Source organism: Sorex araneus, chromosome 1, assembly GCF_027595985.1.
Source record: "Sorex araneus isolate mSorAra2 chromosome 1, mSorAra2.pri, whole genome shotgun sequence".
NCBI classification, from domain to species: domain Eukaryota; kingdom Metazoa; phylum Chordata; class Mammalia; order Eulipotyphla; family Soricidae; genus Sorex; species Sorex araneus.
This window is the reverse complement of record NC_073302.1, coordinates 28,303,043-28,447,221: the sequence shown is the minus strand read 5'-3', so window position 1 is coordinate 28,447,221 and position 144,179 is coordinate 28,303,043. Positions and strand designations below refer to the sequence as shown.

The 144,179-nt window shown below is 38.1% G+C and overlaps 1 non-coding gene across 1 annotated transcript; it reads left to right on the top strand.

The window, feature by feature from the left end:
• The first annotated feature begins 135,393 nt into the window (after nt 1–135,393).
• LOC129401436 (U6 spliceosomal RNA) lies at nt 135,394–135,501 on the top strand. The gene has a single exon (XR_008628345.1). It is a non-coding gene; the product is annotated as a U6 spliceosomal RNA (small nuclear RNA).
• The last annotated feature ends 8,678 nt before the right edge of the window (nt 135,502–144,179 follow it).

Here is a 144,179-nt window from a genome sequence, read left to right as displayed (position 1 = left end):
CCTATTTCATCTCCAGGATGGCGGTTATTTTGTAGCAGATGCTTTAAGGTTGATACATATAAAATCCACACACTGCTTAGAATTAAGTAGAGGGGAAAGGGGAACAACAACACACACACAAAAAAAAAAAAAGAAAGAAAAAGGAGGAAGGAAGAGAGATGTGAACTGCTTGTGTTTTTGACACCAAAATGGAATCGTAAAGTGTGTTTCAAAGCACTGACAACTAATTCTCCTGTTTGCTGGGTGAGCATCATTTAGTGGCGTTATTTCCCCATGGATATTAAGAGTCTTCCTGAGATGAGCAGAGGAAGCTAATCTCCAACAAACAAAGAGAAGATGGTAATGCTTATTCCCAACCACCTTGTTCCTTCCACTGGAGGGGGCTCTCTCAACCCCTTCTCTTAGAATGTGAAAACAAACCAGATGGGTGTGCTATCTCCATCTTTTGGCCTTTAGCAGAGTCTCTGGAACAAAGAAGGGCAGCAGGGCTTCTTGAAGACTTGTTTGGAGAGAGAGTGAGAGAGGCTGGATGGAATCTTGAATAAAAATGATAGGTTATGCTTTAAGCTGAATAAAAATAAGCTATCTGAAGAATATAGAGAAGTGGCATGCATGCTGCCTCTGGAAAGATTCATTTTTATTTGTCTATCTATGTATAAAGGAAGAAGATAGATAAATTGAAAGGAAAGTGCCATTTCTGTAATGTTCACTCTGGCAAAGGGTTTACAAACAATATAAAAATAGCGGTTCATCCAAAACGAAGGCTTTACTTGAATTTATTCACCTCTCTCCCCATTTTTGCAAGCCACCCCTCGATATTCAAAGCTAGCATGGTCACTATAGGGAAAAGATACCGATCTTTTGTATGTTGTTATAATTAACCAGGCCCGTTTCATCATCAGATTATAGAATGGGATGCAGTGTTAAAAAAAGAACTAAAGGAAGAAACCAGGAGAAATGACTATTTTAATTGCATGTTTATTCTCTCTTCGCTTTCCCAAATTGGTTTCGTTTCCTCTGAGTGGGGTAAGTGCCAGGGTATTCATATGAACAGGGGGCCAGGGTGCATTCCAACATTTACCAGCATTTGAATTACCTCTGGACGGTTTGGCGGCCTCTAAATTTATACCCTTGAAGGCACAGCAACAAGCCTTCATCTCCTATGGAAGAGACTTGAAAGCATGCCAGAACTGGACCTCGGTCCTCCCTTCTTAGAGTCCTGGCACGTAGAATCACACAAGAAAACAAAAGGCATTTGTGAGGAGCCGTCCAGGAAGAAAGATTAACAATATAAACCGAGGGTGGAAAGAGAAAGAAAAGAAAAAGCCCTTTAAAATGGTTTTGTGCTTATTTTAATAGAACTTGCACAGTCTCTGAATATCCTCTAATCAAAACCAAATGCTTGTTGCTGTACAGCTCTCTTTCTTTGTTCCCTGGTAATGCCCACTCCGCTTGGTTAGGGGGTGGGGTGGGGCCTGGTCTGGCGGGCTTATCTTTCCACCAGGAATAAACAATGTCTTCAAGGTTAGGGTCTGGGACTGACTTGGAAAACCAGAGGAAAAAACACCCATTGGCAGCTGGACCTTGTTCTTCAGTCATCTCAAATTCCTGATGCAAAAATGTAAAGATTTCTATTCCTTTTGATCCTGAAATATGTCAAGGAACAGGAATAGAAAAAGGAACGACTTCCCCCCCACCCCCACCCCCATCTCTGTCTCTCATTCACTGTCAGTCCATCTGTTCCCCTCTTTCTGGGTGCTTTGCTCCTCCTCGGCTCTTCCCCCCTCATTCTTTTTCCATCTACCTTTATCCCCCCTTCCCTCCAGACTCACTGCAGAAAATCATGCCGCTTTCAACTTGATTGGCTAATGTGGTCTGACCTTGACTTTATGTGGGCTGGAAGGATTTCAGTCTTGGTTTTATCGGGATTAGCTTTTTATCTGCCCAGTAGAACCTGAGCAAGTAACTCATCTCCTTGTCTTTCACCTTAGCCTTGCTGCTTTCCCCTCTAATTTCTCAAACATCGTGGAGAAAATAAACAGGAAGATTGTGATGGTTCTAGCGATATGACTTTCACTACAGGGCAGAAGGGACAAAGCCATCATCTAGTCCCAGGCTCAGGATCAATGTCTTGGGTGATGTTATTAAGGGAGTCAGCAGCGTGTTTCGTTTTTAAGGCCAGGCACTTCTTTTCAAATGCTTATAGGGTGTCCCAGGCATCCTGCTCAGAGGGATGCTGCACATCCTCCTGCACAGAAGAGGACCATGGAAACCCAAATACATAGGCTCTGCACCTTTTCATGTCGCCCCGGCTTCTTGCAGCACAAATTGACTTTGTAAGATTGGCTCTGAAAATGAATACCCAGGACATCACTCTGTGTTACTTTCCTGTGAAATTACTTTTCTGAATGAAAATATTGAATTCCTTTGAAAGCAAGTAGTATAATATCTCTGGAAATGAAAATCCTGTGGAAATCACAAAGGAAAGAAGACTGAAGGATATGAAAGCTTTATATCTCTAAATGTTAGTCAGGCCCTGGATTTTTTTTTTCCTTGACAACAATCATAACTGCTCTTTCTGATGTTGATACACTGAGCACTGGAATCTCCTAGATGCTTCTATTGCAGATTTATGTTTTATCTTCAATAAACAGCCAATATCATTATCTTAATTTACTCCAGCATTTGTATGCACTTGGCACTTTTTGGAGTCTACTTGCCTTGCAAGTCTGACCTGCGGAATTTTCCTTGTCTCAAGGGGAACATATTGACTTACCGCCAGGCTTCCGGCCGTCACAGACAGGGCTTCTGCTGAACTGACAGATGAAGAGGGCAGAGCCTTCCAAAGAGGTAGCTGGGCAAAAGGACTTCTCACTTAGCCTCAGCTTCTTGAATGTTGACCGTTTTTCCTTAGGCCTTCACGGGAGGGACCCTTCTTGTGACACTGGCACACAAACTCCTAAATAAAATTTCCTGCAAATGAAAGACCCTTTTATAAGAATCTGTCCCCCTTTCCATCTTTTCAGCCATCTAAGTTACTACACATTCAGTTCAGTGAAGCACCTTTGTTTTCAGAGCTGAGTTATGTTTGGTGTCATGCGTGCCTTTGTTGTTGTTGTTTTCTTAAGGAGCCAGGTGTCAGTTGTCAACTGAATAAATTATAAAATGCCTTTCTCAGTGTCTCCTCAGATCAGATTTTTTTTTTTCTTTTTTAGAAAGGCAGGGAAGAGAGGAACAAACATTAAAGGGAGGATCTGGTCGTCCAATCAAGAGAAAGTGATTCCAAAAGCATATTACCTTCTGTGAAGGAGATGGAGCCCTCTGCCCGAATGGAATTGCAGGTCTGCCTGGTGCGGGGTTGAGCGAGGCTGCAGATTAGATTGCAGAGGTGCCCTCAGCCATGTTTGAGGGGTGTGGGGAGGAAAGTGGCACTAGGCGATTGAGCCAATAGCTTTATTGCAAAAAGATATTGAACACTTGAAGATGATACCCCTTTTAAAAATAGGTGGGGAAAAAAATGAGCAATAGAAAAAGGCAAAGGGATCTCTGGAAGTAGACGCTACTCGCTGAGACTAAATCATGCCCTATCACCTTTATTTTATTTTCTGGATAAAAATGTAGTCATTTATAAAATCCTATAATGCATTTATAAAATATTTCAGATGCAATAGTAATGAATTTGTGCTAGGTGCTTTATACAGCATTGAAAGTAAAAGCAGAGCTTGATGATTTTGATTCTGATAATTAAGAGTGTCTGGAGAGCATTGCAATGCTCTCAGAAAAGAGATCCCTGGAGAAATGGTGAAACTTCAGGTCCTTCATTTTGTCAAGTCCAGCATTTTTAGTTATGAGATAAGCGAAGATGTCTTTCTCTTTTGTGTGGGGAAACAGGGTTTGGATCACACCTCATAGGCATTCACAAGCTACTCCTAGCTCTGTGCTCAGAAGTGACTACTGGCATTGCTCATGGGACCATAAGTGGTGAAGGGATAGAACTGGGGTTGGCTGTATGCAGGCAAGGGCTTGTACTATCTCGCCATTCCATAAGGGAAGAGTCTTCATTAAAGTTGATGAAGACATGAAGCTGGAAAGAATTGCAGTCTGTTTTATATCAAGCTACTATCAAGTCTCAACAAAAATAGAGTTAACTTTAAAATGTTTATGGCAAATCACTGTATCACTGTCATCCCGTTGCTCATCGATTTGCTCGAGCGGACACCGGTAACATCTCCATTGTTAGACTTGTTACTGTGTTTGGAGCTTGCCGGACTCTCCGAGAGGGATGGAGGAATCAACCTGGGTCGGCTGCATGCAAGGCGAAAGCCCTACCCGCTGTGCTATCGCTTTATGGCAAATATGTTATTTAAACATAAATATGGTTTAATGTAAAATTATTGAATATGAAAAAGACATGATTTGGAAAAAAGTGGTCGATAAGCAAAGCTCCTGATTTTTCTCTCTCCCCATTCCAAAAGTTTCCAGGCAGATGTTCTACTTCAAAGAGAAATTTCTTCAAAGAAAAGTCCAGGCATACCTTTGGCTCTCTCACCCTCAAAGATAAAAAAGTCAAATACATTTTAACATTTACACATATCAAGAGATCACATTATAGATATGCAAATGTTCTCACATATAATTGGTGCCCTCAAATTACTCAGATTAAATCACTGAAGCATTTGCATTCTCATGCTCAATGTGTACTTCATGCTGCACTTTTTCCTGGGCCACTCCTTTTTTATGCCTATGTTTGTAGAAACCTTTCAAATGTCCTGGTAATGTATGAATGAGAATGAATATCCTAAGTCAAACTTCTGATATGTCTTATTATATCAAGTTTTTCTAAAGCCATTTGATAAAGTGTGTCTCCTTATTGATTTTCCTTAGCATATAGATATAATTCCACTGTCACATCCATTATAGATCAAAAACTCATGACCAGAGGTTGAATTCTTTAAGAATTCTTTGACATGACTAGTGGTGGGATTCTTTGGCTAGACAGGCCAACTTTTCCAATAGAGTAATGAAATTAAATATAATTAGAATAGTTCAGTCTCTCTGTGGATCATCACTGTCTCTACTTAATCTATATTTACTTCAAGCTTGACTCACTTAGTAACTATATAGGGTGAGAGGTTGAGTGAACAGAGAAAGAGTTGGAAATGATAAATCAGTTTCCTTGAAACTGCCACAAGGTTGATGGGTATGGGTCATACTGATCTTGAATTTTTTTCTCTCCACTTAGATAAATTAAAAATTAACAGTGAAGTTTATCTGTGAGCTGAGAGTTCACAAACAGTTTAGAGAAATAAAATTGCAATGTAGAACAACATGAACACAATACAAATTTCTGTCACTCAACAGACAATGAGGAAACTATGACATAAAATATACTGGAATACCATCATTCACTAGTAATTAGATCCACCAAATACTGCAGTGACCACCGGCTATGGTATTTCTCACACATTGTAGTATATCACAGTGTTGTTTCACAAAAGGTATAAGTAATGTAATGTTTCAAATATGCAAAACACATATGCTTCTGGAATTATAAAATTATCATAAATCATAAGGCATTTACTTTTGTCTTGGTTTGAAGTAAAATGTGTGCAAACCAAATGAGCATTTTAGATTTTAAGTTTCAGTTTAGAGCATTCTTTTCTGGTATCCTCATGAGCCAGCAATGTGCATGCATGGAATGCAAATATTGACACCCCAGTTATTTCTTTTCAAATTAGCCAGTTATCATCAAATAAATTATTTTCTAGTTCACATGTCTTCAGTCAGTCTGGAAAATAGTGCATCAAATATTTCCTCTCTTGCTCCTATTTGATACTTTGTATATTCCACCCCCCCCATTGTAATGGGTAACAATAGGTTGGAAAGGGAGATTTATAGAGCAATTATCAGAACTGAGTATGGCTAATGCTATATTAAAATATAGTTAGTGCTATATTCCTCCCCTGCTATGCCAGAGGAGGAATGAAAAGAGGTCTCTTTTTGGAAGTAGGATGACTGGAATTTTGGTGGTAAAAGTGGTGACAGTTATTCACATATGAATCTAACCCTTTTAAATTCCATGGTATTGTAAATCAATGATAAGTCAATGAAAAAAAGAAAAGTATGTATGAAATTTCAAGAAGCACATATATGGGAGGTGGGTGTTGACAGAAGGTTTCTTGAATGAGATAGCAACTAGGTTGAGTCTTGAAGCTAGTTTATTTTCAGAATTCAGATGAAATGTCAAGCTATATAAGGCTCTTTCTGAACTTTTCACTCTTTCCTTAAAGGTAGAAGCAAAGATCTAAAATTTGCTTTTGTAGCTAAATTAGATCATTCCTTTTTCTTATCTATCAACTTTGTTTTTCATTAGAAATATTGTTTTTAAAAAAGTAAGTTGAACTGGTTGCTAGCTTGATTAAAAAGAAATGTCTTCAATATTCCTCTCCTATGGAATATTGAAAAAATAAGTGAAGGGAAAGAAAAGGGAAGAAAGACATTTTAATGGTATAGTGGGATAAATGTCTTTTGTTTGGAGGGAGTTCCAACCCATGTGGGAGTAGAAGATAACCTAAAAGGGTATTTGGGAGCCAGAGAGACAGGGCAGTGGGTACAATGCTTGCCTTGCATACAGCTGTCTCAGGTTCAAACTCCCATATTATTTATGGTCCATAAGCCCACCAGGAGTGTTCTCTGAGCATAGCGCTATAATTAAGCCCGAAGCACCATCTGGTGTGGTCCCCAAACCAAAAAAGTTAATAGATAAATTAGAAAAATAAGTATTTGTGGGCTTGAGACATAGTGCAGTGAATAGGGCACTTATCTTGCATAGGGCTGGCCTGAGTTTGATCCCAGGCATCTCATATGGTCCCCCAAGTACCGCCAAGAGTAATTCCTGAGTGCAGAGGCAGGAGTAACCTCTGAGCAAAGACAAAATAAAAACAAAGAAAAAAACCCAAAAAATCAAAAACGGTATTTGGAAGAGCCTCTCTCCAGCCATTTAGCTAAATTACTATTGACAGAATTCTGGGAACAAAGAGTGCACATAGACAGGGGAAGGGGACTGCATTCATAAGTATAAAACTCAGGAAGACAGCCAAAGATCTGGATTTGAAACACTGTGTGCCACACCACTCTTTCTTTGATTCTGTATTGGAAGGTCCTGATTGAGGTGGGTAGGAAAAGTGGTAAGAAGGAAATAGACATTAGACCAATTCTTCATTCATTACTTATTCATAGTATGACCCTTGATTGCCTCTTAAACAGTTAGGACTCATTTTCCTCATCAGATCAATGTGGGGCACAAGGGATAGGTTTAGAGTAGATTATCTCTAAGTCTATCCAATTTTAAAATTCAATCAAATGACCCAAAGATGGCTCAGTTTAATTCATTCCTGCACACTCATTGCATATAGCTTTCATAAAAAAAATCCCTTCATATATGTGTATAAACAAACATTTCCAGAAACTCTGTGACTTACGAGATAATATAGATTTACTAATTCTTCTTCTAAGTAACATGCACCACAGATATCTAATTTCAATGTTCAAGATGTCAAAGTCTGTGTCCTATTAGTCACCTTCAAATATTTCCCAGTTCACTCAGTTTTCACAGTTCTCACCACTACCTGAAAATGGCAAGCATGCGCTTGCCTCTCTCTCGGCTTGTTTTTGCTAAGAAATTCTGCAGTGAGGAATCCCTTGTATTAAAATTCAACTGCTGGGTGTTTTTTGTTTTTTGTTTTGTTTTGGTTTTAGTTTTTGGGCCACCCCAAACTCCCCCAGTGGTGCATAGGGCTTAATCCTGGCTCTACACTTAGGTATCACTCTGGATGATATGGCGTGTGAGGGATCAAATCCAGCTCTGTATAAGGAAAATACCCTATCCACGATACTATTTCTCTGGCCCTCAACCTGTTCCTTACAGTCCACCACAAAGACCTAATCTCACAAACAATACCTGATTGCCTCCTACCAGAAGCTTAGAGAAAGCTTGGTGCTCTTGAAGATCCCTCTCTGGTAATTTTCTACCTTGAATTATATTTGCCTAAACTTTTGTCTCCTTATTGAAGAGGAACTGGATCTTATTACTGTTTTAGTTCCTCAGGGTGTATTAGAGTGTCTGGGACACTAAGGGGAAGGCATGAGGGTGAGCTTATGCTATTTACTAAATTAGGGGAAAATAATTTTTTATTTTTTTTCCTTTTGAGATTCCAATGTTCTTTCTTATAGTAACATTGCACAGTAATGTTATATATTTCAGATGTGCAATTTTATGAATCAGCATTTGTATATCCTGCATTTTAGGTGGACACAGTTAAATTTCTTTCATCAGCATATAGTGTGAGATTCGACATGATCTTCTCTATCTTCTGTGTCAATCACACTGGATGTTTACTGCTGCGGGAACTGTTCCCAGACTCTTATTCTTGCCTTGGGCATTTGCACCTGAATGATATTCCCCAGATAACAGCATACCCAGTTCTCTCACTTCTCTGCTCATGAGGCCTTCTTTCATCTTCCTTTATGAAATGCTATTTTTTGAGAACTCTTGATCTCTTATCTTTCTTATTTTTCTCCACAACCCTCTTGGGCATCTGCATAGAAACCCCAGGAGAGCAAATGCTTTATATGCTTAATTCATCTTTTTTTTTCTTCCAGTGCTCAGAACCATGCTTGGTGCATAGAAAAGTTAATGTGTCATTCTTCCAATGACTGCTTAATCACATCATGCATCAGGCATGTTCAAAGGCTTATTTCAATTTATGGCTTATTTTAGGTTGGTCACAAGATTCAAGATTCAAGTATACATGGAAGCTTTAGTAGTTAACATGCATATGTGAAACATGCTAAAAACTAAAAAGCGGATTTATGGGTTCTACTCTTCAGGTGGTCTATGTACACCAAGAATTTATAAACACTGTTTATTGTAAGCATATAATTATTACAAATATGTATTGTTGTGATGTGATGCAAACTTGTTCTTTGAATGATCCATCAAATTTTTAACTTGGCTTAGCAGAGGAATTTATTTTGTATAGGTTAAAATTGTACCTAGATTTGAATACTTTTTTGGTGTGTGAAGCAGATAGTTTTAGAGAACAAAACTTACTTAGAAAGATGCAGGAGAAGAGAAAGAGAGGAAGTATGTGTTCGAGAGAACATGGGCTTCTCCAGAAAGGAAAAAAAAAACAAAACAAGTAAAAGAAGATATATAGAGACAAGCAGGGGAGATACGTAATCAAGGGAGAAGGTCCTGGGCTTGAAGATCCTAAATATGAAGACAGTTACAACTGTTTTACTTATTTAAAATAAAACTAGTCTGCATCTAGGCATATATATACTTACTGATGTACTGTGGCCTTTTCACTTCTTATTTTGGCTGAATTTTTTTCATGAAAATCTTAAACAGGCTGCCGTCCAATTAGATGGATCATGTATGGTCCTTGAGAACTCCTGTTGTAAAACATAAATGTTCAGGACTTTGATGAGATAGATACACATTGAAGATGAGGGACTTGGAGAAAATGAAATGCATGTTTTGTCATTGAGCAAATATTCAGTGAGCATCTTCTATGAACCAGTTTCAATACTAAGTATATAATAATATTTATGGCATGCTTCCTGCCCTCCAGGGAATCAGTGTCTAGGATTTAAGATGATATGATTCATGCTTTTGGCAAAAATTGAAGAAAGTAACCAAGGGCATGGAGTGGAGAAAAATTAGAGGTTACTATTTGGACTGGTTTAATTTGAAGTGCAAGAAATACAACCAAATGATTCTGAGATGAATCAAAAAGTCCCAAGTGCTTTGTGGAAAGAAAAAACAATGAATAAAATGGTAAGCCAGCATGGTAATAGATATAAAATCTGTTCTCTATTGGGAATTGTGTATTTTATACTTCATGGATGAAAGAATAATTTTTATTGTGTTTTTTTTTTATTATTGTTGTTTGTTTTGTTCTGTTTTAGCTTAAGTTGGGTCTTCTTGCCAAGTCTCTGCTTAGGAATTCCGAATTGAACTTCAAATGTTTGGGAGCTTCTGTTTTAAACACATTTGGAGTTGTGGCTTCTTGTTCAAGGAAGAAAACCCCTTCAAGTACATCAAAGAGCTGTGAAAAGAAAAAGAGATGCGGTATGTTGATAATTTTCAGAAGGGCATCAAAACCAGAAAAATTTCTGGTCTGTATATACATATTTCAAAGTTAGGGCAAAAGGTTTTTTGCAAGAGGCTTCTGTTGCTGTATGAAACCCTAAATACTTGGGAAATAATTTAACACATTCAGTGTACCTAAATTATGAACAGACCTACCCTGAGGTTTCAAGCCAAGGACTAGAAGATATTTCCTTTGGTGGGTGAATCAAATAAATGGTGAGTTTCCTCACTGCTCTGCCCAGGTGAGAAGAGTTAGAAAATAAAACCAGAGGGAGAAATATGCCCCTAGAGCCCCAGAAACCATTAGATCCAGTAACTAGGGGGAAATAAAGGTATAGAAACTGTTTTAAATTTTCATTTAAATCATAGTGGCCTGAATCTTGGAATGGGATTATAGAAGGTTATCAGTATTTTACTCAAGACCAACTTCATTCCTCAATCCAAATGAGAATCCTAGATAAGTGGGTACAGCGCAAAATACCTCCGAGGAATGACCCACCATTAGATCATTTTCAGAAGAACACAGGAGCATAGGGGTCACATGTTCATAAAAGAGGGCCCCATCTCTATTACCTCTTAGCATGGTAGATGGAGCAGGTTTCCCTAACTGTTTTAAATCTTTTCTCATTTATAAAATGGAAGCAATAACACCAACCCCCAAGATTGTGTTTTAAATAATGAATGAACGTTGGATAGAGAGTGCCCATAAGATTACTTGATGCTCCAAAAGAGCTCAATAAGCCCCTCCCTGCCATCCTTGCCTCCCTATTTCCCCCTTTCCCCTGGGAAGATGAAACAGTCTTAGGCCTTGTTTAGGTTATAGGGAAGACTTCAAATTATGAAATTGAAGAGTTAATGATTTACATGCCTGTTACCGCTAGTTTTGTGATATGAGGGGAGTCACCTGAGCTTTCTTACCTCGTTTTTCACCTACAAATTGAGGGTGAGATTAAAGTCTGCAAATAGTTGTTAACTGAAAGAAAGAGGCAACAGCTAGGCAAGATGAAGCAGATCATCAAAATAATGAAGAATGGCAGCTCCGGGGTTGGTTTCTTAAACCCAGCCTAGGCACTAAAATCTACTTGCTGTATGACTTTCATCCAGTTACCAAAGATCATTGTGTCTCCTGTCTCTCATATACTAAGTACAATCAATAATAATGGTTTTTGTCTTGTAGATTTGAAAAGTAAAAGAATGAATATAAAAACATAGCATTGCCTGACATAGATTATAGTGTTTAATAGACACCATTATTATTTCAGAGAACTATTGGAAATTCCATGAGCAGAAAAGAAATATCAAATTAGCAGAAAAAAATCAAAGTATTATTTTTAATTATGCTGAATATATCTTGTAGTTTACTGTTCTGAAATGGAGTATACATATTGCTGAGTTGTTGAAATGATCGGGGACCATTCTGGAAAAGCAAGACCTTCTTGTTCTTGCTAACTGTTCACTCTTCTAGGTCTTTCTGTATGGAGTTGACCTTCTCCCTAATAAGGATTCCTTCTTTAAAAAATTGAATTGTGGGGCTAGAGTGATAGTTCTCGGGTAGGGCGTTTGCCTTGCACCCAGCTGACCCAGGTTTGATTCCCAGCATCCCATATGGTCCCCTGAGCACCGCCAGGAGTAATTCCTGAGTGCATGAGCCAGGAGTAACCTCTGACCATCGCCAGGTGTGACAGATACAAGGGCTAGGGGGATTGCCCCATAGTTGGAAGACTGCTTCATGAGTAGAGGGAAGAAGGCAGATGGAATAGAGAAAGGATCACTAAGAAAATGATGGCTGGAGGAACCATTTGGGATGGGAGATGCATGCCAAAAGTAGATAATAGACCAAACATGATGACCTCTCAGTGTCTGTGTTGCAAGCTATAATGCCCAAAAGTAGAGAAAGAGTATGGATAATATTGTCTGCCATAGAGGCAGGGGGAGGGTGGGAAAGGGGGGGTATACCCGGGATATTGGTGGTGGGGAATGTGCACTGGTGGAGGGATGGGTGTTTGATCATTGTGAGATTGTAACCCAAACATGAAAGCTTGTAACTATCTCATGATGATTCAATAAAATTAAAAAAAAATTTTTTTAAAAGTTGAATTGTAACTAGTTTGGGTTAGTCTATCTAAAGTTTAAAGACTAGTCTGACAATAGGGCTTCTTAAAATATTTATTTGCAACCCCTTTGTTGCTTGAAAAATGCAGCATAGAAGAGTATTTCCAGAAACAACTCAGATTCATTTCAAATTTTATTTTAAATTAATTTTGGTCTCATGTATTCAGAAGCACTTTAATATTGTCAAATATTCCACATGACCCTTCATACTTAGTTACATGATTCCATCCTACAATTTAAGAAATCTGGCCCTACAATATCATATTTCACTGCATAATCCTAGTCACTGCATAATTGTCACACTGGTATTTTTCAGTCCACAAATTGGTTTGCACTCTTTAAAGCTTTACCTAATGGTTACACTTACATCTTTTTTGCAAAACAATTTTGCATTTTATCTATAATTATGCAGTGATATATTTTAATCACTAAGACCTTCAAATAATTTAATACTAATCGCGGGTAACTAAAGTAATATGCTGTTGTGTCATTTCTATCACTGGAATAAACTTACTGGGGTTTAAACCTGAATTAGGCCCTAAAGAGTTGCTGTTCATACCCTCTGATGTAACTTATTATGAATAAAGGTGATGCTCTCAACATTGCTGTGAATTATGAATCCATTTCGTTGTACTTCTCCTGCTTGTTGCTGTCCAGAAACTCTACAGTACCAAGGAAGGAAATGACCATTAGACTAAACAGTGCAACTGGAGTAAAAGAGGGTATGATCAGGATTAGATCAAGATCTTTAAAAGACTTAACCACTAAAAAGATCTAAGTGTTCAAACTTCACCTCTTTAACATTTCCCCACATTATATGCAATTGAAAACAAAATCAAAGTATAAGATTAGTATAGCTAATTTCAATGATGTTCAGATTTGACAGGATTCTTTTTAAAAATATGCTTACACATAATATAAAAGAAAATGCCTCTGTGTGTTTATGTGTGTGTATGTGTGTGTGTGTTAGTTTGCAATGATTCCTACCTGATTTTACTTTACTATATTTTTATGATTTTTATACATTTTATTTTCATAAAGTAGTTCATAATAGTTCATTACACATTACAGATAATATTCAAACACCTACCTGACCAGTGATCATGTTTCCACCACAATAAGAGGGAAGTGTGTGGAGGTTGTTGTATTTTATTCTGGGGCCACTTAAGCCCATATATACAAGAATGTGACATTCAAGATGTCCTCAGAGGGGCTGGCAGCACAGCGAGTAGGGCATTCACCTTGCATGCAGCCAACCCGGGTTCAATTCCTCCATCCCTCTCAGAGAGCCTGGCAAGCTAACGAGAGTATCTCACCTGCACGGCAGAGCTTGGCAAGCTACCCATGGCATATTGGATATGCCAAAAACAGTAACAACAAGTCTCACAATAGAGACGTTACTCGTGTCTGCTCAAGCAAATTGATGAGCAAATAGATGACAGTGACAGTGACAGTGATATACAAGAATAGAAGCATGACAAAACCAAACACATGTGAGAGACTTTAGGTACATCAGTGGACTAGTGTATAAGAGGTCATGCGGCCTCCAATGCATCTGTATCTTGCCATTGATGAGATTACATGGTTCTGGGGTGGGGAGGCAGTTTGTGGGTTTGACGGCCAAGCTAGTGGAAAACTGGGGACATGGGTGGAGGAGGCCCAGTCCCGATCTGAGCAGGCTTGGAGATCTCAGCCCCGGGTCCCGCATATCTGGGTTCCTCTGCCGGTTCCTTCATGGTGAGGCTCATGTGAGCGGGTGGAGAGTGGCCTTGAGCATGGCTGTGGCTGGGTTCTGGAGTTTTTCAGCTGCCAGGGCTTTTCTTGGGGTTAGGGGGGAAACTCAACCAGCCCCTCTCCAAGGTGAAGACAGCCTGGCATGGGTTTGGGAGATTATATCTGGGAGTTCATAGGTTATTCAGGGAACATACACTGAAGTCTTGGCCAGGGAGTCATAGGGAGAGAGAGAGAGAATGAGATGAAGAAAGGAGAGGGAAAATGACTAGGAGGGACAGGGAGAAAGAGGAAGAGACAATGATAGAGACAAAGAGACAAAGACAGAAACAAAAAGGCAAAGGCAGAGCGATTTCACTTTTCATCTTGAATTTGGCAATCACTATCTGGAGAGCATTTGAAAAACCCGGAAAACGATTGTCACTTTGATAAAAGAATGCAACTAAATTGGTAGATTATTTATTAAGTGTTCTCCTTTTCCAAAGGAAAGGCAGGGGTGTAAGAAATCAGATGATATTTACTTCTTGGTCCAAATCTTCAGCAGTAGAGGCACGCACAGGACTTTGTAGTCAGCCCACATTAATTCAGAACTCTAAACCTTAGAATTAAGCTCTTAGCAGGTTTTTTTTTTACTCACATTTTTATAATTATTTTTATAAAATAATTATTTTGTTGCCAAAATGATCACTTCTACATTAAAAAAATATGATAATGATAGTCCTCTTACTTGAAACTCTTCGGATGAAGCCTCACATTGCCAGGGAATATGTACATAAAGTTCTTTGTACCTCAATAGTTCTTTGCAACTACAATTTTGCTATTTAATTACCTCTGTCTCATTTTCCCCAGCTAATATTGTGCTCTCTCCCAGTGCTCAAAACTCTCTTCTGAGTCCTTTATTTCCACTGCTGCTCCTTATGTTATACTTTCATCCACCTGGTAACTTTCTGTCAACTCTCAGAATCCAGCTTAAATGTCTCTTTCTGTGGAAGGGTTCCCTAATTCCTCATTTAAGATTCAGTGTCTCTCCCTTTTGTGTCCCCCAAACTAGTTTAATCACTATAGTCTCACATATTCTAAAACCTTTCAGAAGTGGTAGGCTAGATGTTTATATCCTCTTTACAAAGAGAACCTCTTGATGGGAGGTTGAACTTTCTCCATGGATTTGTACAGTGCCCTGAACACAGCAGACACCAAATAATGTTTGTCAAATAAATACAATAACTAAATAATACATCATCAATAACCCAATAATACTGCCATGAAGGAGCGCCCATGTTGCTAGTCATATGAATAAATGGGTGAATGAATAAAAACTTCAAAGACCTTTTGAGAAAATTAACATGAAAACTCTGGAAGCTTTGTCAACTATGTTTAGATGGACCAGGATGAAGTAGTGTTAGTGGGATTGCACTGAACTCAGTTCCCTGACTTTCGGAGTTTTGTCTCCATCTGAAGAGGACCCAGTTTTCAGCTCCCTAAGGAAAAGGCAGAGTTCCATTGACTGGACATGTAATGGGGTGAAAGCGAACCTGCTGCTATTTCTTTCACAGCTTGTGAAGTCTGTAATGAAAAGATTAGAGAGACTCTCTCTCTGGTCTTGGAAGAGAGTATTATAAATGTCCAATTTGCCACAGATTGCCACATTGGCACAGAGACCCAGCAGCCACAGGTCATTGAAATAGAACTAACCAGAGGTACACATGCTGAAAAAGTACCATGGACTCATCACCCTACTTGAGTAACATGTTAGGATAATAACAACCATCAGAAATTAGACAACTTCTTTCTATCTTGCAGAGAGACAGAATCTCATTGAATATTCACCAAATCTTCCCGGTTGGGTGTATTGTTGCTATTTGGAGGAGGATAAGGCAAAAATTAAATGAGCGCTTTTACAAGAATCACCCTATGTAGCAGTTATCATTCACTGTATTATTCTGCAGTAACAAATACCCACCCCAACACTTATAAAGTTGTAGTGTCTTGGAATGTCATAACTTTATTCTTACTCATATTACATATGTATAACGATATCTGAGGTCTGCTGTGGCCCTTCTCCATATATCATCTTTATTCTAGAATCCATGCTAAAAATGACCTTGAATTGGGGTATATTATTTTTTTATGGAAACATAAGAAAACTTTATTTTGATGGCTTCTGTACCTCTGTTGTTTGTAAACTGGCTAAATTGCTCATTAAGATTGGCTGAGTCTTGTAAGATTAAGCCTTATACCCTCTGAACTCTTATTTCACTTTAGTTTTAGGCGCTACTTCCGTAGCTCTTCCTAGATAGTACAGATTCTGAAGTTCAGAAGAAGTACAACTGTTAATAGCCATTAATGTTCTTACAATGAGAAATCTAGACTGAGAATTTTGCTTTCCCTCTAGGCTCAACATTCTGATAAGAAATCTTTGTTTAAACCTGGTCTAACAAGTTCCAAAAACACCTCAACCCTTTAAATTGCTGGACTACATATCACTTTGATCTCTTGTGGTGATCCTGCTTTCCCAGGTCTAATTTTTACTACTGATTTTCACTCTGTCTCCAACACTCGAGTATTCCACATAGAGACAGACAGACAGACAATGAACTGACTAACAAAAACACCACTCTACTACATGTGCACATGTCTGCATTTGATCAATCGATCTGACCCTTCAAAAAATGCCAGGGAGAAAACTGATAGACTGAGAAAGGAAGGAGCAGTCCCCAGGGAAAAGTTAAGCCCTGTTGGTCGATTGGGAACATTGCTTCCCATTTCCCTGTTTGGCCAGCCAGTTTCCTGCTTGTTAAAAATGGGTCAAGAAAGCGCTTTTGTTGATATAAGTTGGCAAAACAAACTGTGACAAAGTTGTTGAAACCTAAGGTTGTCAGATGTTACCATTTTAAGGTCAAGACTACTTCTGAGGCAGGGAGCTAGTATCTTCTTATCAAACATGGGGATACACTGCCTTAGTGACACACTTCTTCGTTCCTGATACTAAACAGTTAATCAGGATCTTGCATTTTCTTGCCTCCTCTAGTTTGGTAATCCCATTCCGGGTCTGTTGAGGGAACTGCAGTTAAACCCACAGGATAATCAAAGTCGGTAGCCCAGAGCTCATCTGCAAAGGCCCGTGCAGCTGTTATAATCTGTCCCTTTTCATCCGGGGTGCAACAGTTGGATAGAATTACTTGTATGTCATCCCAGGTGAGCTCAAAAGAATAGATTAAAGCCTGAAATTCCCTGAAGGGTTTTCCCAAAATCTCCCTAGCTGTTTGCATCGGTGGAGGTCACTCATAGAGGAGGGCACATGAACCCTCACTATGCCTGCCTCTCCATTCGGCACTTTCTTTAAAGGAAATATTTGGGTCAATTTATGAGATTTGGGATGATAGCTGGCACCACTCCAGATGCACCCTGCAGGACTGGCTTCTGATAGAGGGGGGCATATTTTGGTTGCCTGAGCTGTTTTATAATCAGGGTGAGCTTCTTCATTTTCACCCTTTTCTAAACATTTCTCCTCTTCTGAGGGGTTTTTCTGCTCTTCAACTGCTGGTCCCAGGTGCCTTGAGCTAGCAGGCTCCTGCTTTGGTGTCCTTGGTGGGGGACGGGGCCTGTCAGCTGCTGTCCAGACCTCCAGGGTCTCTGCCTGCTTGGCGGGTAGGGCCAAAATCGTAGGCGGAGGCAAGGTAGAAAATGGAGGTGGAGGCAGGTCTTTCAACAGGGCCAAAGCCTTCGAGGGTCCAACTCGTGCAGTTCGTTGGGGATTCAGCATCAGGATCTTATCCATAGGGTCTGGCTCTAGTTCCTCAACTTCAGGTGCACGTGCATAGCAGATGCGACAACTTTTTCTTTTCTTCAGATGTAAGTACAGTGCCATGAAGGCCCGGATGTAAGTAATTTCATCCTGCTTCTTTTCCTCTTTGCAAAATCGATCTAACTCCAAAATGGTCTGGTAATGTAAGCTGCCATTCACTGGCCATCTTTCCCCATGCTCTAGATTATATTCAGGCCATGTGATGTTACAAAGGTTGACAAGACGATCCTTATTTAAGCCACCTAACTGTAAACTCTTCCTATGTCTTAACAAGCAACCCAGGGGGGAATTTTTAGGTATTGAAGTTGAGTTGCCCAGTTTTTGAGTACCATCAGCAACCTCCACAGCAGATTTTCCACAGATTACCTCCTTGTTTGTGGATTTCTTCACTGCTGTTCCTTTGTGGTCACCAAAATTATGTCAGTGGGCCCCACGAGTGACTTGCATAAAGAAGGGAGGAGAAAGACGGTCACTTTCTCCCCAACCGCCTCTAACACCCAAGACCCAGAGTTACTGGGTTCTTGTCTCACACTCGGAAAAGAATTTCAGGAGTAGACAAGCAGTGAAGTCAATAGATTTTATTCAGAGGTTTCTGAGGGAAGGAGGAAGGGACAAGCGGGAGAGAGAATAGTAAGAATAACGCGCTCAAGAGAGAACACAGGCTTCTCCAAGGGTGGAGGAAGCCCCTACACATAACCGAGCTTTAGACACAAAGGTATGAAAGTACACATCTCAAGAAGGGAGATGCAGGTGACACATATGCTCAGGCGACACATGTGCTCGGCCACGTGGGCACAAATAGCACATGGGCTCAGGCAGCATATGCGCCTGGGGTATATTATTTTTGTCATAAAGAGAAAGGTGCAATTACCGATGTCCCCAAAACTCTTTAAGATCTACTGGGTTACATTCCTTCAACTCACATTGGCCAAAGCAAGTCATATGGCCACACTTTAGATCCTGTGAGTAGGTTTGTGAGACATTCCAACTCCCATGGCCATGGATAGTAATGAATCATTGGGAAGAAATAATGAAGGGCAACATAATTACCTAATAAGTGATTAACTAAAAATAAAAATTGCTTTCCAATCCAAATACCAAGCTCTTTCTACAGTACCAAGCAGCGTCCTACAGAGTTTAACTTGAGCTTTTTATTAAGTTGGTGGTGGGGAACTGAGTAAAACTCCAAGAGTTTGATTTCCTCCTGGAAAGGCAGGAAAAGGAAGAACTAAGGGCCCCTTCTTGTCACTTATCAGAACAGGATTGCAAGTGTGTGTCAGTAGAGTCTTGCACTGATGCCTGTCAGTGTAATTGGCGTGAAAAACCTACTCTCTTTCTGCAGCCCTTATTGCTCCAGTAAATCTCCCACTGTACCTCCCATTACCCCTTGCTTTAAGCACCGATTATTCCTTTATTAGAGCTGAGCCACAAGTAGGCCATGAATTTTTATGGCTTTTCCGGATCTCATAAGGCAATGAGAAGCATCCACTTAAACACAGTCACTAAACTATACCACAGGTTTATGACCTGGTAGCATTTTGAACAGTTTAAAAGAAGCCACTCCCACTTACATCTTCTTTGAACATTTCAATTCCTCTATCAGAGGAAGAACATTTCAAGTTCCCACTCTCAGTGCCCATCGTGATTTACCTTGGGGTGTGGCCACGTTGAAAAGCCATCGCTGAGGAAGATCTGAGTTCACCATCTCCCACAGTTCCCATTGCAATGTTTAGTCTGTTGTAAATCACCTCCCCCAGTTCTGTTGCAATCTTTATTGATATTGCATGTGTCTACGTTCATTCACCAAGCATCAGTTGCATTACTGTGCATGCCTGACAATGAGCCACGGGCCACTCAACTTGTTATTAAATTTTTGTGGGCTGCCCTCTACCTATAAAGAACAGAAGGGAGGAGAAATGATATTTCAAAGCAATTTCATGTACAGTGTCTTGTTTGACTATGCTGATACACTTCATCATAGAGTTATTTCACCTTGGGTGTGGCATAACTGAAATATCCTGAATTTTTGTTTAGAGCCTCAAGGGTTTGATTTAGCACTTTTGGGTGAATAGATTGGAATACAGAACTTGGATACTGAGGAGGAAAAAGTCACATTTTTCAAAGCAGTGCGATTTCTGAAAATATCTACTGTAATTGCTATTAACAAGCTTTTAAGAACATCCTGACATCATGAAACTGTTCTGAGATTTCACACAATGAAAGAATTTTCCCCTGAGTTTTTTTTTCCCAATGAATGAGGGACATATATAACCATAGTTACTGGATTTCTCATTCCAGATTTTCACAGATAATTTTAAAATTCACATGTCTCCAACTAAACTTGTGATCACTCATACCTAACTGACTCCTAAACATACTCATTTTCTTTTTCTGTCTCGGTCAATGAATGAATCATTGGTGTAAATGGTATATTTTGAAGGATAAGAAATTAATCATTTACCCATTCATCTGTCTTTGTAACCTGGAAGATAGAACCTTTATTCCTTATTCTTCTTTACTGCCATTAAGCTCCTTAGCATCTTTCAAATAAATGGTGACCACCCTATCCCCCTACCTCTGACTTTCCTTCCTGGAATTCCTACAATACTGTCTCTAATTGTGTGCTTTCTGCATCCCTTTTCACTCTGCTCAAGCCCATCATTATCGTCTTCCCAGAGGATATTTCTATATCAAATTTGATAGTGTCAAGTTCCTTCATAAAGACCCACATTGGTCCTTCTGCGTGGTCAGTGGAAAGTCCTTTCCTTTCAGCCCAGAGTGACATAATCCTTCATCAGCAGGTGCCTCACCTGTCACTTCTATAGTTAGAATTTCTGTCCCTCAGAGTATTCCTTTCAAACCAAGTGTTTCATTTTGCATTCCTTTATCTTAAATGAACATCCTTTAAAATGCTATTCTCATAGCTATACTCTCTCCTTTTGTTATCCTAGAGAGCTTCTGTACCAGCTTAAAAAAATTAATTCAAATTTTTTCCCAAAGAAAAGTGCCATATGGCATCTTGGGGCAGAACCAATTCTTTCTGCCTTTGGGTTTCTACAGTGACTTGAACTTAATGTCCTAATTTTTCATCTTCTCTACTAAACTACCACTCAAGGGAACTCAGTAGTGTATCAAATAATATACACCTTGCTTTTACTCCTTACTTTTACATCCATTTTCTTTTTGTTCCTTCAATTCTGTCAACTGCAAAAGTTCACTGTTGTCACCCTTTAAATTGGCTCTTTGGGGCCACAAGTGACAATGCTCAGGCTCAGGGTTTAGTCCTGGTTCTGCTCTCAGGGATCACTCCTGAAGGACTCAAGGAACCATATGGAATGTTAGGGATCAGTTGCAGGCTAGCCGTGTGAAAGGCCCTACTCACTGAATTATCACTCTGACCCCAACTTTTGTCCCATTTTACAGGCAATTATGGGGGTGTCCTAGTAGTTGAAAGGTTTTGCAGTTAGTAAATGGAAGACCCAGAGGTTTAAGCCAGATAATCCCACCAAAACATGTTATTTTGCTAAATCACACTGTTACTGTTTTCAGAAGTTTCTCCCCTCCATCTAGATGGGGTTTATCAGAGGGTGTCAGGTTGGAAAACTGGCCCAGGAAATTCATTTTCAAGCTCAATGCAAATGCAAAAACAGAGATGGTGTTTGGATTGTATTATACATCATTAAAAATGACACTTTTTTTCCCTGAAGCTATTTTTGTTTTATACATTTGTTTTATACATTTATACTCTGGGGCCCCTGGGGGAGGTTGAGTTTCCCTCCCTGCCCCAAGCAGAGCCCTCACAGCTGAAGACCTCCGGAACCCAGCCACAGCCATGCTCAAGGCTCCTCACCACACGTTCGGACAAGCCTCACACATGAAGGAACCAGCAGAGGAACCCAGGTGTGTGGGACCCGGGGCTGAGATCTCCAAACCTACTCGGATTGGGACTGGGCCTCTTTTGCCCAGATCCCCCATTTTCCAGTAGCTAGGTGGTCACACCCAGGGACTTCCCCCAGCCCGTGTAATCCCATCAATGTCCAACATCCAGAGACTATAAAATTAAGCTCCTGGAACCACTCGGTCTCAAAGCAGCCTTGCGACATCTTATAGCCTAGTTCTCCCTCTCGAAGAACCTGGCAAACTACTGAGTTTCCTGCCTGCATGAGGGAGAGCCTGGCAAGCTCCCTGTGGTGAATTCATATGCCAAAACCAGTAACAATGATGGGCCTCATTCCCCTGACCCTGAAAGAGCCTCCAAGGCGGCACCATTGGAAAGCGCGAGTAAAGAGAGGCTGCTAAAATCTCAGGGCTAGGACGAATGGAGACGTTACTGAGACCTCTCGAGAAAATCAACAATCAACGCGATGATGATGATGATGATGATGATGACATTGCATAGGATTAAGAACATATGAATGTTATAGATTTTTTAAAAATCAAACAGTGACATTTGGAGCTTTGTCTTCCCTTTAATGTTGCTGCTATCATCTTCAGTACCTACATAGGCATAGATTCAAGCCTCAGCCTCCACTTCATAAATGCAACTCTAGAAAATATACTTTCCCTATGTAATGCTTAGGATTCTGACCTTAAATTGATCACAGGTGGGTATAGGATGTGATCACATGAATACTTCCACCTCTAAGGAATAAATGGTTTTATATATTCTGTTTCTCAATGACATATATGTGGTAAGGACATGAATTTAGAAGCAGGGCATTATTTTTTCCTAGAGATGTGCTAAACTTCCTTTTATCACAGCAAGAGTTATGGAAACTAATATTCCCCAAACCTTGACCATGAATTGGAATTACCTGGAAACATAATAAATATGCTGATACCTTGACCTTTCCCAGGAAATTCTGTTTGAGAGAGCAAAAGAGATTGCAGAATCTGTTCATTGCAGATTAGTGTGATTCTTGTGTCTTCTGTGGTGCTCTAATTAAAGCTGCTGTACTGAGCATTAGCTTCTCACAGTTTAACTTCAGTCGGCTTTGCTCCCATGGCTGTCAATGTTGGGTTGCCTTCTGAACTATGGCTGTAAAAGACCAGGGGTTGAACCAAAGGCAGTAGATCCCTCTAAATCTTGGCATCTTCCTCCATGCCCCCATCCCACCCAGGTCTGGTGACTATTGATCCTGGTGAAAGATGAACCCAGATACTTAGGGAGCTCAGGGCCTCCAATAATCCACTTGTACATTATGTTTTTGAGCATGGAGATGGAACTCTAAGGTCCATGAAGAGCATCATATGCTTTCAGGCAGGAATTTGTGGGTTAGTAGGTAACTGATTAGGAACTTAATAGAAATTCTCAGAAGCAGACATGCGAAGTCACCAAGAGTTAGCAGCAGAGCCTAAGATGAACCCAGGACACTTGACTCTTAGTCCAGTGCTCACCCTGTGAAAGCCTGCAGCTGCCTTGTAGTGTGGTAAGGTATCTCTTTTTCAGTTCCTAAGCCAGGAAGGAGCACAAAACATGGGATTAGAGTGGCTGCTGCTTATTAAAGCAGAGCTCTTTGTCTCTGGACACATCCACTGCCCATGCTCCCATTAGGACAGAATCTTCCCAGGAGATGGAGGGGGGTGGGGGACAGCAATGAGAAGAATTCAAGAAAGCTCTAATCTGGGACCAACTTTGTGTCTTTCTTTTAAAATTCCAAGTTAATATGAACTCACTTCTTCATCCTCTGCATTCTCAGTGACTACCAAATGCAATTGATTTATGCCACTTTCTCTAACTGGCATTCTAATGGGCACACAGGAGGAAAATAAAATATTTAATAAAATAAAATGTGACAAATGAACTCAGCAAATCAAGCCATATTAGCGAGTTGCCGATGCAGCAGAAGGAGGAAGGAGGTTCTGAGAGCTGGAAAGAGGCCCAGGTGAAAATTGGGATGGGTTTGGATTTTTTTTTAATTTTAAATTGGAGAGATCTGACCATATTATCCATAATCTGATGTATACATGTATACATTTCATCTTCATTCTCGATCCTTTTGTCGCCTCTCATTTGCTGCAGTCGGAGCAGGGTTCCCTATTATGTAAATAAGGGGATGAGACAGATGGTGCCACAAAGCAATGAATTCATTTGGGGGAGGGCTTTAATTATGGAGGGGTGGGCCCGCCTGTGTTTTGAGTTCAGCAAACGTCCCAAACGTTTCAGGATTGGCAAAATCCCAGATGCGGTTTTCCAGGCACATTTTAAAATCCTGTCATATTTGCAGGGGAATTGAAGTTGGGATTTGTTTCTTGTTCATTATTAAATTCCTCAAGTTGCTGGCCCTGGCTTTTAGCCTCTGCAACTATGGAGGAATTTGAGCTGTGTTTTAAGTAGCCCTCTTAACTAAGGTACTTCATTAGATAACACAGAACTTTTGAGTAACCTTTTTGCTGGATTATAAAAATCTTGGTCATCGAGGATACTATAAAAGAGAGGTTAGAACCTTTCAGAATCCTGGGGATGATTGCTATTAATTTATTGGTTTATTGAATTTTAGTATTTGATGGCACTTTATTTTACACCATTAAATGACACTATACTTGTAATTTTATATCTTGTTCTGTCTATTAGTTATATATCATATCCTTACATGGGCCCTAATATCTACATAATTTTATTAATAGTGCTTTTTTGTGAATATAAAATATTCCCATAATGACTCCATTACTTGAAAAATTAAAAACATATATGTATTTCATCCAAGGTATTAGAAACTGAATCCTAAAACAAACTAAATTTTGTTTATGGCCTTGGCTAGGCAAAAAAAAAAATTGGTCGTAGAATCAGATAAGTAGAACAATCAGAAATGGTCAGTTAGATTTTGAGTATTCCATTAAAGTCACTATAAATGAAAAATTGGTCAAAATCATGTGGTAAGCTCCATGTCAGAGGCAGAGGCTCAAAGAGAAGACCCATAGCAGGCTGAATTGAGAACACAGTACTCCCAAATGACTTAGAGCTTTGGATATTATTACACACACACACACACACAAACACACACACACAGAGAGAGAGAGAGAGAGAGAGAGAGAGAGAGAGAGAGAGAGAGAGAGAGAGAGAGAGAGAATACAAGTTAAGTGAAAACTGAGGGGGACAGAGTAGGCCATTAGCATTTGTGAATTTAGTGTCCATGAGTCCAGCTATTCACCAGAGACCTTGCGAGGCTAACACTTGTGTGATTTATAATTTTGTAGCAATAGTTCTTTAATCACATGGCTTCACGTAGCTTGCATTTTGACCAAGTCACTCAATCTATAAACCTAGTCAATTGCCTGTTTTTGTGTTTTAATCAGTTTTGTGGCTTCACACTGTTCGACGAGAACTTAGCAATTCTCAAAACGTGATAAATTCTATTTCTTTGTGAAATAAAGGTAAAAATGAACAAGACAAGAAAAGAACATTAACTGCAAGAGCTGGTTCTAAAAATAAGAAGTTTAAGAAATGGATAGTCTTGCCAGAGAGATGAACCTTGGATTTGTTAAGAAGTGGAATGCCACACTCGGCAGTGCACAAACTGTAGGACCTAAGTGAGCCCACCATGTGCCCAGCGCAACATTAAGAAAAAGATATTTGTGATTCCATTTCAGGCAGCACTATTCTCTATGAAAAGACGGCTCATTAAGTAAATTAAGAACAGCTTAAATGTTTAGGGAATTTTATTCTTTTTAATTCTGGAGGAATTATATTAGAGTTCTATTTATGAATGTGCTCATTCACTAAGATCTTGAATGTATCAAGTATTTGTTTCAACTAGATTTCTATTAACAAGAAGTTGTGAGTCATTTCAATAGAGACAAGTACTGAATTCCTTGTAAATTCCTCAGAAGTGAGGTAAGATGAGTAACCTGTTGAGGATCCGGAATGAAGTTACCATGAAAATGTGATTGGTATGAATGAATGATTCACTTATCAGAGGGGCAAAAGGAGATATGACTACATTTGAGTGCCAAATATTCCTGTAATTGATGAGTGAGTGACCTGAGGATTAGTTAAAGTTGACCATGCAAGTCTGCTTTGATACCAATTGGAAATCCATAAAGGGGTGGCTCAAAAGAAAACTGTGCTGAGGCCAATTCTATTTATTTATTGAATCACCATGGGGTACAGTTACAAACTTACAAACTTTTGTGCTTACATTCTAGTCATACAATGATTGAGTAGCCATCCCTTCACCAGTGCCCATTCTTCACTACCAATTATCCCACTATCCGTCCCACCACCCCCATCCCATGCCTCCCACCCCACCCCACCTCTGTGGCAGGGCATTCCCTTTTTCTCTCTCTCTTCTTATGGGTGTTGTGGTTTGCAATAAAGGTATTTAATGGCCATAATTCTGTCTGTAATCTACTTTCAGCATGCATCTCCCATCCCAAGTGGGCCCTCCAAGCACCCCATGTGGTGGTCTCTTCTCTAGCTGGGCTACCTTTTCCCCCAGAATGTGAGGCAGGCTTCCAAGACATAGAGCAATCCTCCTGGTATTCATCTCCACTATTCTTGGGTGTAAGTCTTCCATTCTGTTACTTTATATTCCACAAATGAGTGAAACCTTTCTATGTCTGTTCGCTTACTGACTCATTTCACTTAACATACTTTCCATGTTGATCCACTTATACGCTTTTGTTCAACATAGTACTGTAAGTACTTGCAATAGCAGTTAGGCAAGAAAAACATATTAAGGGCATCCATATAGGAAAGGAAGAAATCAAGCTCTCACTATTCACAGATGATATGATACTATATTTAGAGAACCTTAAAACCTCTACCAAGAAACTCCTAGAACCAATAGACTTGCATAGTAAAGTCACAGGCTATAAATCAATGGCCAAAAGTCCATGAATTTCCTATATGCAAATAATGAGAGACAGGAAAGTGACATGAAAAAAGCAATTCTGTTCACAATCATGCCTCAGAAAAACAAGCACCTCAGAATCAGCTTAACTAAGAAGGTAAAGGACCCGTATAAAGAAAACTACAAAACGCTACTTTATAATATAAAGAGTACATGAAGAAATGGAAATATATCCCCTGCTCATGGATTGGGAGAATTAACATTGTCAAAATGGCAATACTCCCCAAAGCATTGTACACATTCAATGCAAATCCTATAAGAATACCCATGAAATTCTTCAAAGAAATGGATCATACACTCTTGAAATTCATATGGAACAACAAACACCCATTAATAGCTAGAGCAATTCTTAGAAAAAAGAAGATGAGAGACATCACATTTCCCAACTTCAAACTCTACTACAAAGCTGTATAATTAAAACAGCATGGTAATGGAACACAGGCAGAGCCACATACCAATGGAACAGGGTTGAATATCCTTGCACACCCCCTCAAATATATGATCATCTAATCTTTGATAAGGGAGCAAGAAATATGAAGTGCAGCAAGGAAAACCTCTTTAACAAATGGTGCTGGCAAAACTGGACAGCTACATGCAAAAAATGTAGCTGTCTACACTAACACCACACTTAAAAGTCAGATCAAAATGGATTAAAGACCTCAACATTAGACCAGAATCTAGAAGGTACATTGAAGACAAGGTCGGCAAAACCCTCCACGACATTGAAGCTAAAGGTATCTTCAAAACTGAAACCCACTGACCAAGAAAATGGAAATAAAGATAAACAAATGGGTCTATATCACCTCAAAAGATACAGTGACCAGAATAAAAAGGCAATCTATGGAATGGGAAAGGATATTCACCCATCTGACAACGAGTTGATATCTAGGATATACAAGGTACTGGTTGAACTCTACAAGAAGAAAACACCCAACCTCATAAGAAAATGAGGTAATTAAATGAACAGAAACTTTCTCAAAGATGAAATCTGAATGGCCAAAAGTCACATTAGAAAATGCTCTTCATCTCTAATCATCAGGGAAATGCAGATCAAAACAATAAGGAGATATCGTCTCACACCCCAAATACTGGCACACATCCAAAAGAACAAAGGCAACTAGTGTTGGTAAGGATGTGGGGAGAAAGAGACTCTCCTTCACTGCTGGTGGGAATACCGACTGGTTCAGCCCTTTTGAAAAACAGTATGGACACCTCTCAAAAATTAGAAATTGAGCTTCTATTTAAACCAGCAATACCACTTCTAGGAATATATCCTGGAGATGCAAAAAAGTATAGTCGAAATGACATCTACACATGTATGTTCATTGTAGCACTGTTTACAATAGCCAGAATCTGGAAAAAACCCGAGTGCCTGAGAACAGATGACTGGTTAAAGAAACTTTGGTACATCTACACAATGGAATACTATGCAGTTTTTAGAAAGGATGAAGTCATGAAATTCATATAAGAGGACAATTTTTAAAGCAGTAAAGAACTCACTTAACTCACCAAAAATAGCAGCAATAACAACAATGACCATTCCTGTTTAAAAAACGGGCAGTGGCTAAAGAAATGTATAGATGGTCTATAGGAAGATGACAATATATTCATCATATCGTATTATAGGGAGATGGAAATCAGAACAACATTGAACTATCACCTTATACCTCTGAGAGTGGCCATTATCAAAAAGGCAGGAAATGGTGAGGATATGGATAAAAGGGAAATGGGGAGATACTAACACTTGGCTTGCATGCCACACATGACTCAGATCTGATCCTTGAACCACATGTGTTCTCTGAGCATCGCCAAGAATGATACCTGAGTAAAGTCAGGAATAATCCCTAAACACAACCAAGTATGGGCCCAAAACAAAAGATATAGATGTATATATACATATAGAGTGATATAACCTCTCTCTTTACATATATATATAGAGAGAGAGAGAAGTAGGAAGGGAGGGAGGGAAGCTAGAAAGGGAGGAGGAAGGGAGGAAGGAAGAGAATGAGAGAGGAAGGGAGGTAAGGTAGGTAGGAAGGGAGGGAGACAGGGAGGGAGGGAGGGAAAGAGGAAGCCTCATCATTGTGGGAATGTAAAATAGTGAGGACATTGTGAAAAACAGCATGGAAATTCCTCAAAAAATTAAGAATAGAAATACCATATGGTCTATTTCTCCTGCTTGGGTATCTATCCAAATAATATAAAAATAATTTGAAGAAATATATGTATCCCCATGCTCATCTCTGCTTTATTCACTGTAGCTGGTCAAACACAACCTCTGGATTCATTGGCAAATGAGTGGATACAGAAAAATGTGTTATTTACACATAGTGAAATACTATTCATATGTTTAAAAAATAATAAAATCCTGCTGTTTGCAACAACATGAATATACAATATACTAGAGAAGGGTTTATCAAAATAGGTGATTTAACCCAGCTTGGTGGGGGTCAGTGTGATGACCTTAGGGGGCAGTAGTAGCCTCAGGTGTTGTTTGTTATATAAAAAAGATAGAAAAGATAGAATTCTAAGTGGGTATTGAGTAATTTTTTTCTCTGAATTGAGATGAGGTAATCCAAATAAGTTTGGCAACCTTTGGACTAGGGGTGTTATGCTAAGTGAAATAAGTCAAATGAATAAATACAAGCACTGTATGATGTTTTTACTCATATATGGAGTGGCTAAAAAATTGCAAGACAAAACAAAATAGCTATGTTATAAGAACAAAATAGTAGTTGCCTAAAGGCAAAAGGAAAATAAGGTATATTATTCAGATAAAGGTGTCAATCAGATGATGAATAATAGACTTTTGATTGGTGAAATAATGAACTGTACACAGACATGCTATATATCTGAAACCTATAAAGCAATATTACTTTATTTAAGGAATATTTTTCAAGAACACTAAAAATGGAAACTATTGCACACAGAATCAATATCTCTGACCAGTCCTGACTGGTCACCTGCAAATTGCGGGGAAGACAAAGTTAGCTTTTGAAATCTTAGACATGTCTTCTTAAACTCTGGTCATGGTACCATGTGGGATAAAGGAACGAATGAAGGGGTCATTAAAAACTTCTTAAATATGATTTAAGATAGCACTGTTCCACTGTCGTCCTGTTGTTCATCAATTTGCTCGAGCGGGCACCAGTAATGCCTCCATTGTGAGACTTGTTACTGTTTTTGTCATATCAAATATGCCAGGCTCTGCCGTGCAGGCGGGATACTCTCAGTAGCTTGCCGGGCTCTCTGAGAGGTACAGAGGAATTAAACTCAGGTCGCTCACGTATAAGTCAAACGCTCTACCCACTATACTATTGCTCCAGTCCAATTTAAGATTTAAAATAAATACTTTTAAAATTGATTAGCAGTATATGCAATATGTAATCCTATTTTCTATAGCTCCCTATTGAGGTTTTTGTAAATTCTTTTGAGTAAAAAATTACTCAATACCCACTTAGAGCATAGAACTGGGAATAGTCCCTGAGCCGTGCCCAATATGATCTCCCCAAATAAACAAAAATGCGTCAAGTGAAAAGGGGTTGCAAGAGGAAAACATTTAAGTAGCCTTGCTGTATAGACTGTGTGATATCCTGTCTATTCATTACACCTTATCGTAGCTTGTTCACCTTTCAGAGCCTCAGTTTTCTCATCTTTAAATGAGCTGCAGTACAGCTGTACTGGCAAGAAACAGGGTAAGTTGATTCATCACTTTTATTTGTCCTTGTTCCCTCCGATATCAGAGGAGAGTGCCAGTTTCTCCTGACTGGAAGGAACAGGAAGTTAACCACAGAGAAGTCTGAAGCAAGCACTAATTTTATGGTTTTCGATGCTGAGTGTATTTGTGAGACTGTGCTGCCTGGCCCCAGTGATCTCTCCAGTTTTATCCTTACCTTCAGCCTCACAAGCTTCACTTCCACTTTTTTCAAGGTCGTGGTTCATCGGGTCTCATCATCACCCATCTCTTTGCTGTTGCCACCCCTTCCCATCTCCCAATTTGCTCTGCTCTGCTTATTCTGCGAGTGATGCTTTATTTGCCTTTGTTCTTTTTGAGAACTGTGATGCTGTCCTTCATAGCACTTAGCCCAGTTTTTGTGACTAACTCATCTGCCTCCTACACTGGGCTATAAATTTCCTGTGATCAAGTGCTTTTTGGGTTTTGTTTTCTTTTACATTTCTCCTTGGGACACCAACACTTAGCTCAATGCTCAGTAACTATTGGTTGAAATAAGAGATCAACAAATCTTAAAGATTCATTCTTTTTTTTAAAAAAAAATGATCTTCCCTGGGCAAGAGAGACAGTACAGGAGCTAAGGTGCTTGACTTTCCTATGGTCAAGCCTAGTTTGAAGAATCCCTGGTACTTTATATGGTCCCTGTTGTACTGCCAGAAATGACCCCCTGAGCGCAGAACCAGGAGTAAGCTCTGAGCACTGTCAGATATGGCCCAAAAGCAAGAATAAGATAAAAGTAAAATTCCTTTCCTTAGCAATTTTTTATTGTTTGAATAAAGTACACTGTCCTACCTAAATAATCAGGGAGTCGATAAATCACATCTGGATGTTGTAACCTGTTTGGTCTTCTCTGGAATTAATATACATCAACATAGTGCTTATCTGTCTTCTAATTGGGGAATAGGGGAAGATGGGAGCCATCATGGATAAAACTATCTTTACTATCCTCTTGATTTTTTTCCCACCCCCGGGATCAGCTAATTATTTATTAGCAAACTACAATGAATATCGATAAAGGGCATCCCAGAAGCATTTTCTTAGTATCCTCCTGGAGTCACCACCATGTTTCAATAATAGACTTTCCTGAATCTGTTTCACTGAGAGAAACTAGGTCTTAGAATAAATTCAGTTCATTAATAAACATACAAGGATACCCAGGGAGAGTTTATTATTCAGATAGGACTCACAAAGTTGCAAATTCTCGTAGATTCACTTTTTAAAAATGTGTATTTTATTTTAGTTTTGTAGCCCCACCGGCAGTGCTCAGGGATTACTCTCAGATCTGTGCTTAGGGATAATTTCTAGTAGGGTTCAGGGGACCATACGGGGTGTCAGGGATCAAACCCAAACCAAGTACATTCAAGGCAAGTACCTTACCTACTGTACTATCTTTCCAGCCCCAGATTCAATTTCTTTAACTTAGGGTTTGGATGGCTTGTGAGTCATATTTGTTATGGAATGAGCTCAGCTAATGGAAGGGCTTTATTTCTTAAAAATATCAAAAAGCTTAAGTCCCTGGAATATTATGTAGATCATTTCTCCAGGATTAACCATATTCTATTTTATATCCCCATCTCTCTGCTCTAGAAAGCAAATTTTTTTACTAAGGAAAGGCAATTTTAGTCTCTTACCAAAGTTGTTCTTTTATATTTTTACTGCATACTCTCCTAAATAGCTAAATGTGTATATATACATTGCACTATCTGTCATTTTATCCTGCAGTGCTACTACACCATTTCCACCACTAGAGTTCCAAAATCTCTCCATTGTCATCCCAAGGTCCCCCTCCCAATTTAACATTCTCAGATCATAGTTCTATTGACATTGACGATATCTCAAGGTTATTTCCACTAGGGACTATCTAATTGCTCTCTTTGTTTCTTTATATCTGACAAAGCATGAATCATGGTCTTTTCCTTTTTCTTTCTGACTCATGGCTCCCTCCAATTTCATACAAGCAGCAGCAAAGTGGATGATTTGGTGTATTTTTTTCTTTCTCTTAGTTAAATAGTATTCCATTGTGTATAGATACTACAACTTCTTTAGCCACTCATCTATTCTTGGGTGCTTGAGTTGTTTCCTGATCTTGGCTCTTCCCACCAAATTTTCTTTTTCTTTTTCTTTTCTGTTCTGTTTTGTGTCATAGTTGGCGGTTATTGGAGCTTACTCCTGTTTCTCTGCTCAGGTTTTACTCCTGAAGTGCTTGATATGAGCTGATGGGGATCAAACTGGGATTGGCCACAGGCAAAGTAAGTGCTTTAATCCCTGCCCTATCACTCCAATCCTAAATTTCATAAAATGGAAAATTCTCCAAATAGAGTTCAGGGGCTCAGATGGGAAATGAAGTAACAGATGCCCATTTATGCCTTGACGCAATTAATTTTTAAATCCATTTAAGAAAGTCATGTTTTCAAACATAGTATCTTTCAATTTATTAAAATATATGTTTGATTTATTCTAATATAAAGAAGTGAGTCTCTTGCTCATGTGCCTGGCTGTCTCCATCAAGACCCCTCGGAGGGGATGGGCTCCAGCTTCCTTCCCCGCCCCGAGCACAGCTCCCCTGGCTAAAGACCTCCGGAGCCTAGCCACAGCCATGCTCAAGGCCCCTCTCCACATGTTCGGATGAGCCTCATGCATGAAGTTACTGGCAGAGGAACCTAGGTGTGTGGGACCCAGAGCTGTGATCTCTAAGCCTGCTCCAATTGGGACTGGGCTTCTTCCGCCCAGATTTCCCATTTTCCAGTAGCTAGAGGGTTACACCCAGGGAGTGCCCCTGGTGCTGTGAAATCCCACCAACAGCCAACATGCAGAGACTTAAAACCAAGCTCCCGGAAGTACTTGGTGACATCTTATAACCTACTTCTCCCTCTGGGAGAACCTGTCAAGCTACCGAGAGTTTCCTGCCCACATGGGAGAGCCTTGCAAACTCCCATGGTACATTCATATGCCAAAACCAGTAACAATGCTGGGTCTCATTCCCCTGACCCTGAAAGAACCTCCAATGCCGTATCTTTGGGAAGAACGAGTAAAGAGAGGCCACTAAAATCTCAGGGCTAGGAAAAATGGAGATGTTACTGAGACCACTCCAGAAATTCGACCATCAATGGGAGGATGATGATGATAATGATGAATATAAAGAAGATGATATGGTTTCTACTAAAATTTTCTAGGTTCAAATCTGACACAGTAGCTCATTTAATTTTGTTTTCGATGCCTCTGTTAAATTATCTATTCAATAAGGTTCTAGCAGGAACATTCTTACAAGACTATGTAAAATTATAATTTGTACTAAATGAAGGTACTCTGCTTGAAATAATTTATTTTTTTGAATCTTTAAGTTAATAATCAAGATCTGTCTCTAGTCTGACCATACAAGAACTACTAATAATGAAATTTTGTGGTGAGACAGTTGAAAACTCTAGGACAAAGCAGTGAAGTCCTTTTCTTAATTATCTAACTTAATTCAATAATTTATCTTTCTCTCAGTCTTTTTCTAAGAACTAATTCTAAGGCAGGCAGACAATAATTTAGCTTTTTATGTAATGCTCTAGAAATCACCAGTGTGTTTGATGTTTTCTTTCTCTAAATTAATATTTGTTATGGGGCTGGAGAGATAATATAACATTATATTATATGTTATATTATATATTATAGGTAAGGTGCTTGCCTTTCATGCAGTTGACCTGTTCAATCAATGAGACCACATATAGCCTCCCAAACACTGCCAGGAGTGATTAGTGAGCACAGAGATAGGAATAAACCCTGACAATCACCAGGTGAGGCCCTCATTTTTTTAAATTAATGTTTGTTCCTAATTTATTAAAAGAAGATGCTATCTTGAGGGCCTAAGCAATAGTACAGTGGATATGACATTTGCCTTGCATGTAGCTGCCCCACGTTCAATACCCAGCATCCCATATGGTCCCCTAAGCACCACCAGGAGTAATTCTTGAGTGCAGAGCCAGGAGTACCTCCTGAGCATTGCTGGGTGTGGCCCAAAAAGCAAAAAAAAATATGCTATCTTGTTTTAATTTTTTTGATACCTTCTGGACTGAATAATAAGCAGTTGTTAAACTTTATGACAATACAGAAAATAGAATAGACTTGCATGCGCACATGCATTTCTCAAGCAGTGCTCAGGGCTGTCTGGGTCACCTCCCTGTTACTTGGCCAACCTGGAGAGCAGTTCAAGACTGAGGCCCAAAGACATGTTGCTCCAACACAGAAGTGCCAGAAACCACTAGTAAACCCTGACCGTACTTCAGGGAAAATGTCTAGTTTAATGATTCATTTAAAAAAAAATATTTGCTAAGTTTCCCTCTACTTGAGGCCCTGTACTAGGTTCTGTAGATACAGACATGAAGTGGTTTCCCTAACTAAAGAACTTTAGATTAAATGCAGGAGACAGTCAAATCAACAGACACTTTCCTGAGGAGAGTGAGGTGGAGAGCTTTATATGAAAGAAGTGTGGTTTACCCATGGGTAGAGGAAACAGTTTGTAAAATGACATGAAGTGTGAGAGAGCAAGATGAGTTAGGGAACATTTAAGTGCTTGGGCAATAGCACAAAAGATGAGGATGGAGCGGAGACTCCAAAATGTATTTTGTCTACTATGCCTCCTTTAGGAAAAAAAATATTAACTCAACAATCTCTTGGAAATGTGCCTTCTTTAAGAAAAAAACAACAGGAAATACTGCCTACTTGCACTACCACTTCTCAGATTTGTTCAGTCTCCCCACCCCCACCAACCCTTGGAACACTATTGCTGCTTTGGGAAACACTAGTTGTTAAGCAGATGAAATCGGGGAGGTGACGATGCCACTTTAAAGAGTTAGGTTTTACAGTGAGGATCATTAGAGGCCACTGAAGGGTTTTAATTGAGAAAGAATTTGGACTCGTTTGCAGTTTTGAATATGTAACAAAAGCCTGAAGAAAGAAGAGGAAAAGAAAGGTTATAAGAATGATGAAAACCAAAAGGTTTTCTTATAGTCCTGGTGAGGATGAGGAAAGTTCTCAGGTGTCACCCATAATAGAGTATTTCCTTCTCTCCTATAAAAATGTTGCCCTCCCTTTTTCTGACAGCTTCATTCTTTAATATGCTAGTGTGCTTTTGCCCATCTGCAAGAGAAAGAGGAGACAGTATTTCTTAGAAATTAAGCAATGTGCTCTTCTCTGTCACATAATAACATTGTGGGCTAGACATAATTTCTAACCATTTCCAATGTGGAAATCCTTCAACCACAATTTTTGTGACTCTGTGTGTGTAAAGATACTCTGAAAGTGGAAACTGCATTGACTTCAGAACTTTGGAATGCTATTAGAACGGCAGTGTTTCATTCCAATATTATTCCTTGTCCCTATCCTTCACATTGTTCATTTGTGCTATTTATCATATATACCATTTCACTTTTGTTGTTCAGGTACATGGTAGAATTGCAGTTCCTGATTCTTTTTGGCCTAGGTAGGACCACGTGACTAAATCTGGCCAATGCGTTTGAGTGGAGGTGGTGCATGATACTTTTGAGGCAGGTCATTTGATGGCTACAAATGCTATACTCTAAAGATATCCCAAAGCTCTGTCATTTTGTTAGCCTGAATCCCAGACAGATTCAGGGTAAAGTCTTAAGCTTATCCAGGGTGTACTTGTTTCCTAAGTGAATAATAATCCTTTGTTATCCTAATGAAGACTGGAGCAATAGCACAGAGGGTAGGGTGTTTGCCTTGCATGCACCGACACCGGGTTCGATTCCTCGTCCCTCTCGGAGAGCCCAGCAAGCTACTGAGAGTATCCCGCCTGTACAGCAGAGCCTGGCAAGCTTCCCATGGCGTATTCAATATGCCAAAAACAGTAACAAGTCTCACAATGGAGGCATTACTGGTGCCCGCTCGAGCAAATCGATGAACAATGGGGCAACAGTACTACAGCGCTACAGTGCTATCCTAATGTAAAGTTTCCATATCTCATTGCTAATGACATTTAGGACTAAATAATTCTTTCTTAGCATAAGACGGGGACAGGAATGTGATCTCAACTCACTCGATATTAGTAGCACTCCTCCCCCATCATAATGAGCACAAACCATCTCCAGGTGATACAGCACGAGCTACGGTGTGGAGTGCCAGGTCACTTTAAATCTCCACCCACAGAACAGGTAGCCAATCAGCATAGATAATGGGATGGCTGAGAGTGGAATTTGTCAACATATAAAAGGAAACCCCCAGCCCTATCCCACTCTATTTTTCTGAGCACATGGTCTCTGGACTCATTCCTCTCTCCCAGACCTCCTAGATCAGTAGTGCTGAGCGCCCAGACACATGGCTCGGTACAGGCGTGCCACTCATGGCCAGACAGGGGCAGGTACAGACAGGGTTCAGATGCCCAGAAAATGTTCAGGTTCAGGCAGGGTTCGAATGCTCAAGTAGTGACAAGCTACTGAGCACAGGAGTCTCACCCACGCCCATGTGGCTGTGGCCGGAGACCACAAGGAAAGCATACACGTGATAGAGCAGAGTAGGGACTAGACAGGGAGGTCATTCACAGAACAGGGGAGCGTGTGACAGGACCAGTGATCTCGTTCACGGGAGGTGAGTAGACTGCGTGGGACAGGACAGGGAAGTCATTTACGGGAACCAGCAGCGTCAGGGACAGGACTGGTGGTGTCGCTCATGGGTAAAAGAGGTACGGACATTTGTGAGAGACCCAAATCCTTCTACTTTTATCTGTATAATAAAGTAACTTTTTATCTACCAAGATCTGTCTGCAAATCTTTCATACAGTTCTTAAGAACCCATCAGCACAGGAAAATCCACTTTTGCGATAAAAAAGGCGTTGTCAAAAGTTCCCTTTGGGAAAAAATTGCTCTCCTGGTTGAGAAGACTGTTTTAAATGTAAGTTGGCTTTTGTTTGTTGTTTTTTGTTTTTATTACTACTGCAGTTTAAGCTAGCTAAGTCTGGCATATACCCCAATTCCTTGTTTTTATCTTTGACTCCTTCCCTTAAAAGGTTAATACATACTTGGGATCTCTGAAACATTATGTTTTACATTCTATCAAGGTCTGACCTTTTTATGCCTTTAAAACTGTCATTAAATTCAAATGCTATTAAAATTTGTTTTTCATAGTCTCCATTCAACTTAGTCAAATGATTTCTAATAATTTATGTGTCCCTTGGTAGCAGTTGTCATTAAAACAAGTAGGGATTTAAAAAATATTTCCTCATCTAATTTATTTACAATTCCCAGTTTGCTATCCAGAACTGGGAAGTTTTGGTTTAACTGAGGATATAGGTAAGAAAAGCCAAGAAAGTAACATGGAGAGGGAAGACTCTTATTCTCAGAGCTGGGCAGATAATATGCATTCATAAGAACATATAAGTTATGATGCATTTTATGCATTTTTCCATAGATATGTAAAGTAATGCTAGTTACATAGCATCTGACACCTAGTAAGTGCTCAATAAATGTTAGCCAATGTTATTAAAAATAATCATTTTACACAATTTAAATGTTTTCCCCATGCTCTAATGTTACAGAGTACACTCACCAAGAGAAAGGATCTTACTTTACTCATCCTTTGAATTCTTATGTCTGACACTTTGGTACAAGGAATACAGTAAAAATATGACTGAATAAACATAAATGAAAGTCAGAGTTGAAGTAAACCATGCACTTACCTTGGATTTAGAAGAGAAGGAGCTTCCAGATAAAGTATTTCAGGAATATTTTATATTATTTAATATAAAATAAGAGGTAAACAAGAAATAAAAAGAATTAAACTCTTTTTGTATTTAGAAAGCCATTTTCATGGTTGTTTATTTTTTCTGTTTCTTTTAAGAAATGAGTAGAACAAGTCATTTAAGGATGGGTAAAGTAAGACTTTAGGCCTGAGTACTCCATTGGAATCTTAGCTCTACCATGTTCAATCTGAGCTGGGCAATGTAGTCTTTCAGACCTTGGAATATTATATATATATGTATATATACATATATGCCCTCTTCCTCCTGCGCAGTTCAGGTACTGTGTTGAGTTCTTGACCTAGGTACACATAACTGCTGCATTCAGAGATGATTGTTCCATTGAGGGCAAATGGAACATCAGAAATTAGTCCGTTTCTCATGAACATTGTCTTCCTGAGATTCAGCTGCAGTCCGACCTTTCCACACTCGCAGTTGAAGTCAGCCAGCATGCGTGCCACTTGGCTGATATTTGGTGTTATTAGAATGATGTAATCAGTGAAGCAGAGGTTGTGTAGTTGCAGACTGTCTATCTTCACTCCCATTCCTTCCCATTCCAATTGCCCCATGATGTTCTCTGAGGGTAACATTAAGAGTTTCGATGAAATGGTGTTGCCCTGTTGAAACCCTCTCTTTATGTCGATGATCACTTCTTTGTAGAATGGTGAGATCCTCGTGATGAATCTGTAATTCAGCTCACAGAGGATCCTGATGTACTGAGTTTGAACGCCCTGTTTGGCTAGGACTTTGATGATGACTTCAGTTTCAACAGAATCAAAGGCCTTCTTTAAATCAATGAATGTTAGACAGAGTGGCATCTTTGTTTTTTAATTTTTTAATTTCTTAAAAAATTTTAATTTTTGGAATATATCCCAGAGAGGCAAAAAAGTATAATCGAAACAACGTCTGCACATGTATGTTCATCGCAGCACTGTTTACAATAGCCAGAATCTGGAAAAAACCCGAATGCCCTAGAACGGATGACTGGTTGAGGAAACTTTGGTACATCTATACAATGGAATACTATGCAGCTGTCAGAAAAAAGGAGGTCATGAATTTTGTATTTAAGTGGATCGGCATGAAAAGTTTCATGCTGAGTGAAATGAGTCAGAAAGAGAGAGACAGACATAGAAAGATTGTACTCATCTATGGTATATAGAATAACAGAGTGGGAGACTAACACCCAAGAATTGTAGAAATAAGTACCAGGAGGTTGACTCCATGGCTTGGAGGATGGCCTCACATTCTGGGGAAAGGGCAACTCAGAGAAGGGATCACCAACTATAATGTAGTCGAAGGCCATGTGGGGGAAGGAAGTTGCAGGCTGAATGAGGGCTAGAGACTGAGCACAGTGGCCACTCAACACCTTTATTGCAAACCACAACAGCTAATTAGAGAGAGAGAACAGAAGGGAATGCCCTGCCACAGTGGCAGGGTGGGGTGGGGGGAGATGGGATTGGGGAGGGTGGGAGGGATGCTGGGTTTACTGGTGGTGTAGAATGGGCACTGGTGAAGGGATGGGTTCCCGCACTTTGTATGAGGGAAGCATAAGCACAAAAGTGTATAAATCTGTAAATGTGCCCTCATGGTGATTCACTAATTAAAAATAAATAAATAAATAAATTTATAAAAAAAATACCAAACCCAGGAAAGCAGTAACTATTGCCAACTCTCATGAAGGTGACAGGAAGGACTGAAACAAGCTCTTAGTTCTGCCAGTAGGAGGTAAAATGTATGACATTTTCATACTAAGTTTAGAAGTACACTTTTCTTTTAAGTTGTTATAAGAAACAAGTGAATTGAATATAAGAAATATGTTTTATGATTCAAATTAAAATCACCAATGGAATAGAATTGTGATAGTGCTTAGGTTGCTATGAAACTAATAAAAAATATGGAAATGGATATAAAAAAATTTTAATTTTTTAAAAAATTTGAATCACCGTGAGATAGTTACAAGCTTCCATGTTTGAGTTACAGTCATACAATGATCAAACACCCATCCCTCCACTAGTGCACTTTCCCCACCACCAATCTCCCCAGTGTACACAGACACTGAGAGTTCATCATGTTTGGTCCATTATCTACTTTCGGCACACATCTACCATCCCGACTGATTCCTTCAGCCATCATTTTCTTAGTGATCTCTTCTCTATTCCATCTGTCTTCTCCCCTCCGCAGAGCGGCATCTTGAACTCTTGCAAAACCTCAATGAGCTTGATCACTGTCTGGATATGGTCGATTGTGCTGAATTCTTTTCAGAACCTGGCTTGCTTGCATGGTTGTCCTTCATCTAGTGTTCTACCAATCCTATTCAGGATGACTCTAGTGAATAACTTGTAGACAATGGACAACAGGCAGATCGGGTGATAGTTGCTGATGTCATGGATGTCTCCTTTCTTGTACAACAGAATGGTCCTGCTGGTTTTACACTGGGATGGAAACTTGCATCCAGACAGGGAGCATGTGAAGAGCCGAGCCGGTGTATTGATGAGTACTGGCAGCAGATTCTTCAGGTGTTCAGGTCTGACCTTGTCTGGACCGGGTGCTATACGCTTCTTTACTGACAAAATCACAGGTGGGATTTCAGAAGAGAGAACACTGAGAATGACCTATCCATCCTGTGGAATTTGGTATGTGGGCAGGTGGACCTGGCTATTAAAGAGATTCGAGCAGAAGTCGTGGATAATCTTTTCTATTTCCCTCCTGGAAGATGTGATAGATCTATCAGGATGTTGGAGGGAAGTGATCCTGGTCTTATAGTTGGAAAAGAACAGGAGTGTGTTGAGAATACTTTTCCCGGCTTCTGCCACATTGATCAACACCATTGCTCTTCTCTTTTTTTTTCCAAATTTATTTTTTATTGAATCTCCTTGTGGAAAGTTACAAAGCTTTCAGGCTTAAGTCTCAGTTACATAATGCTCGAACACCCATCCCTTCACCAGTGCATATATTCCACCACCAAGAACCACGGTGAACCACCCCCCAACCCCCCGCCCCCCAGCCCCTCACCCCGCCTGTGTAGCTGATAAATTTCACTTTATCTTTACTTTGAAAGCCCTCTGGACTTAATCGCTAAAATACTAAAATACAGAAATCTAGAACCTCGCGGCCACTACTGTGGCCAGACGACCTCATATCTCTTCATTCTCAGCAATGGAAAACAAATTATTGCTCTTCTGTTTTTGAGGTCTTCCTTTATCGCTTCTCTGCACAGCTTTGCGAGTCTGCCCATTAGCTTGTGATTGCCTGAGGCTAGTGCCAGACCACATTGGCGAATGAGCTTGAGAGTTTCTGAAGACAGGTGACTTTTTGTGGCTTTCTCTCTCTATGCATTCCTTGTACAATCGTGGAGGTGCTGAACCAGTCCATCATATTCCTTGTCGATGTTGTCAATGAGGGCATCTTCCCATATTGTTGCAATAGTGCCAAAGAACTCCTAGTTGGTGGTCATTCTGGGAGTTCTCTTCTTAAACTTTGCAGCCCTTTCTCCCCACTCCATGAATTTCTCACAAAGGAGACGGTGGTCTGATCCCGTTTGGAATTTTGGGACAACAGTGACAACGTTCAGGCAAAACCTTCAATTGAATATGATGTGATCAATTTCACTGTGAAACTGTCCACCGAGAGACTCCATGCCCAACATTTAGATTCTACCTTCTGGAACTGTGAGTTACCATGGATGGTCTTGGTCAACATGATGAATTTAGACAATCTCTTACCCTGTTGTTCCATCCTAGGCCATGGGTTCCAATGTGGAGTTCTTCGGATGACCTTCTAGTTCCTATCTTGGCATTAAAATCACCAACAATGACCTTGTAGAAGGTGTGGTCTTCTTTATAGAACTTCTCCAGCTCCGTGTAGAACTTCTCAATTTCTTCTTCATTGTAGTTGGATGTTGGTGCATAGACGACAAAGATAGAAGCTGCCGGCAACAAGCCGCATCTATTCAAGCGTACTCATCCAATTCAGGTTGTTAGGCACTTGAATGAATCAATGCTCATGGCCAAGTTCATGTTGACAAGGACACCTACACCACCAACGCCTTGCCTCTACTGTCACATGTTCCAAGGAACAGTTCTTCTCCAGTGTCGAAAACAGCATGATGTGTTCAATGCCTTCTCGTCTCAGTCAATCCAATGAAGTCATACTTGATCTCATCAGGTCCTTGACGATGCTTCTGATGCCAGCATACGTGCGTTAAAAGTGCAAACAGTCATTTTAGTCTTTTTTTGTTTTGGCAGACTAGTTTGGCCCTGAGATTTTATCAGCCTCCCCTTTTTCATCCTTCTTAGTGCTGCCATATTGTGGGCTCTTCCATGGTCAGGGGAATGAGGCCCATTTTTGTTACTGTTTTTGGAATATTGGATATGCCATACAATGGGTAGTTTGCCAGGCTCTGCTATTCGGGTGAGATACTCTCTGTAGCTTGCTCTCTCTTAGAGAAGGATGGAGTCTTTTAGGGCAGCCTCTAATAACCCTTACAGGTGTTCCTATGGTTCACACCATATTTAAACCTCATCAAATATGGTGCAATAATGATGAAAATGGATAAGAAGTGTTTATGGTGTGTCCGTAAAGCAGCCTGGAATGTGGCGGTGGTAGGTTATTGGAGGTTGGCTGATGAGGAATTTATCTGGCACCAGCAGGGTGGGTCTTCTGGGTGTGACACCTGGGTCACCGGAGATTAGGGGAAGTAGGCAGAGGATCTCTGTTTTCAGGTCCCGTTGAGCCTAGACTCCAAGGTCACAAAGTCCCGCATTACCTGGTTCTGTGGGACTTCTCTCATGTGTGAGGCTCGGCCTGAGCGTCCAGAAAGTGGCCTGGAGCATGGAGGTGATCATATATATACACACACAAAAATCTCAGTAATACGTAAAATATTTTTAAAAACATTTTGGGCCACATCCAGAAGTGCTCAGGATTTATTTCTGGCTTTGTGATTAGGGATCACTCCTATTATATTCAGGAGACCATATGGGATGCTAGGGATCAAACCCATGTCAGCTGTGCATAAGACAAACACCCTGCTATACTATCTCTCCAGACTTATAAAATGTTTAATAAAAAATCCATTCACATAAAATGTGTTATTGTTGCCAGTTTTCAAGTACTAAGTAGATACCTAGAGAATAGGTAAAAACCTCACTGTACCTGTGGAAGGAGGTGACCAATGACAGCAACCAGTAGCAATCAGTAATTACTGGTTATTTCATACCTTCATACTCATTGTGAAATGGAGAGAGTAGGGGGCAGTGAGGGAGAGAGAAAGTAGATGCACTGGCTTAAAAGAGAACAATGATTAACTTTACAGTAGTAGTTAGCTAGAGCACTCAACAAGAAAGTGACTCACTGCCATACCGAACATCAACTTTCTTTATCATAAGGAGACAGTTTGAGGGGTTCCTCTCTCCTGAGCTAATATTCTTCCCGCCTGAAACCAGTCTCACTATGTGTGTGTTCCATGCCATTTTCTCACCCTATTAGAGGAAAAGATTAAATGCTTTGGAAATCTCTCAAAATGTTTTTTTTCCCTTAGATAGGAAGGAAGAAATTATGTGGGGGAAAAAATGAGTGGTGAGAAGGGATTGAAGATGAATACCAAAAGATTGACAAAGAGACCCTTGAGCTTAAGAGCAGGGAAAAAATGAGATGAAATCATAATCTCTGTAGCTATTCAATATGTAGAAGGCTTGTTTTCCCTCCCCACAAAAAGCAAGCCTTTACCAAAGTGTTACTTAATACTCTGTAGAAAATGAAAGGGATTCGTGAGTAAGTTAAGAGAATTTCAAGAGAGGGGGCAGATTTAGGTGGGTTAGTGACATGATGTGGCTTCTTCAGACCTAATGTGGCCAATCAAGAGACAGGCTGTGGTTAGACAGTGTTTGCCAAACTTGGCTCTTCCAACCCACTGACCACCTTTTCCTCAACCTCCTTTATTTGATGGCAAGTAACATGCTTCGGTGATGAAAGCCTTGATCCCTATCTCTAAATATTTGACAGCTTCACATGGAAGCTAGAGGTGCCCTGTTTGGATGACTCCAGAGGAAAGAATGAAAAGGAGCCAAGGAGAGGTAGATTTTAGCACAATAAAAGGATCATATAAAAAAATGAGGTACCCTGAAAATCACATAGAGCTGCCTCATGTGGCGATGTTCCTCCTGTTACTCAAAATGCTTGAGCAGAAAGCAGATACATATCTACGTGCTGTGGTAAGGCATTGGAATATAAATCTTTCCAATTCAACATTCCTATTGCGTTAGTCCTATCTTCCACCCAAACAGGCATTTCCTCTAGAGCATCCTTGGAAAATGGAGCCCTCCTGCCAATTTTTTTTTAGTACTTTATTTTGTAAAGTGTGCATGCTACTAGCTAGAGTTCCATCTCATGGAGGTGGAAATTCACTGATTTACAGAACAGATTTTCTGGGAAAGGTAGTGAAAATGATTTCCAGAGTGCAATTGAGGAAACTGCACTGAACCAAACTCAGAATATGCTTAGTTTGAGAACGGACTGAGAAAACTTTAAAGTCGAACATTGCCTTTTTTTTTGTTTTCTGTTAAAAATGCATATCTTATTCTCCACTGAAGATCTTAATGAACACTTATTTAGCACTTTATAATTTGAAAGTCTTTTAACTTTAAAAATTTCATTTGGACTTTAGGAATGTTGCATTATCCTTTTCCACAGGGGAGAACACGGGAAATAGTAGATACCACTACTTGAATTTGTGTCTCTGTTGGGACTCTGCTGAAACTCTAGATGCTTGACGATGTCTCCTAAGACCCATACAAAGCAGTTCTCATTCCCACACTATTCCCAAGAAGCAGGGGTTGAGACTAGAATCACAGTTAATGAGGTAAAACAGGAAATCTTAATAAATGGGGCCACGAGCTGCAGAAACTGGTCAGATATACCAATCAAAAAGAGTATAAGAAACAAGAGTGCGTGGTTCATTTAACATGTCAACAAACTAGAGTGTGACAGTAATCCTGGTCTCTGGTTGCTCATGTTCTTAGAGGCTGTGCGCCTGCCTTCTGGTCTGGAGGACTCAGCAGCCAGAGTGGAATTTCCTCTAATGTATCAAATGTAATAACACAATAACCTCGCCAGACAGGTATGGATGGATTAAAGGCCTGTCAGAGACTACATATAGAGCAAAACTTGAGTTTTTAAGTCATCCTATGAAATGGAAAGCTCTACATTTTCCCAAAGTTTCTAAACTTAGCCAGAACTTTAGCTTAATCCCTGTTATTATTCTCATCTTTAATTGATTCTCTTTGCCTGCATAGAATTTTTCCATTTTTTTCCCATGCCACTCATTCTCCAAGTTTCAGCAAATCGAACCTCACACAAAGCAATTAAAAAGAACACTTCTGGTCCTTGTCCATAGTCCACATCAGAGTTTCTTTATTTAACCATCTTGGATTCCTGTCTTCTCTTTTAGTTGCAGAAGAAGAAACCATATGTGTCTTCATTCCAAGGTGCATGTTCCTACCGAGTTCATGGGAAATGAGTGTAATGGAAAGATTACTGGCCGCAGGACAATGGACCTGCTGTCCAGACTGCACTATTGACTCCTGCCTGGTAGTGGGTCACTTTCCCGTACTAACCATTTTTAATTATATTTTTATTTATCTATTAAGGGAACTCATTTCATCTATTTAATCATGGTAACAACTCCTGAGATAAATATTATTATTCTATTTATCAAATGATGAAACCTTGTGAGAAATTATTAAATATAACCAGTGGCACACAAAATTTAAGTGATGGAGTAAGATTTAGCCCCAAAACTGGTTGAACCTAGAGAACACTCTCTAAAGTGTGTTATTTATTGTTGCCCTTACTGTACTTTTTTCTCATAAATAGGTTAAGTCCACTATCATTGTTTCATTTCTAGCAGTTTCTTTCCAAAACTATGTATAAAAAACCCAAATACGTGAAGAGAAAAAAGGTTTTATTTCCATACATATGCATATGTATTTAATTCATACAAATTATTATTATGAAACAGATGAAATATTTCAGAATTATGGATCAATAAGCATAATTTTGAATTCAGAGGTTATGGATCATAGTTGGTGTCAAAATTCAGTTATCCCGGTGATTTGTTTTGGTTTCGTGGCACAAAGAGGCTGATTCACATAGGGGAAATTTTGACAAAGGATAACAACTTTTCAATTTACAAGCTTAGTCTACCATTAACAGTGAGAAGCACAAAGATATTTTTATTTTAAGATCAAATCACTAGCATGTTCTAGTAGTTACTCACTTTCAATACTTGGTGTCTCATTTGGAGAGTGTTAATAAACTGGCTCTCTTTCTAGCCAGTTGAAGTATCTTTGGCAGAAACCTTCTTAAATATATCTGATAACAATGGAAGATTTCTCAGTGAATTCACAAAAACGCCTCAGATGTCTTAGCACACCTTTGTCTGTCATTTTTACAGGCTTTAAAAAAATCTGCTTTTGTTTTTAATTCAGTGGAAATTGAAGTTTCAGTTTCTTTGCTGACACCTTATTTGCAATTATAAGCAAGAAAATACCGAATTCTAACAAAGCTGTTGTATTTTTGTTAGCTACTTAATAAATGGGATCCTATCACTGACAAACACACATTTCTTTTCTTCCTTAAAAATCTTTGAAATCTTTGTATTAGCTTCTTGCCTTCAGCTCATCATATAACTTTCTGAGAAAAAAGAAGGCAATTCTAGAACATACTGCCAAGATAATTACCAACAACTCTGAAATTTTGCAGTTTAAAGGCTGTGCTTTATATAATTGATTATTTATATGACCTAATCCAACACTATTTAGGAAGATGTTTGCACATTTGTAAGAAGTTAGCACCTAGTGTTTGACTATACAATATTATTAAAAAGTCATTATTCTGCTTGAACACATTGTGCTGATGGCGTTAAAGTGAGCCATTACTTTTATGTTTTTCTCAGATATTACTTTCATATCACCTATACAGCTATTACTATACATTGGCCAGCTTAAAGTAAAAAAAAACTTTTATTCTACATGAACCTAGTAAGAGAAAAACAGAAAATATTTTAAAATCTCAAGTATTAGTTAGTTGTAAAGTTCATTACAATATTTATAAAACTTGCTAGTTTCCATCCTGATTAATCCATTGCACATTTTGAATGATAAAATTTCACTTTTCTAGATACAAAATCAGATAATAAAACCAGGTGTTCACATATTTTTATAACAATCTTGTCCTGTTACATTTGAGTTTTATTGTTAAATGTCTTGAGTTTTTAAATTTACTTTACAAAGAATTTGATTTTGGAACAATTGGAACAATGTCCACAGACATATTATCATTAACATGGAATTTGCCTCAAATTGTATAACTAAAACCATTTAGTCAGTATTGGAAAAAGCAAGTAGGGAGATTCATTTTATTGCTTGTTGTCTTTTACTTTACATCACTAATATTTCAGGGACCATAATGCAACTTTGAAATAGTTGGTTGCATAACACACGCTGTAGACTTACACATTTTTATGATTATAAACATGGGTTTCTTCTACTCTTTAATCATCATTGATGTTTCTTGACATTGAGTGAGTTTATGTGGCAGTTGTCAACACTTGCATCTATTACTTACATTATTCTCAATGGATTGAAACTAGATTAGGTTGCTTCAGGGCTTTGAAACTAGGTTAGCTTCAGTTTACCCATTTAATTCTAAAACTCCTTCCCACGGTATATATTATATATGTATATTTACATATTCACACATATACGCCATTATAGGCTTCCACTACCCAGCCACCACAATGCTCCAGACCGCTTTCCGAACACTTGGGCCAAGCCTCACACATGAGTGAAGCCCCACAGAACCAGGCAAAGCAGAACTTTGTGACCTTGGACTCCAGGATCAACGAGACCCTGAAACAAGATCTTCTACCTGCCTCCTCCCCCAACATGGGAACATGCCATTGTTGACAACATTGATGAAGAATACAATCGACTGGTTCAGCACCTCCATAACTGTGCGAGGAATGCCTAGAGTGGGAAAGCCACAAACAGACGTCTGTCTTCAGAAACTCTCCAGCTCATTCGCCAATGTGGATTGGCACGAGCCTCAGGAAATCACAAGCTAATGTCCAAGCTCGCAAAGCTGTGCAGAGAATCAATAAAGGAAGACCTCAAAGAGAGAAGAGCAGCAGTGTTGGTTGATGTGGCATAAGCCGGGAAAAGTATTTGCAACGCTCTCCTGTCCTTCACCAACTACAAGACCAAGATGACTGCCCTCCAACATTCTGATGGATCTATCAATCTTCCAGAAGGGCAATGGAGAGGATTATTCACGACTTCTACTCGGATCTCTTCGATAGCCATGTCCACCTACCCACATACCAAATTCCACAGGATGAATATATCATTCCCAGTGTCCTCCCTTCCTAAGTCAACACGCCATTTCATTGGTAAAAACACATACAGCACCCGGTTCAGACAAGGTCAGACCCAAACACCTGAAGAATCTGCCACCAGTACTCGTCAATACACTGGCTCAGTTCTCCAAACACTACCTGTCTGAATGCAAGGTTCCATCCCAGTGAAAAACCAGCAGGACCATTCTGTCGGACAAGAAGGGAAACAACAGCAACTATTGCCAAATCTGCCTATTGTCTGTCATCTACAATTTGTTCACTCTAGTCATCCTGAATAGAATAGGTGGAACACTAGATGAAGGACAACCATGCAAGTAAGCCGGGTTCTGGAAAGGATTCAGTACCATCAACCATAATCTTACGGTGACCAAACTCATTGAAGTTTTGTGAGAGTTCAAGATGCTGCTCTGTCCAACGTTCATCAATTTAAAGAAGGCCTTTGATTCTGTTGAGACTGAAGCAGTCATCGAAGCCCTAGCCAAACAGGGCATTCAAACTTAGTACATCAGGATCCTCCACGAGCTGTATTACGGATTCACAACCAGGATCTCACCATTCTACAAGGAAGTAATCATCGATGTAAAGAGAAGGGTTCAGCAGGGTGATACCATTTCACCAAAACTCTTCGGTGTCACCCTCGAGAAAGTCATGTGACGACTGGAATGGGAAGAAATGGGAGTGAAGATAGACGGTCGGCAACTACAACCACTTTTGCTTTGCTGATAACATCGTTCTCATAACACAAAACATTAGTCAAGCAGCACAAATGCTGGCTGACTTCGACCATGAGTCTGGAAAGATCGAACTGCAGCTGAATCTCACCAAGAAATGTTCATGAAAAAATTTGCTCTATGTCTCAAAAACTCAACATGAGGAATGACTTGGGACCAGAACTGTGCAGGAGGAAGAGAGCAGCATGGACCACCTTCAAGAGAGTTGAAGAAGTTGTTAAGAGGATGAAGAACCTCCAGCTCCGGGCACATCTTTTCGACTCTACCATTCTTTCTGCATTAACATACGTCTCAGAGACCTGGGCCTTATGAAAACAGGACGATAACGCTATTAGGGTATCTCAAAGAGGAATCAAAAGAGCTATGCTCAGAGTATCACATTTCACTCGAGTGAGAGAAGGAATCCGGAGTTCTGACCCCTGTCAATAATCAAGAATCAGGGACGCTGTCTCATTTGCCAAGATGTCAAAAATCAGATGAGCCGGACCCATAATTAGATTTAGAGATGACTGCTGGACTAGAGTTGTTACCAACTGGATTCCATGGGACATCAAAAGACTATGTGGCCGCCCATCTATGAGATGGTCAGACTTCTTAGTCAAACCCCTGAATGAATGGTTTGAGGCTCTTCGTGTTCCTAGAGTGAGCAGATACCATTGGGCTACACTAGCATGCGACAGGGACAAATGGAGACGTGACTCGTGCCTGCTCGAGCAAATCAAAGATCAATGGGATGACAAGTGACGGGTGACAATATATATTTTGGGAGAGAATTTTAAAATCTAGAATATATGTGAGGAGATATTTAGAACATATATTAATATCTTCTGGGAAAAGAGCAGTTTTTAAAATGGGATAAGAATAAATCAATATTTGTAAAAACATAATCAATACCAAAAGTAAACCATAAATATCCAAGACCTGAAATTAGCACAGAAGCTAGCTTTATATCCCTTGCATTTCTTTCTTATTGCTCTCTTGTTTATTAGTTAAGGATAGAAGTTTATTCCAAGCATATTGATAGAGTCTGGCTTACATATGCATTGTGTGTGTGAGCTGGAGTATACTTGCTTTGGTTCAAACTAGTGAAGTTAACAGTCTTCATTTTGGTTTTTTTTTTTTTTTAATCACCATGAGATACAGTTACATAGCGTTCATGTTTGTGCTTTGGTCATACAATGATCAAACATACATCTCTCCACCAGCACATTTTCCACCACCAAAATCCCCAGTATCCCCCCTGCCCCCCATCCCAACCCTTCCCCTGCCAGTATGGCAGACAATTTCCACAATACTCTTTCTCTACTTTGATTACATTCAATATTTCAACACCAGTTCCACTATTATTACTTGGAATTGTCCTGTCACCACTTAAACCTGCCCCAAATGCAATGCTAGACATTTTATTTTGTATTGCTTGTTAGGAATAGCATAAGATGTGGCTACGAGAGTAGCCATGTGTTCCTGGAATTCTAAAATGTTAGGTAATTAGAGATCTCTGCAGCGATCTGCTCAGTTCCGAGATTCTTGTATGTGTGTCTGGGTCATGGCCATTAAGGAGCTCAAATAGTAACCAGAGGCAGTTCGTGGGCATCATCTCTGGGTCCTACTGGGGCAGAGGGATGAGAGTGATCGGAGCATCCCCTATCCCGTGAGGCCTGGCATTTGCTGTTACTGCTCCTGCATACCTGGGCTTCTCATTGGGTTCTGGAAGTTGGCGGTAGGTGGAGGGACAACACCTGCAGTAGCCTAGTGAAATCAGCCTGGTGCAAAGTCCAATGGCATCACTGCAATGAGCTGCTAGGTTCTGAGATTCTTTTGTGACTCTGATTGTTTTTCTTTCTTTTCCCTTTCTCTAAAATTTCTACTGGTCAACTTAATTGCTATTATCCAACAAGACTCATACCAGCTACAAACTTGAGATCAAGGTGAATTGCTCATTTCTCGCCTTTTAATGGTAAAAATATTGAAAGTAGTTTACCACCAAGCCCTCCTTCTACTGCCAAAATTCTGCCTTTCTTTTTATCAAGTATTCTGTTTGATCCTTCTCCAGTCACAAATTGTTTCTTAAGGTATTTGCTTTTAAGTTGTTTTAAAGTCATTTTGTCACGGGCAATAGCCCAGACATCACCACCTTTCTCACCTTCTCTGCCGAAACAAGGGTAACCCAATCCAGCAGTTCCTCGCCTGGTGAGGACTCTCAGGTTATCAATGAAGTTTCCATATTTTCTGAAAAACACACCACTGCAGTGTACGATGACAGCGACGACTACCACTTTTTGGCCCTAGGAACTGGTCATCCCCAAGATGATAGTCTTCAATTTTTGCCATTCTATGTAGAGCTATGTCTTACTTCCCTGACAAATTGACTACACATTCTAAAATGCATGTGGGGATTAACACACAGACACACACACACAGACACACAGACACACACACCAGGAAGTATTAAGTCTCCCTTAAAACAAATTAAAGTAGTGAAATTTCCTGTAACCCACACAGTGTTTTTATTATATTATTTATTATATTAAGTGAAATATTACTTTGTACCTTTTTGATTTTTAATATAACTTCTATTTTAGACACATTTATCACATCTTAAAATATATAGATTTGAGCATCTATATAGATTCCAAGGGTTCACAATATAGAATTCATAATCTGTGTGATCAGATTACAAAATTTCTTTTATGCTCTAATTTTCTTTGTTGGTGGCATGGCTCTTCTGCGACATTGTGTCTTTTTCATTTCTTTCTAGTTTCTAATGATCTTTTAAGTTTTCGTTATCTTTAATTTTTTTCACTGTCTCTTTTCTATGAGAAAAGATACACATTGGAAATGTGACTGGTACAACTGAAGAACTTAATAATTAGCTTTAATTTATATTCTAATAACCACATATGATCAACCTCCCTTTAAATTGGACAATCTATAAACAATACATGTTGATATTATTTAACAAGATAGAGAAAATCAATAGAATAAGAAATTTAAGAGGTCAGTAAACTTAGCAAAAAGATGCTAAGCAACTGAAATTCAGGTATCTTTTCTATCTTCAGATTGATCAGAAACATTTTAGTGGTGAGGATAGAAGAAAATAAATATTAGATTTATTTTAGTCATTCTAGCAGTATTTATAACTATTTAAACCAACCATAATCTTTACTCTGCAATTCTAATCTTGGCATCCAGCTTATAAGAAATACTGGCACAAAGATAATCATGAAAATTTATTGTCAAATCATATGTAGTATTAAAATTGTGTGCAAACTACTTAAACATTGAACTAAATGAGGTATTATACACACAACTCAGGAAGGTGCCATGTCAGGGGTACCTTCTTGCTAATATAGTGCGTAAACAGTGGTATGTCTAACAATAGCAAAGTTTTTTATCTTATGGTGTATCTCATCTAAATAATGGAACATCAGTCAGTCAGTAAAAAGAATAAGGTAGACATATATGTGTTGGTAAGTACCTAAACTAGTTAGACTTCTGATGAGAATGAAACTTTTCAGAACTATTTGTGAAATAAAATTGTGCTTATGTTTGAAAAAAAACAACACATTTAAATAAAATTTTCAAATCCATAAATATATGTGAGAAAAATTAGTATAAGGTTACAGAATATAGGCTCTGGAACCAAACTATGTAATAAAACAGGGACACAGCATCATGAGTAAGAGTATAGATTTATATGTCTTATACAAGAAATTTCCTTTTTTTTTTAAAGAACAATGAGATGATGGAGTGAGACTGGGTATTTAATTCTGCATTTGACCACAAATCATACACCAAGATTCATTTTGTTTGGATTCCTGTATCTTATCTCATGCACATTTTGCATCACTTACTGTGTGCCAGTTGATGAACTAGCCATGATTTGTCTTCTGTTTTTTAGACCCAGGTCTCTTTTAAAACTGAGAACATCAAACATGAATCCCCCACCCAAATTAAAGCCTGGTGTTTCTTTGGGACTACTTTTCTCTCTCATTTCCTTATGCAGGTCTTATGGCATCTGGTTTTGTGATCCAGTGATCTGTATTTATCTATAAGTCCATATTAAATTACTTATATTACCATGATGTTACAGAATAGTTTCTCTATTTGGGAATAATTTATATAAATATATATAATATATATATTTATATGTATGGTTGTAAAAATTTTTCCCTAAGAAACTTAAAAATCATATGATACGTATCCACTTAATAAGAGTGATCATTGATCACCATTACTAAACATGATAGATCCTAACACCTGAATCACAAAGAAGTCAGATACTTTTTTATCTGATTGAAGTCAACTGTATTTGTTGAGGCATGGGGGCAATAATACAAAGGATAGGGCACTTGCCTTAAAAGCAGTAGACACAGGATCTAATCCCTGGCACACTGTATGGTTCCTCAAACCTGCCAGGAGTGATCCCTGAGTGCAGAGCGAGGAGTAAGCCCTGTGCACCACCAGGTGTGGCCCCCAAAACAAAACAAACATGTTTTTGTTGAAATTTTTCAGAGTATTCTCTTGGGAAACTTTCTAGGACCTCAAATAGGTATATCTCCCATATGGTTTAGAGGAATCCTGCTTCATTCCTTGCGATTCTTTTTGACTAAAAATTAGACTACCTTAGCAATCTTTACAAAGCACACCTTTTAAAATTCTTGTGAATATGATATACTTATAAAATATATTTTATTTTATCTTCAAAAACACTTTACTAATTTTTATATCACACTTTGTGTTATTTTGATGTTTCCAAAAAAAACTAATGAAGCTTTGGTTCATTTAATTTGTCCACTTTCCCATTATTTTAAATTTTTCAATTGAGATTGTAATTTACAATGTTATTAATAATTATTTCTCATTCACATAATTACAACACCACACCCTTCACCGGTGTACCTTCTCCTTCTCACCCAAATCCCAAGACCTGTGCCTTCAAAGACTCCCCGCCAAATAAATCATGTGGATCAATCTCCTGTTATGTTGCCCTCAGTACTTGCTGTGCATCTTTAAGTCCCATATAAGAGAGGGATCATTCTATATCTAGCCCATTCCTTCTGTTTGACTTCACTCAGCATGATATCCTCTAGTTCCAACATGTTGTTGCAAATTATGTTATTTTGTTCTTTCTTGGAGTATGTACTATTCCTCTCTTTCTCTCCCCCACTCTTCTGTGTGTGTGTGTGTGTGTGTGTGTGTGTACCACAATTTCTCAAAACATTTCTCTTTGGTTGGCTGTTTGGGCTATTGTACTAAATATGATGATGAAAATATGTGTGCATATATCTTTTCAAATTAATGATTTTTCTTTAGGGGATAGATGCCAAGAAATGGAGTTTAAAAGAAATTTTAAAGAAATTCCCTTTAAAAAGACTTTATGTCTTGACCTTTTCCTATGAAAACCTTTTAAATCACAGGTTCAATTAATTTTGCTTGTTTCTCCAATATCACATGGTATCAAATGGTATTCGAGGTTTTCAAATGGACTATTTTTAATTCTTTTATTTAGCTTTTAGTTTGTCACAAAAATGTATGGATCCACCCACTTCTGCTATAACTCTTCTGGTTTTGGAATCGATTGACACCAGGCATTCTCTTATCTTTGCAGGTAGGCTATTTGCTGTGACAAATTCTGACCAATGAACTGTGTGTATAAGTGATACCTGACATTAATATTGAGGCAACAAAATTATTTGTTTCATCGGGTCTTCTTTTCCTCTTGAATGGTAAAGGTGGAAGCCTTTGTTCAGAGCTGAATCACAAGACAAAATGAGTTCTTGGTGAGAAAGAGAAAACTAGGATAGATTTTGTGTGGGAAAAAAATAAACTTGTTTGCAGCCAGTGAGATTAGGGGGCTTCTACTTCAATATAGACTTGGCCTAATCTGGTGAAGATGGATGAGTATTGCTTCTATTGAAATCCTCGTGGTTGCCAGTATTTCCTGTTGAATTTGTTTGCAGCACAACAGCATCAGGCAGAAATGTTCAGTAGTGGGGAATCCAAGCAGAAACTTCTTAGTAATATAAGTTTACTAAAATTACTGTGTATTTGTGTTTAGGGCTGGAGCGATAGCACAGCAGGTAGGGTGTTTGCCTTGCATGCAGCCGACCCAGGTTTGATTCCTCCACCCCTCTCGGAGAGCCCGGCAAGCTACCAAGAGTATTCGCCCACATGGCAGAGCCTGGCAAACTACCCATGGTGTAATTTATATGCCAAAAACAGTAACAAGTCTCACAGTGGAGAGTTACTGATGCCCACTTGAGCAAATCCATGAGCAACAGGGTGACAGTGATACAGTGATTTGTGTTTATCCTCTTATATTCATTTGTTCATTTACAATTCCCAAGTCATAGTATGGTCCGGAAGTTTGTACTGGTCTAGGTATTCTACAAATGAATGTCTACACTGAAAGAAGGTGGCAAGGTCTGAAAGTTTTAAATAAGGACAAAATGGGAGGTTTCAAAGCACACGTTCTTTCTAATACCTGTCCTTTGATTCCCGAGACCTGCGGCATTACTCATCCTCCCCACTTCCCTCATTATCATGGTTCATCATTGAAGCTTTCTTATTTTTATCATTTTCCTAATTATCTGATCTTTTGTGGATTACATTTTTAGTTCACATCCTGACTGCTGTTTCTGATGTGTGCAGTATTAGCACATGCTATTGTTTGCAGACACATTTTGGCCGGGATCTCATCTGATGAGCCATTTGTTAGTTCTGATTGAGTAGGTCACTTGTGGGCTCAATTAACCACTTGCCCTTCAGCTGATGGTGCAAGTGGCCAATTGCACCTGCAATTAGATAATTAAGGGTTCGGTCGTTTCCATAGGCAATTTTGTCTTTATCTAATTGTGGGACTACACAAGATTCCTTTTATCACTTGAGCATGTACCAACCAGCGTAGTCAGGAGATGATGGTCCTTGATAAGGTAAATAAATTATTGATACAGAAATAAAATGATTGTTTTGTTTTTAATATGTCATACTCTTATTATAATTTTACCAAGGTAAAATACACGTTAACATAAAACTACCTTCCTATCTATTTTAAGTATTCAGTCCAGATGTTTTAAGTACATTGAGAATGTTGTGTAGCCGTTGATACCATTCATCTCCATAACTGCTTTCATCTTGCAAAATCAAATCAAAACTCTATCCCATTGAAAGTAGCTTCCCCTGTCTCCTGCTCCTGTCCCTTGGAAATCACCAGCATACCTTCTGTCCATATGATTTTAACTACTCCATGTGTATCCTGTAAATGTAGTCATAAATATTTGTCACTTTGTGACTAATCAGGAAAAATTAAAATTCTCTCATAGGCAAAACTCAAGTAAAGTTTCCTGATTAAGAGCCTAGAATTTGTTTTGTTCAAATTAAAGGATTTATATGTAGATTAAAAATATTTTTCATCATGTATTGTTTAATGTATCTGAATAAATATATTAAACATCACAAGTTTAGAGGACAGTGTGTGTGTGTGTGTGTGTGTGTGTGCGTGAGACAGAGAGAGAGAAAGATAGAGACAGACACAGAGAAAGAGACAAAGAGAGAGTGAGAAGGATGAGTGGAGAGGGAGACAAAGAAGAAGAAAGGTTGAGAGAGAGAATATGTTGAGTGCTTATGTACATGAACCCATTCCAAGAATGCATTTCTGGTCTGAAAGGGTGCAGTAGAATCAAGATGTCTCCCTGCTGAGAAATCATAGGGAAAAAGAAGGCTCTGAACTCAAGACAGAGGAATCTACCACATCTATCCTTCTGATAAATGCTTTACAAATGATTTGCATGGTTCGTTCACAAACCAGAGAGCAGGACTCTGAGGTATTGTCTTTATTTAAAAGTAAACAAACAAAATACACTAAATAGTAGGACAAAAGAATTGCAAACACATCTCAGAGCCCCTCTTCTGTTTGTTAATAATAGAAAACAATTGAGTACTTTCCTGCTAGAAAGTGGCCAGTACATAGGCAGCAATCAGAGAAAGCACTTATTGTCCAGATTTTTCATTGTATATAATCTGTCGGAATCATGGTCTCACAGCCAATTTCTATAGCCCATCTGTCAGGACATTGAAATTGCTTTATTATACAGAACCTGCTCACAGATTCTGTGGATTCAGTAAGGAATATTTACTGAGTGTCATCTGAGATCTCAGAGGTTCCATAAAACACTTAATTAACATACAAAATCCACTTCAGCTAAGCCTATACCTACTTTCTGAATATCAGTTTCTGATTTGATTACTCCTGAGGCACAGGTTGGCATGGGGAAATATTACAGAAGCTACTGGAGACCAAGACAGAGCCAAAACAAGGTGGGCAGCCTTTGACAGCTGCTATTTTCTCCCGGGGGCACAGAGCTGGTGTCATAGCTCCACCAAAGACTCACTGAACACAGATCTGTAGGACTGCTTTTGTTTATTCATCTTTTTGTTTGAAATAAGCAAGGGCTCTGTCTTGCAATGATCATTAATTGTTCATGACATCTTATCTGACTCAACTTGTCTTGATTGCTAAGGATCAGTGTTACCTTTACCTTAGACAAGTAACTTCACCTCTTTGGATCTCTGTTTTCTTTCTTTCTTTCTTTCTTTCTTTCTTTCTTTCTTTCTTTCTTTCTTTCTTTCTTTCTTTCTTTCTTTCTTTCTTTCTTTCTTTCTTTCTTTCTTTCTTTCTTTCTTCCTTTCTTCCTTCCATCCCTTTCTCCCTCCTTCCTTTCTTTCTTTCTTTTTCTTTCTTTCTTTCTTTCTTTCTTTCTTTCTTTCTTTCTTTCTTTCTTTCTTTCTTTCTTTCTTTCTTTCTTTCTTTCTTTCTTTCTTTCTTTCTTTCTTTCTTTCTTTCTTTCTTTTCTTTTCTTTCTTTCTTATTTATTTTACTGAATTTCTGTTACTGTTGCTGTAGAGAGCACTCCCGCAGGGTTTGTTGGCTATGGCCATATCTGGCGGTGCTAGAGGTGGTAGATGAGGGGTAGAGAATTGAACTCAGGACCTTGCATATACAAAGCATTTGCTCTATCACTTAAGTCTCATCCCAGGTTTTCCTTTTAGAAAAATAAAGACCTTTGTGTAGTTGCTTTGATGATTCAATGGGAACATATGATTAGATGGAATTATTTTCCAGCTTTGTCTATGGAGGGTCAGCAACTAGCCCATTAAGGCCAAATCATTATTCATCATGTAACAGTTATCTGCATAGACACAATGCTGGAAACACAATTGTTGATTGTTATTAAATTTTAGGCCAAACTTCATGGTGCTCAGGGTGTATGTCTTGGTTCAGTGCTCAGGAATCTCCTGGAGGTGCCTGGAGAGGCTATATTTGGAGCTGGAGATTGAACCCAAGTCAGCTATAAGCAAGGAAAATGCCTTACCTACTGTAGCAACTTTCTGCCTGATAGGATAAATATTAATGAGATTATATCAGCAATAATAATGCTATGTCTATAATTTGGTACTTAGCATATGTACATGACCTCAGCTCCATGAAATTACTTCTCTTTTATTTTTTTGTGGGGGAGGGGTTAGGCCACACCCGGCAATGTTCAGGTTACTCCTGGCTCTACACTAAGAAATTACTCCTGGTAGAGTTCGGGGGACAGTATGGAATGCTGGGGATCAAACCTGAATCAGGTGCATGCAAGGCAATTGCCATGCCCTCTGTTCTACTGTCCTGACCCCAATAGTTTACTACATCTTTTAAGGGACTCTCATTTCTATTACCATATTTATTGTCTTATCTCCAGTGGGGACAGTTACACAGTGCAGTGCCACTAGCAATAGGGAAACAACTCCTAAGAGCAAACAAGGCCTGGAGACTTTCAAATATTCTAGCGCAGGGAGAGAGGAGAGAAGGTTCCATCTCATTGTGTTATGTCACATTCTATGTTCAGGAGTCCTTCTGCAATGTTTCCCGAGAGCTGATGTTTCACAGACCTTTAAAAGGGCAATTCATTTGATCGTTCCTTTAAGTTCCTATTCTACAGAGCTCAGATATGATTCCTGGGGCAGGGGCAATCCACTATACTTAGACAAGTACAACAACCATCATACCAGTCTCAAATTGATACAGCATGTGTGGTTGTAGAGACACAAGGCAGAACAGACAAAACCAAAGGGAAATAAAATTGTGGAGTCAGACCACAAAACTGTGGTCACCAGGAGTGAGGGAGGAAGTGACAGAGATGGGGATAAGGGACTGTGGTGGTAGTTGTGGTAAGGTATAATATATTTTTTAAGAGACATGAAATTGTACCCCTAAAACATATGCAGTCAAGTAAACTTATTGTTATTTTGATGAAAACTAAATGAGAATGCTGATAATTGGGCTGCTTCTTCTTCCCCGAGTTTTCTGCCAGGAAATTCCTTATGCCTGTGTGCCAAAATGCATCTGATTGACCTACTCCATACTTGTCAGAAGGAGCCACACGTGTCTGAGTACACATTTAGCTCATACTGAGGCCCTTGTTATAGCTGTTAGAGTGTTTGCACAGTATGAACTTTTAAAATGTATGTTTCTTTCTTTGTTTGGGGAACCACATTATACATTTGGGATCATAGATTGCTTTTATGTTTTAAAGTGCTTTCTTTGGATTTTAACCCTTCTGGAAAATCCCATGTTTCTCTGTTCTCTCTTGAACACTGATCTCTCTTTCTCTCTCTCTCTCTCTCTCTCTCTCTCTCTCTCTCTCTCTCTCTCTCTCTCTCTCTCTCTCCCTCTCTCTTCTCTCCATCTCTCTCTCCTTCATACCCTCACATCTCTCTGAATTCCTTTCAATAAAACTAATTTTGCCTCTTTAAAATAAATAAGCTAGTTTAATTAAATGCTTTCTTCCTCTAAGATACAGAAAATTTCTCAAACAAAAGTGTATGGAATCATGGCAAGGAATAAAATATTCAGGAGTCATCACTCAAATGACTAGTTTTGTGAAGGCCTAGAATAGGTTTAAACTTTGAAGTGTTTTGTTTAAAAATATTTTATCCAGGTGCCAAAGAGATAGTACAGGGTTCTTACTTTGCATACCAAAGACCCTGGGTAGCAGAACCAATTAGAGGGCACATACCAAGAGTTAAAGACAAAATATGTAGTGATAACATCTATTGAAAGTTGTTCTCAGCAGGAAGGTTCTAGGCTGAGTACAGAGAGGAGAGAATTTGCACCTTACTTCCTGTTTATTAAAGAAAAGTAAGGCCAGATTAGTGACCAGTTGCCTTACAGATAGGTTATGTTCTGGAATGCACTGTGAATTAAGGCCATTCCTTCTGCCCACGCTCTCTCTCGCGTGTATACACACACACACACACACACACACACACACACACACACACACCACAAACATAGACCTCTGTCTGGTGTAAAATTACCCGCCATCCCAGAAATATCTTCAGGTTCTTAGAAAGAGAGAATTGTTGCCAGCCACGGGTCACAGCAGGAGTTCAGCATCTTAGCAAATGAATTTTGTCTTCTTGCACCTGTCGGGGCCCCAGTCATGTCCTGCTAATCTCTTCAGTCTCATTTGTCCCAAGGCTTTCTTTTCAATGAATGTAACAACTGGCAGCTCTGGCGATTATAGTGAAGGAGAACCCTCATCAAAATACATACCAGGCTTCATTTTCAGGAAGCAGCCTGGGCCATCTCCTGAGCTGGTATTTTTGGTTTTGCTAGTCCTCTCCCTGAGGTCATCATTTATATATACAACCATATACAACCATTGAATATTGAATACTTACAAGCAAGTCTAAGACTCAAGGAGGATTCAATTGATGGGATTTAAGCATATAAATGGGTTCTTTGTAACTTTGTAATCTCTCTCTCTCTCTCTCTCTCTCTCTCTCTCTCTCCAAGCTAGCCTTATAGCACTGCACTTATCATTCTCCTCACAGTCTCATGGAGAAAAATGTGCAAGCTGTGAGAGATTTATCTCCAGGCTGGACTGTCCTCCAGCTGTGACACTGTCACAGGAAAGCTGTTTGGTGCCGCACCTCCTCCCTGCCCCTCAACCTCGAGGTAGGGGCTAGGGAAGGGAAGAAAAAGGGATCCTCTGTTATTTAGGTCTGGAAGTGGAAGAAACCTCTCACCAAAAGGGAAAAAAGAAGGTCCTGGAATGGACAGGGCAGAGAGGGAGCACCATCGAAATAATTTACTGTGGTTCATGCCATTAGATGTTGAGAGCCAGGCTGCAGCCACATCTGTGAGCCTTCAGCCCAGTGCCTTGTGTCTCTGGTGAGGAGACTTCTCAGATTTCAGGAGCCCTGCAAGGCTTTGGAATGCTTGCCAGTGAGGAATTTGAACATCAAAAGGTTCAAAGATGGTTGGAAAATCCAATCTCCCAGTTGTTGGAAGCAAAACATGTCATCTCTGCCCCATTTTTTATGACTTTAGTAGTGAGGATGAGTGAGCCTTAGAATGCAGAGGAGACTCCGCATTTACCTAGCAAAACTTTCTTCAAAGGAAGTCAACAGGCTGCATTATCTTCATTTTCACAACTTAAGTAAGAAGAAAAGTGGCTCTTTTGTTTGGAGACACACAACAGTTTCAGTGAGATTCATAATGGAACACTGTAGATCAGGGGAGTCAAGGTTCAAGTATGGGTCTCTTCATGTTTGACATATTTTTATTTTGGGTACAAATAAAAGTATATTTTTAATAAGCAAGACAACACTTCCTGCCTTCTATCAGAGATAATGCCAGGCTGCGATTGCATTTCAACATAAGATAAATATGCCCCCAATAAATTTTCACCCATTCTGGCCTTAAAATATGTCATGTCCAAGGTCAATTAATTGTTACTTGCAACTTAAAGTCAATCAGGAGGATAGCTAACATCAAGGTTCTTTTTCAAAATGAAAATTTATCTTCAATCAGTGTTTTTTTTTTCAAAAAGTGCATGCATTATTCAACAATTAGAAGGAAAGAAAAGAAAGAATGGATTAGCAGTGGGACATGACTATGTACGAAGACATTTAAAATAAGTTATTCCTAAAAGAATATGCAGCTACTGAAGAAGCTTTCTATAGCATTTGTGACCTTGGAATTTAATCTGAAATTCTGTGTCTGAACAAAGTGGACAAGACACCTGCAGGAGCAGGACTGAGACTAATGTGTTTTATTCAATAAGTTATAAATAAAGCAACAACAAAAGCCTAGTTTTGTTGAGGACCTTTGCAAAGACTAATAAGAAAAGCAAGTTACAGATCTTGTCACTAACTTACAGCCCAGGGACAACTAGAGTCCCTGTGTCTATTTTCTCAGCTTTCTCTGAGTGTCTATTTCATATCTCAGAAAATCATTTTTAAATTATCATTTAAAATTGGAATACAAATCTTTCTTATCTTGATCATTGGTAAATTTGAGAATTAGGAGAGAAACGTAAATAAAGAAAAAAAAGTTAGCAAAGAGAGAAAGTGGGGAAGAGGAAATAGAGGAAGTGAAAGGATTTGAATAATTTGTAGTTGTAGTTTATGAAAAGGCTCTCTTTGGTTATTCATAGTCGCATTATATTTTTTTTCAAATTCATAGGACACAACTGACTTGAGGAAAATTGAAAAAGACATGAAAATCAAAATTCAGATTCAAATTTCAGGGTCTTACTACCAGACACCAAGTATTCTGACTGCATTCAAACATCTATTTCCTAATCAAATCCTCAAAATATTTGTATTTACCACCATTTTACAACTGAGGATTTGAAGCTCAGCTTAGTGAGAGATCAAGTTGGAAACTTTAACTCAGTTTTTACCTGACTCTTTGCCTCACCCCACATTATCCTAGATTTATTCCAGATTTGTAAACAGAGCCTGGTCAGAGTATAGGTACCAAACCTTGCTAAATAAACAGATTTAGGAATAAGAAAAGGTGTGCAGTTGAGTGATTCACAAGAAGACCCTCTTTGTGTTGTGATCTTGGGAATTCTTTCAACTTCTCTAAAATTTTGTGTTCATATATATATATATATATAGTGACATATTGAGTCATAATTTCCTTAGGCTTTTTATGTAGATAAGCCATAGAAGATGTTACAACTTCAGATAAAAAAGTTCAGTGAACAATATCTTATCATTCATATAGAACAATAAATTTTCCTCATTGGTTTTACTAGTGACTGCCTTTTTTCCCCAACAAATATGAAAAAGAATTGACAAGAGACCTCATGGAAAGATTTTGGGAGGGCTGAAAGAGTTAGCTCAATTCACATCTCAAACCCTTTGAAATTCTGACTGTTTTCAGAACAGGATTTGAAAAACACTGATATGTCCTATAATCTCACTTGCAGATGAGGATGCTGAGATCTAGGAAGAATTAGTTAGCAAGAATTCATTCACTTTAATATATAAGGTGCCAGCTGCAACCACTTGGCTTGGTCTTACATTTAGCTAGATAGCAAGGAGATAGAAAAATTGATGTGATCTTTTTCTCTCTACAATGGGATACATATTTTCCTCCCTTCCTTTGTCTTTCTTGGACATTATATAATAACTCTGTTCACCTTGACTGTAGAAAAAAGTGGGATAGCTGCAAAAAGTTCTGAAATTCATCTTCAAGAGAAAAACATCTGCTTAATGTGTATCAAAAACTAACAAATTTTCACACTCTTTGACCCAATAATTTTTATTTTAATGTCTTCTATAGAAAAACAAATCTTAAATAAGAAAAAAAAGTATCACCATAATAATTATATTTAAAAGAAAACTGTAAACAACCAAATAATAGAATGGTTGGTCAATAATAGTATTTAATTCAGAGTATTCTATAGTAATTAAAGTGATATTGTATTGTAATTTTAATGCATAAAATACTTAGGGATAAAATTAACAAATTGCCTCTGAGAGCCAGCACCTGAGTAACCTCAGAGAGCCAGCCCTGTGTAACCTCAGAGAGCCAGCCCTGTGTAACCTCAGAGAGCCAGCACCTGAGTAACCTCAGAGAGCCAACACTGTGTAACCTCAGAGAGCCAGCCCTGTGTAACCTCCGAGAGCCAGCACCTGTGTAACCTCAGAGAGCCAACCCTGTGCAACCTCCGAGAGCCAGCACCTGTGTAACCTCAGAGAGCCAACCTTGTGCAACCTCCGAGAGCCAACACCTGTGCAACCTCCGAGAGCCAGCACCTGAGTAACCTCAGAGAGCCAGCCCTGTGTAACCTCAGAGAGCCAGCCCTGTGTAACCTCAGAGAGCCAGCACTGGCACAACCTTAAAAAGTTATTTTGATGTGGTTGGAGGTCATGTGGGGGAAGGGTGATGCAGGCCGAATACAGACTAGAGACTGAACACAATGGCCACTCAACACCTTTATTGCAAGCCACAACACCTAATCAAAGAGAGAGAACAAAGGGGGATTCCCTGCCATAGTGGCAGGGTGGGGTGGGGGGAGACGGGACTGGGGAGGGGGGGAGGGATGTTGGGTTTACTGGTGGTGGAGAATGGGCACTGGTGAAGGGATGGGTTATCGAACTTTGTATGGGGGAAACATGAGCACAAAGATGTATGGATCAGTAACTGTACCCTCACGATGACTCTCTAATTAAAAATAAACTAAAAAAAAAATTAACAAATTGTCTTCAAGCTCCGTATACTGAAACATATAAAACACAGCTGAGATTTAATACCTTAAACGAGAGGAATACCATCTCAGTGTTAAAAGATTAATATGTAAATTCCTCTAAATTTATCAGTATATTTGGTGCAATCTCAGGCAGATTTATAGAATACTTTTATAAGAAGAGATTATTAATATTTGAAAATTTACAGATGAGTAAAACAGAATTAACAACTTGGAAAAAAGTTGAAAGGCTTGCTCTAGCTGATTTCTAGATTTTTTATAAGGCATTAGATACCAAGACAATATGATGAAAAATAATAATGTACATATACCTCAATGGAGCAGAATTAAATATCCAGAAGGAATACATTTATGCTAAGTAATTTAATGGAGAAAGAATACTCTTTCCAAGAAGTTAAAAGGAAACATATGGGGCAAATTCAACTTTAATCTATACATTTTATCACACTCACAAATTAATTCAAAAGAATCCAAAATTTGTAATAAAATGTCATGCATCAGAAACATTATTGGGTAGAGTTGTTGTACTCATAAGTTTGTAAACTTATAAGTATGCATAAAATAATAAGTGGAAATATAACAAAAATCTGTTTAGTGCCTTGACTAGTCATGACTTTTTAAAAATGTACAAATACTTTCCCCTGAGTTTACACTTGAAACTTTAACCACTTCATTGACATCACAATTTATTGTTGTTTGGGGCCACACCTCATGGTGCTAAGAGCTTATCCCTGGCTCTGAACTCAGGGTTTACTTCTGGTTGAGTGTGAGGGACGATATGTAATGCAACATATTGAATCCAGGTCTGGTGCATCCAGTGTCTTACACTCTGTACTATCTCTTTAACTCTAACATCACAAATCTTAAAAAGTCTCTTGGTACACATCAAAGATGAATGACTCAACAGATATTCAAAATCTTACTTTGTTGAAAATGACAATAAAATGGTTGCTACTAAGTTAAAGGTGAATGGAATTGATTTTCGTTCAACAAAACTAGATGTGAAAAAAAGATAGGCTTAAAAAAAGTATTACCAAGAAAAATGGCAAAGTCATCTGATTCTAACACATTATTACTACAAATGTATACTTTGACTCAATTTGGAATCTTTCATATTCTACTCTATTTTATAGAAACTCAAATAGCGCAGGGAAACCTAAAAGTCAAATTACAAGATACTTCGGTGTTGCAAAGGCCCAACAAATTAAAAGGTTTGTTTCCCCACAAGCTTTAGATGATATCTCCTGATGATTTATTCAAATTCTTCTATCTTAGAACTCTTGCTTGATATTTCCCAAGAGCTACCACCAATGTTTCAATGTTTTATAGAAGAGCAGTATGAAAATGTTATTATTAAGAATTTGTAAAGTACAATAAACAAAGTAATTTTAAGTAGTTCATTTAAAGTTTTCAAGTTTTTGGTGTTTAAAAGTCTGAGTAGCATAGCAAAGTACAATTTTGGGGCGATGTAACATTATTCAGTTCTCTCTATTTATATAACTACCTAGGGTTAACATCAAGCATATTTTTAAAAAACATCTTCTAACTCCAGTTTTGCAATTCAACTGGTGAAAAAGAAAATCAAAGGTGCTTAAGAACATTTTATGACTTAAAAAGTTTTCCTTTCTTGAAGTATAAAACTACTGCTGGAGATCTCTCCTCCCGTATCGTATCAACTCAACTACCTAGTGCGATTTGAATCACCCAAACTCCAGTTTTAAAAAGAGAGAGACAGAAAAGAAAAACCTTTGGTAAAGTAGGTTTCTTTGATCCTTTTCTGCTACTTATGAAAACTCACAGTGTACGTTTAACACATTCCCAACAGCCAAGATAATGAAGCACATGGGACACTGAGACTTAATTCTATGTCTGTTTCTTTATTAAAAAAAATAAAAAATAAAAAATAAATCCTCTATGGACTGAGAGAAGAATAGAGTAGACTAGCTAGGGGCAAACAGTAAGAAGCAGTTGTGATTGCCGAGTTGGGAGACATCATTAAAAAGCAAACTGGAGAGTTCCAGTTTAGGATCTGAGGAGATTATTGATTCAAATCCTTTAAGGCATTCTTCAAAGGACTTCTTAAAAAGTTGTATTGTCTGTGGAGTTTGGGGCCTGAGAGAGAGAAACAGAGAGAGAGAGAGAGAGAGAGAGAGAGAGAGAGAGAGATAGAGACAGACAGACAGACAGATAGATAGACAGACAGACAGAGACACAGAGACAGTAAGACAGAGAGACAGAGATACACAGAGAAAGAAACAGATACATACACAGACACAGAGAGAAGGAGAGAGACAGAGAGAATTATGGAAGAATGAGAATAGTAGATAGGACTATTTTGTCTCTGTGAAGCACAGGGTACTGAGCAGTGACTACAGATTGTGATTAGTTGTAGAGTTGGTGTGAGGAAGTACATATAGGTAACTGCTTAACAGTACTCATGTAGGTTTTTGGTTTCCTGAAAATTCAGCCTCCAGAACAATTGCCAAGGTCCTTCAGGAGTAAGCTTTTCTTTCTCCTGCTTCACCATGTTCTTCCATTTCCCAGAGGCTGGAGATAAGAACATGTGTAATCAAGTCACACTGTCTGGCTTTGACACTTGCCGACTTGTTATGCTTGACACTTAACTTTCCTTAGGCTCATCAAGTTTCATGTTCCTTATAGGTAAAACAGAATTAATAGTATAGGATTATGTTTATGGACTCTAAAACATATCATTACACATGCAAGTCCTTGGTCTCAGCCTGTTACATGACTTTTGGACATTTTAACACTATAAATATGTTTGAATGCTTTTTGTGCATGGGGTACATGTGGTTCTCCTGCTCTCAACATGAAGCACTGCATTAGGCTGTGTAACAAAATGTCATGGTGCTTGGGCAATGAATTTATTTTATTTTATTTTCTTAGTCATGGACACTGGAAATTCAAAATCCAGGTACTGGTAGGATGAGTTGCCTTTTCCTCTGAAATTTCTCCTTGGCTTAGAGAGGACTATCTTCACTGTTACCCAACATGGCTTTTTCTTGGTATGGTGTCTCTTTTTATAAAGACCCAGTTATATTGAATGATGGTCCAACCACAATAATCTTATCTTAATTTATTCACCCACTTAAAGATCTCCTTTGTCAATATGATTCCTTCTGAGATTCTGTGATTAGAAACATCCAATAAGGGTTTGGGAAGACAAATTTTAGTCCACTGTACATATTTTAACAGTCCATTTTGAACAAAAAGGAGTCCATGGAATACCTTATACTTTTCAAGTTGTTGGTAACTCATTGCTGTTCACTATCATTTAAATATCCTAGCCTCAGCAGGGTTTTGTGAATTCAAATGCACAATTATTACTTTGCTATAATTATATTCACCTCATTTAGTCTATATAAGTGCATACACATACATACATATAAGTATATATGCATATATTTCTTCATGTGAACAGTAAAATAGAAGTGGGTTTTAAATAATCCATTTCAATAGTCTATTCCTGTTAGAATGGAAGCCCATAGGAAAAGTAACTTTATTTTTTTTTCATCACCACCACATCCAGAGTCTTTACATAGTAAGTTCTGCCTCTTTTAGTCTTATCAGCTAAAAATTCTGAGAAATCCTCCTAGTATTCTTTAACTCCTTACTAGCAAGGAGTATAATTTCTTATTACTCTCTTTTACTTGTTCAATAAATTTGTTGAACAAAATAATGCAGGTTTTCATAGAATAGCATTCAATTCTATACAATTATTGTATGGACTATAATTTCCGATATAAACATGCTTGTTTTGATCTAGAAGGAGGAGAATATACATACATTCCTTTGATTATGAAGCTATAATTTAGGAAAATTGAGACTTCTGAGTAAAATCATTGAGTAGGGTTCAGGGCCAGTTGCTCACAGTTATTCCTCTCTTTGAGATTTTTCTTTTCAACACACAAACTCGGTTTGATGGTTTTGACTGACTTGACCATGCCTTGAGGCAAAGAAATATGATAACTATGTACCTAGGGGTGGATTAAGACAAAATAAAGGGCCATCACAGGGCCCTATCCAATTCTGACTCTCCACAAGTCCCTCTGGGTAAATCGTATAGCTTACACCTGTCCAAAGCAGCAGAAACCTAGACCATCACATCTGTCAATGGCTACCCAAATAATTAAAGCCATCTGTGCCCAGAGTCCCACTACTTCTCTAAATCAGCACAGCTCCATAATTTTGCCAATGAGAAATAGCTCCAGAACCACTATGATTATATATTTTTCACAAAAAAAAGAAACAAAAAATGATGAATTATCTATGATCCCTCTTGACCTCATCAGCAAAAGGTCCCCTTAAATATAGCAGCTGAAATGTTAGTTAAGTCTTTAAGATGGTGATGCTAAATCTTCAAATCCAGTTAGAGGTCAGTGCATGTATTTGCCTGTATTGTTTTGTTCAGCATGGGGAATCCAACCTACCTGCTCTTTTGTGTGTCTAGTGATGAATGTGTTGACTGATTGGAATGCAGCCAAATGCTATTTCATGTCCAGTCTTCTCCTTGGGGTATTTGAAGGCAGCACAGGGCAGCCTGAAAGAGAACAATGCACAGTTAAGAACTCAAGCTCTGAGACAAACAGGACTGAATGGGAGTCGAAGCTTTGTCGTTTGTTTGACCTTGGCCAGAAGCATTTGGCCTTGCTACATGTTTCTTCATCTGTAAAATGGAAATGATAACATCTAATTTATTAGTTATGACTAAGATTCCTTTAGAAAATGCACGTTAAGTTCTTAGAAAACTATTTGGTACATTGTTGGCATGCAATAAATGTTAGTTACTTCAGTTTTTGTAATTGTGGTTGTTATGGCTCTCAGATCACAGTGTCCTGGCTTTCAGTAAATTCACAAAGCAAACCTTGAAGCAGGCCTGCAGTTCTGCTTCACATTCAGTGAGATTGTTATATTGTTCAGTTGAACTTGGTAATTGATAATTTTTCTGAAATGAGGTCAGCATCATCCTGATTTTAATTAATCAATTCAGTTCACTTGTATCACTTGTCATCCTGTTGCTCAGCAATTTGCTGGAATGGGTGCCAATAACGTCTCCATTCGTCCCTGTCACGTACTATTGTAGCCCATAGCCCAACGGCATCTGCTCGCTCTGCTCCGAACACGGAGAGCATCAAATCATTTGTTCAGGGTCTTAATGAAGAAGTTCAACCATCTCGTAGGTGGGTGAACAGGCGTTCTTTTGACATCCCATGGAATCCAGTCGGTAACAGGTCTAGTCCAGCGGTCATCTCCAAATCATACTATATCTGGCCCATCTGATTTTTGAAGCCTTGGCAAATGAGGCAGAGTTTCTGATTCTCGATCATCGGTGGAGGTCAGAACTCTGGATTCCTTCTCTCACTGAAGTGAAATGTGATATTTCAAGCGTAGCTCTTTGGGAGACCTGAATAGCATTCTCATCCTGTTTTTGTAGGGCTCAGGTCTCTGAGGTGTATGTTAGTGCAGGAAGAAATGGTAGAGTCAAAAAGATGTGCCCAGAGCTGGAGGTTCTTCGTCCTCTTAACAACTTCTTCGAATACTATGCAGCTGTTAGGAGAGATGGAGTCATGAAGTTTTCTTATAAATGGATAGACATAGAGAGTATCATGCTAAGTGAAATGAGTCAGAAAGAGAGGGACAGACATAGAAGGACTGCATTCATTTGTGGAGTATAGAATAACATCACATGAGGCTGACACCCAAGGACAGTAGATACAAGGGCCAGGAGGATTGCTCCGTAGCTGGAAGATAGCTTCACAGCTGGAAGATAGTGAAGGGGAGAAGGTGGATGGAATAGAGAAGGGATCACTAACAAAATGATGGCTGGAGGAATCAGTCAGGGTGGGAGATGTGTGCCGAAAGTAGGTAATGAACCAAACATGATGACCTCTCAGTGTCTGTGTTGCAAGCCATAATGCCCAAAAGTAGAGAGAGTATGGGGAATATTGTGCCATGGACACAGGGGGAGGGTGGGAAAGGGGGGCTATATCAGGGATATTGGTGGTGGGAAATGTGCACTGGTGGAGGGATGGGTGTTTGATCATCGTGTGATTGTAACCCAAACCTGAAAGCTTGTAACTATCTCACAGTGATTCAATAAAAATAAAAAACTAAAAAAAAAAGAAAACTTCTTTGATGCTCTTGAAGGCATTCCATGCTGCTCTCTTCCTCCTGCATAGCTCTGGTGCCAACTTGTTCGTCATGCTGAGTTCTCGACCTAAGTACACAGCAGTTAATTAATCAATTAGAATTTTTTTTTTTTGCTAAGATACTTTCTGATTTCTAGACACTAAATTTCATGTATTTTCTCACCAGCTCTCACTTAACCCTCAGTAGAACCCAATGAGGTAACTAATTCCCCACCTCATCCAAAGCCCACTGTAGTCTTACCTACTGTTGTCAAAGCTGCAAACTGTGTTGTGGCCATTTCTTTTCTTTTCAAAATGTCTTTGGTTTGGTTATCTTAACAATGGAAATAAAAACTCAGGATTGACCAATTCACCTGGCTATAGAGTTGGTTATGGCCAATTTCTTTCTCAGAGGCGCCCTGAATGAAAGAAGGTCTCTGTTCAGCTTGAGATTGCCAGAAAATATATTCATGGACTTGGAGAAATTGAAAATTATACATATTGCCACTTTCATGGGGAATACTTCAAAACAAAATTAACACAGGAAAATATAGTGGGAGAATATTAAAAACATATTTTGATGCACTTGATGCAGATATGCCTGAAACCAGTTAGCTAAAACAATAAATTCTCATTGTCTTAGGCTTGTTTGAGTTGAGATCATGCTAATACAGTTCTAGCTAATCTCTGGTCATGCAAATACATTTCTAGCCTCTGGAATCCCACATTGCTTCTTCACATTGAATAAGAACATTACTTATAACAAAGTCTTTTACTTTACATGCAAAAATGTTTTTATACACTGGCCTTATGTAGTACCAATTGTACTTTCTGAATTGATTGATCTAGTGCATATATTTAGTTGTATATCTGTATATAGTTTTAAGACTTGTCAAGTAATATACATAGAGTATCAAGGTTCATTTATCAATGAAAAGGTTTATAGCTTGTTTTTTATTCTTTATAAAAGGACTTTTATGGATATTTTAAAGTAGCATTGAGGTAGCTTTTAAATAGTAGGCAAAGTATTAACTTTAGCTTGCAGATATATTCTGAGCTATCAGCTCATGATGGTGGTTATATGAACTTAAGTAAATTCTTCGGTTCTTGGAAGTTCAATTTTCTTATCTTTCAATAGACATGATGATAAATACTTCACAAGATTAATACATGACTTAAATGAGATTGTGCTTGTAAAATTAAACAATTGTGTTTTTTCTGAGCAGGTTGGTTAGCTTGTTATCTACTATCACAAACAAATTTTTTAATATCACTAGATAATATTAGCTATTTTCCCTTTGGAAAAAATTAAATTGTAGCAATGTAAAAGGTAGAAATAATAACCACACTCCCACTAATTCCTCCTCAAATCACAACCAATATTTTGGGGATATTTACTTTCATTTTCTGTTTTATATGTATTTATTTTTAAATTTATGCAAACAATAAATTAATCAATTAGAATTAAAACAGACCATTGAAGGTTAAACTATAGTGCTCTGAAGACAGTTTCTTCATACTAGCCTTCTGCTAATACTAACGATACTGTCTGACAACTGCACGGCAGAGCCTGGCAAGCTACCCGTGGTGTAATTGATATGCCAAAAACAGTAACAACAAGTCTCATAATGGAGATGTTACTGGTGCCCGCTCAAGCAAATCGATGAACAATGGGATGACAGTGCAATAGTGCTACAGTGCTACTGTCTGACAAATATTTTTGATGAAAAAATTTTTTGAATTCTTTGTATTACTCACATGTATCTAGATATTGAGAGAAATAGAAAATACTGTTTTGGGGGTTTTGTGATTCATAAGAGTATGTATAAATCTGCTGCAATATTCCTCTTAATGTGTTATGGTGACTCTTTGTGCTTATGAATTGTTTCTATCCATAATTATAGGATAGAAATTTTATTTTCATATTATAAACAATACTACATCAAATCTTTTTTTTTGTATATTCAAGTCTTCTCAAGGACAAACTTACAGAAAGAATTTGCTGGGGACAAAGGTAGTTCAATAAATATCAACATCTTCACCTTTGCAATGATTTACTTATGATGAGGTCATAAACATCTATGTTTAATTTACTCTTCCCCAACTTCTCTACCTTCGATGTCATCGAATTTTTCAGACCTTGCTAATCTGGTGACATAATAGTAATTCATTGTTATCTCAATTTACATTTTATGATTGTAGAGCTATTTTTATATGAATTATCTTATTTCATTGATGACTTGTGTGCTTTAAACTACAGTTTATTAACACTTGGAATTATATATTATTTGTGATGCTTATTATTGTGTCTCAATATCTTATAGCAGTGACTATTTTTTGCCAAGATTATATCTTGTCTTATACCTTATTTCATGTTTCAATTTCTACTTTTTACCCTTGCATTTTTCTACATGAATAATTTTAAGAAAATCTTCCCAACTTCAAGGTCTTATTATTTTCCTACATTATTAGAATAAAATTTGTTAAATTTTCCAAATATACATCTTTAATTCATTTTTAATTGTTTCTCCTTATAACTAAGATAATTTTTAAACTCTATACTGCATGGGAGCAGAGACGCGGGGCTGTTCATCCCCAGCTCCCCATCCACTTATTGACCTGGTTGTTACCCTCACAATGTGCCTCCGGGTGCCACCTTAGGGCACCAACAGCCCTGGTCAGAGACGTCCAATTGAATCCCAAAATGGATTAGTGCCCTACAGAAATGTTTCTGAAACCCGACCACTTACAATCTAGGATTCCAGAAACATGCGGTCACGGCACCCAAGATATTCAAAATGAGCAATGGACAGTAAATGATCTAGCATTTGCCCCTGGCAGGCAGCCTTGAATGGTGGTGGGAAAATTCAAGCAAAACATAATGCCCCAAAGTAAGGAGAATATTGGGAAAATTGCCTGTCATGGAGGCAGGGTGAGGACTGGGATGGGGGATATACTGGGGACACTGGTTGTGGAAAGTGTGCACTGATGGATGGATGGGTGTTTGATCATTGTACGCTGAATCTCTAACATGAAAGCTTTGTAACCGTATCTCACGGTGATTCAATAAAAAAAAAAGTAATGTGGAGTTCATGCCCAATTCAATCAGCTTAATCAATGGCTGAATAAAAAGCCATTGCATTAAAAAAATAAAATAACTAAGATCATTTTTAGATTCTCAACCTATAAAACTGATTTGTGTGATGTTCTTAAAACAACTGTTCTTGATACCATACTGTTCTAAGTACTGTGGCTTTGTTACATGCCTTGGTTTCTGGAAAATGGTTTAAATTCTATTGGAAAGGTATATGTATGTCATAAAAAATGATACGTTATTTAATAAGTTCATTTATAGGCTGAACACATAGGGTGTTTTTTACCCTATTTTATCAATTTTTTAATTCTTATTTTAGCCACATGAAGCCATTGATATTGGCTGATTCTTTTTTTTTTTTTTTTTTTTTTTTGCTTTTTGGGTCACACCCAGCGATGCTCAGGGGTTACTCTTGGCTCTGCACTCAGGAATTACTCCTGGCGGTGCTTGGGGGACCATATGGGATGCCGGGGATCGAACCCAGGTCGGCCGCATGCAAGGCAAACGCCCTCCCCGCTGTGCTATCGCTCCGGCCCCGATATTGGCTGATTCTTACAGATGATAAGACATCAGCTTAGTATAAATATCCAAATTTCTCAGGATAGCATAGCTTGTAAATATTTGAGTTCATGTTCATCTGACTCTAAAATTCAGTGTTTCTCCTAAAACTCCCAGATTCCCAGGTCGTAGTGATCCTTAAGGAAAATAGTAATATCCATTGATTCCTTTCATTTTTTTAAAGGCTCTATTGCTCTGCAGATAAGATCCTTAATAATGCAGAAGCTGAAAGATGAGGCTGTACTTTAATCAATTGTGTATAAGTTACTTTAAGGACAAGAAAGATAAGGAGAAGCAGAGTGCAGAGTCTTTGATGAAGCTGACCAGTTACTTCTTATTTTAAGGAATAGTACAGCACTGATCCATCCCCCACCCCCTTCTTAACCTCAGGTTTCCTTATTCCTGCTAATTAGTTCCAAATGTTCTTCAGTTTTCTGCTGTCTTCTCCTCTAGACAGAAACCTAATGCCAGCAATGGGCACCAATCCTTCCTTTCCTTTGACCTTTGCTCTTTATGACTGGGTCACTGCCTTCAACAATTAGTAAATCATGGACAATTTCAACTGTCACACACTCTTGAATTTGACTCTGACCCTTCTCTGGAATCTAAAGTCTCTTGAATCAGTCTCTTATTTTTCCACATGGGCTTCCTTCCTGATCTTGCAGCAGAGATAAAAGCGAAAACACAACAACAACAACAACAAAACCCTTGAACGAATGCTGCAGAGCTTCTTGGCTGTACATTCTACACAGAGGCTTTGAAATATTTCTAGTTTTCACCTGAGAAATAGGTAGCTAAATTTATCAGGTTGTTCATTTTGCCACGGAACTGGAGACGTCTAGGCTCCCTCCCCCACATCTCTGTTAAGGGAGAATGAAGACCTGTCTCTGTTGATTTATGATCTTGGAAAAAGGAGAAGGGCACAAGATAAAAGGGGAGATGAGGAATGCTGTGATAAAGTGGGTAGCACCTGAGGAATCTCTCCCACTGGGAGACAAGAGAGATCTTACAGGCTACTGAAGGCAAGCAGAGATTTTTTTCCCCCACTCTTAAAATGTGAAACTTCATCTACTTTACCATGCTAAGGACTTTGATGTTCTACCAGATTTGCCTGTTCTGGTAGCTAATTCTTAAGGAGGAATTTCTGAACATAGAGAAGCTTTTTTTTTCTTTTCCCCAAATGGAATGTCTTGATTCCATTTCCTGTAGCCTGATTGAGGAAGGCTGATGAGTAAGAAGTTTTCTTGTATTTTTAGATAATAGAAGAGTGAAAGATAAAGAAATGTGAAAAGCCAAACACATCACAGGAAAGGAAGTTTATTATTCATACCTGAACTAACTTTGGAATGGTCAGATCCTTTTTGATAAGGATTTTTGATCACATTAGAATATTACTGAATTCATGAGATTGTGATTCTAAGACTGACTAGACTTTTTGCTTCTGCTCAACACTTTAAAATGGAATGTGGATTAACGGTAAAAACAGGGTCTGTGAAACACTGAGTACGTGACAAGGGTCAGAGTGGAAAGACAAAGGTCAGCACAACTGCATGCTGATTGAAGCTCTGTACCTACCTACATTACCTTAGGTGGGGGTGAGTCTCCCCCACTTTATACTAAGTAAAATGACAGGCTAAATGAAGTTCCAACATTCTATCAAGAGGAAAAGAATACAGGGATCTTAACAAATGCCTGGTAGCTGCAAAGTATCATATTTCCTTGTACCAGGGAATCATAGATGAGCGATTGTTACTAAGCACAAAGTAGTACAACTGTGAAAGCCATCAGGGCTCATATTAGATTAGTCCTCTCAGTCATTGATCCTTGTTCAAATTTAAGAAGAAAATGTAGGAACAGGATCGAATTCGCTGTGTTTTGAGCCTCTGTTTATGGTCTGTTAGCCAGTTAAGGAAAATCCCTTGCCAACCTCAGGCTTAATTGGTTTCTGGGCACTGTAGTCCCCCAGTGCCACTGTCATCTGGTTCACTGTGAGCTCAGGTGCAGTTTCTTAGGTATGCTCAAGCTAACTAGGCAGTTTCAGTTATCAGGAGCCACTTTTGCAGAAATATTCCCCAAATATATTCAAAGAAAAGAATTAGAATTCTGAGCAACTTTGCTTCAGTGCAGTGTGCTTGGTAATTATCACATCTTTGACAAAAGGGGAAAAAAAGCTTTACTGAAGAGAAAATGATTTATTCTGGGTTTTTTTCTTTCTAGTAATGAACAGGTGAGCTCAAATCAAACTAACTCTTCTGCAGATAATCATTATAAGATCTGAAATTAAAGTCTAGATATAATCATCTAAAGGTTAAGCAGTGAATGAACATAGGCACATTTTGAAGAACAGCTCATTTTTGGAAAAGGAGAATAGTCTTGGAGATCCTCTCCTTTGGCTAATGTATGTGTGGGTGTTAGCCATAAAGAAAACCTTAGTCTGTGTATTTCAGTTGGCAGAAACATAGATCCTAAGATTGGAAATTATCTTCCCTGAAGAACAAGGAGTCAGAGTTCTTAGAAACCAAAAATGAGTTATATGAGAAATACTGAAATGAAGAGATGAGAGAAAGAACCAAAGTGAGTGCATAACTCTCTCTAGATATCTGGTTCATCCTTGATACATGCATACACAAAGCAGACTACACACAGACTTGTTAAGACTAAATAGCTGAACAGAGATTTAAGTTAATACCCAAGAGACAATTTTCAGTTAGAGACCAAGTTAATTGCCTACTTAAAGAAGTTAACTCTCTTTGGAGGAATGTAAAAATGAATCCAGAGTCTTTATAATATAGAATTCACAGTTTGCACCAAGATGATCAAAAATTACCCAGTATGTGATAAAAGCAGAAAATGCATCCAATTGTTAAAAACAACCCTCAGATAATTCAGATAGTGGAAGGAACTGAAATGACTTTAAATTGCTAATTAAAACTTTACTCAAATACAAAATAAGAAGTTCAAGTTGTAAAAGATAGGAAATCTCTATAGATAAAGACTATAAACATGAACCAAATATAAATTCTAGAACTGAACAAAAAGCATCTGAAATTGTTTGTTGACCTTTTTTCAACTCTGAACACATATGCATACTCCAATGTTAAAGAATTCTTGGTAACTCAAAATAGAGTTGAAACAAAAACTAGATTATATTTTGAGGTCAACATATCAAATATTTTTCTGTAATGATCTGATTTAATCTTTCCCTCAAAAAATAATTTGTGAATTTGATTTAATTCAGCAGTGAGAAGACTATAATTCAGAGATATAAATAAATGAAAATGGCATAAATATCAAATTAAGAAAAATTGTCATAGATGTTTTGAAATATAATTTGTCTATGTTTACTGAAAGCAAAAACAAAAAAGAATTCTTTTCAAATATTATCTAGATAGGGTCACTGTCACTGTCACTGCTCATCGATTTGTTCGAGCAGGCACCAGTAACATCTCCATTGTGAGACCTATTGTTACTGTTTTTGGCATATCGAATACGCCACGGCTAGCATGCCAGGCTCTACCGTGGGGGTGAGATACTCTTGATAGCTTGCCAGGCTCTCTTAGAGGGGCGGAGGAATCGAACCCGGGTTGGCCGGTTGGCCTCATGCAAGGCAAACGCCCTACTACCATGCTATTGCTCCAGCCCTAGATAAGGTGAAGATAAAAATTTGGAATAGAATGTACAATGAGAACCTTGTTTTAAAAATAGCAGCTGTAAGGGCCAGAGAGATGTCTCAATGAACTGAAGTGAATGCTTGCAAGCAGAAGTCTCAGACTGCTAGGTCTGACTCTGAGCTGAAAAAGTAATAAAGTAAAAAAAAAAGCCGCAGTTGCTATATTCATATTAGATAATATGTACTTCAAAGAAAATATATTTACCCAGTACCTACCTAATAAGGGTGAATATCAAAGTTATATAGGGCACCGGTAGAACTTTATAAGAAAAAGCATCCAACCCCATCAAAAAGTGTAAAGAGGAATTGAACAGAAACTTTCTCAAAGAAGAAATTTAAATGGCCAAAAGTCACTTGAAAAGATGCTCTACATCACCAATCCTCAGAGAAATTCAAATCAAACCAGCAATGAGATCTCATCTTATACCACAGAGACTGGCACACATCCAAAAGAACAAGAGCAACCGGTGCTAGCACAGATATAAGAAGACTCTGGTTCATTGTTTGTGGGAATGCTGACTTGTCTAGCCTTTTTTGGAAAACAATATGGTCATTCCTCAAAAAGCTAGAAATTGTGCTACCATTTGACCCAGCAATATCACTTCTGGGAATATAACCTGGGTACCCCAAAACACACAGCAGAAACATCCTCTGCACTTCGATGTTCACTGTAGCACTGCTCAAAATAGTCAGAATTTAGAAAGAAGCTGAGTGCCTGAGAACAGACAACTGGTTAATAAAACTATGATACATCTATACAATGGAATACTACACAGCTTCTAAGAAGAATTAAATCATGAAATTTGGTTATAAGTGGATTAACATGGAGAGTATAATGTTGAGTGAAATGAGTCAGAAGGAGAGAGGGACAGGTATAGAATGACTGCATTCATTTGTGGGATATAAAAACATATGTATATGTATAATTTGAGACCAATATCCAAGGTAAGGGTAACAGGGGGCAGGAGGACAGGTTAATGGTTGGAAGCTTGCCACAAGAGTGAGTGGGGGTCAAAGGGCACAGGTGAAGGGATATACCTGATAATCTTTTATTATTTGTATTGGAAACCTTAGGGCTCCAAAGAACAGACAGAGAGAGAGAAAGCTAAACGGGGAGAGAGAGAGAGAGAGAAGAGAGGGAGAGAGAGAAAGAAGAGAGAGGGAGAGAGAAAGAGAAGAGGGGGAGAGAGGGAGAAAGAGGGAGAGAGAGGGAGAAGAAACGTGACTGCCATAGTGGCAGGTGGTAGGATGGGGGCGGGGCTGGACAGTGGGGGTGAAACTGGAAACACTGGTGGTGGGAAAAGCACACCATTATATGGAACATATATTGGAACATTATATGACTGAAATTCAATCATGAACAACTTTGTAAATATGTATATCGCTATGATTCAATTTTAAGAAATTATAACAGATATCATGGATATAAACCACAGCAGAGGAAATATAACTAGCCAGTAAAAGTTATTAAAACACATTTGTCCCCAATGGTATAAAATAAACCCAAAATTAAAAAATCAACTAATTTTAACCCATAAAACTACAATGGGTTTTAAAATAACATATACTAGCCAAGATAACATCAGATGAACTTTTACATAGTTCTGCATAAATGGGCATATATTTCTTGAAAACCAATTTGAATAAATATATTAAAATACCTAAAATAGCTTATGCCCTTTGACCCAGTTCACCTACCTGTGAAAAATATACTTCAAAAATTAATTATCTGTAGTGCCAAGAGATCTACAAAAGGTTGTTCCTAAATATATTAATAGTGAAACAAAAAAGGATAGTCTAAACATCTGAGAATAAGAGCGATGGTTAAAGTAATTACATATAATATAAATTTTACAGACATTAAATTAAGCTTTAAATGAATATTTAACGCACAAGGAAATGCCCAGGATGTGAAACTGAGAGCAAATGGTAAGCTCTCTAATGGGACATATATAATTTTCTTCTGTTTATTTTTCTTTATTTCCAGAACTATCTGCATGGAACATGAGTGTCTTTTATATTAAAAATATAACTTCTTTTGTAAAACCATGCATCAGCTAATTATAACAAACCAGATATCCCAACTTTCTCATTTGATTCATCTCTTGGTGTGTGTATCATCCTCCTCTCTCAACCCACACTCTTACTTCAGGTTCACTTACCCTCACCCTTTCCTGGCCAAGCTCTTTATATTCCTAACATGAAGAATGCTGTCTGGGCACAGGCTTCTTCCCTCCTCATATTTTTGAGGTCTCTAGTCCTAAATTATCTGAATCTTTTCTGCTATCTCTACTCTTTTCTCTGCTATTGAAAAGCTGTCAAAGGAATTCATAGGGTCTAGACAATCACTGGTCTTGCAAAAACAATTTTTTGAAAAACTACTGGTCAGTTGTTTGATTTTGTCAAGTAGAAATTGTTTGGAGAAGGATATTAAAAATATCTTCATTGTGAAAAGAATTAAGTGAACATAGAAGTTAGAAAGCAAAAAGCAAATATCTTTGACTCACTATAGAGATATAATCCCATACTTTTATATTATTTAGATAATTATGTAGAGAAAAATATGGATGCATCTAAGTAAGCATGGACAGGTAGGTAGATGAACGGACACACTGATAGATGCATAGACAATTGATGGAAGGGTAGAAAGATGGAAGAAGGAATCATTGCCAAAAGAAAACAACAAATAGAGGAAAAATATGACCTTAGAAACTATAATGAAGTATTATAAAGTGCAATGTTGAAATGTTGCCTGATATCTGTATTTTTTAATTTGTATTGCCAGCATCTTTCTATAACTTTATGTGTAAGTATTAATATAATTGTTTCTAGTTTATAAATTTTCTACTGAGTTTTAATACTTGGTATAATTGATGGTTTTTAATATTTTGTTATTATAAGCAATAATTTTACAAATATCTTTTAGAAAATGCTTTTGAAAAAATCTTTATGGTCTTTGAAGCACTTATTCTGGATCAGAATTATGTTTTAAATTTTGATTTCTCTTGAAAAGGGGTGAATTAATATAATTCTATCAGTGTTTTGTAAGAGTGCTCTTTTTTCCTCATTTTTACCAACTCACAATATTATAAATTGTTGTTGCCACTATAATAGGTAAAAATCATTTGCTTGCTTAAATTTGAATACCTGATAATATATTGGTTTTGCATTTTACATGCTTATTAATTTTTCAAATTTCTTTTGCTTTTCCAGTTCATGTCTTTTGACTATTATCTTACTTTTTAGCAAAATAATACATTGTCATAGTTTAAAGATTCCGCTAGGACAACACAAATTATTAGCAAAAAATAGCATTTCTCTGTCCCATTTCTCTTTCCCTTCCAATTTTGCCAACCCAGAGGTAACCAACCACAACTCTTTTAATGATTTCTTCTAACATTTATTTAATAATATGTTTCTGAATTATATGCTTCTTTGCTAGTTCTTGATTTTTTCAATTTTATATATTAACTCTCAATTCCCCTCCAAGTATGAGGAAGACCGTATTCCTTTCATTTTCTCCATTTCACCTTTTCCCCACATACACATTCAGTTCTATTTTATTATTCTTTAAATTTATTTTTATCAGACTATTGGGTTAAATTTTTCATTCTTCATATTTTTATTGCATGAATGTTGTTCACAGCTTAGTAAATACATATATTTATTTAGGTTTTCCCTGGAGTAATTACATGATTTGGGGATACTCTTAATTCTCTGTGTATACATAGTTCTGTCACCAAATTCTCCCCCAAAGTGATAAATCCTTAATAAGTTAGAGCAGTTAAGTGATATATCATCTCCTCTTTAAGATATTTCTTATTCAAAAGATTGCAGGGAAGGAGGAGAAGAGAGAGATGAAAAGCAAAGGCTAGGAGATATAGGTACAAAAGTGCCGTTAAGGAATGATGGAGCCAAATATCCAAATCACAGTCAGCTCGAGAGACCCAAACTTTAACAACAGAACTTAGAAAGGTGCCTGTCAAGAAATCAGGCTGGAGGGGTGTGGAGTGGGGTTATATAGGAAGGAATCTGGGAACACAGTTGGAGGGAAATTGACACTGATGGTGGAATTGGCGCTGCAATCACTGTATCGCTGTCATCCTGTTGGTCATTGATTTGTTCCAGTGGGCACCAGTAACGTCTCCATTGTGAGACTTCTTGTTACTGTTTTTGCATATCAAATAGGCTACGGGTAGCTTGCCAGGCTTTGTCATGCGGGCGGGATATTCTCAGTAGATTGCCGGGATCTCCAAGAGGGATGAAGGAATCAAACCTGGATTGGCCGCATGCAAGGCAAACGCCCTACCTGCTGTGCTATCACTCTAGTCCATAGTATATATATACCAAATTAACCAAGTGAATGGAAGAAGAAATAAATTAATCCATGCAACATAGATTGGTATATAAGCATCAGAGAAGTAGAAGGACACTAACAAATCATCTTTTGAATTTGTGTTGGGACAATTTATAAGCTGCAATTTCAGATACTGAACTGTTGATTATTTTAAATGCCAAGGTATTGTAATTTTCAAAGACTTGTTAAAAGAAAAAAATTCATAGTACAAGCTATTCTATTGTAGTTACTTAATATTTTGGCAGTGATGGAGGTCCCCATCACTGCCGTCCAAGCACCTTTTACTTGGTGCTGCAATATTGTATTCTAAAGCTCAACTATGAAAAACTATGTAAATCCTGGTGCTTTAATAAAAAAGTTTTAATTTATTATTCAAGCTGAAGCGATAGTACAGTGGTTAATGCATTTGTTTTGCATGCAGCCTACCCGGATTCAGTTCCCAGCACTACATATGGTCACCCATGCTACCCAGCAGGATCCCTGAGCACAGAGCCAGGAGAAGCTCTCTCTGAGCATTGCCAAATGTGGCCCTAAAACTAAACTGAAACAAAAACTGAAGTCATTGGCTTTAATCAAGTTGACATTTAGTTCCCCTACTCAAATACCCTACTAGGACATATACTTCTATTATAAAATCCCTTTGCTACTCCCTGTTTTTGAAGCCCTATTTCTTTGGTTTTCTCTAGGTTTGCTTAAGGATTTTATTCTAGAATAATACTGAGAAGAATACACATAATTATTTTATTTTTGAGAACTTGTATGTATAAGGGTTTAGCATTCTACTCTCACATTAGATTGATAATTGACTGGCTTATAAGAATTTTAGGCTGAGTATCATTATTTTTCCACAGAATTTTCAAGGCATTTTTCATTGGTGTTTACAATATTCATGGTTTATCAAAATTTCTGTTCTCATTCTATTTACTTTTCTCTGTTCTTTATTATGGAGAATACATTAATATGCTTCAGCTATACAGATTTATCTACTTCTTCATCTATATGTACTATATTTTAATTATCAACCAAAACTTTAATTTCTTTCTACTCTCAAATCGTTGACTTCCCTTTATTCTTTTTACCCACCCTGCCAAAACATACACACACACACACACACACACACACACATGCATGCATGCATGCATACACACATGCACAAATACCACTCAGCTATTTAGAAGAAAGTAAACTTGCCCTTTGCAGTGACATGACAGATGTTTAAGGGATTTTCTTCTATTGTTAAAACACAAATTTTGTGATGAACTTGCAAGTTATTCTTTATTGTCTGAGATGATTGATAGAATTAGCCTTTAAGAAAATTTGTAATTGTTGGCTCTAGGACATTTTTGGTATAATTTCTTTGGTAATTTCTCTCTATTTTCTGTCTATTCAGAGCACACCCTTGCTCCTGATGTCTTTATTCTTTTTTTTCCCCCTAGAACTCTAATTGGGCTATATCTCCTGAGTTAATCTTGTTTTTTGTGTTTCTCATTTTCTCACAAAAAATGAAAGAATATAAATAGAACAAGAAACAGGTATGAGCTGATAATTACTGAACCTGTGTAATGTGTCCAATATAGTTTTTCTCTACCTTTGTAATTATTTGACATTTTTCATAATTAAAGGTAAAACAAAACAAAAATAGAGCAGAGTGAAGAAAGCAAGAATTATAATGAGATTTTCAGCACAAACACTCAAACACTATTCATGCAAATAAGATGAAACACATGTTCAGGGTTACTTGATCAATTTCACATGAGTGCATACAAATTTAAAGGTACATATTAAACACAGAAGAGTAATATATGGAATTAGACAAATAAAAGTCAAGTAGAAATAAATAATTTTTTAGATAAGGATTAAACCTTGCGTAATCTGGTCTTCACTAGCAAACTGTTACCGGATATCAATTTATTTTTGTTTTGTTTGTTTTTTGGGCTACATCTAGAGGTGCTCAGGGATTACTTCTGGCTCTGCACTCAGGAATTACTTCTGGCAGTGCTCTGGAGATGGTAGAAGACAAACCCAGATTGATTTTGTACAAGGCAAGGGCCCTATACCTACTTTACTATTGTTCTGGCCCCCAGATATCAAATATTTTACCACCACAATAAGATTCAAGAAAATGCTATTGTAGGTGCTCTCCTTTACTTAAAAAAACATTTTATCCTACCCTCTTCCAAATGCTATGAGCATCTCCTATTTGTGTGTTTTCTCCACTCTTTTTATCTTTATTTTGCCATAGTCAGCTGTGTTCAGATACGACTCCTGGTTCTGTGCTTTGGAGTAAACTCTAGTGATGCTTGAAGGACCTTCTGTGGTTCAGGGGATTGGGACTGGGGTCAGTGGCTATAAGACTGTGTGCTTTAACTTCTGTTAAGTACAAGTACCTATCTGTCTGGTACCTGTTGTTTTTGTCTCTGTGCCCATCATTTGGTCATTCCTCTAGGTCACTCTTCTGAAATTCCTGATGAAGAACCAAGATAAATGCTTAAGTTCAAGCTGTGATGCCTAAACTAATCCTCTATGCCCATGTTTTCATTGAGAGAGCAGTCTATCACAAAAACTTTATATTAATAATATTTGTTATTTTATTACTTTTTAAATATACAGTATTCCATTTCATTTTTGGTGTAATTTGGGGGGCTTGTTTTTGGACCAAATCAGTAGAGCTCAGGGTTTACTTTTGGCTCCAGCCTCAAGAATCAATTTTGTGAAAGTGCTACAGGCACCACGTGTGGTTCCTTGGTATTTATCCAGGTTGGCCATGTCACAAGGCAAGCACCTGAACCTCTAAATTATTTCTTTGACCCAACTTTGTGTAATTAAAAAACATTTTTATTATCAAATTTCTCAAATGTATCATTGTAAAAAATATAAATGCATGCACGAAAGTGTGTGATGATGTGTGTTGCTCGAGGACTCTTGGGGCTCTCTCTCTCTCTCTCTCTCTCTCTCTCTCTCTCTCTCTCTCTCTCTCTCTCTCTGCTCGCGTTTGATGCTCTCAAGCTGCTGTGTATGGACCAGATCAGGACGGCTCCTCCTTGTGCTCTGCTTCTGTGTGTGCCACTGTGCTCTCTTCTGTCTGTCTCTCTATCTTTGACTCTGTCCCTATAGTCTCTCCTCTGGTCTCTTCCGACCTCTCTCTGTCTCTGTCATCTTTCTTCTGGTCTCTTCTGATCTCTCTTCTTCTGATCTCTCTCTCTGGAGCCCTCCTGCTTCAGTCTCTGGAGCCCAACTCACTCTAACTTCTGACTGTGATTCTCACTCGCTTTGTGCTCTTTCTTTCTTTTGCTTCTGGCTCCAGTGATTCTCTTTCGCTCTGTGCTCTACTTCGGTCTTCTCCCTGCTTCTGTGTCTTCTGTGTCTTCTCCCTCTACTTCTCTTACAGTCTTAGTTTATATAGCAATCACATAGGGTGGTGACACAAAGGTGGGTTGAACATTAACAAATCAACAAAGAGGGGTTAGACCACTCCTCCAGATTAACAAAATCTCATCTAATGAGATTACTCCAGATTGCTAGGAGATCCACTTATGGGCAGGATCCCATCCAGGGTGTGTCACTTTCTTCCTTCCTCAGCTAGCAAATCCACTTAAATAGTTATGGTAAATTTACTTCTAATATTTCTAGCAATGCCATTCTGTATGAGCACAGTAAGAGATATATCAAATGAAGTTTGGTTCTACCTGAGGACATTCACTATATATTCCAGACCACAGTTCTCAGGCCAGGTTAGTCTTCCTAACCGCAGCAGGGTCCTAGTCTCATCGTTACTTTTGAATCATGACAGCATTTGTCTATGACCATGCTCCCAACTTATAGTTGAGTATTGTGGCGCTTTGGCCTGGTCCATTTCGATGCCAATGTAGCTCACAGCTTGCCATGGGTCCATTCTGTCCTTCGTCGGGACCCTGCTTTTGGGGTACTAGGAACTAAGGGCAACTGAGTTGAAAAGGTAGATGCCCCGGAGTAAATATTATTGGAGTCAATCAACTCCCAAGTTACAGAGCATAATATTAAGTGTCTTCCTGTGTCCATACAGAAAGGACATTGCTTTAAGGTAAACTAAGTCCCTGTGGCAAGGCTAAAAGGACAAACCCAATGTTATAAGATGTCTCCATTATAAAATTTTCTCCAATGTTTTTTCTAATTTAATATAATTTTATAATTTTTTTACTTTTTGTTTCATTTATGGTATAAGATATGTATCATATCTTTTATTAGTATAAACTATTTAAAGACATAACTAAGAATGAACTTTTATTACTTCTATAGCATATTTTACATTCTCACATATCTGTGGATCCATTTTTAAATTCCATGTTTTTTCTCACTAACAACCATTGTAAGTTTTCAAGTAAAGAAAGGGTGTGGTGGGTCCCCGCAGGCAGGACACTCTAGTTTTTGGTGTCCAAGTGGCACTTCCCAGGCCGGTCCACAGCAGTGGCAGTGGCGGACAGGCAAAGGACTGGGGTAATGGCAAAACAGGAACAGGGTCCCAGACTGGTCTGTCATGATCATCATGGTCATCATCATCATCCCATTGATCGTCAAATTTCTTGAGCGGTTTCAGTAACATCTCCATTTGTCCTAACCCTGAGATTTTAGAAGCCTCTCCTTACTCGTTCTTCCCAACGATGCCACATTGGAGGCTCTTTCAGGGTCAGGGGAATGAGACCCAGCACTGTTACTGGTTTTGGCATATGATTATGCCACAGGGAGCTTGCGAGGCTCTCCTAGGTGGGCAGGAAACTCTTGGTAGCCTGCTGGTTCTCCCAGAGGGATAAGTAGGCTATAAGATAGGCTATAAGTAGTCTATAACCTTCGAGGCCTCTCGGTTCCGGGAGCTTGCTTTTAAGTCTCTGGATGTTGGCCATTGATGGGATTACAAGGTGCTGGGGGCAGTCTCTGGGTGTGACCGCCTAGCTACTGGAAAATGGGAAATGTGGGCAGAAAAGGCCCAGTCTCGATCCAAGCAGGCACGAAGGTCTCAGACCCAGGTGCCACACACCTGGGTTCCTCTGCTGGTACCTTCATGTGTGAGGCTGATCTGAACATGTGGAGAGGGGCCTTAAGCATGGCTGTGGCTAGGCTCCGGAGGTCTTTGGCTGTAGGAGCTCTACTCGTGGTGGGGAGAGAAGCTGGAACCCATCCCCTCCGAGGAGCCCCGGGGAAGACAGCCAGGCACATGGGCCAGAGATTCTCTGCCAGGCTGGTTAGTAGACAGTTTATTTCTCTTTCCTCCCTACCCCCCAGTAGTCTGATCTCTCCATTTACGGTGCCATCGTAGTAGTAGTTTTGGTCATAGTCCCAGTCATCAGAGTTCCATCACCCTAGTCTCCTGGTGGACTATAAAGTCCTCCCCTTTGTTATCTCTTCTTCCTTGTCTTGACATAGTCTCATAGTCCTCTACTTCCAGTCATCATTGTCATTTGGTTCTCCTTCTAGTCCTAAAGTCTATAAAGTTTTAGCTTTCCCCTCATCTTTAATATTTCATTGTCAGCTTTCTAGTACTCAACGTCTAGACCCAGCATCTAGTCTTCAGCATCTAGTCTCCAACGTCTTCAACATCTCATTCCCACTTTCTTATCCCCAACATCTAGTCCTCTTTCACCCGTTACAACATAGATATATAGAAATCATGAAGGGTGGGGATAAAAAGGTGGGGTTGAACACTATTATAACAACAAGGAGATGTAAAGCCACCTACAGGGGATTAACTCAAGGACAAAATCTCATCTGAGGATTGAGCACTCCAGATTACTAAAGGATCCGCTCAAGGGCAGGATTCCATCCAGGATGTATTGCTTTCTCCTTTCATCAGATAGTAATTCATTTAAATAGGCATAGTAAATTTATTTCTTAAAATATTTCTAGCAATGTCATTTTGTATGAACATACTATGAGACACATTAAGCTTAACGGTTGACTCTTCCTAGGGACATCTTGCTATATATTCCAGACCATAGTCCTCAGGCCAGGTTAGTCTTTCCTAACCCCAGCAGGATCCTTATCAGTTAATTCTTTTGGGGTCATGACAGAGTTTGTCCATGACCATGCTCTTAACTTAGAGTTAAGTAATATGGAGCTTGGCCTGGCCTTTTTTGATATCAGGGTAGCTCACAGCTTGCCCTAGGTCCATCTAGTCCCTTGTTGGGACCCTGCTCTTGGAATGCTAGAAACTCAGGGCAACTGAGACTTAAGTCAAGTAAATATGTATGCCCAGCAGTAAATATTATTTTGGAGTGAATTAACTCCCATATTGCATAGCATAATATCAGTTGTCTTCCTGTGTCTACACAAAAAGGACATTGCTAAATGAGTCATGCAAATGACATAAAGGAGAGAAAAAAAAGCAATATAGGATCATTAGTGCTTGATGGAATTGGATGTGCCTCAGGTGCACTGTTGTGGGAGTGGTTCAATAAACCTTAAGCGTCTTGTGGGAGGAGCAAGGACAACCCAATATTATCCAACAGCTATGACTATTTTTGGACCTGTAGTGCACTTAAAAGACTTGTTAGTTTTAGGGGGCTGGAGCGATATCACACCAGGTAGGGTGTTTGCCTTGAATGCGGCCAAACTGGGTTCGATTCCCAGTATCCCATATGGTCCCCCGAGCACTGCAAGGAGTAATTCCAGAGAGGAGATCCAGAAGTATCTCCTGTGCATCACCAGGTGTGACCCAAAAAGCAAATACATACAAAAAACAAATAAAGATTTATTAGTTTTATAGAACATCTTAATGTATTCAAAGATTAGTATCCCACTGCTTGGCCTTCCCTATCATACATTCTTTTTGCAGCTCTCCATTTTATTTGTTTTGAAATAAATTTTGAATAAACGTGTAACTTTGAACAGATTTTACTGAAATTTTTAGTCTCTAAAATCTGGAGTTTTCTTAGAGAAAATTTTATTCTCAGTAATTTTCGTCTATTTTACCTAGAAACATGGATATCCTGGTAGGATATTCAAGTATTTTTCTATATTATTATTTACAGAGAGAAGTTCTAGACATTTCTTTAAGATTATATCCTACCTAATTTTACTATAGGTAAGTAAATACCATGGGTTTTCATGAGTTTGTCTCATTTTTCTTTACCACATGGAATTCAATTAATGTGAATACTTTTTACTTATTTCTTTCATGTTTATCATTTAACTATAAGGATGTTTTGTAATCTGGAAATACAATGTTGTGGAAAGTAAGGATACTAAGGTTTCATACTTGCCCTCTTTAATTTTTTTATCTGGTTCTTGATCTACTCACTTCTGCTTTGCTAAGTGAGTTTGGAACTGTACTTTTTCCTTGAAAATCGACCACCGATTTTATAAAATATCATGAAATAAATTTGCATTAATTATCCAATTGTGATTGGGCGGGCAGGATAGTGTTCTCTTCCAGTAAGTGCTCGGGAGGTCTGGGAGCCCCCAGTGATTCTCGACTTTTAAAGATTCTGTGCTAGGCCTGGGTTTGATGCTACTCAGGACCTGCAATGCCAGGTAGGCCTTGGTCCTGGGTAGTGCTGGACACCTCCTATATCTGGCACTGTTCAGAGGGGCTCTGCAATGCCCAAAAGATCATGGATATATGGTTTGATTGACTTTTTTGTTCCTCATGTACCTGTGTTATCACTTTGGGGAACTTGATTCAATTTCTCACAGACTTGTTTATTGGTGTTATATGAAAGAAAGCATAACCCTAATATCAGCTGTATCACCTGTTGTCCCATTGTTCATAGATTTGCTCGACTGGGTGCCAGTAATGTCTCCATTTGTCCCTGTGCTAGCATAGCCCAATGGCATCTGCTCGCTCCAGAAACACAAAGAGTATCAAACCGTTCATTCAGAGTCCTGATGAAGATGTCCGACCATCTTGTAGGTGGGCAGAAACTTATTCTTTTGATGTCCCGTGGAATCCAGTAAGTAATGACTCTAGTCCAGCGGTCATCTCCAAATCGCATTATGTGTCCAGCCCATCTGATTTTTGACACCTTGGCAAACGAGGCAGCGACCCTGATTCTAGATCATTGACAGAGTTGGGAACTCCAGATTCCTTCTCTCACTTGCGTGAAACATAATACTCCAAGCATAGCTCTTTTGATTCCTCTTTGAGAAACCCCAATAGCATTCTCATCCTGTTTTCATAGGCCCTAGGTCTCTGAGGTGTATGTTAGTGTAGGAAGAATGGTGGAGTTGAAAAGATGTGTCTGGAGCCAGAGGTTCTTCGTCCTCATAACAACTTCTTCAGTGCTTTTGAAGGTGTTCCACACCGCTCTCCTGCTCTCATCCTCCTGTGCAGCTCTGGTGCTAAGTCGTTCATCATGTTGGGTTCTCGACCTAGGTACACATAACTGCTGCATTTGGAGATGTTTGTCCCGTTGAGAGCAAATGGAACGTCTGGAACTAGTCCGTTTCTCATGAACATTTTCTTCATGAGATTCAGCTGCAGTCTGACCTTTCTACACCCTGTCATCCCATTGCTCATCTATTTGCTTGAGCGAGCACCAGTAATGTCTCTATTGTGAGACTTGCTGTTACTGTTTTTGGTATATTGAATACACCACGGGTAGCTTGGGTGGATACTCTCGGTAGCTTGCTGGACTCTATGAGAGGGATGGAGGAATCAAATTTCAAATGCCCTAATGCTGTGCTATCGCTCCAGCCCTATATATTATATATCTTTCTCTTGGTAGCTATTGAAAACATTTTTATGGTCTTATCATATAATTGTAATATTTTATTGTTGGCTTTTTCATTAGTCAGGTAGCCTGTCTTATGGATTCACCAGAATACAATGAAAGCAAATGTATTGTTAATAGGTTTGGGTAATTGAAGATGCTAGTATTGGTCATTGCTGGAGAATTTTGTTTAGAGTTAAAAAGGTAAAGAAAGGGACATACATGTGGAACTAGGGAGGGGAGTATTCTTTGAAATATTTATTTCACATCTAGTAGTATCATATACTGTATCAAGCACTAAAAATAAAAGTATGAGTAACTGTATACAGAATGCCTTTCAAAGAGCTTACAGAGCAGTAGGGAGGAAAAGACTAGAAATAGTTGTTTGACTTTGGAGCCCAGAGGTAAAACCATATTCATGGCATTAACAAAAACAAATAAACCCACAAGGATTAGATTCTGCCACTGAGAACCAGCCTGAACCAATTTTTGTGGAAGAAAATCTTCCTGACACACTGTAGTTTGCTGGTTCTGACCGTTCTGTCTGCCTGATCAAAGGAAGATGGTAGGGAAGGGAGACATGAAGTTAGTTTTTAGGGTGGCTTTAGATTATAAATTGAGAATCAATCAGCTAGAATTCTGGATTAAGCTTTTATGATCTTACCAAATCTGGGACTTCAGTGTTCCTATAAGAATTTTAACTTTTTGACTGGAGAGATAGTACAGTGGTTCTTTCGCTTGTCTCACGTGCTGAGAGTCCTTGAGCGCAATTGTGGTAGCCAAGCTCTCAAAGTCCAAAGAAACATTTTTAACTTTCACAAGTTGTTTTTGAAGAACTCCATTAAATCTTAAGGAAATTTATCTGATTTTTATGTCATTCTACTATAGAAATTTTACATATACTTAAACAATTCTCCAAGTTGGCTCCTCTTATTTATAAGTAATCATTGTATCACTGTCATCCCATTGCTCATTGATTTGCTTGAGTGGGCACCAGTAACATCTTCATTGTGAAACTTGTTGTTACTGTTTTTGGCATATCAAGTACGCCATGGGTGGGATGCCAGGTTCTGCCATGTGGGCGAGATACTCTCAGTAGCTTGCCAGGCTCTCCGAGAGGGACGAAGGAATCAAACCCAAGTCGGCTGCGTGCAAGACAAACACCCTACCCTCTGTGCTATCACTCAAGCCCTATATATTATTTATATAGTTTTAATGTTTGTAACCACATGACAAATGGTATTATTATATAGAAGAAAAATATTGAATTTAATGTTCCATGTGAAGAGAATCTAGGATGTATATATTCGAAAAGAAGTCAGAGAAGACAGTATGGAAGAAAATATTGCAAAAGGGGTATTCAATGTAGTCTGTCAAAACAAGTAATTGTAGGGTCAAATAAATGTGGATTCATTTTATCAGTGCAGAGAAGACAGTATTTACCAGATCTGACTATGTAGGATCATAGATATTATTGCATGAGGGAAGCGGTTTAAGATTATGCCCAATTTTTCATTATATAGATGAAGAAATAAAGCCACTGAGAGGAAAAGTGACTTATTCAAGGCCTCACTTGCATGTTAATAGGATAAATGAGGACTACTTAATCCTCATTAATCCAGTAGACTCTTTTTTTACTTTACAGTTCTTGTTTAAGAAGAAAATATCCAGATGTAAGTTGATAGGAAGAAATGCAAGAAGGCACTTTTGTAAATGCTTTATAAATATTGGTTTGATACTATGCCAGATTCTGCCTTCATTTCCTTCATGAAGAACCTGAGACACTGGGAGATTAAAGAAGAGCAAGTTATGATCTAAATCAAGTCAGAAACCTTTTTCAATTGATTGCCTCACCTGTCAGTAACTCAATAAACAACATTATCTCTTTTTAAAATCAATAAACGGAAATGCTGTGAGGAAACAAATTGGGAGAAATCTTTATCCTTGTAAGTATTCTTGGAAAAGATTTTTAATTGTTGCTTCTTTTTTTATAACAGTAAATTTAGAAAAAAATTAAACAATTATACTCAATTCGTTCAAGAACCCAGAAAAATGGAGGATACATGCATTATTGTAAAAGAACATTTTTTTCAAAGACATTAGCAAACTGAGACAAATTGCTATGTATATAAAGGTGTTTGTTCAGCAGTATCTAATAAAAAGAGTTGAGCAAAAGAATTTATTCTCAGAAAGGTCTAAGTAAAGGTCTGTTTTGCACATGGGATCAATGAAGACATAGTTATGATTGTAACTATAAACATGAGGCACTGCTCTAACTTCACTTCTGTATACTTGACTCACACTGATAACAAACGGAAGACCAACTGGACTGTTATCTGGGCCTTCTGGGAAATGTATTCTTTGTCAGTGGTGAATTCAATCCTTTACAGCTATAGAAATCACAGTCCTATCTTCTTGCAGCCTGTAGACTGGAGTTCACTCTCATAACCTAGAATCATATCTCAGGTTCTTTCCCTTGACACCTTCCATCTCAGCAATGGAGAAGATCCATCTGTATGTCATATTATTCTCATACTTCCTATGTGCATTTCTTTTTTGATACCCCAAAGAGAGAACTATTTACTATGGAACTCTTTTTTTATAGGTTAGTCTCACAGACATAATCTCCTATCTCAAGGCTAATATTTATAAAAGCCCTTTTCCATGTAAGAGCATAATTATGGAAATCAAACTAAAGGACTATTGGACCCATCTTAGAATTCTGTTTGCCACACCATATATAACTATAGGGCTCATTATCTCATATGCTTAAAACTTAGCTGTTAAATTTTCAGCAAAGTGTTTCCTAGAATACATCTAAAATTTCAGCTATGCTTCTGACCTCCATTTAAATTTCTATGTTTTTTTTTTTTATGTTTGTTTGCTTAGTTGATTGGTTGGTTGGTTTTCCAGTCACATATAGCTCATGATTCCTGACCATGCTCTCAGGGATAATTCCTGACAAACTAAGGGGACCATATGAGCTGCCAGAGATTTAACTTGTGTCAGTTTAATACAAGATAATTGCCTTACCTGCTATACTATCACTCTGGCCCCTCAAGTTTCCACCCATATTACATGCCTTTGATCCTTCTTTTGAACACTTATCACTCAACAAAAAATATATTTGATCACTCTATATAGCTATAGGTCTGCTAGGAGAGAAAGTTTCAGGGAGAATATGAATGTTCTTATGTTCTTCTATAGTTACTATTCTTAGAACATTGCCTGAAATAGCAGGTACTCAGTATCTGAGTGAATAAATAAATATATAAAATTGTATTTCACATATGATTGCAATTATTTAAAACCATGAATGTGTGTAAATAGAAATAAGATAATGTAAAAATGCGTAGACTTAATTGACATTTTATTTTCTAAACTTTGCACTACTATAGTATTGACATGCCAAAGTAAAGGCTACATAGATGGTGTTGTTCTCTGGGGAATAAAAAACAGCCAAGAATGAAATCTCTAGTGAGCAGATAATTTTGAGACAATGTTAAGGACTCTGTGGCTTATCATAAATAGAAAATCACGTGAGAAGAATATAGGAGAGGAGAAAGTCAAAGACCTAAATTTGAGTCTTGTTTCACGTATATTTACTAGTTATGTGACTTTCATAGTGACTTCTCCTACATGAAACATTATCCTCTCTAAAGAAATGAAAGACACTGAGTACTTTTATCATGGGCTGCCATAATTTATCAAGTGCAAGTTACATTGAAATCTATTTATAACAGAGATTTTAGTCTTGCTTTATTTCACTAATTAAGACCATGTACTCTTCTGATTGCCAAGGGAAGTCTTCTATTCCAAATTCTTCATCTAGGTTGTGTTTAATTATAGAAAAACATCTTTTGGTTTGGACAGGAAAATTTATAGTGGTGGTGGTGGTGGTGGTGGTGGTGGTGGTGGTGGTGGTGGTGGTGGTGGTGGTGGTGGTGGTGGTGGTGTTTGGAGGCTCAACCTTTGTTACAATGCTGGGGATTCAAACTTCAACATGAGACTAGCGGTCACATCTAGCAGTGTAGGTGACTATATTTGATGATGTGGGTGGTGTTAGAATCAAATCAAGGACTCAGGCATGCAAAGCATGTATCTACTACTATGACAAATCACTGGGTCCAGGAAAATTTTGCTGAAAGAATATGATCAAATCAAAGCGATAATGTTAGAATTTAGTAATTGTAACTCTTTACATGATAGTAACATAGAAATTCCTTTGTGCATATAAAGGATTTTTCTTTTGAGTTAAAAGAAAAATCTCCCTGTGTTCCCAAAATATTGTGCTTTGCATTATTTAAGTAATTATATTCCATATGACAGGAGTTTGAATACCAAACATTTCTCACTACCAGATAGAATATTAATTTTAAAAAATTATAATCAGAAAAGATATACTTAAGTACTAACTATGGCAATGGCTTATTATCTTGTGCCATTCATTCCACATGTTTGACCTTTTGGTTCATCCTGAGAGTATTTTGCATGCATGAGGGGGAAAAAATCAGTTTATGGAAAGATAATTCCAAAATTAGTTAGTGTTATTACCTTTTAAGTATCTACTATATTGCATGTTCTGTACTACATTCTTTATGTGATTATACTTAAAGCTTAAAACAAGTCAATTAAACAGGTATACTTCATTGACTACATTTTATGCTAAAGAAAAGAAATAATTAAATACATTATCATAAAGATATCAGTTCTGTACTTTTATCAACCATTATTGTAAGGAAACATGAAATGTTTGGATTTGGTCAAGTCTACTATATCTACAGTTTCCCTCAAAATCTATCACTCTGATAATTTTATTTTGCAAATAAGAGAAGTTCAGTCATATTTTGTGCTTTGAAAACATGTTATTTTTCTCACTTTTATTCATTTTCTTAGAGATTCACTAATGTTAAATTTTTATCATATGTACTAGACAACTACTTGGGAGAGGTATTAAACACACTACAGGTATGTGGGTATGTATGTATATGTGTGTGTGTATGTTTGTGTGTATATGTGTGCACATGCACACAGGGAACTATCCCCAAAGTTGCCCTGGGGTTATTCCAGGTGAATATTCAGAAATGACCCTTGTTTTACCCAATGGGTGGGTGTGGAACCAGGGTTGGCTGGCAAGCACATACCTCTTGTACTATCTTTCCAGTCCCACACTAACACACTTTATAGAACACTGCATTTGGTGAGGCAAGATAGCATTTCTACATTAGTTCAGCACCTATGGGACCGTTCCTAGTAGCCTTCAGCATCACTGAGTCCAAATTGTACCACCATTACAAGTCCACAGTCTATTAAATCAAACAAATATCACTTGGAGTGGCCTAAAGTCCCCTGGACACTAAATGAAAGCCCATCTCAAATTGTGTTATTTTGTCTTATCAGATAAATATATGTAATTAGTCCAATAATCCCTTCTTGCATGTTGCAGTACTAAAGTCTATATTAGATTTTTATTCTGTTTCCCATTTGTTATAAGAATTATGTAAGTGCAATTGCTATTTTCTTACTATCGGGTCACCTTCATTGCTACCCTACCTTTTACACATATTCCTTAAAGCCTTCTACTCATTAGAGCTCCCTCTGGGGTTACATTGACCTCACTATTATTTCTTCCTTCTTCAGCATTATTAAAATATGCTGTTCTAAAGCCATAGTTTCCTTTTGTGTATGCTGAATGTCCCCAAAGATATTTTTATTTGCAGTATTTAAAATATTTTTGATTCTTCCATTATCTTCATTTGCAACATAATAGAGCTGTGAGGGGAAAAGGGATAATTTTTAAAAGGGGCTTGGGGGGAAATTGCATGTAAGAAAAAGAAATCCAAGATACAGAAGTGAAGAAGTCACAAAATGACAGTTATGAAGCAAACAGAGAGCAGTGGCTTTGGATTGCTGCAGAAGATGGAGAATAGACAGCTCTGCAAAGTTCTGCTAGTGGTGTGATGAATTTTAAAGGTGAAGTGAGATTAATTTTACAGAAAACTAAGGCTATGTACATGTAAGCCTACTCATGCCAAAAGCAAACAAAATATAAGGCAGTCACTAACTCTAGGAAGAGTAAATATGCTGTGAGCAAAATAGAACTCTATTGAACTTGGCTCTGCCTTGTATAATATTGAAGTAATAAATTAAACACTGATCTTAATTAAAATGATAAAGCCATGGAAAATTACTTCCAATTCTCTCTCATGCCATTTGCAATGAGACTCTTGTCAATCCCCTCTTCAAGACATAGTGTTGGGACCATACCCCCTGGTGGAGTATAGGGTCACCCTGTCAGCTGTGCTGACTAATACAATATGGTAAGAGTGACGTGGGAGTATTTTGATGCCAAACTTTAAAAAATCATAGAAGTTCCATTTCCCAGCTTTTGGAATGCTTTCTTCCATGCTCGGTAGAGGTCCAAGTAAGAGGTGTAATCAGGAATGTAATCTGATAAAGGAAAATCACTGAGTCAAGCTACCAGCCTGTCTACCAGCTAAACTGAGTCACAGAAGTGAAGCCAGCTAAGGCCAGTAGAAGAATCATCTAGCATATAAAAAATCATTATAACAAACCATTATCTTTTTAACCCATAATTGTGGAGATATGTGAATTTTTTTAATCCCCCCCCCAAAAAAAAATACCAGAAATAATAACCACATTGAGAGGCTTGAAGGAAAGGTAGAATGATATGAAAGTGAAATTATCAAATAAAACTTTAAGAAGTTGAATGCTGCCTTCAAAGGGTAAATTGGAAAAATAAAAGAGAATGGAGTTAATTTTATGGGTGTGGAGATAGGTATCAGAAGAAACAACTGAAATGTTTTAAATTTTTGCCTGGGGCCAGACTATGGGGTGGACCAGGAGAATAATTTTCATTGTAGACCTCTTAATAGCATTTGATTTTAAATATATGAATTGCAATTGTTTGATGCAAGTAAGTGTATATTTTAAAAAAATTGTTCCTGGGATTTGCTGTCCTATGAATTTAAGGCTTCTGAAGTCTTCAAGACCTGGCTAGTGAACCAGGAGACTGCTCAGATTTAGTTGATGACTTGCTGTTGACCATCCTGCCCCTAAAGCAGCATATCTCAGCCAGGACCATAGGTGAAAATCACATAAATGGGGACTATGACATGAGACTGGAGAGGGGGAGGAGAAGGAGAATAGAGAAGTTGCAGGAAGGAAACAAGTTGGAAGGGGTTTACAGTAAGGGAATCTGCAAAACTCTGCCTTAAAAGACTATCCTCTCTGATGTGGGGAGAAAGGGACCCTTCTACACTGCTGGTGGGAATGCCGGCTAGTTCAGCCCTTTTGGAAAACAGTATGGACAATTCTCAAAAAACTTGAGGTTGAGCTCCCATTTGACCCAGCAATACCACTGCTGGGAATATATCCCAGAAAAGCCAAAAAGTATAGTCGAAGTGACATATGCACTTATATGTTCACCGCAGCACTGTTTACAATAGGCAGAATCTGGAAAAAACCCGAGTGCCCTAGAACAGATGACTGGTTGAAGAAACTCTGGTACATATATACAATGGAATACTATGCAGCTGTTAGAAAAAATGAGGTCATGACGTTTGCATATAAGTGGATCTACATGGAAAGTATCATGCTAAGTGAAATGAGTCAGAAAGAGAGAGACAGACATAGAAAGATTGCACTCATCTGTGGAATATAGAATAATAGTCTATAAGACGAACACCCAAGAATAGTAGAAATAAGTACCAGGAGGTTGTCACCATGGCTTGGAGGCTGTTCTCTCATTCTGGGCAACTCAGAGAAGGGAACAGCAAGTAAAATGTGGTTGTTGGTCATGTGGGGGAAAGATGATGCGGGCCAAATATAGACTAGAGACTGAACGCAATGGCCACTCAACACCTTTATTGCAAACCACAACACCTAATCAGAGAGAGAGAACAAAAGGGAATACCCTGCCATAGTGGCAGTGTGGGGTGGGGGGAGACGGGACTGGGAAGGGGGGGTGGGATGTTGGGTTTACTGGTGGTGGAGAATGGGCACTGGTGAAGGGATGGGTTATCAAACTTTGTAAGGGAGAAACATGAGCACAAAAATGTATAAATCTGTAACTGTACCCTCACGTTGACTCACTAATTAAAAATAAACTATAAAAAAATAAATAAAAACGATTTTTGTATGTCTTGAAAAAAAAATAAAACATGTAGTCTTCTATAAAATTAGAAAATATTACTGTATTTGCCATTGTATTGTACAAATATTTGTTATACATGCTGTATTTCCATGTACTAAATAAAATATTTTTATTGAAAAAAAATAAAAAAAAAATAAAATAAAAAAAATAAAAAAAATAAAAAAAAAAAGACTATCCTCTCTCCTGGGTCTCTCTCCTTTTGCATTCAGTCCTTGGCAAGAGGTTCAAATGCTAATGTATTTTAATGTACAGGAAAAGACTTAAAATTATAGTAAAGAAAAAACAGGAAGTAGCAATGAACTAGTCTTTGTCTTCAGTCAGTTAGTCTTATGGCATTATATATATTTAGAAGAAACCTTAGGGGGAAAATAACTCAATCTATCTTCTACTGCTTAAACCTGACCTGAGAGAATAATAATAATGCAGTCTCTGGAAATCTTTAAATAAGTAGCCTTAACTCTGCAATCTGATGACTGAAAAAAAGTTGCTTGAAATTCTTGTGTCTTGTGTCTTTTGGGTTGGTTTTTCCATTCGTGATGATGAATATAATCTTTGCATACGTTTTTCAATACTTGGGATTCCTCCAGTAATATTCAGGTAGAAATAGCTTTGAAAAATCAGATTTTTCCCATCTTTTTCCTCCTTTGAACTTTTAATGCTATCCTTTGGTCAGTAAGAAGTTCTTGATTCCAGCCACCCATTTTTCCTTAGAGTTGCACAGTTGTGGCTTTGTCTATACAATTTTGACCACTGGACAACTCGCTTGGTTCGAACATTTTTAACAAATATTAATAAATTAAAGCAGCTACTTGGCAAAGTGTATTGAATGAGTTTTCTCATTTTTCGGCAAGCTGTTGCAGAATTAGATCACTTCAACTCAAGTGTTTGCTCATTCCCCCAAATATCTCTACTTTTTAACTAGCTTTCTTTCCCGTTTCTGTCCTATTCTTCTCCCAGTCCCCAGCTTAACCTACCTTCAAAGAAAGTCCACAGGATTATGCTTTCTGGTTGGGTGATTCTAGTAATGAAGGTGGAGCTATTGTTTGATAATGGATCAAAGAATATTTGCTTTATTTAGTGTGCGTGTGTGTGTTTGGTTGATTTGTATGCAAAAAAAAATGCTAAAATTGAAAGACTGAAGTAAGACTCTGCTTCTGCGTACTCCATCCTTGCCAACAAGAGTTTCTCAGTTCATTCTCAACAAGGCCTACCTCATACCGGGTTGTACTAAACCCACGCTGTCTTGGGTCTGAATTGAATCTAAAGTTCACAGCCACTATTGAGCCTTCCAAAAATACAATAAAAGTTGTAAGAATTTATGCCAACATCTAAGCATCTCTTAGGAATCCAACCATTGGTTGACTTCTTATTTTTAAGTCTCCACCCTTCCTTAATGTTAGAAATGCATATTCCCGTTTTACAGGTACATATACAGACTAGCTCAAAGTCTTTTAGTAAGACACACATGGAGGAAAAATTTCAATCCCTCTTTGAATCACAAACCTTTTATTTGCCTTTTTGTTCTGGTTATTATTGACTCCCTGGACAAGCAAACAATTCTCACATTATTGTTTTGTCCTAAAATAAATAGGCACAAAAATAGCTTTAACTTTGTTAAGTGTTTATTTCTGTAGGGGCCACTTTATTTCCATTGCCTCTTTGATGGTGGCTGCCACTTGATCCAGTTTTCTGACCAATTCTCCTAACTCTATTCCCTGCATACCCAGCTGCTTGTCAAGGTCAGTGTAGAGATTGGCCAGTTCTTAAACCCCACTATCTACTCTCCCTTCTTCCTACACCTACTCAAGGTGTCTATTCTTAAAATTCAAGCACTTAAAGAAAATATTCTAATGAATACTTGTAATTATTTATAACTTTGTGACCTAAGAAATGTGCTATGACTTTATGTAGGCAAAAGACAAAGCAAGCACAGGTTTTGAGTTCAAGAATCTTTTAAATGGTAGAAGTCCTTGGGAAATATGCATTATAACAATAGTAATATTCTTGTAGTTGTTGAAACTATATGACTTTTACCAAATTCTAGACATTTTAGAAGGTGATATCACTTTGTCTTAACAGCCCTATGGGAGTCTAGTCGAATTCTGTTCTCACATATAATGGGACCGAAAGATTATGTGTATGGACCCAGGAAATTTTTTAAAATTCCAGATCAAGTTCTTAAACACTTAAAGTTGTTATCCAGATCGCAAGGGAAATATAGGTGAAGGTTACTGGAGCAGAGAAAAATATCTCCTGAATGGCTAAAGCTAAAGAGAATGTAGAAGGTAGCACTTGGTGTAGGCCCTAGGGGACAAATGACATTGGGACCTATGGGACGTATACGTAGCAGAGGCATTTCAGAAGGAGAAACTATTTATTAGTTGGTTGTTCATGGGCTTTTCTTGCTGAAGACTGAACCATACTTCTGTCTCAGTTGTGACATGAGTTATTAGTTTAGCATTAAATGCTTGGCTGTGTGCAAGACTGGCTGATCTTTCTGTCCATCAACTGAAATATGTCTGAAAAAAATACCTTTATCTCCTACTAGCAGGACTCCTGATTTCTCTCCAGGTTTATCACTATGCCTTGGCTATTAGGGCTCTTTCTTAGTATCAGTAAAAAAGGAGTTTGAATAAGGATGCTGATCTAGACAGGAGATTAGCCATCTACCATATTAGATGAGTGAACTCACTTTCTTGTCATGGCAATGCTTTCAGTGTTGCTCCACTCCAGTGACAGTTCCAAATCAGGTACAGACAAAATCTGACTATTTAACCTCCATATAATTCCCGAATGTGACAGGTCCATGCCTTTCTTACTCAATGATAGAACTAGGAAGCATACAAAACTAAGAGGGTTGGGGAGAAGTCTGGTAAAGGAGTCCTCATTCTTGACTTCCTTCACCATACTCTAGTCTTATTCAACAAAATGATTATTTCTATGGGTTTGTGTCCTGAGTGCTCCCTCCCAGTGACAACTCTAAGAGAAACGGGAGTAAATCTAGTCTCTAATATGCATAGTTGATGCCTCTGGTCACAGCAAAAATGGTGGAGATTCCTCAAGATTTTTTTTATCTTAAAAATTTAAATTCTTTCCAAATACAGCCTTATTGCTCATTTAGCAACCTCTTAGTGGGCTGTTCTTTTTTATTACCTAATTTCTCCTATCCAAATATGTCATTATGAGAAATATCTTATAATTTGTGTTATTATCTGATAGTTTCTAGTTTTCATTTCTCATAGATTCTGTGATTCCTGTGATTCTGACATTAGAAATGCACTGGTCTCTATTTCTTAAGTTTTAATTCAACCCTCACTGGTTATGTTAATTGGGTTTCAAATTGTCACTTGGTTTGGTTGATGAGCTTTAAACATGAGTTTTCTTAAGAGGTATTTTTCTAATCTTTAAACTAAGAAGACTGAAGAGTTCTTCAGTTTCACACTGCATGTTTAACCACTCTCTGTCTTTGTCCTTGTATGCAATGTGGTGCATGTTGCTTCTCCCGTTCATTTGGTATCTCTGAGTGGTTAACAGAAGAACTGGTCTATGAGTAGCCTCCCATTGAAGTTCTGGGAGTCTTATTTAGGCGTGAATTTTTAAAATGTTAGTTCTATTTTAGAGAAACATGATGAATGACTTGGTGCCAGAACTGCGCAGGAGGAAGAGAGCAGCAGCTTGGAACACCTTCAAGAGTGTTGAAGAAGTTGTTAAGAGGATGAAGAACCTCCAGCTCTGAGCATATCTTTTCGACACCACCATTTTTCCTGCAGTAACTTATGCCTCTGGGCCCTATGAAAACAGGATGAGAATGCTATTTGGGTATCCCAAAGAGGAATCAAAAGAGCTATGCTTGGAATATCACGTTTCACTCAAGTGAGAGGAGTCAGAGTTCCGACCTCTGCTGACCATTGAGGATCAGGGACGCTGCCTCGTTTGCCAAGGCATTGAAAATCAGATGGACCAGACACGTAATGCAATCTGGAGATGACCGCTAGACTAGAGCTGTTACTGACTGGATTCCACGAGATGTCAAAAGACCGCGTGGCTGCCCAGCTACGAGATGGTTAGACTTCTTCATCAAGACAATGAATGAACGGTTTGAGGCTCTTCATATTCCTGGAGCAAGCTGATGCCATTGGGCTACACTAGCACACAGCAGGGACGAATGGAGACATTACTGGTGCCCGCTGAAGCTAATCGATGAGCAACGGCTGATAAGTGATACAAGTGATACAAGTGGTTCTATGGTGAATGGTATCCTAATTTCTATGGGATAATAATCAATGGAGCAAACTTTGTCCAAAAAAATTTAATGTGAGTAAAAGGAGAAAGCTGACTGAATAAAAAATTAAATAGGGGTGATGGTGGCAAGTGTCACATAACAGATGGTTCCTCTATGATGATGAACACCACATACAAAGTTTCTCTTGTTATTTTTCAAAGGTTGACTTATTGAAGCACTCCATATGATGGTATGAAACCATCATTAATTGCTTTGACAATTCATGCTCTTATGTCTTATGTTTGTTCAGGTGTGTTTTTCCTCCCATACATTCTTCACTATCCACTTTTCATTTTTAATGGGTTGCAATGATGAATATTGTTCCTGAAGAATTCGAATACATTTCCCCCAAATGCACCAGATCCTAAGGGAAGAGCATCTTTGAAGTCCTAGTAGTGTCATCGGATAGCTGTTGGTGTGCTTGCTGAATTCTTGTGCAGCTTTGAATTCTTTTTCCAGTGAAGTAAGGTTTTATGGCTCTTGCAGATTCACTTAATCTTTTGCAACACATGAATGATCACTTCATTCTAAAGGCCACATGGTTGATTTGGTAATTTCTATAGATCTGTCCTTCACTAGTTTGCCTTTGTCTGCTTATTCCTTTTCTGTTAATTATTTCATGAGCTTTTGCTCTACCTTATTTACCATCCCCAATTCAGGCCATCCCTTATTCTTTTTCTCAACTTTAGAGCTGTACAACCTACATCCAGGAGCCTGCTGTTTCGTCTCTACATGTTGCACCTCATTCTCCATCTTGTTAACTTAACCAGAGACTAGAAATTATGTAATTCCACACTCCATTGGTCATTTGTAAGATTGGCTTTATGAGTATTTTGTCTCTGAAGGCTTCATTCCTTCAGAGAATGAAGGAATGTGGTATCCTGAGACATGAACAAAAGTGCAGGTCACTGCTGGGAGTGAGATCTTGTATGCTACTACTGCTTTGTTTTCTAAAAAATTCTGTGTAGAAGGTGTGTGTGTGTGTGTGTGTGTGTGTGTGTGTGTGTGTGTGCATGAATGTACTTAATTATATGAACTCTAGTTTTATGATAATTGCATAGTAAAGGCTTTTAAAATGTTTTAGCATGATTTTTATCTTAAGGGCTATAAGCTTTTAATCATATTTTGATTTTGGTGTTTTTGACATTATATTTTATAAAAATAAACTTTTATTTTTGATAATGATTTTTAAAAAAATAAACTAAAGCTTTTAAACCCTGTAATTTTATTTCAGATTTTAATATAATAAATTAAGTTTATTTTAATGTATTTTACAAATCCATAGTTTATAAAACATTAAGAAAAAATGAATTCAAGATACCTTTTGAGCATTACATTAAAAAATAGCTCAGTGCTTCAGCATTTATAACACTGAGCAAAATATAAAAAAATGCAAGTGATAAGAATATGAAGTTATGTAACTATTGAACCTCCATATTTTCCCATCTACATCTTTTCACTTCTTAAATTATCTATTTTTGTTACAGAAGTAGTATTCTTTCTAAAATATGTCATCTCATTGCTCATCAATTTGCTCGAGCGGGCACCAATAATGTGTTCATTGTGAGACTTGTAGTTACTGTTTTTGGCATATCGAAAACACCAAGGGAAGCTTGCCCGGCTCTGCCTTGTGGGTAGGATACTCTCGGTAGCTTGCTGGGCTCTCCGAGAGAGACAGAGGAATTGAACTTGGGTCGGCCATGTGCAAGACAAATGCCCTACCCGCTGTGCTATCACTCCAGTCTTTCTAAAATAAGTCAAATCAAATGGCTTTCAATGCCCTCAATGATTTCAATAATTGATTCCAAATTCCAGGAACTAACTCTACAGAATCCCCACAATGTGATTTCAACTTCTTACCCTTAACCTTATATTTTCTATGCAGTTCCGCTTTCCTTCTCTTTTCTATCTTTTTAGTTTATATTTGTTGTTGTTTTTATTTTACTTTTTATTAAATCACAGTGAGATACATAGTCACAAAGTTTGGTTTGTGATTTGGTTTCAGTTATATAATGTTACAACATCTGCCCCTTCACCAATGTACATTTCCCACGGTGTCCCAGTGTCCCCAGTTTCCCTCCCACCCCAAACCTCCACCTGTGCCTGCCTCTATGAAGTTCTCTCTGTCTCTGTCTCTCTCTCTCTTCTTTATCTTTCCTTTGAAATATAGATACTGAAAGTTTATCATGGAATCATGCATATCCCTTTACCTACTTTCAACACTCAGTTCTTGTCCAGAGTGATTGTTTCTAACTATTATTGTCATATTGGTTCCTTCTCTATCCTAACTGTGTTTTGCCCCCATGCACATTTTTGGCAAGTTTCCAACCATTCCGTCTTTCTCCTTTAACACCTTCCCTTCATTCTTCCAGAATATGATATAAAATATCCATAGTTCAATCATGGATGTACTATCACGGAGAGGAATGAACCATCCATATAGGATCTCCAGTATACACACTTCTATAAAAGTACATTCTGCATATTTTATTTCTTTTGACTTTGTTCTGCTCTGTTCTCACCACACTCTCCATTCTATCCTTCCTTTTTCACCTTAATGGTCTACTCTATCACCATCTTTTTCCACCTACGGTCTCTTGACCGAAATTCACTTTCCTGAACACTCTAAAATTCTCTACAATCCTTTGGTTCTCATCTTTTCTATGTCTGTTATTTAGCTTTCTTTTGTTATTTTATTTTTTATTAATGAAAGTAACACAATCTGATTTTATAAGGCTTTTAATAATTGAGATGAATGTAAAAATAAAATTCTCTGCATGCACTAAAGTGGTAAGATATTAAATGAGCGCTGCAGCAATAGCACAGCGGGTAGGTAGGGCATTTGCCTTGCATGCGGCTGACATGGATTCGATTCCCAGCATCCCACATGGTCCCCCGAGCACCACCAGAAGTAATTCCTGAGTACAGAGGCAGTAGTAACCCCTGTGCATCGCTGGGTGTGACTCGAAAAAAAAGGCATTAAATGAGACTCTGGATGTCGATATTCTAATCTTACCTCTACCACTACAGAACTGAAAGAGTTGATCATTGGCATTAATACATCCTAAGTCCTCATTTTTATCTGCTCTATAAGGGAGAAGTTGAGGTTCTAGGCCTCTAAGAGCCATTCTGGATATGGAATTCAACATATAACTTTTAGTTTACACATCTCTAGATTTGTATCAAGTAAGTTGGTTCCTCGTTGGGCGACAACTGTGATTTTTATTTCCACACCCAAAGCTTAGCCTCTAGTTTATCTATTTTTGTTATTGTAGTGGTGGTTTTTCTAAAACATAAGTCAAATCAAATGGCTTTCCTTAATCCAAAGCTCTCTTGGAAGAAAAGAACCATATCTTTAATGTCTCCTCAATAAAGTTTACTTATGATAATTTTTTAAACTACTTTCAGTACACATCTCCCATCCCAAATGATCCTTCTGGGGGAGGGTTGGGGTGGGGCAAAGGGATACTGAGGACATTGGTGGTAGAAAATGTGCATTGGTGGAGTGATTGATGTTCAATCATTGTATGACTGAAACTCAAACATGAAAGCTTTGCAACTGCATCTCATGGTGATTCAATTAAAAAAAAGAAAAATTTTAAATATCATTAAAAATAATTTTTTATAAAATTTGTTACCTAATAGTAAAAATATAATAAACTTGTTTTATGATTAGATTTAGGATTTATTATTTAATGTGTTTCTGTATTCTTTTATTCTTTTTTCCCTTCTCACTCAAAATGACAGTATCAAGCAAAACGTTAAGATATAATTCATTAAAAATGATTGTAAACATTTATTTTGGTTTTGCACTGTACTGTAGCACTGTCATCCCGTTGTTCATCGATTTGCTCGAGCAGGAAGCAGTAACATGTCCATTGTGAGACTTGTTGTTACTGATTTTGGCATATCCAATATGCCACAGGGAGCTTGCCAGACTCTACCATGAGGGTGGGATACTCTTGGTAGCTTGCCGGGCTCTTCAAGAGGGACGGAGGAAACGAGCCTGGGTGGGCCGTGTGCAAGGCAAATGCCCTACGCGCTGTGTTATCAATCCAGTCCTAAATTGATTTTATTCAGATTAATTGTAAACCTACACAATGAATGTGCTGTTCTAGTTTTTGAAATTTGAAGTGTTGTTTCTAGAATTCTGTGATTTGTGAAATTGAAAAAAAATCCCAGTAACAATTTTAGCATAAGATTCATTTTGGCATAATTGGAAAACTGGATTAGGGCATGAATTTATAAATTGTTAAGAGCCTAGAAGTTTCTCTACACTTTTTAAGGAAGCTGTTGTATATCTATTTTCACCTAAAAATAATCTGAGTCCCTTAATTTATATATACTAATAATGTCACCACTACCCCTCCCACACATCAGTGTAGTCCCTGAATTTTATATTAGTACTCCCTAGATATTTGGTGTTCTATTTTACGGATGTTCTGTCTTAAAGTTCATGAGGTATGGAAACAGGAGGCTAATCTTGAGACACCCACGTGCTGTATGCATGAAGGTGAGCAAATGGTAACTTCCCTAGGACTCACTTTCCATATCTTTAAATTGGATATTTTTCCCAAATTATGAAAAATCAAATAAGATGTTAGGGGAGATCCTTCTACAAACTGCAAATTCCCATAGGAGGCAAAATGGCAATTCTCCTTTGAAACTTTCCTTAAGACTCAAAGACAAGCTTCTGTGCATCATCTTGTACACAGTCTATATGTTTTCCTGCATCTCTTATCTCCCCTCCCTCACCCTTTGCTGTTGTACAATGACAGTGCTCACACACACTTGTTTGCAGTATACCAGAGCTTGTACACCTGTACTGTGACACTGAAGGTCACAAACAGCAGTGCCACTGAGATCACGTTCAACATGTAGGTGATGCCTAATGCGGAACTCATGACCTCACACCTACAAGACAGATGCTGTACTACTGATTATCCCTTGGGTACCCTTGGTTCTCTGATGGATATAATGAAGAGCTGAAGGACCAATTTGTTTATGTTTTTTCATTCAATGCATGGCAATATTAATATGGAATGAGAAAACTGCATTGATGCATTTATTGCTTTTATCTGTTATTTTCTTTTATGAGAAGCATTTTCTCTGTGATTTTTAAAAATTATTTGCTTGGAGGTACACATAGTGGTGTTGGAACTATGTGTATGATAAAGCATTACTAATAGCTTTATACATCACAGAATCTCAATTTATAAAAAGCTAACAAAATAAAATTATTTGATTAGAAATTTTACACTCACAGTAATTCACACATTTAAAAAAATTTTTAGATCATAGCCAGTAGTACTCAGGGCTTACTTCTGGGTCCCACCTCAGTCAATATCACTCCTGGTAAGGCTCAGGGGACCATATAGAGTGCTGTTAATTGAACCCAGGTTGCTCACATGGAAGAAAAGTGCCTAATATGCTGTTTTATCTCTCTGAGCCCCATCAGTGTTAAGATTATAAGTCTATAGAGATAGTACATGGATTAAGGCAGATGCCTTGCATGCAGCTGACCTAGTTTTGATTCCCAGTACCACATGGTACTCCAAGGAACACTAGATGTATAGCCCTAGAGTCCTCTAGAACACTGCTCGGGAGAGCCCAGGTAATTTCTGCCATTACATGACCTGACCAGCATCACTTTCTTGGGCCCATGCATTGAAACCTCTGGCCTGGATGGCTGACACTTGCTGGGAGTGATCCCTAGTCCCTCTGAGCACTGCTTCTGAGCCTTCCCATCTTCCAGGGGCAAAAGAAAAAAAACATATAAAGATGTAAAACATTCCCATATAACAAAGGTTTACTTTCTCAAACCAGGTTATTATTCAGGATGGCGGGAAGGAGATAAACTGAACCAAAAGTCTGTAAGTGCCCCCAAATGAGAGCACAAAATGAGATAAGAAATCAACTACATAATTGTGAAAAACCAACCTTCATTTATTATAGTATAAAATATGCCATATTTTGTCTATTTTGTACTTTATTATAATACAAAAATTCATCACAATTAGCTTATCTCTACATCAAAATAAAAGCAAAACAACTAGAATAAGAAATTCTGGATGAATTTTTTTAGTTTTATTAAGATAGACTTTTCATATCCAACATAATCATTTGGTATATACCTATGTTGCAAAATCGTCACCACAACAAATTTTGTTGCCATCTATAAGTTCAAATAGTTGCATTTTTCTTGTGATGATAACATTTAATATCTACTTTAGTGTTATCAATTTTAAGACATACAACTTTAAGATGTACAGTAAATCATGGTGCCTATTTCTTTTTAAATCTTTAAAAGATAGGCTAACTCTACAAAATTCAGTATAGTTAAGTACTATCTTCTAAACTTGCCTGACTATTTTTTAACTAAAAGCCTCTGAGAAAAACAACTTTCTGCTAAGGTAGCAGATCCTGGGCATAAGCTTGTGTTTTGAAATAATAGTTTATTTAGGTCAGATAGGTTGATATGTTTAAGTTGCTGATTTTTATCAGATTTTAAAATGTCTGTGTAATAATAGCTCATAAAATGTTTTCCCATTGGGATCATACTATTCATTTTATCAGAATGGGAGCCCATCACCAATACAGAAAGGTAAAAAAATTGTCCAGAGGTCATGTAACCACTGGAGAATTTCTGTGTGAGTTACCCTCAGGTCCTAAATTCCATGCATATTTCTGTACCCCTTCTGCTCTTTGCCCTTTTCTTAGCAGTTGGATCTTTTCTTTCATCAGTGCTCCTGTAATTCTCCTTCCGGGACCATGTTGTCTCTCATTTTGAGGGATGCAATTCTAACCATGATTTGGCACAATCCATAAAGGCCATGCCATTGGGTCATGGGTGTTGGTGTTCTTTCACAGAAGTAACAAGAGGAGACCTTATTAAAATCAGGAATGGTGGATAGCTATAAACTCTTCCACTGAGGTCATGTCACCAACGATGTTTCTAACTTTCCAGCTTAATTTCTGACACGAGCATCTTGCCTTTGGAAGTGATGCTGTCCTTCATGAGGTTTCAGAGGAAACAGTCCGATTTCAAAGCTCATTATCTGACAGATCCAGGTCTTGTAATAGACAGAGAACAAAGGCAATGTATGTGGGAGGAAAACGTGAGTCAGTTTGCTCCCTGACTAAAAGATGCGAGAACTCTAAACCATAAATCCTGGGCGAGCCCTATTTCTTCTCACTTCAGAGGCGGCTGCCTGACTCACTTTGTAGTGGGGACAATACTTGATCAAGGGCAGTTGTAACAGACAGTTTCCACTGGGGGCTGCGGACATTTTTCTTTCGGCTCTTTCCTGACAAGCTGGTCCCAAAGGGAATGGGACCAGAAGACGCATGTCACTTGCTAGACGTGCTCATGATTCCTTCTCATGATTCCGTTCATGATTCTTTCCCAATGTAAGCTTGTCCTGGTCTCTCAGACTTTCTGCCTTCCCAGATAATCAAATAATCATTGTTTCGTGGAGATCAACTTGTGTCAACATGGCACCTAAAATAGAGAGCAGGCCAAACAGAGGCAGTTCTGCGGGAGAGGCAGTATCAGAATGTCAATGAGATTAAAATGAATATGGATTAAGCTGTAGTCACAGGTCGGGTCCAGGGCACGGAGCTGTGTACTCTTTCTTACCCAAGGTCTTTTTTTTTTTTTTTAGTTGGCACAACCACTCTCCTATCAAGTTGGTCAAATAATGCCTAACCTAGATCTGGCTTAACTCAAACCCTAACGAAGCTGTTTTATTGCTGCCTGCAATTCAGCTTCCTAATCAGTCTGCACCAGTTCCTGTGTGAACCAGTTTTAAAGACAACCAATCCTCATGGAGCCTTTACTGCAGCAGGCAGGTCCACTAATCTCTCTTGGTTTTACATTGATTGTCAGCTAAAGGATGGAAGGTTATTTGCTTATTCTTTTTTTTCAGATGGGAATCTTCTAATGTATCCGACAAATCTTAGTCCCTCAGTTGCAATGCAGGGGACTAGATAAAAACAGAGCATTTGGAGTCAGGCAGACCCAGGGTTTGCATCCAAGCTCTTTCTCACCATTGCTGTGGCACACAGGACAAATTACTTGGCTTCTCTGGGGCTCAGTTTATTTCTCTGCAATAGGAGAATGACAGACACTCCCTTTGGGGATTATGAAGGTTAAATCAGACATTTGCTAAGTGCAGTGAAGAAACTGGATGGTCACCAACAGGGAGGGGGTAATAGTTGAGAAGGATTTCCTGGTACAAGAGCCCCTTAACAATAAAGCCAAGAAGTCAAGAGAAAGATGAGTGGTCAAAATACTTCCAGGCCTTATGACCCCTAAAGAAAGGCTTTGATGAGGAGATAACACTAACTACTACTGAAGGCAACAGCTTTTCCAAGATGGCCTCATTAAATGTTTAATTGGGTGAGAATATTTTGTGGGTTTCCACACTCTGCCAGGAACCTTATGCAGCATTTTATTCTTCCTCTAAATATCTTTCTCACTACGGAGACTCAAGACTTGCTGGGAAATCTACCTGCTTGTTCTGTCCGAGGACACACACTGATTATAGAGGTTAAAGTAGTTTCTTGCTTTGATGTGTTTCTTTTAGGACAAGCCCTCCTGCCCTCCCCGAGAGGGTGGTAGGAACAGTGAGTGGGATGATTTACAGGGAAGATAAGTGAAGGCAGGTTCAGGTGATCACTGGGCTCTGCAAAGTCGGAGGTCACCAAAAGGTCAGGCTGGAGGGCTGCATTCCAGAAAGGTGATATTGGATGAGTCTGATTGTTCTTATTTCACCCAAGAGGTAATTGTCCCTCAAAATGCATTGCTGGCAATATATCAGGTTGTCTCGATTACCTAGTTGTACACATATATCTCACTCCTTCCTCTGAGCAGCCCTGGCCTACTTAAGTCCTGCGGGGAATGAAGAGGATGCACAAGATGTGGTCTTTGCTTTCAAGAAGCTTCTTTATTTAAAAAGGGAGGCTAGAAAACAAAGAAAGTATGGGAGATGTGTTCAGTATTCTCTTGATCTTGGGTATAAGCAGAATAGACGACCAGATACTTATGTTATGGCAAGTGTTGATCACTGATGGAATATTCATCAAACCAATTCAAATGGAAAGGAACTTAGGATAACATTTTAATATTACCTTTATATATAACATATGTAACTTAATTATTATGCTGTAGCACTGTAGCACTGTCATTCCATTGTTCACCAATTTGCTCGAGCGGGCACCAGTAACATCTCCATTGTGAGACTTGTTACTGTTTTTGGCATAATAAATATGCCACGGGGAGCTTGCCAGGCTCTGCCGTGTTTTGGGGAGATACTCTCGGTAGCTTACCAGGCTCTCCGAGAGGGACAGAAGAATCAAACCCAGGTCGGCCATGTGCAAGGCAAATGCCCTCCTTGGTGTGCTGTATCTAACCTTTATTGTGTGCATGTGTATATTATGCACATCTATTTATTAAGTCATATTATCCAATAGCACAGTCATATTATCAATAGCACAGTGGGTAGGGCATTTGCCTTGCACGTGACGACCGACCCCAGTTCGATTCCTCCGGCCCTCTCAGAGAGCCCAGCAAGCTATCAAGAGTATCTCACCCTCACAGCAGAGCCTGGCAAGCTACCTGTGACTTATTGGATATTTCAAAAACAGTTACAAGTCTCACAATGGAGATGTTACTGATGCCTGCTTGAGTAAATCTATGAGTAACGGGATGACAGTGATACAGTGATTATCCAATTATCCTTATGGATATTTCTATTTTGCTTTATTATTTTTCATTAATTATTTTTGTTTTCCTGTGAAATGATTGAGACTATAAATTCCATATTGAGTTTTGAGGAAATTTATGAGTTGTCAATATTTTTGTTTGTTTGTTTAATACCACTGGCCTCTGAACCAAGGGTTTGACAAAATAGCGTGCATCCAGGATAATATGGTCATTGACAGAATCAAAGATTTGAACTTGTTCCAGAACCATTTTTATTTTTAGGGGGGGTGGTCACACCCAGCGATACTCAGGGATTTCTCCTGGCTCTACACTCAGGAATTACTCCCGGAAGTGCTGAGGGACCATATGGGATGCCGGGGATTGAACTCGAGTAGACCGCGTGCAAAGCAAATGCTCTACCCATTGTACTATCACTCTGACCCCATGAACCACTGGTTTAAAGCAGGGGAAATAAGTGTCCTGAGAGGGACAGAGACACACTGAAGACTAGAGAAAGGCTTCTTAGAAAGTCTCTTAGGAAGGAGGAGTTTGCTAGTAAAAAGGATATGTGTTAGGAACATATGAATAATACACAGAGATAGTTAAGTTAAGGCCTGGTCAAGAATTAGAATTTGTGTAATTTGGAATAAAAAGCCACTGATAGTCTTGAATGTGACATACTGAAAAACGTGTTTAGGAATGTGAGTTTGTCATTAGACATAAGATGAATTTGTGCAAATGAAATTAGCCCTTTACTTAAGAAAAAGAAACTTACTTCCAGAAATTCCACCCAGAGTTATTAAAGGCCAGATGGTATCCAAGAAATTTTCAAATGGAGGGATTCAACAAAGAGAAAAAACACCTAGAGAGCAATGCTATTATTACTGCATGAGTTTCTAAAACCTGCTGTTCTAAACTTAAAACATCAAAGTTAGGGTCTTCCATTTCCTTGGCCACTGACTGCATCACACAGGGCAGTACCACAAAGTGGCCAAGAGGGAGGGCTCTGGTCGGGTGTTAATCTTGGCTTTATCTCCTAGCAATTGTGCAACCTTGGGAAATTTAAGCTTTATTTTTCTCATATGAAATATATGAAACACAATATTACCTACGTCACAAGGCCATTGTAAAGATTAAACGAGATAATGTAAGTGATGTGTTCAGCAGAACAGCTCTGGCCAGGAGCAAGCTCTGAATAAGCAAAGTTATCGGTTTTATCTGTGTGTTCTTCAGCAAGACACTTACTCTCTCAGAGCCCCAGGACACTAAAATGAGAAAGGAAGTGAATCAGAGCTACCTCAAACCATTATTGTGAGAATTCGAAGAGATGGATGTGAAAGCACTTTGAAAATTATAATTTGCTGTATGTATGGGTTATCACTGTATGCTATAAGTATGGGTTATCATTGATGGTTATTGTTGTATCACTGTATCACTGTTATCCCGTTGCTCATCGATTTGCTCAAGCAGGCACCAGTAACATCTCCATTGTGAGACTTATTACTGTTTTTGGCATATCAAATACCTGGGTCAGTCGTGTGCAAGGCAAATGCCCTACCCACCGAGCTATCACTCCAGCCCAATGGTTTTGCTTTTCACAATAAACATGTCATATCTATAAACCATGTGTCCAGATTCTGAGCCAAAATGTGTTCTTTTACATTTAACTGATCTGTTGGATTTACTGAGGATGTGATATCTATTCATTTTTCTCAGGTTAAGGTCCTGGCCATGGGAATTCAATGTTGAGTCAACCAAGGGGAGATGTCAGGCGTCTGTCATGGCTGCCAGACCATGTTATGAAGCTTTGAAGTTACTCTGGTTCCCAGATGCCAGGTTACTTGGAAGCAACTTTTGTTGATGTTTAGTAATCTTTGTCTTCCAATGACTAGTTGTGATCATTCAGTCAGTCAGCAAACATTATTTAAGTATTTATCCCATGTCATGCCCAATGCCTGGTATTATAGTAGAGAATGAAATTATCCAGTTATTGAATAATGGAGGTGTTTATGCTCTGATGAGAGAAATAAATTGAACTGTGGGCAGAGTAGTCAGATGAGTCTTCTGAATGTTTCTGAGGGTCTCACACTAATCACTATGCTCTGTTGTGGACGCAGCACTAGGCACAGTATCAAGAGAAGAGCTGAGCCAATTACCAGCTGTGTATTGTAGGCTGAGACCTTAATCACACTGGTCGTTTGTTTTCTTGTCAAGACAATGGTAACTAAATAAACCTCCTGTGGTTGTTAAATCTCTTAGAAGGGAGAGTCAGCAACTGATCAAGAGTGAGCACTCAACAGAGGGCAGCTGTTTCTGGTATAAAGGGAGGATGTAACATGCACGTACATCAGGCCAGTCCTTTCCTAGGTGGTCACAGTTACCATTAGTCATTGTAAACAGCTGAAAAAAACAAAACAAAACAAAACAGGATTAAAGAAATACCTTTGGCTAGTGGAAATTAACTTTATTTGTTTTCCCTCAACTATGTTCCAAAATGCAACTTTTTGTATGGTATTCACGTAATTCTTTTCTGCTAATTTTCTATAAACTAGCCATACTTTTGTATAGTCATCTTCTATATCCAAATACCTGACACTTTGAAAAATCTAAAATTGCTTGTCCAAGGAAGATGGTTTATAAGGCATGAACTGGCATTTGAACACAAGTGTTTTCTAGTTTACCATATGAGGAGAATCTGCTTTTCTCATTCTTAATAAAGTCTATATATTTTAAGTTGCCTTTTACTGCTTGTTGCTGCTACAATCACTGCATCATATTACATATAAAGACATCAAGTATTTTATTATTTTGACCAGGATATGTCTAGATATATCTGTGATGGTCTTTGTTTCTATAAATAATGCCATGTAATCACTCATCTATTAAATTTATCTTTTGGGAATTTGCTCATGTTTCTATAGTGATATGTTATTGCAAACAATTATGATGGCAGACATTGTAATCAACGTGAATGTATGTAAAATAGAAGTTGTTATTTGTTGAATAACAACTATTTACCTTGTATGCTACATATATTATGCAATACATCCTCATAGGATGTAGTCAATAAATGGCTGTTGTATGCCTGTTTTATTTGGGAGTACCCTGTGCTTAAATAAAACAGATAAAACCCATATTCTTGTGAAAAATAACATCTTAGATGAGATAAGAAATAAAATTATACGTAATATATAAGTATACACACACACACCAGATGTTATGTGCTGGTTGGATAATGGAGGTTCAACATCAACTAGTAAGGAAGGTTTGGCCAATGCCGAGAATTTGAATAAAGACATAAGGGAAATGAGAGAGTAATCCAAGCTGATATCTGGATGAGGGTATTTTTTTAAAGAAATGAAGAGCAAATGCAAGGATTCTGAGGTAGCTAGTGTGTTTGATGAGCAAGGGAACAGAGAGACTAGAGTGGAATGACTGAATAAGAGACTAATAAGATATGAGTTCAAAAAGATCAAAGGAGGCCAGATCATATCAGGCCTTATAGGCCATTGTACAGTTGTTAAGGTTTGACTCTTATTCTAAATGGGATGCAATCTACTGGAGGGTTTTTAGGAGAGTGACATGATATGACATGTTTGAAAAAAGACCACTGACTGCTAATGATGTAGTGACTATATAGAAGTCTTTTTCAGTAACCCAGGTAAGACAGGATGCTGACTTAAATAAGAGTTGATTATTTTAAGTGAGAAGAAGTGGTTTGATTTGTGATAACAATTAAAAGGTAAAGATAACAGCTATTGCAGATGAATGGGTAATGAATGTGAGAAACAAAGAGGAATCAAGACTAACTTCCAAAGCTTTGACAACTGAACCTAAAAAATGGAATTATTTTGAATGAGTACAGAGAAGACTACTGAAGGAGCTTCTAGTTAGCAGCTTGCTCACATTCACACATCTAGGTCTTTCATCCAAATAACTGTTTTCTTCTGACTGAGAAAAACTTATAAGAATATATAATTATTTCACTTAAGTTCGTAAGCATGTACGGTGTAGAGGAAAGATTTTCAAGGAGCTCTGAAAATGGCTCTCTTCCTTCCCTTTCAGACTAATAGGCACCAAATTCTTTTTATGAAATTAGGATGCTCTAGTAAACTAAAGCCAAAGTCTTGGTCAACTTCTTGATTACAGAAAATGAAGGGCTTTTGTTTTTTCCTCACATATCTATGTCTTTCATTACTTGTAACTATCCAAGATAAGGCCTATGGGCTGGAGAGATAGCACAGCGGGTAGGGCATTTGCCGACCCAGGTTTGATTCCCAGCATCCCATATGGTATCCTGAGCACTGCCAGAAGTAATTCCTGAGTGCAAATCCAGGAATAACCCCTGTGCATCGCCAGGTATGACCCAAAAAGCAAATAAATAAATAAATAAATAAAACAAAACAAAGATAAGGCCTAGATACAAAACTGTTTATTTTTCTACCAATTATATCTCTTTGGATAACTTCCCTGATGGGTGTGAAGCCATCAAAGTGCTTTTTCAGAGCTGGTCTTGAGACTCAAGAGTGTCAAGCATGCTAAAATAAACAAAATCACAACTGGCTTAGTGAACCCGTAAATGGATAATAGTGAACTTTAAGACATAACACCCCTGGTAGATGTGGAATTGGCCCAACCTTCTTTGAAGAGGATACTTATCTTGTTGTACATCTCTGGATTCTAAAGTTTTCTAATTAGAGTTTTACAAGAGAAAAAGAATGGGGAGTGGGAGAATTGGCTGAACATGATTGGATCCCCACTCTGGAATGAGAACAATATAAAGTTTATCTCGAGCTGATATGGACATATTTACATATTCCTTATCATAAAACATAGTGAATGCTTATATAAGCTTCTAATATTCTAGAGGGGTCAATTATGAAGGATACAGTGAGTGTTATCTGTAGAAAATAAGGAACTACTGAAAAATTTAATTAAGGAAGTGGCATAATCTTGTATCCCCTGAATTTTCAGCCAGGTCACTCTGCAATAGACTATTGCAGGCAAGATTGAAAATAAAGAAATGATAGTTGTTACACAAGTATATCCATGAAAAGTCATGAGAATACAAACTTGAGGAGTTATATGAAACAGACCAGATACCTTTCTGTTAAAATCCTAGAAAGACATAGAACATAAGGTTGGCATGTGTTGTTTATTGATTATTCAAAATGTTTCCTAGGTTTTAGTTCTTGGTGATGGTTTAAATGGTAGTGACAGCATCTATGATGGGAAAAACTAAAGGAGTAACTTGCACTGAGAATTAATAAACTTAATTTTATACCTATTGACATTTGGTTGTTTGTGGGGCAAGCTGAAGGAGCTTTCTAATCAAATATTATACATTAATTTGAATTTTTGTGAAAAGGGTTGGTTAGAAAATATACAACATATACAATAATCCTGGAATCATTGTAAAACATAATCCAAGTATTTAACAATTCAAAGGTATTTATTGATAGCTATGTTTGCTAATTTTATTAACACACTAGCAATTTTGTTTTGTTTTGTTTTGTTTTTCACAAGTGAGCAGAAAATGAAGAAGTGAAAATATAGAGTATATAGACCTTTTTTGTTTTTGAAGAATTTCAGAGGCTTGGAGTTAGAATAGGGGAGGCAGATATTACAATAGATTTTAATACTAGTGATTTATTAACCTTTTTTTTAGGGAGGGACACTTGACTATGTTTAATAGCTAAGGAGCAAGAATGAAAGAATAATTCATGAGGAAAGTGGGATGAGTGACAAAGTCAAGTGATAGTGGAACCAGAAGAGGATGTACTCAAGACTCAGATGAGTGGTTGGCTGTGATCAAGAGGAAGGACACCTCAATCTCTGATACTGCAGGAGTGTAGGTGGTGTGAATGGAGATCAGGTGGAAAGAGGAATTGAAAAAAAAAAACCCTTCTTTTTCTAGAACACTTGAAAGGAATAAGATTATTGGTGAGAGGGATGAAGGTGGGTATAGGGTTGGACACTTGAAACCAGTGAAGGTTTCAAAGAATATAAAGGAAAAGCAGGAAAATGAGATGACTGGTGACCAAGAGCTGATAAAGAAGCTGAGAACTACACTTGGTCCACAAAAATGACAAGGTCCAGGGAGTTTCTGTAGAAGTGAGCAATGGATTTGGAGTAGAGTGGAGTGAAGTAAAGGTCACACTGATAGTATGCTTCATCAATATGTAAATGAAAATCACTGTCATCCTGACCTAGAGATTGATGTCGGAAGGGAATAAATGGAAGGGAGGGACTATGGAGTCAATAGTGAACACTGATAGGTAAGGACAAAGGTGGTGGGGATACAAATTTTTATAAGGTGGGTAAACAGAAATTTGAAGGCAATATTAAAAAGAAAGTAAACATCAAACCTACCTCCTGTTATTAAATTGCATGAAGAGTGACCAGCTTTCTATTATTTGGAGAATACTAATAGGAAAACTAATAGATTGATAGATAGATATGTTGGCAATGCTAGCAATGCTCAGGATTTACTCCTGTTTCTGTGGTCAGAAATTGCTCGTGACAGTACTTGGGAGATCATACATGGTTCTGGGGATTGAACCAGAGCTATCAGCATGCAAACAAACACCTTAATTCCTGCACTATCTCTCCAGCCCAGGAAAACCATGTTTTAAGGCAAAAGTTGAAGGATTATTTTATGAAGTTAGTATGGGAAGAGTTGTTTATAATGAAAAGTTTCAGAGGTTTCATTACAAAGGACAACACAATAGTATTGTGATGAGAACTAAGAAAATTAGAGCATTAAGAGGATAAAAATTTGAGTTAACTGGAAATAACTATGGAGATTTCCATTTTGGATATTGATCTCTAAAGGGAAGCCGGTATAATGTACTGGCTCAAAGATTTGTTGAGAGCATTAGCATGAGTTGTATTCAGACTTTAAGGTCTGTCTTGTGGCATGTTGGTTGCCCATCATAAAGATTGGAGTGGTAATAATCCCTTAAATTCAAGACTTGGCTACAAGCTAAGAGCTCTGTGTACACCAAGACCTCTTCTGGCCTGCTCACCTTATTTCATTTCTTCCATGTTTCTTTTGCTTTCCTTCTCCCTCATCATTCAATCATGACATGTCCATTTCCTTACCAATTTTAACTTAAAATTGTTCAGTGTTCATTTAGGTAAAGATTTTTTTCCAGTTGATTTCAATGTGTGCATCTTATCTACAAAGTGTCAGGTATAATGCCTACCACTCATCTATTAAGTAGTGTTTTCTTCCTTTCTTTTTTTATGCTTTGGGTAGGAATAATTATCCTCCTTTGGTAAAGAACATAATAATAGAAGTTCCCTTCTTTCCTCCTTGTGGCAATAATGTTGAAACCTAGACACCGCAGGTATAATTCCGTTTCATATCCTTCCATGCCACCCCACCTCCAAGGTTTTTTTTTTTTTTTTTACTTCACACTAACCCTAATTTTGGCTGTGAAGTGATTATTTATAACTTCTGTGTAACTTTCATAACAAGTCTAATTTCCACTGCCATGGAGTCTTCTAGGATGTTCTGTGTAACCATGAATAGTGTGAGAACCATCATTGTCCAAATGCACTTGGCATGTGCAAATCTGCCATTGAGACTTTCCTGAATCAAACCACCTCTGTTTTCTATATAAAGTTAAACGGAACAGGGATTTCCCAATCCTGATAGTTGTTTTGGGCTCAAATAATTGTTCTACCTTTCTAAGTGATGGAGAAGCTGGACATTGGAAGAGACCAAGCTGGTCAAAAAGCCTAACTTGGATATGTTCGGGAAAAGAGAACAAATTCAAATAAAACTGTTATGTAGTCATATCTGCAACATTTGATCTTCCCTAGCAAAATGCCTCTCCATTTATGTAGTCATTTGGGAGATAATGGGTGATTTACACAGAGAGGGTCAGCCCATCATGATGATATAGAGTCTTCTACGCTCTTCGAATAACCATGGAAGCAAATTCAAAATCTGTGGGAATATCCACAAGACATTTTATAACCAAGTTTTATTCTACCATTTTTTGTCATTTTTTAAATCTGGCTCATATGTTCCAGCTATATTTTTGTGACCTTTCCCTAAAGAGAGAAGGCATATGTATTTATATATCTATATCTATTATACACCTATATATATATCCATGTATAGACTATGTATAGAGACTCTGAGCGACTGTTTTCACTTGGGGTGCCCCGGAGGGGGTGGGTGAGAACCCTCCGCACCCCAAGGGACCCAGCCCCAGCAGCCGACTTCCACTTCCCAACTGCTGCCACACTCCAGGCTGCTTTATACATATTATGACACACTATAAGACACTTCCTACACATTTTCCATAATTACAAGACCATATTTGATGGAGTTCAGACAGTAAGCAAAAAATCAGACAGTAGGCAAGCTACGAGAGTGTCCCGCCCCCATGGGCAGAACCTGGCAAGCTATATGTGGTGTATTCGACATGCCAAAAACAGTAACAATAGGTCTCATTCCCCTGACCCGGACAGAGCCTCCAATCTTTAGGAAATATGAGTAAGGAGAGGCTGCTAAAATCTCAGGGCTGGGAGGAGTAGAAACATTACTGGTGCCCGCTCGAGTAAGTCGACCAACAGTGATGACAGTGATATAGTGATATAGTGATCTATGTATAACTATTTCTTTGTTTTTCATGTCAGTACCTAGTTATAAATTGCCCTTGTAACATATTTTGCCTGAAGAACATTACAACCTTCAAATATCGTCAATTCCCAACATAACATCTCCTGAAAACTTTTTTCAGTATCTACAGCCCAAGATAATGATGCACCCACGTTTAAGTGTTCAAAAATGTGTCACCAAGGTGATAGCTTAAGATACCTTAGGCAGAGAATGTGCCTGTACTCTACAAATCACTAGATTTTATTATTGTTATTATTATTATTATTCTAGGAAACCTCAGTTTTGTTTCAAATTCCTTTTAATTGGTTAGGTAAGCTCTATCCAGATGATTGAGGCTAATCTCCTGTACTTAGTAAACTGTTGTAGATAGAGTCATACCTAAAAAAAATGTCTTTACAGAAACATCCAGAGTAGTGATTAATTGAATAGCTGAGCCCTATAGCCCAACAAAGATGGCATGTAAAACTAACCAAAGGAGGGAGATACAATTATTATTACTGCATTGGAATCAAGTTTTCAGGAGTTTAGAAACAGTGATAGTAGAAAGATATTACTAAAGGATTATATGGAGTCTGTCATTAAATTTAGCTCTTTTATCTCTTTTACTTGCATACTTATTTCATTGTTTTTCACCTATGACAATACCAAATGCTGGCAAGGGCTTGAAGCAAACAGTATCCTCATTGATCAGTGGTGAGAATACAAAATGATAGATCTACTTTGGAAGGGAGTTTGATTATAATTATTTCTTACAAAACTAAACATGCTTTTATTCTATGATTAAAAGCAAAATCATAGAGTACTATAACATGATTGATAAAAGTCATGTACCTTGGGATTTATCCAAATGAAACAAAACTTATGTTCATAGAAAAACCTGAATATGGATATTTATAGAACTTTATTAATAATTGCCAAAACTTTGAATAAAACAAGATGTTCTTCAGTGGTGAATAAAGTGTAGTACATCTAAGCAACAGAAAATCATTCAGTACTAAATAGAGTTGGGCCATCAAGCCATGAAAATAATGAAGAACCTTAAATATATATTAAGTGAAAGTAGCCTATATGAAAAGACTACATATTGTGTGATTCCAGTTATATAAAACTCTAGAATAGGCTATGGGGAAAAGAAAGCCAAACCAAGGACATTAAAAATCAATGGATGCTAAAGGATGAGAATTTGATGAATAGGCAGAACATGAATTATTCTTAGGACAGTTAAAATACTCTATGATGCTACAATAATTGGTATATATTCCCTTAGGCCAAAATCCTCCCATTTCCCCATATTACAGCTTCTGAAGTAGCCATTTTCTCCATCTTATAAATATTTTTGTTTTAAATATAAGTTGTAAGATATTGGTGTTGTCTGACTAAATGCAGAAATAAAGCACTCTCACCTTCTTCCCAAAGGTAGAAACAAATTTTCTGCGTTCAAATCTCTAGGTTCAATCCCCAGTGCTACATAGTCTCCTGAGCCCCATGAGGAATGAATCCCAAGCACCAAGTTAGGACTAGCTCCTAAGCATATCTGGAGATTGTATAAAGAAAACATTCATTATTTAAAAATTCATGAATTTAAGAAGAAATAAAGAGGGTAATATAAACCATCCTTTTGAAATGAACAAGGATGAAAATACAACCTAACATAATTTGTGAAATGCAGGTAAAGTAATATTTAGATGGAAATTTATAGTCTAAAATACTAACATCAAAAATGAATATTTAAAGCAGTGATATCTAAGGAAGTAATCAATTTATTTTTTAATTTTTGGATCACATCCACCATGCACAGGCTCTGCACTCAGGAATTACTCCTGGCAGTGCTCGGGGGATCATATGGGATGCTAGAAATCAAACCCAGGTCAGCTGCATGCAAGGCAAATTCCCTACTGTTTGCCATCGTTCCAACCCCCAAAGTTATCAATTTTCAAAGAAACTATAAAGAATTGAATTAAAAAAGTCAGAAATTAGTGAAATAAGAAAGAAAAATAGTAGTATAAATCATATTAATCAATAAATTGAAAAATTATTTGAAAATGAATCAAAATTTATGTACTCCTTGCTCAATCAAGATAAAAGGAGAGGCGCCGGAGTGATAGTAAGTGGGTAGGGCATTTGCCTTGCACACAGCCGACATGGGTTTGGTCCCCAGCATTTCACTTGGTCTCCTGAACACTGCCAGTAATAATTCCTGAATGCAGAGCCAGGAGTAATCCCTGAGTATTGCCAGCTGTGACCCAAAATGCAAGAAAATAAAAAATAAAAGGACAGAATATACAAATCATAGTAAATTGAGGAACAGCTGTGTTCTCTTTGGATATAGGGCCTGTTATTGTGGCATGCTTAGTTGGTGATTAGGAAAATTGGAAATAATGGTGATGGGAAGGTGCAATGGTGGTGGGGTGGTTGTTGGAATATTGAATATAATAAATTATCATAAACACTTTATAAAAATTAAAATTAAAAAACAATATTGGTATGAAAGTTATTAAAGAATATTTGGAACAATTTTATACCAGTGTAAATGACAATTTAGAAGGAATATATAATTTTCCTAAAAATTATAATCTTCTAAAAGTAAGAGCAAATGAATCTGAAATTCTTAAAAATTCCATTTTCATTTCAAAAATACATTTATTATAAATATTCATCTAAGAAATTAAGTCATACTCCAATTATTGCACCAGTTAATTTTATCAGATATTTACAAAATGAACCTTGTGTTGTACAAACTTTTCCTAAAAATGGAGAGATAAAGAAATGAATATGGAAATGACCTATAAGCAAATGAGCAACTGCTTAACACAATCAATGCCTCAGAAATATAAGTGAAAATCACAACCATACATCATACATGAGAATGGTTTCAACTATAACAAGAAATTACGTCTATGTTAGGTGAAGATGTAGAATGAGTAGAACTTTTAAACATGGAGTATCCAATGCTGCAATCTTTTTAGAAAATGTACTCCTGGTGATAGTTTCCATGGCTTGGAGGCTGGTCTCTCATTCTGGGTAACTCAGGGAAGGGACCACCAAGTAAAATGTGGTTGGAGGTCATGTGGGGGAAGGGTGAGGCGGGCGGAATGCAGACTAGAGACTGAACACAATGGCCACTCAACATCTTTATTGCAAACCACAACACCTAATCAGAGAGAGAGAACAAAAGGGAATTCCCTGCCATAGTGGCAGGGTGGGGTGGGGGGAGACGGGACTGGGGAGGGGGGGAGGGATGTTGGGTTTACGGGTGGTGGAGAATGGGCACTGGTGAAGGGATGGGTTATCGAACTTTGTATGGGGGAAGCATGAGCACAAAGATGTATGGATCTGTAACTGTACCCTCACGATGACTCTCTAATTAAAAATAAACTAATAAAAAAAAAAAAGAAAATGTACTCCTGGTTTCTTATAAAATCCCACCTAGCAATTTCAATGTTAGTCACTTTTCAAAAAATATTATTTAAATATTAAAAGAACAATAACTTGTACAGTAATGTTTATACCACTTTATTCATCATTGCATAAACTGAAGATGTTTATTAATATGAAAATAAATAAGTGTATGAATCAAAGGTATACTACTCAACAATAAAGTGTAGAAATATAACTTTTCTGTGCACTCATCACTTGGGATAAATGAACCCAAAACTATGATGAGTCTTTAGCAAATGATGAATACTGAGTTTTCTAATAACATGATGTTCCAGAGTAGGAAACGCTAATATGTTTTAGATAAAAATCTCAAGACAGGGATTACTTCCAGAGTAGTAGTAGCTAGTGACAGAAAAAAAAGTAAAGGGAGCACTTTCTAGAGTTAGGGTTTCATTCTGTTTCTTAATAAGTGCTTGGGTTACAACAGAGATATCACGATGAAAATTCATCACAGGAAAAAAATTAGGATTTGTATATTTAATTATATGTAATAATTTATATCCAAAGAGAACACAGATGTTTGTCAATTTACTATGATTTGTGGTTTTTTTCAACTTTACAGTGGCCACAAAAGTAATACTCTTCCAGTAGAAACCCTGCTTCAAGTTTTTAATTTTAAGTTTTAATCTGTTGTCGAGCTAGTAATATGCAGTACTACTAAACATTTTTTGTTGCTTGACAGTACTGAGAGCCACCATACCCCCATCTTAAAAGGTGATTTTAAGGTAAAAAATAAAATCGTCATTTTATAGTGTCTTCAAATCTGCTGTTCTCAAACCTCATTGGTAGAGAAACTGGAAACTGTGTTGCAGTAGGGTCTCCATCAACCAGCAATAAACTTTAGTTCAATGTTTCCACCTTTTTCAAAGTCTACTATACTTTTAGTATAGTTGAAATGACATCTGCACTTGAATGTTCATTGCAGCACTGTTTACAATAGCCAGAATCTGGAAAAAACCAGAGTGCTCGAGAACAGATGACTAGTTAAAGAAACTTTGGTACATCTACACAATGGAATACTATGCAGCTGTTAGAAAAGATGAAGTCATGAAAGTTGCATATAAGTGGATCAACATGGAAAGTATCATGCTAAGTGAAATGAGCCAAAAATAGAGAGATAGACAGAGAAAGATTGCACTCATCTGTGGAATATAAAGTAGCAGAATGGGAGACGAGCACCAAAAATAGTAGAGATAAGTACCAGGAGGTTGACTTCACGGCTTGGAAGCTGGCCTCATATACTGGAGGAAAAGGCAGCTCATAGAGAGAAGAGAACACCAAGTAAAGTGAGGAGCAGCTGGGGATGGGAGACGCACACTGAAAGTAGACTATAGATCAAACACAATGGCCACTCAATGCCTCCATTGCAAACCACAACAACCAAAAGGAGAGAGAGAGAATAAAAGGGAATGCCTTGCCACAGAGGTGGGGTGGGGTGGGGTGGGGTGGGGTGGGATGGGGTGGGGGGGTGGGAGGGATACTGGGATCATCGGTGGTGGAGAATGGGCACTGGTGGCGGGATGGGTCCTCGAGCATTGTATGACTGAAACACAAGCACGAAAAGTTGTAAGACTATAAAAATAAATAAATAAATAAATAAATAAAATATTTCTAAATGAAAAAAATCAAAGTCTACTATACTTTTAGCTTGCATATATAACTAGTAAGAATCCATACAACCATTCTGGATTTGTTTGTTTTTTCTCTTTTTTTTCAGTGACAAAAATTGAAATCCAGGGATTATGTATGTAAGACTCACTCTGTATTATTTGAACCGCATCTCTGGCTTGATATTTTCCACTTTCAGTACAGTATTCAATTATTCAAAATACTCAACATTTCATTATAAAGTAGGCTTTGTGTTAGATCATTTTGCCCAATTGTATGCTAATGTAAGTGTTCTGCATACCTGTAAGTAGACTGGGAAATACTCTGATGTTTGTTAGGTTAGGCATATTGCATTTTTGACATATCTCTGTCTTATGATGAGTTTATTAGGAGATAACTCCACAGTAAGTCTGGGAAGATCTGCAACTATCAAACAATTTTATTTATTTATTTATTCATTTATTTTTAATTTTATTGAATCACCTTGAGATAGTTACAAGCTTTCATGTTTAGGTTACAATCTCCAATCCCATCAAAAAAATGGGGAGAAAAAATGAACAGAAATTTCCTCAAAAAAGAAATACAAATGGCCAAAAGGCACATGAAAAAAATGCTCCACATTGCTTATTATCAGGGAGATGCAAATCAAAACAACAGTGAATTATCATCTCACACCACAGAGACTGGCACACATTCAAAAGAACAAAAGCAACCAGTGCTGTTGTGGATGTGGGGGGAAAAGGACACTCTTTCGCTCTTGGTGGGAATGTTGACTGGTCCAGCCTTTCTGAAAAACTATGTGAATCGTCCTTTAAAAACTAGAAATTGAGCTTCCATAAGACCCTGCAACACCACTTCTGGGAATACATCCTGAGGATGCAAAAAAGCACAGTAGAAATGATATCAAACAATTTTAAACTCTAGTTAAGAAGATGCCTAGTGAAGTATTTAGAGGAAAATATTTAAAGTACTGCCATTTCTTTTGGAATAATTTCAGGACTGAGGGAATGATGTATATATAGAGGGATAAATAGGTAAGTATGTGATAAATGCAAGTCTATGAAAGATAAGTTTATAGATGTCCAGGGTATATTTCTAAATTTTTCTCTCTAGTGAAAAACTTTTGTGGCACTTGTTGGGGAGAACTAAATGGATTAAAAAATAATAAATCTATTTTTCTAAGATTTATTATTTTGAACGTGTGTTTTATTTCTTATAAAATATGGTATGGCTACTATATTTTTATTAATAATCACCATATGAAATTAAAGGAATGCTAAGTATTTTCAGACATTCCTAGAAAATATGACAAAAGAATTCCTAAATGCCTGGTTTTGAGAACCAAATGTTTTTAGCATGGAAATAGATTAGGTTAACTTCTCCGTTTCTTAAAACCCCAATGCTTGGAGCAGGTGGAGTGTGACTTTCAGTTTGAAACTGAGAGGTGCCTTCTTTATTCACCAGTCGTATCTGGAGGAATCAGTCACTTGATTGACAGAGCCCTTAATGACCTGGTGCTTTACGTAGCATAATAGTAGTGCAGGTGTCTTTCAAAAGTATGTTACAGATAAGGCAATGTGCTCTCTTCCCTAGTAAATCACCCTTGGCCATACACAAATAAGATCTTTGTTTGGCCTTGGCAATATATTTTAAAATCCACCATCTCTCCTTGGACATACAAATGTCATCTCTTTTTGATGGTAGACACATTTATACCTGTTCTCTACTTAGATATTTCTTTTGCCTGAAAGTAGGTAATAGTTCTGTAGACAAAGAATTTTACATTATTTTAAAAAATTATGATTCTTGACCAGTTTCTGCTCTCCAAATGGCTCGACAAATTTGGAGATGTTGTCTCATACGGCCTGTCTTAGAAAAACTTTAGTATCCCAGAATTGACTAGGAGAAATAAGAATTGTGCCTCTTTGTAAAATTAGCAGAATATTCATGAACAGTGTTATATGGTGGACAAGATCCAATAAAAGGATATTGTTGTGTTCAAGGGAGAAAAGATTCTTGGTGTTTATTTTTGAAGGAAAATGGAGCAAAAGATTGAAATGGGTACTTAAACTCTTAATAGGCAGATAATTTTTCTCCAAATTCACCTTCTGCTTCTCTGTCTCCCCAATTCTTGTGTCAATATGTCATAGGATATGTATTTTGTGCATATTTGTACAGGTTTATACACACATCTCTTAGAAGGGTACCAGAGGTTGATTACTGATATTTCAAGTAAAGAATTATAAATACAAGAAGTGAGAACTGATCAGTATGAAGTGAATTCTGCAGTAGGATACAGAGTTAAGGGGAAAATCTCCTAGGAGATAGTATCATTAGTGACACGGTATTTTAAAAGATATGTATTGACTAGAACTCTTATTTGCTGCTGATAGAAATGTTGGTTTCAACCTCTATGGAGAACAGTTTGGAGATGTCTTCCAATAACAACAATAGCATATCCATATGACCCAGTAAAACCACTTATTGGATTCTATTCCTAAAATGCAAAAATAATAATCAAGAAAGATATATTCATATACGTGTTCATTGCAGTGCTTAGTATAATAGCCAGAATAAGGAAGCAACCCTAATGTCTAATGATGCATGAATGAATTAATGAAGTTGTGGTATATGCTCAATGGAATACTATGCAACTGTAAGAAAAGATGGAATCATGCAGTCTACTGAAACTTGGATGGAGCTGGACATCATCATGCTGAGTGTAATTACTCACAGAGAGAGAAAGACAAACATCAGGTGAGATCTCATTTATCTGGGGCATATAAGAAACAAATAAATAGAAATAGATAATAATGATTGATAACAAACTCTTGGTATTGGAGTACAAAGTAAGAACTCCAGGTTAAAGGGTGAGTTATTGGATGGCCTGTGACATAGGGGTATGAGTAAGAGGCCTTGAACACTTTGGTGGTGGTGAGGTGGAGTGAGTGTACAACCAAAACTGTAATACCACTGTAATGATGTAATACTACTTGTAGACACAACCTTAATCATAGTAAATTTAAAGTCAAAATAAATAAAAATTTTAAATGGATATGAAGTCATATATGCATGCTAAATTAGTGCAACATGAAATAAAATGAAATAACAACCATAAAGAGTATATTGGGTGTTTGCTTGTTTACATTCAACCTTCTTTTAAAACATAATGCAAAGTACATTAAAATAAACATCATAATATCAAAATGGGAATAAATAAAATCATTTCAAGTATAATATTTATATTCAAATACTAGTAAAAATTACTTATAACAAAGTATTACCATTAAGTATACATTTTATAAGTTTACCATTAAGTGTACATTTTATAAATTAAAAACCAAAGAAAAGATAAAAATTACAATGAGTCATCAACTCTTTTTCAAGATAATAAGGACTAGCAAAACAGTGCTTTAGTCAAAAAAAGAAAAAAATGCCAGGACCAGAGATCAAGCAAGGGGTAGGACATTGCTTTGCATTAGGTCAACTTGGGTGGGGTCTCCTGAGCCTTGACTAAAATGATCACTAAGTACAAAGTCAAAAGTAAGCTCTGAGAATTGCTGGGAGTGACCCTAAAACAAAATTTTTAAAAATTACCCATGCTATTTTTGTAGATATCTAATATAGCCATACTGTGCATAAATATTTATCTATTTTTCATTTTAAAACCTCTTGCATTTTTTTTTACTAATCTGGGTCTTAGTATTTTTATCTTATTTTATATAAAAATAAATTGAAGTTCATAATAATATTATTTCATGATAACAAAGAGCAAAAATTTCAGACTACATCTTTTAATTTCAAATCTGCATTTTTTTGTTCTTTTTGTTTTGTTTTGACTTTTTGGATTTTAGGGTCACACCCAGCCATGCTTGGGGTTACTCCTGGCTCTGAATTCAGGAATTACTCTTGGTGGTGCTTGAGGGACCATATGGCATGCTGGAAATCAACCCCAATATTTGTGTGAAAGGCAAACATCCAACCCTCGATACTATCACTTCACCTTCCCAAGTCTGTGTTCTTTCCTCGTCCCTGGGTCAAGAATTTTGTCTATGATAATGGATGCCATTTTCAACTGTGGACTTATTGAAGATGCAGGAATAGAGATAGTATTGTACCATTTCCTGTAAGTACTCTTGGATAAAAACTGAGGCTATAGAGGTCAAAGTAAAAGTCATTCAGTAACTCGCTACTTGGAAATAATTTGCTGGGGTCTAGGTATCTTGCTTTCCAATAACTAAGATTTATATCAGTTTAAGACTTTAGAACAGCTGAAGGAATTGAGGCAAAATGTGTTGTCTAGACCAACAATCACATGTTTATTATTTTCTTGATAGAAAATTGTGTCTATCAATGTCCCAGTAGGAAACAGATGGCACTACTCAAACTGGGTAACTGAAGTGAATATACTAATAAAGAAGCTAATTACAAGGCAGTGGGCAGAGTTTAGTGAAATCAATGGAAAATGGAGGACTTCCAAAGAAGAACCAGTCAAAAAAGCAACATCCCAACAAAAAGGAAGCTGGGATAATAAATTTCCTGGTAAACTCTCAAATCTTCTCATAGGCTCACACTGATCAAAGTCAACAGAACTGTAAAAGACATGGAGGGAGCCCTTTGATACCTTCTATGTACATTATAATTGAAAGGAAAAATAGAGTGGAAAAGGATGGAGGGTGGTGTATCAAAAGGTGCCAGCAATATGCAATTAAATGCAAGTTGCCAAATTAATCAATTTTCTGGAACACTTAGAGCAAACATTTGGTAAGCTTACCCAAGAGAGATCTACTGATGGGGGTATGGTGCTACCAGCAGGTCAACCTGTATCTGTGGGTCGAGTGCATCAGCAGCCTGATGGTGCCTTCAGGCTTCCTGACACCCCAAAATTGCCATTGTGCCTTTAGCTGGACCCAAAAACTTGGAGCCAAGTTTATCAAGAAACTAAATGATCAAAATCTAGGTGTGTGGGAGCCATGCCCACAAACAATCTTTAGCTCAGCTATACAAGCTCATTTACTGGCCTTATTTCAAAGACTGATAGATAAATCTCGAAAGAGATCAAAAGCCACAGTTAATCCTGAACCCGCACATGACTGAACAGATAGGGCTACATCAGAGGGTGTCAGGTTGTCCAAGGATCCACCCAAGCAAAGCCCCTGGCAACCATTTGCTTCCACAATCCCAAAGTGCTGCTGTACCACCAGCCTGACTCCACCATCTCAGGACGGACCTCACCAAGATATAATCTGCTGAAAATTCAGGCATTTGGATCTTGTGACTATTTCAGGCACAAGATTTCCCCCAGGCTTTCTCAGGGTTGGGATGGGCAACCTCCTCCCACCTCCCTGTACTTTGGGAACCCTTGGCAGTCACATCCACATCCCAAAGTGACCACCCAATTGAAAAGCTACTCCAGCCTTACTGTCCTGGAAAAAATAACAAATACCCTGAACAAACACTATGACCTCTTAGCACCTGTATTGCAAACCATAATGCACAAAAGGAAAAGGAGAGAGAACAAGAAGGAAAGTGCCTCCCATAGGGGGACACTGGTGGTGGGGTAAAGGTGGGTTTTGGGGTATGGTGGTAGGGAGACTAGGGACATGTACACTGGTGGGAAAGGTACACTGGTGGAGGAATGGGTGCTGGAACCCAATTATGAATAGCTTTGTAATGGTCTATCTCACAGATATTCAATTTAAAAAATGTAAAAAAAGAAAAAAGTAATGTGAAGTCCATGCCCAATTCAATCAACTTAATCAAAGGCTGAATAAATAACAATACTTCATTTTAAAAAAAGGAAAATAAAGAAAGATCTACTGCTCTTAGTTACCCTAGAATGGTTATATTCAGGATCAAGTTGAAAATGGGAAAACAAAAAGAGACTTTCCTTAAATGTCAGTATAACCCATTTACTGTGCAAGTATTCTCTATTCATTTGACACCGTAATTCTTGCAGTAATAATATTAGATATAAATTTTCACCACTATCTATGTGTGCTTCTGGAAATTATCAAATATGTATATCATGTTATCACCATCTACACACATAAAGGTGAAAATTTCCCATAAATAAATATATGTACATTGTGTATGCATGTTGTATATTTGTATATTTTCTCGGCTTCTGCTTCATTGGCCAACACTGCTGCTCTTCTCTCTTTGAGGTCTTCCTTTATCTCATCTCTGCACAGCTTTGTGAGCTTGGATGTTAGCTTGTGGTTGCCTGAGGCTTGAGCCGAACCACGTTGACGAATGAGTTCGAGAGTTTTCTAAGACAGGTGTCTGTGGCATTCTCACTCTCGGCATTCTTTGCACAGTCATGGAGGTGCTGAACCAATCAATCGTATTCCTTGTCGATGTTGTCAATGACAGCATCTTCCCACATTGCTGCAATAGTGCCAAAGAGCTCCCAGTTGGTGGTCATTCTGTGAGTTGCCTTCTTAGACTTCAATTTTGCAGACCTTTCTCCCTGCTCTGTGAAGTAGAATTTTGCACGAAGGAGACGGTGGTCCAATCCCGTTTGGAAATTGGGACAACAGCGACATCGGTCACGCAAAACCTTCAATTGAATATGATGTGGTCAATTTCATTGTGGAGCTGTCCACCAGGAGACTCCCATGTCCAGCATTTAGATTTGTCCTTCTGGAACTGTGAGTTACCATGGATAGTCTTGGTCAACATGATGAATTCAGACAGTCTCTCACTCTGATCATTCCATTCTAGGCCATGGGTCCCAATGTGGAGTTCTTCGGGCGACCTTCTCGGACCTATCTGGCATTAAAATCACCAGCAATGATCTTGTAGAAGGTGTGGTCTTCTTCATAGAACTTCTCCAGTTCCATGTAGAACCTCTCAATTTCTTCTTCATCGTAGTTGGATGTGGGTGCTTAGATGACGAAGATAGAAACTGCAGGCAGTGAAGCACATCTATTCAGGAGTACGTCCGATTTGGGTTTTTAGGCATTCAAATGAATCAATGCTCATGGCCAAGTTCGTGTTGACAAGGACACTGACACCACCGATGCCTGGGCCCTACGCAAACAAGATAAGAACGCTATTTGGGTATCCCAAAGAGGAGTCAAAAGAGCTATGCTAGGAATATCACGTCTCACTCAAGTGAGAGAAGGAATCCGGAGTTCTGACCTCCCTCAATGGTCAAGAATCAGGGACGCTGTCTTGTTTGCCAAGGCATCAAATATCAGATGGGCCGGACATGTAATGCGATTCAGAGATGACCACTGGACTAGAGCTGGTATGGACTGGATTCCACGGGATGTCAGAAGACAGCGTGGCCGCCCACCAAGTAGATGGTCAGATTTCTTCGTCAAATCCCTGAATGAACGGTTTGAGGCTCTTCCTGTTCCTGGAGCGAGCAGGTATCATTGGGCTGCACTAGCACACGACAGGGACAAATGATGACATTACTGGCGCCTGCTTGAGCAAATCAAAGATCAATGGGATGACAAGTGAAGTGATACAAGTGATATTTGTGCATGTGAATATGCATATCTTTATTTATGTGGTTAAGAAATTTATTCCACAAACAGCTAAACTGAATCCAGGATCAAAGTGTGGGCTTCCCCCACACACACACATTTCCTGCCTATTTTATTTACATATTATTAGGGAAAAACCATAACACAAATGCACTGATGTAGAACCTTAATGTTTTTGAAGACACAGTTTCACATCATTTAGATGAACAAGGCTAGAAGTTATAACTCCAGAAAATCTGAAGAAGAATATTCAAAGTTGGAAGCATTGTAGGCCATAACTTGTCATATTCTTTTCCCAAAATAACTAACATTAACTGATACTTAAAATATAGACTAATTACTTTTTCTGCATTTAAATAATTATTCTCATGTCAAGAATATAAAGATGAAATTGGAAAGTGAAGTAAGGAAAAGATGAACCAAGTGAAAGGAATATAGACAGTCATAGTTCTCTAAATAAACCTTGTTCCCACCGTCATGAAGAAAAATAAGATATAAAGATCCAAAAAAGAAAAGATATCTTAAAACATAAAGGAAAAAAATGTTAACTTAATATCAATTTGTTAACATAAACCCCATGGGGAAGAACATTTTCAAGTGATTTTAAACAGAGTTATTTGCCTGTACATCCTTAGTGGGATGTACCCTAAGGATAAAAAAAATCCTATAAATCGAAAATATAAAGCTGTTTGGCATAATATTGTGAATAGTGTGTTTGCTTTAGCAGCACACATACTAAAATTGGAATGATAACAGAAGAGATTAGCACGATGCATATACAAGGATAACATGCACATTTTTGAAGCAGTCGATATTTTAAAAATATTGAATATTGATATTGTTGTTCTCAAGGTAATATGCATAAGTCTATTGTAGAATTAATAATTATCACTTAATAAGCAATATAATTTTGTTTGGAGGACACTCCTGGGAGTGCTCCTCACTTACTCCTGGCAGTGCTTGGGTAACCATATATAGCACTGGGAATTGAAATGAGGCTGGTCATGTGCAAGGCCTGAACCTCTGTGCTGTATCTGTGGCTCCTGAAGAAAATAAAATTTTACATAATTTCTGCTTTCTAAAAACATTAAAAATTTTAGAAAATCAAAGTTAATTAGTAGCCTTATAATTTATAACTGTCTGAGTTATTAGTAAGAAAGTCTCTTGCCCGCATGCCTGGCTGTCTTCCCCAGGACCCTCAGAGGGGGTGGGCTCCAGCTTCCCTCCTCGTCTTCGAGCAGAGCTCCTAAAGCCTAAGACCTTCGGAGCCTAGCCACAGCCATGCTCAAGGTTCCTCTCCACACATCCAGATGAGCCTTATGCATGAAGGAACCAGCAGAGGAATCCAGGTGTGTGGGATGCTGGGCTGAGACCTCCAAGCCTGCTTGGATCAGGATTGGGCCTCTTCCACTCATATTTCCCATTTTCCAGTAGCTAGGTGGTCTCACCCAGGGACTGCCCCTGGCACCATGTAATCCCACCAATGGCCAACATCCAGAGACTTAAAACTAAGCTCCAGGAAACGCGTGGAGCCTCAAGACATCTTGTAGCCTTCTTCTCCCTCTGGAGAACTTGGCAAGCTACAGAGAGTTTCTTGCCAACATGGGAGAGCCTCGCAAACTCCCCATGGTGTATTCATTTGCCAAAACCAGTAACAATGCTGGGTCTTATTCCCCTGACCCTGAAAGAGCCTCCAATGTGGCATCATTGGGAAAGACGAGTAAAGAGAGACTTCTAAAATCTCAGGGGTAGGACGAATTGAGACGTTACTGAGACCGCTTGAGAAATTCGATGATCAACAGGATGATGATGATGATGATGATTTATAACTATAACTATAAATATATGTTTACATATTTATATCTATATACATCTGAATATAGCATTCTTCACTGAAAAGACAAAAATAATAATGAATCCAAGAAGCACCATTAGCATCTAAATTATATTGTTTATATATCTTCTAGTAGAGGATGCAGAACTACCTGTAGAAATGACTGATTCTTTATCTATATCGTAAATTTTCAGGGTGAGCTTGAAAAAATTTTTCATATCATAGAATAAGGAAATTCTCGGTTGGTACTTGGGCCATAAGGAAAAGACTCAGGAGACAATGAGAAGATCATTTCCCTCCTTAAGCGAGGCCATCTAAGCATCTAGCAATAATAAATGTATTGATTAAGATAATCTAAAATTTTAAGAAGCAAAGATACCATAATTATATTTAAAGAAAAAGGCATTGACAAACATTGAATTCTAATTTTTAAAAAGTCAATTCTAGTACTTTTGAAAGTTAGTAAATGAGAAAACCATCCTTTTTCTATAGTTCAGGATAATAAAATATTGTGAGGTGAATTTTTTGTATTAGTATACCAGCTATGAGGAGGAGAGAGGAGAGGATTTGATCATCACTTATCAAAACTCTAGTAATATGGTTTACCTGAATAATGATGATCAGTGGTTATATTAACATCACAAAAAGAGAAAAATGCAGACATTGTGTGCCTTTTGTTGAAATTATGAAATGTATTCTATGGAGCACTTGTTTTAAAAAATATCAGCCTAAGTAAATCAAGCTCTATGGGAAATATAGTTGTAGGATAATAGGTTCAATATCACCAGATTGTTGGGAATTAACACAATCTAGAATGTGAGAAATCCTAGTTGGACAGAACATCACAAGTAACAGAACATCACTTGCTTTCTTCAATATATAAATAATAAGAAAAAAGTGAGGGAGAAAGATCCACACTTCAAAGTCCCATGAAAAATGCAAGATATGAAAATTGTCTGGATCCTGATTCAAAGAGACATACTATAACAATTTTATGAGATAATTAGAAATATATTACTATGGATTTTTTTATATTTAGGAAATGTAAATATTTGTGTGTAGTAATGGTGTTATCATTATGTTCTTAGAGAAATTCCTATTTTTAGAGTTATTGAACAAAGACTTAGTATCTTTGGGATTTATTTAGAAATAATATAGGGGAAACCATCACTAACAACTTTGTAAATCAGATTACCATAATCAGTAAAAAGTAAAAAATTAGAAAATAGTATAGGAGTTAGGTACTGGAGAAATAGTATAACAGGTAGGCTACACTATTGCCTGCATGACATATGTGGTCCCTTCAGCACTGCCAGGAGTTGTTATTGAGAACAGAGCCAGATGTAAGCCTTGATTACTGCTGGGTGTGGCTCCAAAACATAGATACCAAAACAAGTACTACAAAATACAGGGATTTGGGGGCTGAAGAATTGTGGAAAGATTCAATAAACAATATTGACTTGAAATTAATACCTGTTAAAAATGGGAATTAGGTATGCCAGAGTTTATCTTTACATATATATTTGAACTACTGCACAAGATTTTTAAGATGTATTTCAGTAGATGGACTTACTAAATTCTACATGTGGGTGATTCAGAAATATTTATATTTTAAGGAAATAATTTTAAATTAAAAGCAAATAGTTTCTTTAGTCATTAGCTCATAACTATACTTCTACAAGTCCTTTTTCATGTAGTGTATGAATCTCGGTGTATAAACACCAGTAAGAGAAAAATTTTTTTATAAAGTTTCTGTAGCCCAACTTAGGTTCTGTTTAAAATCCAAAGGACGGAAATATGAGGAAATTTCAAATTCAGTCAATTGAGAGTCATCTCTACATTTCCCTAGCTTAAATGCAAGTTTGGAGAAGTTACTATTTTGTTAATATGGGGGATGAGGGGCAGCTGGTCTATTTGAAAGTCCTCATTGAAGTCTTCTTTGCGTGTATATTTCTTTTTTGTTTTTTAATCAACAGGCATATAAAGCCAGCTACTTCTTTTATTTTCTTTTTTCCATGCATTAAGTAACTTAGTGCTGAAGTAAGGGACCACAAAGACAGGTCCTATGAGGAAACTGGGTTCCATCCATGGCATCATATGATCCTCTCATCATCCTCAGGGGCAGAGCCCTGAGTATCATCCCTGGTGTAGAACCTGAGCACTAGTGGGGTATGATCAAGAAAACAAAAACAAAACCAAAAACATTCACTGGAAACTCACAGATACATTTCACCATAGCAGTGGAATTAATATTACTTAACTTCCATTTTATTTTATAAAAAGATACTAAATAAAGGGTTGGTGTCTTCATCTAAAATAAAATGAAAACAAGCCACAATAAGGAGTAGTATCACTGTCATTAGACCTAAGATCCCCTGCTTGCCCAAGGTCATGCTAACTACAGAAGAGACCGAACCGTGCTTTGACCTAAAATGGAAGGTGGACTGTTGCCAGACCCCTGAGCACCTCTGACCATGCCAGGGAAAAGGATATGTGGGTATTGGACTTGTCAAGCAGATACCTCTCCTCTAGCTGTGACTGTGCTTGCCTTTATACATTAATGAAAAGGCTCGAGGAGTAACAGATGGAACTCACTGGAACCTTCCAATCAGGGTTCGTCAATCCTTTGAGTCTGGTGCAGCATCTGCATTAAAAAGCCCAGTGGATCTTTCTCAGCTGCTTCCATCAGCCCACATCATGTCCTTTCTGACACTCCTCAGGGAGAATCCCGTGGCCTGTGCTAACAGACTAAAGAAGGTGCAAATAATTAGAATTTAGATTGTCAGCTCAGTTTTCAAAGTCAGTCACACAGAAAATGCATAGGCTTGACATATGATACACAATTTTATGAAAACAAATTATCTAAATGACATATTGGGGGGGTAGAAGTTGATAGCATGTTTCTGTGTCTCAATCACTCATTTTTTTTGGAAACAGAGGCAGTATCATTGGCCAAGAGTAATTCTATGGAATCAATGTCAGTTAACTCAACTTTGTGGGGTAGCATTCATTTAACTTTTCCTTTTCTCCTCTTTTTTATACCCCCTTCAGAGAAGACACACTTATTCTATGCGTCTTTGTAGATGTGCATATACACAGAAATAGAAATGTTTAGCTACCTAAGCACAGTGGTCTCTAGAAGTAAAAATTTATTATTGAGACACAACTGTGTGTTGCAAACTTGCTATGGAATCCTAGCTTTATGCACAGGAAGCACATATACACACCCAAACACGCACACCTTGACTGAGGCGAAACTCTTCTCCTCCCCTTCCTGTCATAATAACTTAACATAATGATAGTGCTGTCATTATAAATATTTGGAGACTTCCACTGCTTGATAATTGATGAATTCTGAATGTTGGAGAACCTAGAGAATAATTTTTAAATCAGCAGAAGCATCATGTTCAAAGTGTTTCCTTGAATTTTCAGAATGAAAACCAGAACCAACCTCTGCTTCCCAAGAAATGATTGGGAAGCTTGAGAGAGGTAAATACACCCAGCCCTCAATTATTTCCTAGATTTTCCTCCAGCAAATGGAAGACTATACCTCTTCTCTTTGAATCTGCCACCCTCCACGTGCTTGGCCCAAATGCTGTACACCTGCTCCGCGTCAGCCGGAACCCACCAAAGCATATGGCAGCTCACATATTGCCTCGTCTCAGGATGGATGGGGAACTCTGGTCACCCGGGCTCTGTTTTCAAGTGGTGTGACAGCAGCTGTGGGAAGCCCAGAGAATGACAGGCTCTTGCTGCTCTTCTCACTAGTGGGAAAGAAGAGTGAAGGGAACAGAAGGGAGATGTTTTCATATACCCAGAAGCTATGATTTGACTCATCTGCAAAGGAACACACTGTGCCTCGCTTTTCTCCCACTGTGAGCAGGTGGAGTAGAAAGAAAAACTCTGCTTTTTTAAAGTCAAAATTCCTAGTCAATTGTGATAAGAAGAATGAGGGTCCCTGAAAAACATCTACATCAGAATCCCCTGAACCTATGACTGTTGTATGGCATGGGAAAAAGGGAGTTTGAGGTAGATGAACTTAAAACTGTTGATTATCTGATTTTAAAACAGGGAGGTTATTCTCTGATAACTTGGGTCAATTCAATGCAGTCTCAAGGTCCCTCAGTGCAGAGAAGGAAGTAGAAAATATCAGAATGATGCTCCATGAGAACTTGATCTGCTGTTGTTGGCTTGAAGATGGAAGAAAGAACCACAGGGCAATGAATGTGGGCAGACTCTAATAGATCAAAGCCTGATACAGATTCTTCCTTAGAAACTTCACAAACAATCTCTGTCATGCCTACACCTTGATTTTGGCCTATTGAGTGAGACCAAGTTTGTTCTTCCCAGTCTACAGAAACTGACATAATAAATATGTCCTGATGGGGACACTAAATGTATCATTTGTCACAGAAGCATTATGAAATGGATAGCATGGATGATAGCTCTCAACATTAGAATCATAAGGCGGAATTTATAAGTCTTCAATCATATCACAATCTCCAGGAAGGGGTTCCAGAAATTATCATTTTGTAAACTCCCAGGTGACCTCAATGTTTAGGGTAGAGAAGCAATGACTTAGTCAACCGAATCCCAGGAGATTTTGACTTCAGAAAGATTTAAATCCCATTTATGAACACACAGAAATATTTTAAACACATATATGTACATATGCATCCACAAATCTTAACTGTTTTTGAAACAGTTTCTTCATTTAAGTGAGGTTTTATATGTAAAGAACTTGAGCATAGAAAATACTTGTAATCAGAGGTCTTTAGGTATAAGTAATTAAGTTACTGAAGAGAACTTAAAAATCATTTAATAAAAATTAATATATGCTTAATTTTCTGATTTTATTGTTTTTGTTTTTGTGATACACCTGGTGGTGCTCAGAGCTTACTGCTGGCTCTGTGTTTTCTGGGATCCCTCCAGGAGTGACTCAGAGGACCATATGTGGTTCTGGGGTTCAAACCCTGGTTGTACAAGTGTCCTCCATCTGTACTATCTCTCCATCCCATTACTTTTCTATGTTATCTTTTCTTGGTCTGTGAGTCTCAAAATATGTTGTAATGTGAAAGCCAACTGAATACTTAGATCAGATCATTAGTATCTTGGAAAATGCAAGATTATTTTTCAAAACCTTTTGTTGTTGATGGTGATGAGGATGATGATGCAATTACCCTTTCTGCTCCTCATTTTGAGTCTGTCTACACTTACCCTGTCTACTTCAGTCTTAGGTTATAAACTGCAACCTTGGGCAGTTGCCTGAACCTTGCCTTGAACCCCTGTTTCCATGAAAGTCAAATGAAGACGACAATTCTTTTCTATAGTTGTAGAGTTCAGAGAGACACAGTATATGTATCTTGCATCGTACATGACCTATAACCATGGTTAAATCAATGGAATTTTTTAGAGTGATATGGATCAATTCCAAATCTAGTTAACTTGGAATCACTTTGTTAATTTGGACCCAAGGAAAAAGTAGAAAAGTAATTGTTGGGAGACTTAAAGAAAGTGAATTGGTTGGCATGGAATCAATAGAGACTCAGGACCTGGTTGAGCCAGATGCCCATATTTTATAAGTATCCAACAGGTGTGGCGGAGGTGAGTACAGCTTTATGTAGGACCTCATGTCTATTCAACGCCAAACACTGAGCCCAATCTCTGGAGATGTATAGACATAATAAACCTGGTTGGCTCCAGAAACATTTAAAAGTACATGAGGCCAGGCTGGCCCCAGGTATCCAGGTGTTTTCAATTATACCTCCCAACTCCATTCACTGTTAATCTCTTGAAGGCAGTGCCTGTGGCTCAGAACTTTGTCATCTAATGCCCTACCTCAGTTCTGGGCACACAGTAAAAGCACAATAAATCTTGCTGTTTCATTGGCCCATAAGAGTCACATAAAAATGATTAAGAGAAATATAGCACGTTCTGTTCTTCTTTGAGTAAGTGGAAGGAAGCATGGTTCCTGAACTTAGGAGTTGGTCCTCATGACTCCCATAAGGAGACAATCCGAAGGGGTGAGCTCAGGTTCACCTTCTGATCTTGGTTAAGTCATTGATGTGATTTAATTTCATTTCGTCTGGTGAGTGGTGATTGAGCAGCTTGCATAATGCCTATCTCACATAATAAAAAAAAAAATTCTTTGGTTTTTGTTTTTGAGCCGCACCCAGCAGTGCTCAGGGATTATTCCTGGTTCTGCACTCAGGAATTCCCTGAGAGGAATTTCCCTGGTGCTGCTCAGAGGGACCATATGGGATGCCTGGGATCTAATCCAGGTCAGCTGCATGTATAAGGCAAACACCCTATCTGCTGTACTTCAGCCCCTATGAAAAAAACATTTGAGGAGCACAGCAGGTAAGGCATTTGCCTTGCACGAGGCCAACCCAGGTTCGATTCCTCCGTCTCTCTCGAAGAGCCCAGCAAGCTACCGAGAGTATCCCGCCCACACGGCAGAGCCTGGCAAACTCCCTCTGGTGAATTTCAGTATGCCCAAAACAGTAACAAGTCTCACAATGAAGACATTACTGGTGCCCGCTCAAGCAAATCCAGGAGCAACAGGATGATAGTGCTACAGTGCTACGCAGGGATAGTAAAGAAACTTTAAAAAAAAAAAACTTTTTCAGAATTCAAACTCTTTTGTTTTCCAGATTCAACTAGTCAAAATACATCAGTGGTGAAGATGGATTGTCTAGCACCTGGACTCTGAAGTTACATATAACAGTTCATATCCCAGTGTCCTGAAATTCCCTCATTACTATGGAACTTCAAACAAAATTCAGTTCTCTGACCCGTAGGGACCTTTGCTAAAATAGGCATGATGATTTTAATATCAACAATAATCTATAATAACCAAAGTTGATTAAATCCATAATAATCAAAGCTGATTATTATGAACTTTGATGGCCTGCCTCTAATAGTGCCTGTATGCACTGTAGCACTGTTGTCCTGTTGTTCATTGATTGCTCCAGCGGGCACCAGTAACGTCTCCATCGTGAGACTTGTTGTTACTATTTTGGGCATATCAAACACGCCATGGGGAGCTTGCCAGGCTCTGCCATTCAGGCAGAATACTCTCGGTAGCTTGCTGGGCTCTCCGAGAGGGACAAAGAAATCAAACCCGTGTCAGTGCGTGCAAGGCAAACACCCTACCCACTGTGCTACCACTCCTGTAATGCCTGTATATATGAAAATTTTTAGTATCCTTATTCTATTTCTTGGAGGTCTCTAAGATGTCTCTTGATAGAACAGATTATAGTTAGAAGTCTTATGCTTATAAAAGGCAATTTATTTTGGTTATAATTGTTAAAGACCATTTTAATAATTATATATAGATTATTCACTGTCACTGTCATCCCGTTGCTCATTGATTTGTTCGAGTGGGCACCAGTAACGTCTCTCATTGTGAGATTTATTGTTACTGTTTTTGGCATATCCAATACGCCACGGGTAGCTTGCCAGACTCTGCCGCGCAGGCGCAATACTCGGGGTAGCTTGCCTGGCTCTCCAACAGGGGCAGAGGAATCGAACTCCGGTTGGCCACGTGAAAGGCGAACACCCAATTGCTGTGCTATCTCTCCAGCCCTATATAGATTATTAGGTATGTTATACATGTGCATGTAGAGACATTCTGTTGTGGGGATAGTGGTGGTGATGATGT